The sequence below is a fragment of the Argiope bruennichi genome, chromosome 4 (assembly GCF_947563725.1).
Source record: "Argiope bruennichi chromosome 4, qqArgBrue1.1, whole genome shotgun sequence".
NCBI classification, from domain to species: domain Eukaryota; kingdom Metazoa; phylum Arthropoda; class Arachnida; order Araneae; family Araneidae; genus Argiope; species Argiope bruennichi.
Window position 1 is genome coordinate 9,153,266 of NC_079154.1, and position 144,179 is coordinate 9,297,444.

Genomic DNA, 144,179 nt, shown 5'->3' on the forward strand with positions numbered 1-144,179 from the left:
GTCAAATATTTTCTTCATTATAATTACATTGTGTCTTAATTTCTTTATAATATTACAGGATTGTCATTTTTTTTTTTTTTTAAAAATCTTACTTTTTTACAGCAGAAATAAAAGAAGAAATGAAGAAAATAATGAAGTTATAAAATTTCTTCATAATTTTCTACTTTTTCTCTTTAATACATTTCATAATTTAGGACCATATACATTCTGTAATTTAAAAATAAAATATCTGAAATAATTTGTTGATGGTACTATCTTTTTGAAATAACTCTTTAGGCACATTAATAGAGTGATTTATATCCAAAAGTTTTAAAATTATTAGCATTCTCTGTTGCTATAGGAAACTAATAATTTTATAAAATTTTGGAAATCTAACACATTAGAAAAGGAGTCAAAAAATGTATTGTGAAATTTTCTTCTAACAAATATGAAACATTAACCCTATATTTACCAAATTATTTTACCATCCATTTTTCAAAACTATTTTTGAACCATTTCTTAAGTTTTGGTTCAGAATAAATCCCAGGAAGAAGAAAAAAATCTTTTTTTATTTAATTAAATTAATAATAAAATATTTTTAATGTTATTTTAGTTGATATCTACTGGCTTTCTATTGGAAATACGTCCTTCATGTTTTTTCAAATACTGTTAGAAAAAATAATAATATTGTGAAGATATCGGCCGGATTTAAACGGTACTTTAAAATACAGTCCGTAATTAAAAGATTAAAGCGCTTAAAAAATTTTGAAATTTGTAAAATAAAAGAAAATTATCAAAAAAATCAAAAAATCGTAGAACAGATTTATTTGTAGATATTCTCAGCATACACGTGCCTATATTACTCGGAAATAAGGATGTATTTATTCCATTCAAAGAGTTATTTCCAGTGCAAAACTAACACTGTTAAATATATTAGCTAGAAATATAATTTTTTGTTGATAGCTGTAACGTAACTTGATTAAATATTATTTTCTGCTACCCAACGTCGCCAAGCGTAGCAGTTCAAGAAATTGAAATGAGCTTTAAAACCAAAATTTATGAGGTAAATTTTAATCCTTCTATTTAAAATAAATGATATTTACCTTTAATAAGCATGCTATTGATTACATAATATAATTAGCTCAGAAAATTGAATAAAAGAATTCAAATTAGAATTATTAGAGAGAATAATTCTACCCACCCCCTGATTCTTCAAACTAATAAGCCGCAAGAGAAATAAATCATCAAAATTGGAATGAAAATGGAAATAAGTAATGATTGTCAAATATTTCAAGATTGCATACGAAGATCCAATTAAATATGGGCTCATTATTTCTTTTTATATGCAGTCAGAAAATTCAGCCAATTTTAAAGATATTACACAAAAGCAAGAAAAGATGTGTTATAATAAATTATGATTTGTTTTATCTTCATTTTTAAAATGAATGCTTTATTTTTAAGAATATTAACCATTTTTCCTATTTTTTAATTCACAGTTAGTTAAAAGAAAATTGTAAAATGTTGCTTCTAAAATCAAATTGAACAAAACTTATAAAGAATCACTTGAACGAAACATATAAAGATATCAAATTAAGTAAGATATTCTAGATGATTTTGAAACAATGTACAATTTTTTGTTTATATCTATTTTTACGAGACATAATTGAGAGCTCGTTTCTGAGACAAACCAGTAGGAGTGGCTTCTCCAAACTTTCTCTCATACTGTCTAATAAAATGTTTTCCAGCCCAAAATTGTGGGTCTTGGGTAAAATAGAAAACGGCTTGCACGATAATGACTTGCAATAGTTACGAAATATTAACATTTGTGGGGGGGGAGAATTAAGAATTGTTAGTGAATCTGCTGTCTAATCCTTGGCGAGTTTCTTGGCAATTAATAATAAAGTAATATCAGAAAGTGGATTTTTTGTTTTAGATCAGTTGTTTTCAACATGTTCAAACCCAAATTTGGCAGAAAACTGCAATTATAGCCACCAAATAATGGTGATAGTCACCACCTACAAAGCCATGTACCAAATTTGATTTAAATAAAATCATTGCTATCGTGTTTACGTGCATTTGAATGTACAGAACGGCAATCGGCCAACTTCTTGTTGAATTAAACTGAAACTGTGACAGCTGCCTACATTATAAATATTAAATCTGTGCACTGAATTTTATCTTTTTAGCTATCTTAGTTTTGCAATTATCAAGTGAACTTATATCCAAGCATACGGACAGGTAGACCTCCTCTTAATGGATTTTGCACAAAATGTAATAGAAATCTCCAAATCTGCTGTAAATACTATATACCAAATTTCAACCGTATAGATAAACCGTTTTTTATTTATCTTTGGCAAAGACAGGTGGGAAGACAGATGTAGTGGCAAAAAAAAATGTATTTTTCGAACTCAACAAGGTTTAAAACTGAAGATTCGTCAAAATTTCAATTCAAATTTTTTGCCGAGAACAATGATTTCTCTATACTTCGTATACGAGAAAGTAAAAAACAATGAATTCAAAGGGAATTTTTTTCAGAATATCATATCAAATATATATTTCAATATTTTTATTAATTTTTTCAGTTTACTTGAAAATTTGCTCAGCAGTGCACATATTTTAAATTGAAAAAAAAAATTATCTTATTTTCAAATATAACGCTTTAATAAAATAAAGTATCATTTCAATAAATTGGAAAATATTTCGAACCGCTAAAATCCTTGTGTGGTAAAACTTCAGTTTTGTTGTAAGACCCAATGCTTTTAACAAGTGGGGTGTCATTCTAGTACACGTTAAATATAATGCAGAGATTCAAACGGCCCTCTTTTGATGTGGTGGGAATGGAAAAGTGCCAGCTCAGGTATCGTCCTTGTCATTTGACTACGAATTCAAAATTTTGCTCCATTCCAAAAAGGGCATTGTTTTTTTTTGAAAAAAATAGATATTAATATGACTAAATTTGAAGAATGTTGAATTCTTTTATTTTATGCAAATAATTTCAGAAAAACTTTACTTGTCTTAATATTTCTTTAAATCATGTACTTTAAGTCAAAGGTAACAATATATAGATAATAGGAGGAATTCATTTCGTTAGTATAAATAATATAAAGTTGACAATAAAATTTCTTAAATTTCTTGACAGTAATTACACATAATATCTTAAAATCACATAAAATTTTATTGCTCTATTTTGATTTAATTACTGGACCTTGAACAATATTTTAGATGTGATGCTTTCCTTTATTAACTTTAGTTTATATCTAAAAAAATGTAAGTAACACGAAACGAAGTAAACTAGATTTTCAAAAATTACTTTATTTATATATTTATTTAAATTTTAGGTTTAAATTTGTTTTTTAAATTATGATATATTTTAAATTTAGAAAATTTCTGAGCTGCTATTTATGGGAGGAAATTTTTGTGATTTTTGCTATTTTTCATAAAACTGTCAATGATTCGTTTCAAATTTTATGCAAAATATATTGCGTCATTATGCCGAACAACCGCATCACTCAAAATTAAATCGACTTTCAATCAAAATCTTAATCAAAAATAGAGAGAAAAGTTTGAAAAATATATTTAGTAAAATTGTGAGAGATCTATAACCATCTGAAATTAGAAAATTCTCTTTTTATGCATAATTTCATTTTCTAAGAACTGTACAAATCTATTTTTAGGCGATTCTTTATCCATAAACGGTTCGAAATAAAGATTTTGATTTCATTAAAATTTTATTATTCTTATTTTTCTATTTATTGTATTAAAATTTCAGAATGACACCTTTAATATTTCATATGTTATTTAGATTTTTATCAACGATAACAAATGGAGTACACTTGCAAATGAGATTTTCAAAAGTTTTGCATATTAGAATTTTTTTTATCACCTCTGTGTTTTAAAATTACCAATGCTTATTTTTTTTTTTTTTCGAATTTGGTTTTGTCATATTAATGTCCTGTTTCAAAGTAACAGTGGGGGATTATTACGGATATCGTATTTTGTTCCGCAGTCCATTGACGAAGAAAAATTCTGGGCTGCACTTTCCTAACTCTCGAAACTTCCTCATTTGGACTCGACGGATTTAACGACCACCAAACCCATTTACACTGCAGCTGCTGTATGGTTTAGTATCTCGAATCTGGAGTCTTCCAATATCGAAGCATCAATACTGCAATTGCTAAAAACTTCAAATTCGATATTTTAACACATTTTTACATTTCAGAGACTTATTTTCAAGAAAATTTCATTCTTGGTATTACGTCTGTCTGTTTGTAAACATGATATCTGCCCATATCAAAACATTTTTGAATTGAAATTTTGTATATGAACTTAAGACAAATTGGTCTATTTTTATCATATTTTGAACGAAATCCATTTAAGAAGTCTGTATGTCCAACTGTTCAGGTATCAGTCAATTTGATAACTATAAAACTTTTTCATAATAAGTTGATAAATTTTACATCCAAAATGTAGATTCTTAACAAATTTTGAATGAAATGTGTTATGTTATTGACCATCTGTCGATCTGTAGATTCACATAAATAAAAACGCAATGTCATGAACGCAATGAATTAAATCATTGGGATTTGATATGTGATTTTGCGACTACAATTGCAGTTCTGAGTGAAGTTCCGTTTCAATCAGTTGCAAAAAGCGTCTCGGAAGTAGATTCTGCATTTAGCATTATAGGTTCCGTAAAAATACTAGGTTCACACTACAATTTTAAATTTCGTAACCTTGTTCGGAAATGCAATGCAAGGCATTCGCGGTACATTATTCAAAGTCCCTTTCTTACCCAAAGTCTTAACCCCTTCGGCATTTTATGCGAAAAGAGGATAAGATTTTAATTCTGAAAGAATTCTAGAAAAAGTCGGAGAGAGATAGAACTTTGAATTAATTTGTTTATCATAGTGTATATGAGGACAACTGAGCATGGAATAAGCATTCAGTGGTTTAATTTTCTTTGTACATGAGATAGTGCAAAATTTACTAATTTTTCATTGTACCTAACAGTATAAAGAGTATACTATAAACTTTAATATTAACTTCATGTTCATATCTTCGTACAGTACTGTACGAAGACTGAGAGTACCTCTTCAGTCCTGAAGTACACATATGTGTACCTGCAATTTTTTTCATATTTCTTATCCGGTAAAGTTACATTTTGACGAAATAATGCAGGCATTTCAACATTTATGAATGTAGCTTCCATTTTGCATCAATAAATAGCACTACAGTTCGATATTTTTTTCATATCTATCGCTATTAATTAGAGACATAACGAAAATGCCGTTGAACAGAAAACGCAGCAAATATAAGTACATTTTTTAATACTTATTATTAAAATAAACGCTTGTATATTTTTTTATAAAATACTAAGTGTCTGGTTAAAGTCAGTACTAAATTATATCTTGTTATCTATAATAGAATCGGTGAAAATACAAATTTTACTAAGGTACACATATGTGTACCTCGGTCGTTTTTCCTGAGTGCTTGCGATCCATTGCGCTGTTTATCTTTCGAGCGCTTGTTTTCAAATTGACATTTCTTGCCCTTCCATATATTGTATATTTTTTTAAATAAATAATTCTTATATTCGGCAATGTAATAAGATATAAATTTAAAACTATTTATTTTTTAACTCGTGTTAGAAATTTAATTTTATAGCTGCCTTGTAGTCAGTAATTGATATTTCAATCCGACATTATTTCAATCCGACGGAATTTTATAAACTAATAATAATTTTTTTTTTCACATCAAGTGGCTTTAACTCAAAAGGAGGTTATTGAACTTTTAGAAAAAAAGTGATTTTTAGGGGAAGCCATAGAATTTCACATGTATCAAAAATTATGAAACCTGGCAAATGGGATGAATGGGTCACAGATGATAGTCAAATGTGCCTTATCAAGTAGAAAGATAATAATTCCGTGTCTCTATTATTCACATGTATAGGTAATGAGCCAATTGGAATAGGAAAAAGGCAGTCAAAATAATGGAAAGAAAAGGCTGTTATAAAATAATCTGCTATTGTAAAAGCATATAATATGGGAGGCATCGATTATTTTGCATATTACCGGTATGCAGTAATTACAAAAAATGACCGAAGTGAGCATTCACGCATTTTGTAGATTTAGTCGTTGTCAATGGCTTGATATACTATAAAATGTTGGCAAAGTGACAAGCAGAGCTATTAGGAATGAAGCCGAAAATGTTATGAAGTTAATGAAATTTCAAATGCATATAATTCGGTCTCTGTTGAAATATGAGGGAATTCTCATCATCAGCAAGAAAAGAAATCAAGAACAAGTAAAAAATCATCTTTGAATGAAAACAAATTAATAGAAGAAGGGTCATCAAATGATGGAAATGCAACTAAAAGACCATTGGAGATTTCATTACCACCATTTGGTGAAAATACCTCTAAGAGATCAAGAAAAATTGTCCCTTCCGAATTCAAAAGAAATAAGACTAGATATGTCAAGCCATCTACAACATTACATAGGCGATAATTATGAATCAAAATGCAGGTATCCAGGATGTAAATCTAGAACAGTCAAGTGCACAAAATGCTGTATCTACTTATGTAATATTTAAAAAAAAATGAAATTTCATTCAAAATAAGGTTTAATAGATTATTAATATAATGAATTTCGTATTTTTTCATTTATAAGGCTTTAGAATAGGAAAAGTAAATCTATTAAATAACCAGGAAAACTAAATATTTTTTTTTGTCGAGGATACTTTAACTTGCTTAAGACCCGAGGTACACATATGTGTACCTTAAAATGATGGGACTTAACATTGTTTGATCAGCAAATATTTTTTTCCACAAACTACTGAGGTGTAACAAAGGTGAAAGATCTAGAAATCAAATTTTTTAACCAGTTTAAAAAAATTCAGGACGGAAGAGGATTTTCGTGATTCTACAAATATATTTTGAAGCAAAGATATTAATATTTTAAGTAGAAAAAAATTTTAATGATAGAAATTGATTTAAAAATGATGATTATAATGATTTTTTTTCTTAATGATGATTTTATTTGAATATTTAGTCACACTATTATCATCGGAATATTTTCAATAATAAAACGAATAAAATACTGAGCCTCAAATGTGTTCCTTTAAAATAAAAATATTCAAAATGTTGGACATCTGTGGATCAAATACCTTCTTGGAACTCAGTAGTTTTATATATAAATTTTACGAAGTGTGTTAGATTTTATTGATAATTTGTTTTCTTTAATCTTTTCCGAATTTTACTAATTAAACTCCCAAAATTCGATTCTTTTTTTGTACCGTGTAATGAAAAAGATTTTTTAAGAAGATATCAAATCAGCTTAATATGAATTTTAACATTTCTTTGAAAAATAACTTATGATGCTGATTCCTTTTTTCCGATAATTCACTTTTTAAAAAAAAATTCCTTTAATTAAGCATTTTTCTAAAATAAGAAGTTTTTGATACTTCAGCTATTTTAATTAAAAAGATAATCAATCATGCTTTTTTATGTTTTTCTCTTATAGAATTTTTAAGTGATAGCATTATTTTATTCTTTGTATTTTCTCCTTCATTTCTATTTAATTATTAAAAAATCTCCACAATAGCAGAATGCTATTGTTTTTTTTTGTGATAAAACTATTAACTATAAAACTATCAGGATAGTAAATTTGTTGTTATTATTTATTCCTATTTCAAGTTACTAATCATAAGTTTACCAACAAGAATAATTTTTAAATACAATAGAGAATTGCAATCCTTGAATGAGTGCCAAAATTTTCAAAAGGTTCGTAACGATTTCTAATTTCAAGCAAGATAAAAAAAAATCTTCAAAAAAAAAAAATACCAGACAGGAAAGAGTATTTCCAACAAGTAAGTAATCAATGTACTTTATGTTCTTCAATGGGATCTGAGATGTCAGAGATTCTCAGTTGAAAACTTTTTAAAACGTCATTTTGAATTTATATACATTTTTTCATTCATTTTACATCATAACTTCACAAAGTTCCTCATAAAATAGACCTTTAGTATCAAAAAGTATCAAAATCAGAATTTTGTGATAAAAAAATCAATCAACTATTACTGCAAGTCAATATAAAAAAATACCGTGGGCTGTTGTATGTAAGCGACCACGTGTAAGTTTCTGATTGCTATTCATCAAATCTTTTTCTTTATACCGATGAAACAAGATGCTGGAAACGAGATTACATATTATATTTTAGTTGCCCAGTTGGCAACACCAATTTAAAATTAGTTTGTTTTGAAAAAAAAAAGATATTTTGATACCCTTCAGTCTAATTTAATGCCTACAAATTAACACAGGACATCTGCATATTCTACTATTTTATTCCGATTGTAAATCTGCCAACAGATAAATCCGGAATTTCTCAAGGGAAAGACTTTTCAACTCTGAATACCTATTACATAATAATTAAATCATCGAATTATTTTCATATTAGAAGCTTTTTTTTATTTTCATTACCCTCACCAGCTTCCTTGTCTCCTGTCTCCTGGGCCTTCAGCAACCCTTCGGTAGACAATGAAACTTGGCAACTTTTAATTTTTGCACAGTAATAATAATGATCATTTAAAAATTTAGGAGTATTAAATGATGCATGGCATAATCAAGTACAAAAGGTATAAATATTATTCACCGGATAAAAATTGTTATCAATAATCTATACTTATATAAAGCTCAGTGTGTGTGTGTGTGTTGGCGCTCTACAGGCCAGACCGTTTGATCTACAGCTACCAAATTTGGAACATATATACCTTGGAGGTCGGAAATGTGCACCTGGGGTCCCTTTTTTTCAATTTTTAATTAGAATTTTAATTATTAATTAAAAACTAACTTTCCCGCCAAAAACTCTTTTCATTTTCCCCACCGCCGAATGAGTAGAGCTTCAGTTTTTTTTTCAACGCTAATCAGGCTAGGCTTAAGATTTTTCGGCCGATTATTTCAAACGATTCTGTTTATTTTCTTAATGTTTGATGCATTTAAAATTAAACATTGCTAATTAATTGATCTTTCAGATTCATTCTGAAGTAGTTTTGAATTAAAATAAAACAGAATATAGGAAATTAAAAATTTCTAATCTGCATAGCGTTATCCCAACTGGCGTAGAAAAATTCACGCATTTGCGTTTCCGTTACTGGCGTTGAAAATTCACGCATGCGCATTGTGTTCTGATTGTTGATAAAAATTTTCAACGGATGTTGACTTGATTTAAATCATTTTTAGGTGAGTTGTGTACTTTTGTAATTAAATTGTATTTATGTTAGTTATATATTTTTTTGTATATGCTAATAGTTTTAAGCACATCGTTTTTTAAGTAGTTTTTTTAACCTGTTTTCGACCGATTATTTTAAACGATTCTGTTTATTTTCTAAGTGTTTGATGCATTTAAAATTAAACATTGTTAATGAATCGATCTGGTCATGATGAATCTGAGAAAATTTTGTTGACAAATTTTTGAGATATTACATAAATTAAGAAATATATTCTTTAATGCCCATAAGTTTTAAATGCTCAGTGACTCTGTTTTCAGCAATCATATTATTAAAAAAAAATGCTTTGTTTTAGTAAAAAATATTATTATATTTATTGCAGATTAATCATTTCCACTTTAATTTAAAGCATAAATTCTACGGGAGCTAACAGAAAATTAGAGAGATACATATTACGTTATGGCTGAAGGCTTTTATAATATTATGAGTGAATTATATGACTATCAAAATTTGAAGTTTTAAAATATTTTGACGGAGAAACTATTAAAGTAGAAATTACATAAAATATTTAATTATTAAAATTTTGACAAAGCATTTAGATTGGCGAACCGGCTGGTCGCCATAGGCAGCTAGTATAAAATAAAATATAGGAAAAAAAAGGCTCACCGAAATTTATTTAGCAAATCAGATTTTTGAGAACCATTGATGACTTAGAAAATATCACGTCTATTCTCACTTATTAATCCAGATGTCGTCAAATATTTGCTTTTATCCACGGTAATTGCTTCTGTGGTGAACTGATTTTTGAAACTTTCAACTTGCTTGTCTTGCGATCAATTCTAACTTGCTTGTCTTGCAGCATAACTTTGGTTTCTCCGTCATACCTAGAAAGAAAAGTGTCGATTGATGTGGATCATGATGTGGAGGACATGAAAGAGGTCCATCTCTATCAATACACCGATATGGAAACGTTTCAGTACTGATATCATGCACACGCTTCTCTGATACAAAATGTGCTCCAGTCTGTCAAAACTGTTTTTACCATCTTTTGATTGATTGTTCCATTGCTATTTCTTTGTTAAATTCACATCTGAATCGCCTCTGAACTGTTTTTAGAAATTTCGTCTCCCATCAAGTGAGATCGTACCATTTATTTTCACTGCATTTGGTCAAATTAACAAACGATTAATTAATTAACAAATGCAATAAAAAAACAAATTTCTTTGCTGCAAATAGTAAAAACAATAACAAATAAAATTCTTCGAACTCAGGGTTGTATCGTTATCAAAGAATTTCTCAAACTTTTAGAATATACGTTTCAATATAATTTTGTTATCCGATGAATAATTTTTGACCACCCTATAACAGCATTGGAAAATCAATTATTTGCAATATAAAATGGCATATAAGCGAAAGAAACTCTTAGTGAAACACTAGCCACAAACTGGCTACAGCGATCCGCCGGAAGACACATGGAAAAATTTGAATGACCTGACTGCCACAACAGCAACACTGGTGAGGATTGTGGTTGAGTCATAAAGATCATCACCGGCCACGGCACAACTCTTCCCTTGGGAAGTACATTCCGTGATTCGGTGGGAGGAGTCACAAGGGTGGCGGGAACCAACCACAACACTGAAAGCTTCTCATCCTTAGTGAAGAGAACCCCTCCCAGGCATGGGACTTAGTGAAACACTAAGTAAATGTAACGAAGTTTGACTTAATTTTTACCATTTATTAAATGTCATAATAAATAATTAGTTTTGAAGAATTTTTTAGAAATGCAATTTCCTTAAAAACTGACTCCAAAATGGCATGCGAAAATTCAGTGTTTCTACTCTTCACCAATTCGGTGGTGCTTTTTTGACAAACAGACAGATGTATTTTATGCTTTTCATGCGTATAAATCAACATTTAATGGCAAAAATGAACAAAAATTAATTCTATACTTCACTTAATAGATTTCTATTTAGTAAGCAAGGAAATTGAAATCTTCAAATATCTTTTCTGGTAAAATCAAACAAATCAAAGGAAACGTCTATGAACCACCATCAAAGTATTCGTCACGCTATGAAATCATCTTTCCAGACAGTGTTCTCCACCCCCCTACTAAACCCTTCCTAATAAATTTATCATTATCTGCATCCCTTTTCCGCTCCCGATATGCAATACAGGGATGGGGTCCATGACACCTGCTCGGAATTAATTTATCAACTATTTGTAATCTACTCTGGACCAATCACATTCCAACGTTCTTCTAATGAAGTTATCTTCGAGTAGAAGAAAGGTATTTATCGACAATGTGATCCTGGCATTCTTTCTGCTTCTTGGGGAACTAATGAAAGCTTGTTGCTATTGATTTTTATCCTCGGGTTTCTCCGAAGGTGTAAAAAGGTATTAAAGAAATACTTTAATCTATTATTGTACAAAACAGTTCGACATTCTGGATAGTTTTGCGACTGTACATAGAGTTAAAAGAAAAACTTAATTGTTTATGTTAAAAAATTAAATTATGAAATCAATGTACATATCGTTTTTTTTTTTTTTGAAAAATAAATTAAAACTGCTAGAATGGTCTCCCCGAAACTTTCTCGCATATTCTTTCGTAAACTTGTCATGCCAGAGAACGTCTTACAGGGTATTGGCATACAATGCTTACGAAATATTAGATTTTGGTGTTAATTTAGCAATTTTACTGAATGCGGGAACGAAAGTATCTTTCCTTGCATGGAGCTAATAGTATCCAAAAATCAAATTTGTGTAGACGCGCTTTTTCTCAAGCGACGGAAACAAATATTTGACATAAAACTGCATTTGTAATCACAAAATCCCTTACCAAATTTGACACATTAAAGGCATTGCATTTTTGAATGATCGTGTTTACATGTTTCTGAAAGTACAAACCGACAATCAGTCCATCCGTAGATGGATTTGGCTCAACTTTGACGGGTGTTTATACTATAGATGTTAAATCTGCATACCGAATTTTATATATCTAGTTCTTTCCGTTTTATAGTTATCGCGTTCACTTATATTCAAACAGTCGGACAGGCGAACTTCATCTGAATAGATTTTACTCAACGTTTGATAGAAATCTGAAAATTTGGTGTTAAGAACGTATACGAAATTTCAAGCGCCTAGCCCGAAGTGCTGTTGAATGATCTTTGCCACAAACAGACAGACGGACATTTTCTAAAAATGTATTTTTCGAAATCAGGGGGTTCTAAAAAGTGGATATTCGTCGATTCGTTGGTTCAAATTTTTTGACGATTCATATACTTCCTCTATACTATGTTTACGAGAAAATAAAAATTACCTTTAGTATTTCATCACCTTTTCCAAGATTTCTTGTATATTATCAATGTATTCTCCTTTTGCTTTATAATATAATGAATAAAAGGAGGTATACAGTATTTTTGATGAATAAATATTATGATTTAGAGAAGGAATTGGAAATAAATTAGCGGTAATTATCTCCAAAACTTTCTCGCATTCTCTTTAATATCACTCCCCTCCTTCCTTCATAAAACTGCGAACTTTGGACAAGGATATGAATGCCATCAGTACTCAGATATTTATTTTTAGAGTCCTGCACACTACTACGCTACTACTTTCAGAGGATTATGAAAAAACCGCTTCATTTATTGTAGAGCAGTGGCGAGTAGAAGTTAGAAATATCTATCTTTGACTTAAATCCAAGATTTTTACTGTATTTCATGTGGTTTGTGGCAATTTTAGTCAGCAAATTATTAGCTGACAGATAGTTAACGCACAGTTATATAAAAAAAAAGCAAATATTTTTTTTCAACGTACTGAAAACAAAATTTGATATTGAACTACCAATTTGCAATCAAAAGAAATCACTTACTAAATTTCATTTTTCTTTTGAACTATCCCCTTTCCGTACATTCAGAAGTACAGGTCGCCAGACGGTCAAGTCTCTTGATAAATCTGATTCCAAATTTGATATGGACCTACATTTTTTATATTAAATGTGTGTACATTTTTTTTATTTAGCTATTTTTGTTTTGTAGTTATCGTGTTCATTCGTACGCGCATGTAGTTACACAAACAGACTTTCTCTAAATGAATTTCGTTCAAAAACTGATAAAAATCTACACATTTGGTGTACAAGTTCACGCACCAAATTTCATCCACTGAGTTCATAATTTTTTTTTTTAGTTATCCTGTTCATAGACAGACAAACGTCATTTCAGGAATATGTTTTTTGAACTCAGGGGGATCTAAGACGTGGGGATTCGTCAAAATATCGAGTTCCAATGGTTTGAGGTTCGCAGTATTTTTTCTTTGTATACTTCCCATATGAGAAAATAAAAGGGCAAGGAGAATGATAATGGAGGGAATAACGTGGAGTATTGCTTTTCTTTTGATTATCAAAATGTGGTGTCTTGATTATCATAACACCACATTCTGCGCGAACGTCGAACGTTCATTAATTAATATTTTACTTTTTTTTCCTGTTGGTAAAGTGGATGGCCAAAATGGAAACGAACTTTTGTTTCTCTTTTTATTCCTTCTTTATTGTAGCATTACTTCTATTCTTCGCATCATTTCTTAAATATATTTATCTCTACATTTAATAATACTCTGCAATATCAACTTATTATTCATTTATCGCGTTCCGATCTATCACTTTTGAATAATTTTACATCGTAGAATAGCGATACGCAGAGTAAAGTATTTTTTCGGAGTGAGGCCTTCACCTTCGACCCATATGGTGCAAATTTTTTTAAGCTCTTGTTTAAGGCGTTCCATTTGAAACGGGTAGTTTATTTCAAATAAAATATTACTATTTATTATTCACATGACTTGTTCCGTTTTCTAGTTTATCCGCAATGGCTACATCATCTCATTCCACTCATAATCCGGATTCATTTTATACGTGATAATGAAAACATCTATTCCTTTGTCTTTCCTCTCGCTTCTATTTTATTAAAATCAATGCCTCCTCGAGTATATGCAAAAGCATGGAGGGTTTCCGTTACTGAGTATAAACAACAGATTAGATTGATTTGGAGTTACAATTTGTTTTTACAAAATTTTAATGAACTTTGCTTGTTCCATTTTCAAACATTTCATATTCACTTCCAGTGGATCTAAATTTTTTTTCAGTTGCGTGTTTACATCGACAATGCATTCTTTCAATATTGTCAGAACTTAATAATTAATATAACGAAAATGTAGTTCCATACTCTTGGTGCCACTTAATAAGGTCTCAGCTTTGGAGTTATCCAACAGGTTAACAAACAGCCTGAATTTACTAAAAAAAATTCCGTGTATGTCGGTCTGATATAGGCTAAATCTGAATCAGAGACCACACGTTCTCTCAATAGTGTAATGCGGAAAATTGAAAGATACTCAAGCGTTGTTGTTTCTAATGGCATTTGTCATAGACAAGCCCACTGACTACAAGTCAGTGATTTTAAGCCAAGGGTGCGTCTCTTGTTTTTCAGTAGCGCCATCAAGGGCCAAGAGTACGACTTAGCTACACATACGTCACAATCCTTTTTACAGGGCGTACTTCATTCGTGCATTTCATTCATTTATCCACAGATAGTAATTTAAACCTGAATCAAAGAACGATCACCACTGATCCAGTACACCCAGTGGTATTACTCTCGACTTTGAGGACTTTGTGACCACGACAGATTTATACGTTCGCAAACCAGCAAACACACACACGGAGAGTCTTCGGCCGGCGGGGTTCGAACTCGCAACCCAAGGGACACAAATCCAACGCACTACCAACCAGGCTATCCCGGCCCTTACCTCAAGTGTTATCCACGTTATCTGATCGAGGCTCAAAATTACAAGGTCCATTCCAAAACAGCTATAATATTGATTCCATAAGGGATATTTATTTAACTAAACTAAAATTGATGCTACTAAAATTTATATAAAAAAATAATTTCAACGTTCCTTATTATTTATAAAAAATGAATGATAAATTAAAGAGTAATTAAAATGAAAACATTTACTTCGTAGTTAACTTATAAAAATGAAGTCTCAAAAAACGTTTTAGTAATTTATTAAATGTTATTCAGTAAAATATAATTAGATTTTAAATTCTGAATTCTACCCTTTCAACTATCTAAAAGTATTTATAAGGTTAATAGTAAATTCCTGTTAACACCCTTTCACAAGTGAGCATTAAGTAATGTTTCAGGCATAACTCATTTCAAACGCACCGAAACATGCTATTAAAGAGGAGCTATTTACGAGTGCATTTTTAGAAGAATGTTCCAGAACGTAGCGCGTAATAATGTAAGTGTACACGAACAAACTATTATAGTAGCATACGAACTGGTAATGGTGAACTCTATTACGAACGAAACGCTTCCGTACGGAGAGAAAATTCAAATAGTGAATTTAAATGCAAATGACTGAATCCAGATAAGGAAATTTAAATAGGAAGTCATTTTCTGGTAATGATACGAAGAGAAAAACGGCCTTTTTGAATTTATTCAGATTTACTACTTCACGAGTTAAACAAATTCCTGCACTGAAGGAAAATGCATACTTAAGGAATATCGTGAAATATTTGGTTATTAAATTTAGTGTAATGTAGCTGTAGCTTTGATGTTTCAGACGTTTAGGTAGCTTTGACGTTTTATGTTTCTTCAGCGGAGAGTATAAAATATCATTGTTAAGAAAAATGAAGTAAATTCCCGTTTTAACTATGTTGTAAAAAAAAATAAGAATTTTGGTATTTTTCTCGTTAGAAGCTTAAAAAGAAATGGGGAAATCCAATTATGTATGGCACGTAAAAATTATCTAGATAAGTCTTTTAAAATCTTGTTAAAGTTACATTAAGTAGATTCCGATAACTATCGAATTTTGTAAAATTAAATTTATTAAAAACAGTTTTCTATTAAGTTTCCCAATTTTTTTTGATTTATTACGATATTAGATGATATAATTCTTTTATATTGATTACTTTCTACATCTCACTCTTCAATTTATGAGTATTATGATTATTTATTTGTCCGTACTAATAATAAGGATGAGTGTGTGTGTGCGTGTGCGTGTTGGCCTTCTATAGGCTTGACTGTTTGGCTTAGAACTACTAAATGTGACGCATGTATAATTTGGAGGATAAAAATGTGCGGATCAGAGCTTTTTTAAAAATTTTTAATTAGAATTTAAATTAATTTTAAAATTAAGCAGAATTTCGGAATTTTTTGAGATAAGTTATAAAAATACTACCGCATAAAAATGAATTTTACAACATTATAAAATATAACATATTGCATTTAACAATGCAATTTAATAATAATGCAAATTTCTTCTGAATTTTTGAAATTTTTAAAACATTTTTCTTTAGCCTCATTTCCAACAATTAATTACAATGTTACCTATCCAATCATTTTACATTGCTCAAATGAAAATAGACGGAAAGAAAATCTCTGGATTTTCTCCCATTGTTGAAAGCTAAGAAAGAAGTCAAGACAAGTAAAAGAAAAAAAAACCGAAGTTATAATGTTGCGCAATTTAGAAGATAGATGAAACGGTTATTTACGTTTTTATAGCCTTATGACGTTATAGGACTGTCTGAATTAGAAACGTTCATATACACAATAAATAGAATTAAAGTAAAATGATTAAAATAACATGACTTTAATATCAAACAATTTGGTAAAATAACATGACTTTAACATTCATTGTTTAACATAACAAACAATTTGGCATCAGCTTGAACATGAAGTCATATCTGAACGATTTATCTGAAAACACATATAACCAATATTCCTGGCGGACCAGCTGGTCGCTTGAGGCGACTTATAAATATTACGGAATATTGAACTTCCTTCTCAAGTCCACTACTAAGTGGCATCCATTAGTAGCAGTTTAATTTTAAAAGTAACTGGTATTAGCGAAGTTGTAATTAATGAAATGAATCGATTAAACGTTCATTAAAATCTAAAAATATAAAAACAATACGCTGCCATCAAGGAAACATAAGTATGCAAAATGACAACACTCAAGCACTTTTGAAAGTGAGTGAACATTTGATTATCTTATAATCATAAAGTCATACCATTTATGAGTATGAAACAAATCAAGTTAAATGAAAGTGTGTAAAAATAAGCAGAAGAGTGATTTTTGTTTGTTTGTATAAACTGCTAGTGTACCAGAAATATTTTACTAAAGATGACTCATATGACCATATAATTCTTTTCGTTATTTAATTTTTTTCCAATAATATGTACAAGCAAAAGAAAAAAATACAAATAAAAATGTAAAAACGAAAGTACCGAATATAAACTGGAGGAAGAAAAGTACCAAAATATACGAATAAAATGGAGAAGATAGAAGTATAAACACAAGCAATACATATTGTTACGAATCTGTGATGCGCTTTCCAGCATAGTTGGTTCCATAGGAGGTCCCAGAGCTTGGCGACAAACTTGGCGACCATTTGGTGACTTGGCGACGAATTTGGCGACTTTGGCGCCAAAATAGATTATACCCGAAACATCGAGAATTTTCCCGATCCGTCCAGTAGGAACGGAGATACGCCTCGAACGTTCCTGATTGGTTGAGAGGCTTCTAGCCCCGCCTCCTGATACCTATAAAAGGAATCACCCGCAGCTGCCGGGCAGTGGTGAGTCGAGTGGTGAACCAGTGGTGAATTGAGTCGTGGACCAGTGGAGTCAAAGAGTAGTCGGAAGCGACGGTGAAGAACTCGTCTTCCAGGGACTAGCTGAGCGGCGGCGGAGTAGAGCTGCTGTGTATACTGTTGTATGCTGCTGTGTATACTGTTGTATACTGCACGTCTCGGCTGAAGATAATCGTCTTCTGTGCTGTATATAGCTGCCGTCTTTGTGCTGTCCTGTGTGTCTTCGTGTAAATAAACGTCGTTGTTTTATTTTCTACTGCTGCCTAGTGATTGAGCGTTCTCCACACCATATAACTCCCACTATCCAAACGAACCCCGGAAAATTTCGTAATAATATTGCAAAAAGTTGTTCTTCAAAGACCGCTATGTAAATAAAATGCGAGAGAAGGCAATTGGCGTATTAATTGATCCTCAGGAATAAATGTGAACCACTAAAGGAAGTATAGTATTTTCCGCAAATAGTACTAAACAACTGAATGAAATGATACTACCTTTGCCTAAATTGTTATAATATACTAATATGGAAAGACGGAAAGGCAATGCAAAACTCAGATGCTAAAACTTTCTTATGTTGCCCATTAATAGTTTATGTATAATTAAATCAATGATCCTAGAATCCTCAATATTCTAGAATTTAAACTTCTTAATATCTTTTAAAGAGAGAATCTGATATAAAAGCTGAAATGATTTCACTTGTATTTAAGAATAAAATTCAAATGCGTAGCATATTTCCTCTCTTAAAGCTTCTGTAAATAACCATAAATATATAAATATCCGATAATTTTACACAGTTCTAGAATATGTAAAATTATCATCAACATTTGATATATTTATACTGACTTAAAAAAAGTATAATAGTTTTATATACATTATAATTTAAGTGTTTAGAAGTCTTTCAGTTTAAATAACTTAAGTCTAAATCGAGATTTTTGATATAAAAATTGAAACAACTGCATTAGGAGATCTGTAAAATTGTATCAAGTTGCAAAAATTCGATATCATACAAAAAATAAAAGTTTATATTTTCGATTTACTACTTGCAAAGAACATATACTTATGCAACAAATTGTTCATATTTAAATGTCTGGGGCAGATATTTTTGTCTGCCAATTGAATCTGATATAAACATTTCATGTCTCTTACTTCGCATATACGTAGCTTTGTACAGATTTACGAATTTATTTTTGAACTTGTAATTTAGCTAAAGATCTGGTCGATGTATTTAAAAGAAAAAAAATTCTTAAACACGCATGCATATCTTGAGAATCATTAAATTTTTGTACAAAACAAAGAGGCAATAAATACTCCAAAGTGATAATTTAATGAGCAGATTAAACAAAATGGTATGTCTAAATGTTGTACGAAAAATATAAATCGTATAATTTATAATAAAAAATAGAAAATATCATAATAAGTCTAATCTTGAATTTCTGCTACTGTTATTCTGTGAGCTCGTTGTTGTATGCTGTATAATATAAACTTTGTTAAATTAATACTGTGTAAATTATTAATTTTAAAATAACTCTTTTTAAAGAAGTCTAGTTTAAAAGTGATTTATAATGTCAAGTCTATGTTTCAAATAATAATAAAAATGAAAAATGTTATATAATTATTTTTTTATAAAATATATCTTTATATCAACAAATAATCTGCAATATATCTTTAAGCTTTGCAAACAGCAACAAATTCTTGAATTGATTGATAGCCAAAATCAGGTACGAAATTAGAACGTAATTTTATAAATGGGAATAAATAACATATCTTTCAGATCAGTTTCTTTTGCATGTAAAAAAAATGAAAATTTGAGGCTGTAAATAAAAAAGGTTTAAGTATTCTATTATAGAACTTTTCTACTGAGCTCTCCGAATCCTTGTACGTAGCTTCCAGAAAAATCTATTGATATGTTTTGAGGGAAGCTTGAGGATATATTGTACAGAAAGGAGTTTCAATAACATTTCTAAATCGAGCTCTTTGAATCAGATGTGCTATTCAGAAGAATTTTTATTCTTAAATTCCAGAGTCTCGTATTTCCTCCCTTAAAAGTTTCCACTACTTCAGAGCACCATTGCCAGAATAGCTTAGAATGAGCCAGCACGTTTAAAATAGCTCCGAACCAAAATATCTTTGAGTTATACATCTTCAATACAAACTGATAAAAAGAAAACCAGTTAGGTTCGTTTCCATATCAATAGTGCCATATAATAAGATTATTTTGTACGTCCAATACTGAAAACACAAAATGGATACACGAAATTTTTCAAGCTTTGTTGCTTTCGAAATCTGGAATTTTCTATCAAGTCTTCGCTCAAACCAAATGATATTTGAAGAGTTTGAAGTTTTCTTTTTCTGAATAGTTCCCTGTATCTGGCGAGCCAACGAGAATAAATGATTTCGGAATTTTTAAAAATTATTTTGCTTATACCAGCCTAAGAAAAAATGTAGATATTGATGCCGATCGGCTTTAAAATTTGAATTATGGTACAAATTACAAAAGCCTTTAAACTTACTCAAAGCTTTTTTAAATTGTTATAATCATAACACAGTTATTTCTTTTTTTACTATACAAAGGATTTGGATAAAGATAGAAATTTGCTTGTTGTAAATTTTAGACACAATTACGAATTTCTGCAACTATATGTTAGCATATGCAGATTTAAAAGAGATGGTATCACAAGCTTTGAATATTTTAATTCGAATTAAAGAATTACTTAATTCGAATTAGCATTTGGTAGTCGGGATTTTGCGAGTAAAATATATTCAAAGGATAAGTTATCAAGTATTTGACGGCTGAAAGCTAACGGTAAAGCCGTTTCAGAAATTTCAGCTTTCTCAATAGTTAAAAAAATGATTTATTGAGTTCTATTTAGGATTTGTATACATAAAAAAAGCAATTTTGGAATGCCACATTTGACAAATGAATGCTTTGATCTTCGAATCCAAAGACTGATATAAGTACCCATCAAATGATAATTCGTTATATTCAAAGATCATCAGGACTTTCAGTTTCGAATTAGCATTTGGTAGTCGGAATTTTGGGAGTAAAATATATTCAAAGGATAAGTTATCAAGTATTTGTATCAAGTATCATTAGTAGACGTAGTTTGGGAATAGGAATAATAATTCACTGCAAAATAAAGAAAAAGAAACCAGTTCTGAAGGCACACCAAAAATAATAAAGAGAGCACAAATCATATATTATACAGCAAAAGTGATAATTCCAGTCAGTGCCTAAATGGCAATTAGTGATATTTATTGTCAAAAACAAGTGGAACCTGGATGTCCCACTTTGATGAATATCATCCTATCGCGACAGGTGCGAGAAACTTCGGTGTTTGTTTAGTCGCAGACAATATGGTGGTGCAGTAACGATTTGGGAAACTTTTTGCTTCAATGAGCAATGTCTTTGCTCTTTAACACTGATCGCTAAACCTTATACTAAGACATTGGGGATGGCCCGATAACACTTGCAGAGTTTTTTAATGATCCTCACTGAGAATGTCAACAATTTTTCCCATTGCAAATGAAACAAAAAACTGGTTTTATTCTCAGAATATAAAATTACTTGATTGACAAGCATGTAGCCGAGATTTTAACTAAATAATAACCTTTGGGGGTATCATATACCATAAAGTGTACTCTAGTGCTAATCGATGTTCTATAAAAGAACTCAAAAAATCTGTTAAGGATGTATAATACGAAATCGAACCCCAAACCGTTCAAAATTTAGTTTTCTCAACGGAAACTAAACAAGAATGGATGAGCAATCAGGTTTTTAAATTCTATTTATTTTCATTTAGCGTCATTTTTGTGTGAACTTTTGAGACAATGTTAATTTTGTTTTTAATTTCTATATAATTTGCAATAGGCTCAAATCAATTTACATTTTTATACAGTTTTCTATGCATATGTAGCACATTACGCAGAAGCCAAGTTAGGAAAATTGATTAAATGTATTTTCAAATCTTTGTGAATTGGTTTATTGTCAATCTTTTCCATCGCATTGTAAGAACGGTTTAAATTTGCATGAGATGTTTGGTTCTTTTTTTAATCTACAACAAATATTGACAAACAGACGGCTTGTTTTTAAGATCCAGCAAATATAGCAGTACGTTACAAAATTTTTAATAAAAATTCCGTAACTTTTACACTTTTTGATTACATATAGTTATTATTAAAAAATTACAACTTTCACCAATGATTGAATTGGTGTTACTTCAACAATGAGATTTTCAACAACATTTCTGCCATCTATGCCAGCACGGTTTGAAGATTTCAAACCTTGGAAGAAAAAGTTTTATAGTGGTGATTCATTCGGTTTAGGTTTCCTCATAGGATTCTCACGAACCATGTACTAATAGAGTCATCAAAATCTAATGCTACATCGATTCGGAAAGCAAGTTCAATTAAGTTGTGAAACTGGCTGAATTACTGACTGAATTCATCAGTCAATTACTAACGCATTTATTGACTGACCATTACTTAAATCTTTTATTTTTGAAATGAATCATTCTGGGCGGAATAGGAAAGATGATGTAATAGATGAGATGAAGTCAGGAAGAAAGCATTAGTTTGCTATCGGCTTAGTTTTTTTTAATTATTATTATTATGTCTTTTTGAAGTAAACATATTTTTATGCTTTTTAATTCTTTGGTCTTTTGTCCCTTTATTTATGACCCGTATAACCCTTCTTATTTAGTCCGTGTTAGCATTCGAGTTTGACTATTTAGATCAACAATTCAATTTACACATACTTTACGTCCTGTTACTACCCCATAAATTCATCATAGAAAACTTTATCATTCTTAGAGGATGAAAAGTGTTCAAATAATCATAATTCTACAACACCAAAAGTGAAATTAATCTACGGCTCCTACGTGTTAAAACGACCGCCTTGCATATTGTCTTTGTAAAAAGAAATTACAAGAGAAAAAGAATCTTTTTCCATCCTAACTTAAACAATCATCAATAGAGGTTACCTTGAAACAGTCAAACCCAATATCAGGGTACAACAGCACTCCGTACGTAAACAAAGATACCATTTAGAGACAATCAATCAACTCCTTCCCTTCAAAATACTCGGGGTCCTCACGTAGTAGAATAATCTCTTTAAGAACATTTAGGTTGGCCATTCGCCAATAGGTTCTCAAGTCTATTAGCAATGCCTTAAAAACAACATCTCCCTTCATATTGAACCTAAAAATCATTTAAAAAATTGTTTTGATAGAAGTTAATAACAAGTTCCCTAAAGAAAACTGAAGAAATGATTATTTTAGTGGAGAGTTAAAAATTGCATGCCTCGGTAAATTTTTAATAAAAATTCGAAAGTACTACAATAGAAGCAAGGTGAGTGTCTCGTCTTCATGCTACTGCGACATATTAAGTACCCAGTAGTTAGATCAGATCCACCATTCATGTCTTGGACATTCACAGTTTAATGTCTAGGCTGTAATTTTAAACAATTACTTTTGTTCCCATTAAGTCTCAGACATGGGCTTATTACTATGTTTTAAGTTTTAAATAAAGTTTAGTTGCCACCGAATGTGATTTTATCGTTTGTGAATGCAGTCAGTCTTCTCGAAAACTGAAAGTCGAAGAGCTTTGATTTTTTTTATTCAATTTTCTAAAAGTTGGTAATATGTTATGATGAATTTATACGGTTATTGTGGGACAACCGAGCTCATCAAAATAACAAAATCAACATCACAATAAAAATTATAATATTAGCAAATAATTTTTGGAGTTTTATTCCATTCAGAAGTGGTTTTCGATTCTCTTTTTTTATCTTTAAGACACACTCACAGAACCAATATATATCACTAATCAAAAGGAATGCCACTAAAGGGTTAAGAACATGTGCATATCATGCAAAAGTTCAATCGAAATTAGATTAGAGACATCGATTAAAAACATCGTTCTATGTATTCAAGGTTTCGAAACGGAACCTCTAATGAATTTAAACTCTTTATTAATTATCAACAAGGAAGTGAGACACGTGCTACCATCTTTATGTCGTTATAACAAATACATAAAAAATAAAATGATAAATAGTATCCATATGTTACACCTAAATATGTTTCTTTATGAAAATATTAAATAAAAGTAAACTCAACTAAAATTCTACTTTAGAAAGATTAATCTTGTAGAAATCCGAAAGTGATTTAATGATAAAGTCACAATTTGTTAGCTGAAAGATCGCTCGTTTAATACACATTCTAAATAAAATCTACTTTGCATGTAATTCCCGTATAAACTAAACTATTTTTTAATTGTTTAATATTCCAACATGTTATATATTCTTACGTTTTTGTTTATTGAAAAAGAGGATGATTGATTAAATTAATGTATCTTTTAAAGCTGCACGATTAGCATTTTGAGAGGAGCTTAATTTTCAATTAAAATCAATTGACGAAGGCAGTACCTAGGCCAAAATCTCATCTCTAAGCTATTGCACCATAGCATGAAGAATGTATTTCCCCCTTGATGGATTTAACTTGCACTAAACCCGTAAACATGATAGCTTCAAGATAAAAGTGTCTGAAATCTTTGCAATCCAGAAAGCGAGAATCTGTTACTGGATTACAGCGAACTCAAGGGAAACTGTGGATTTTCACGTCAAATATTCCATTATCTAAATGTGTTTTGGACTTTAAAGTCCCTTCCAATTTAACATTTAAAATTAATCTTGTTAATGAAGCATTTCACCTGTTGACAAATCTGGTGATAAAATAAATTGAGGTGTTTGGAGCTCGAATGTAAACATTCTATCAGTCGAAGGTAACCACATTTCGCCAGTATCTTGGGATTTCGAAATTTGCAAATAAATTAGTTACTGTCTTTTTTTTTCCACAAACACCTTATCATACATTTTTTTTCAAGTAAACTAATTGATATAATTGCAATAATACCAACTTCTACTGCAAATGTTATTATTATGCTATGTGAGTGAATTAAATGTGTCGAAAACATTTTCCCAAGTCACATATAAGGAAAAAAATATTTCGATTAAAATTAGAGACGAATTAGATTAGCCAACAATTTTATTTCATTTGATTAATCGCAGTTTTATTTAATTATATTTTTTCATGTTTGTAATGATAGAATTTGTATTTGATTTTCTATTTCGTGCTTGTATTTGACTTTTCAATCCTTAATGAGTTTATATATATATATATATATATTGTCGGTAATAAAACACTGATTTAATATTTTATTAATTTCATTATTAATTAATTAACAAATTTAATTAAATCAAGAGTTCATTCGAATAGCTACATCTGATAGTAAATTTGGAAAAAAAAATATGATCTCAGTATTCATAATACTTACAATAATAAATTATAAATTAAATTCTGAAAAGTAAAAAATAATACAAATGAAAAAAATTCCACATGTCAGTACGCTAATGAAAATGTGTTTTTAATAATGATTATTAAATTCAGTTTTAAATTGTTATCAAATATGTATCATTATTGTTTTATTTTCCAGGTGAATATTATCAGGAAGAAAATATGAATAATGGAATTCGACTTCTTGTGAAGATTTGAAGATTAATATTTACAGACAATTACCTCTTCTACTTCCGAGAAAAAAAGATTGATTTTTCATAAACTGATCACTGAAAAATTAATCGGAACGCATCTTTTGAAGAAGGAATTGTATGTTCAAATGGTGTATTTTACATATGTATTATAATTTGATACGAATTAATTGAATTGATTTGATAACAATTTTGAATTGATACAAATCTGTAAAAAAACTAATACAATTATAACAAAACTCTAATAGAACCCAGGATTGTGGAATCATAATAACAAACAATAATAATATGAATACATAAAAAAATTCGTGTACCGTGAATATTAATAAAAGAAATCAGTTTTCACCTAACAAGTTTTCAGAATATCTGCTTTGAATTTAACGACATAATCGCAATGTATATCAAATTGTAAAGCAAAACTCTTGCCGGCCCAACCTACCCGATAGGTGTAGAGAAAGCTCTTTTCCTATTTGTAGTCTTGAAAGTGATTGGATCATGCAAGCACGAAGTAAAACATTTGAATAATTGTTGGCTCAAAGTTGATATTCGGCCAAACTGATTTTCAAAATCGAAGATTGAACCATTTGTTACTTATTGCACAAGATGATAAGAATGGCAATGAATATTCATTCTAATTATTATATCAAGTTTACAGGACTTACATTTAAACTTGAAACCGATGTCGTTAAATAATTTATTATTTCATTTGGCACATTAAATGCACAAACTTTAAGCTTATTTAGCACTCAATGCAGCACAGCAAATAATAAATCGCGTTGATTTACTTTAATAAATCTCCGGTAAGGAACATTAATCTCATGAATTCTGTAATTCCCTTATTTTGATTTTAACAGATACTATACAATAAGGATCTGAGTGATAACTCTAATCGAAGAATGTTGTTTCGTACCATATAGATTATAAGACTGTGAATTCGTGTTTAATGGATGAACATTTCTGAATTCTGTAAATTGCAAATGATATAAACCACATTTTGCAGCTTTACTTCATCTAATATATCTATAGTACAAGCATAAATGACGAAATCCTATTTTCGAACATAACCTTTGTGCTATAATCATTTGTCAATTCCATAACCCATTATTCTGTGAAACCCAAGCACACATCAAACTGCAATTTTGAATCTGAAGCTCAGCGAATAGCTAGAGGACACGAAGTTCAAATATTTGAGTACTTAGGAAGATAGCTCTCTCCCATCAAGATGGAGGAAAAACGGCTCCCTCTGATAAATGAAACAGACATCGTAAATATAGAAGACATAACGGAAGAAATGAAATGCCTCTTGGCGTCTGAAAATATCACTCGATCATTCAAAGGTAAGAATATTTTATTTTTCATAGAATTATGTGTTATAAGGAGAATTCCCAAGGTTCCAATGAAAAATTCCTTTCCGTGATTATTATAATCCAATTAAATGCTGTTTTTTACCATCAAGCGTGATTAAAAGGAGGATTCTAACAGGACAAATGTTGTCAAAAAAGAAAATTGCACGATATTTGAACTAACTCAGTGGACAGAAAAACAATATAATTTTAGAACGCTAGTTCAAACGATATAACATAATTTTACTACACTACTCCAAAAGACGCAATATAATTTTGTTACAATATTTCAATCAATTTGATATAATTTTATTTCACTAGTACAATGGATATAATATAATTTCACTACACTAGTTCAATGAACACAATTTAATTCTATTGCTCTAATTCAATCAGTAAAATATAATTTTAGTATAGTAGTTCAATAGACTCAGTATAATTTTACTACACTATTTCAATCAATGTGATATAATTTTATTGCACTAGTACAATGAACATAATATAATTTCACTACACTAGTTCAATGAACACAATTTAATTCTATTGCTCTAATTCAATCAGTAAAATATAATTTTAGTATAGTAGTTCAACAGACTCAGTATAATTTTACTACACTATTTCAATCAATGTGATATAATTTTATTGCACTAGTACAATGAACATAATATAATTTCACTACACTAGTTCAATGAACACAATTTAATTCTATTGCTCTAATTCAATCAGTAAAATATAATTTTAGTATAGTAGTTCAACAGACTCAGTATAATTTTACTACACTATTTCAATCAATGTGATATAATTTTATTGCACTAGTACAATGAACATAATATAATTTCACTACACTAGTTCAATGAACACAATTTAATTCTATTGCTCTAATTCAATCAGTAAAATATAATTTTAGTATAGTAGTTCAACAGACTCAGTATAATTTTATTACACTATTTCAATCAATGTGATATAATTTTATTGCACTAGTACAATGAACATAATATAATTTCACTACACTAGTTCAATGAACACAATTTAGTTCTATTGCTCTAATTCAATCAGTAAAATATAATTTTAGTATAGTAGTTCAACAGACTCAGTATAATTTTACTACACTATTTCAATCAATGTGATATAATTTTATTGCACTAGTACAATGAACATAATATAATTTCACTACACTAGTTCAATGAACACAATTTAATTCTATTGCTCTAATTCAATCAGTAAAATATAATTTTAGTATAGTAGTTCAACAGACTCAGTATAATTTTATTACACTATTTCAATCAATGTGATATAATTTTATTGCACTAGTACAATGAACATAATATAATTTCACTACACTAGTTCAATGAACACAATTTAATTCTATTGCTCTAATTCAATCAGTAAAATATAATTTTAGTATAGTAGTTCAACAGACTCAGTATAATTTTACTACACTATTTCAATCAATGTGATATAATTTTATTGCACTAGTACAATGAACATAATATAATTTCACTACACTAGTTCAATGAACACAATTTAATTCTATTGCTCTAATTCAATCAGTAAAATATAATTTTAGTATAGTAGTTCAACAGACTCAGTATAATTTTATTACACTATTTCAATCAATGAGATATAATTTTACTATACTATTTCAATCAATGAGATATAATTTTACTACATCATTTCAATCAATGAGATATAATTTTACTACACTAATCCAATGACCACAATATAATTTCTCACTTTAGTCCAATAGTCCAATAGAAAGAATATAGTTTTACTACAGTGGTTGAATGTACACAATATAATTTCACTACACTTGTCTAATAGGCAGACTATAATTTTACCACACTAGTCCAATAAACATAATTTAATTTTACTACACTAGTCCAATGAGCGCAGTTTAATTTTACTACACTAGTTAAATCAATACGATACAATTTCACTACACTATCCGAAGGACACAACATAGTTTCACTACACTAAACCAACAGAGGCAATATAATTTTACTATATCAGTCCAATTAAAACACTTTAATTTGAATACGTTCATTTAATAGGCACAATATCATTTTACGACGCTAATTTAAAGGGCACAGTATATTTTTATTACATTATAACTTTATTAGTTCAATAAACGTAATACAATTTTACTGTATTAATTTAATAGATACAATATAACTTTACAAAACAAGTCCAATGAATATAATGCAGTTCATTTTTCCATTAGATGTACAAATTAAATGGCCGTGCTATTTAAGATTAAAATGAGAATAATTTCATTAAAAAAACCAATCAAGAACGGAATAGTGAAGCGCCATAAAAAATTCTGACACCCTTTTTTGCATTGAAGTTATCAAATGAGCAATGCTTTGTAACATGGAAAACGTGGGAAAATACTCGATAGTCATCTATCACAAAAGAACGCGTGAAATGTTCGCTAATGAGATGCCTCTACAAACTGATCGAGTTTTTTTTTTTTTTCAAGTTTTTTGTCTTTAGCAAACAACAACAGCATATACCATTTTTAGGCTTTAATTAATAAAATAATTTTAAAATGCGATATATATCCAAAAGGTCTAAATTACAAAATTTCCAACTGCCATCCTATTCTTAACTAAACTATGTAAATATTCCCAATGTTAAAATAATGTTTACAATAAATATTCCATTTAAAATTCCAAAAAACGTGCAAAACTATACATTTTAATATGAGATGCAGTGATATTAAAATTGAAATAAAGTTGCGCCATAAGAAAGTAAATTTTTAAATTGCCCTTTAGCATTTACCATCGTGATTCCTATATAAATTTACTTTTTTTGTACTTTTTCGTTATTTTTACAAACTTTAAAAAACAATATATTAGATTTAATGCATATAGAGAAGGTAAATGTGGCTTAATAATGGAATCTGAAATTCGAGATCGCATTTAACACCAAATTCTTTCGAAGATGTACCGTTTATGCACCTGATGTACGTCAAATCTAGTATTTTTCAATAAATTTGTTGATATAGCTTAAATACCTAACTCTAAGTGCTGACTCTGATTCAACTTCGTCATCTGATTACTGCTGGTAATCGCGTGATGCACCAATTAACTTGCACGTGGTTTTCACAGTCGCTTCGTTGGTGTGGTGTGGAAGTTTGTAGGAAGGATTGCCAGTTCAAGTGTCGTCTTCGTCATCTGACTGCTGTTCAAAATTACGAGATCCGTCCCAAAATAGCCCTAATATTGCTTTAAAAAACGAGACGTTACTATAATTTAACCAAAAGAAATCAACACAAATAGTCGCTTATTTAATGCATGAAATCAGCAATTTTAAGCATATAAGTTGATTTTTATGTTATCCATTTACACAAGAAAAATATATGTTATGCCTAAGAAGAAATCTAATGATTTCGCTTTTTAAAAAAAAAGACACTATGACAAATTTATAGCTGTATTATCTAACCTGCTGCATAAATCCTTAATAATCTTGCATCATTTTTCTCTTGGGAAAAGAGGTCCAAATGACAGAGATTCTCTTGATAAAATTATTTATAGACAGTTTTTATAATAAAAAGTCCTGAATTCAAAAGAGTAGAAAGTAACTCAAATCTCGATCGCAATAGAGCACGAGATATACAATGAAAAGATTGCTGATATCTCAAGATTTAAATCGTTCAATAATTTAAAAAAAAAACTCTCAAATTAAATTCAAACACATTTGCCTACCTTCTAAATTCTGAAAAAGTGAAGTATATAACTTTTTGGAAATTTTCTCATATCTCGAACAATTTTTCCTGCGCCTCCAAATCTCCCAAATAAGCATTAAAAAAAAAAAGAAGCTAGAAGTTTTGTGTAAGTGCATAACGCTTGCTCTATGTCATTTCTCTTAGTCACCTGTGCAATATCCGTATAATAGTTTATTTCATCAATTTCTGAAGCAACCTCTGTTCATATTTTTACTTTGTTTACTGTTGCAAGTAAAAGAAATAATAAGTCAAGAATCTGCGACCCATTCCCATGATATAAAGTCACCAAAGAAGTACTGGCAGACGATCTAGCCACATGCAGAGCTTGCATGCGGTTATGAATGCATGCTCTGCATAATAAATAAACCGGCTGTAAATGCCGGTTAGTTTTTCTGGAGTAAGCGGAGGATTGCTGCCTCTGTGCCCAAGAGTAATCATATAGGGCATATATTACGGATACAAATAAATAATTAATCTTACTTCTGTATTGTGATCAAAATTTTACTTCTCATATTTCTTAAAAGAATTAGAAGTCTTCCAATTGTTTTGAATAACCGATACTACTTAATAACCAGTATAAAACTCTGATGAAATCTATTTTAGTGTGTTCCTTCAATTTGTAGACAATAATGTTAACTTAAAACTAATGAATGGATTAGATCATAAGCAACTATAAACATACTGTTGTTTATCTAGCCAACCGTATTAATTTTGGGGTCCGCGGTGGCCTGGTGGTAAGGTCTCGGCTTGTGAGCCGTAGGGTTTCAGGTTCGAGACCCGATTCCACCGAAGAACCGTCGTGTAAGGGAGTCTGTTGCACGTTAAATTCGTCATGCCAAACATCCTCCCGCTGATTTGGTGTGGCGTGGAGAGGGCAGTGCCAGCTCAGATGTCGTCCTCGTCATCTGACCACGGTTCAAAATGACGAGGTCCGTCCCAAAATAGCCCTAGTGTTGCTTTACAACGGGACGTTAATATAACTAAACTAAATCTTAATTTTTGACCTTGGTGATTTGGCATTGTTGGCATCCTTGGCGTCCACATCAAAGTAGATTTGAACCTAATAATCTATTTAATATGGTGAGCTAAGAAAATATAAAATATAGTATCACCATATGAAAGAAACTTGTTCAATTGAACAAGCAGAAATTTTCTTTCTTAATACCTTCAGTGGAGGAGGTTAAAATCCTCATCCAATCCTCTTTCGTGCCTCATAGATTCTTCCATACACTCGGAGGGTTATCTGATTATGCTGATGTATCTTATCTGGGAGAAGTGAGGCCCCGGAAAAAATTTGCTTATCTTCTCTACAAGAAATGTAATCCTATACCATACACTTAGTAAACAGCATGAAATATTTTACGGGGATGATACTTCTTGAGCCCTTTTTTCCGAAGTCCCCTGAATGTGATTTAGGTGGTTTAGTGGAAACCCTTCCAGATGTAGCTTTTATCGAGGGTGCTTCAAGCTGCGGAAGCAGATTCAATTTTTCGGAAACAGATTCAATTTGCTCGGAAAACAATCTGTTGGCCACCCGGAAATATACCATTTCAACTTATAGAGAGAATCTTACTGATTTATGCTCGAATTTTCAGAGGACTTCTTATTCTTTTCACTGCAATCTTCTAAGCTTTTACCCTTAAAATTTCTATGTTATTTTTAGCTTGCATATGTCTCTTTTAAATCCATATTGGAGGAAATATTGAAATTTTGTTTGAAAGATTTTTTCTTCCATGCGCAATGAATAGTAATTCAACCGAATCTAGCAGCTATTATGTTACAAAATAACTTGAGTTATTTGTCATAGATATTTTTACTTTCTCGCGTATGAAATACACAATAGAAAGCCTTTTAATCGGATAAAAATAAGAAGACGAGATTTTGATGGATATCCATGTTTCAGACCTGTCTCATTCCGAAAAACATATTTTTAGTATCATCTCTGTCTGTGAATACGATACTCAAAAATGTTTTGAACTAGACAAATGAAATTTGGTACTGCACATATGCACTAAACTTTCAGATTTCTGTCAAATAAAGAGCTATATCGAAACGTAGGAAGCTTGTCTGTCCATCTGTCCGAATATACATAAGAACACTAAAAAGTTAAATGGATAAAATCTGCTACGCAAATTTAGTTTTTGTGGAATTATAAGCCAAATATTCCAGAAAACTGGCCTTCTCTTCGTTTTTACGTTCTAAAGCATGTGAATGTGATAATTATCGATTTAGCCGCTTAGATAAATGAAATATGATATGTGATCTTTTTAATAAAATTTCGGTCAAATTTTTATGCATTCGCTTGGAAAAGAGATGTCTAAAATATATATTCGGTTTGCTTTATTTATGCTAAGATACAGAATTATCTCTTGTAAGAAATTATGAGCACTCAGGGCATGCACAGTTTTATCCATTGCTCTTTAATAAAACCGTTATTAAAGAGTAATGACTTTTTCAGTAGACTACTCCATTTGGTATTTTCAATTAATTAATTACAATCTGTCAAATAGAATTACTCATTGTTAATGATATTCAAAATTCAATATTTCTTGGAAAGAGAACTGACTTCATTTTTTGATATGAATACATATTTAAATCTGTATTCATATTAAAAAACTTCCTCTATTTGAGCAATGGAAACATTTAAACGAAATCTAATTAAAAAAAATATATAATTCATTATTATAAATATTAAAAACATTACAGTATAGAAATCTGGTCGACTTTCTGTCCCATTCTAAAATTTAGTTCTCTCAAGGAAGCTCAAAACTCAAGTAGATATGAAAGTAACAGGAAATAAAAACTTTTTATAAAATGGATAACTTACTTAACATGTCGCGATTCCTTATCTTACTGTCAATTGAACTGAATTTGCTGAAAATTGAATGAAGGAATATTTCGTAGTTTTATTTGTAGTTCGCAATCCATTTTTCAACATTTATAACAAAATTAAGCGATAAACGGAAGTTCTTTTGGAAGAAACCTTTTCATGGTCCGAAGATAATATTCACTTTTAAAAGTAAATTTAATTAATCGTAATGTAAATTTTATTCAGGTCTCGGGTACTGATCTTTATGATTTTAATTTATAGTTAAGTCAACTACTGAACTTTTCCAACTAAATGTATCTTTATATTTATCCAAACTTTTTAATTTAAAAACTAGCTAATAATAGTTTTTTTTTGCCATTGAAAATATTTATTTCTTCAGAATTTAGTTGAATTTTTATTAAACTTTGAGAATTATCAATATAAAATGATGAAAGGTTTGTAGTGGATAAATAAATGTCAAAAAGTAATTTATTTATATTCAAAACTTCAATGAATTAATTAAGTTCAAATTAATAATTATAATAATAATCTACATCCGTTCGTATCGTAAACAGAATGGAAATACATAGATAGAATGGAATCTACTTTTTATCATATTCATAAACTCTAAGAAAACTCGTCAAGTAGATATTAGTAGAATTCAAGTAGATATTCTATATAATTTTCCATATATTCTATATATTCTAAATAATATTCTATATAAATGCTATAAGTGCATTAAAAATTTGAGACATATCAAATTAAAAGTTAACTAAACCGTATGATTCCGAATGGAATCTCTTTAAACCCTAATTTTGTGCAAAGTGCTAATAATGCAATTTTAGAAATAGCTTTAACTCGACCACCATAAAATGTTAGGGATTTGATCATCTGTGAATATGTTTCTCTTAATACCATTTCTCATGTTCTTATCTTTCAATCTTTTCCATTAAGATAGATGATTATATTTAAAAGCTAAATTTTTTTGCGTAAATATCGAATAATTTTTATTCAATCTATTTAATTTATAAACAGGTTACTACGCAAAACCGTTTAAATTTAGTTTTTGCTTTCATTTACATAATCGTTTGAATTTTGTTTGATTCGTTCATTTACAAAATCACTTGAATTTTGTTTGTACATTCATTTACATAATCATTTGAATTTTGTTTTTACATTCATTTACATAATCATTTGAATTTTGATTCTGCGTTCATTTACATAATTTTTTTGAATTTTGTTTCATAATTCATTTGCATTATCTTCACTTTAATGCTATTTTATATGTTAAAAACTTTTTTTCTCAAATTCTTTATTTTGGTAAAAAATCTTATAAAAATCCTCATAAATTAAATTTTAAAGCATGTTTCTTGCCAAAATTTGAATAAAAATTTTTCGAAATATGCTGCAGCTTCTGAACTGCAGAGTAGGCAATTTGTTCGTTTAATATAAGTTTTTGCAAGCATTTAAAAGAAAATAAAAATTTTATGATACTTATGATTGGAACCAAGTATTTATCATATTTCTTAGTTCAGGAACTTAAGTAAGTCTTTTAATCAATCTGTAAGGTTTTGAAAGTATCATTTGATGAGCTTCCAAGCAGATTTTTTAATCCAAAGAAAGCCGTATTTTCTTCCAAATTCCAAAATGTATTTGGCTGTAACTGATACTTTTGTTTCATAGGTGTTCTTCAATATATTTTGAGCAAAATTTCTAAAGGAAATATAAAAGCATTTTATAACAGTTTATGAAAAATTTATCCTGAAAGGGATTGCATACCTAACAACTGATTTCATTCGTCAAGCTTTACAATGGTATGATTTACTGAAAAACTCCGAATGACCAGTTTCGAAAAACCATAGAATTTTGTTTTTGTTTTTAAATTCAAACAGAATAAGAGTTTGTTTAAAAAGCAAGCAATATAATGTAAGTACGTGGCACGAGATAGCCTTCGAGTTATGAAATCTGTCTGATCATATAAAATACAATGAATTAAAAGATATTTTTATTTTAATAACTCACATAAGTATTCTCTTTTCAGTTTCCAGTTTCTTTTCCAATTTACGAATATTTTTTCGAATCTTTTTCTTTTTTCATTCATGGCACTAAAAGTTTTTTCTACTTCAATCCTCAACTATTTGTAGAAGTGTCCAATGTATAAGTAGCAGTCCTATAGCATGGACATATAACATAATTTTTGAATAAAACAATTTAATAAATTTGTGAATTGACTATATATTCCTTTCTTACACATCATTTTGGTGGAATTACAATTGTTAATTTCATTTAGCATAACTTCGAGCCAACAGGAAATGAATTGACCCTGCTGTAGAAATAATAAAACTAAATAGTACTGGATCAGAGGTGATCGTTCTTTGATTCAGGTCTAAATTACAATTTGTGGATGAGTGAATGAAATGTAAGGTTGAAGTCCGCCCAGTGAAAAGGGCGGTGATGCATGAGTAGCTAAGACGTACTCTTGGCCCTAGATGGCGCTATTGAAACAAGAGACACTAAAACTCGGCTTAACTTCTTAACCTATGATTTACGTTCCAAAAGTTTAAACCGAAAATGTAAACGAGATCGCGAGGATTTCGAACCATTCCACGGTTTGGCAAACTGATCCTAAGTTGTACGTGCATGACTTATGGAACGTGAATAATATAAATAAGACACAACTGGAATAATTTTGTGGGATATTCCATAGGTAATTTAACCTGATGTAATAATTGTGGTAGATATACAAAAGAACTATTATCGATCTCTAAAATATAGCATAAATCAATAACATAATAATAATCAATCATCGTACTACGGGCTATGCTCGTAGTTGTAGGTTAAGGGGTTAAAATTGTTGACTTAGTCAGCTGGTTTGTCTATGACAAATGCTATAAACAACAACAACATGATAAAAGAACAAATAAATTTTCCAGTATCAAGATATTTTTGTTTATAATGTATGATAAACAAAACTATTCATTTCAGTGTGAATTAATCAACATTTACTCATCGTATGTTAAAAATAAATGAAATATTTTGGAATTCTATTAGTATGCCCTTTAAATTCATCATAATACATTCATCATAATGAAAATATAATATTTCATTTCTAATTACCAGTTACCTATTACGTATTTTAAATGAATTCTGAAAAGGATTGAATGAGTGATTACATGTACATCACATTCATTTTGATACCGACCTGATGTGTTTAATGCTTCATGAGTTTAATCTCTTTCCCCAAATATTAAAAAGATTATTTTAAATTAAATCTAGAAATGTATGTACTAATGCTCTTAACGTAGATCAGTGCAAAGGTACTATTTTAAGAATGCAATATTCTTTACATAATGTAAATTCCAAGAAGAAAATAGGTAACTATTATGCAGAGTTCGATGTGATTCTATTTTCTAAAAATAAATATGCACTTCCATTATCCCAAAGCAATGTCTCAGAGTAAAGAGATTATTAATGCACGCTTTGAAGTCTCACTTCTTCTTTGAAAGTTTAAAAGGTTAATACCAAATCCCTGCACTGATTTTAATTAGTTTAAATTAATTTGACTTCAGCTTTTCTCTAGGAAATGGTTTCTGGGGGAATTATTTATTCATAATTCTTTAGGATTTTTTTTTTCATTTTTTTAAAAAGTTATGGATGAAAATAAAGTTTCAACTTTTCTCTTGGTTTCCGTTTGCATCATTTGTATGCATGTTACACGTTATTAATGCTATTTTTAGAAATAAATGCAAGTTACTTGAGTAATTTAATTAACTTTTAATTCCTCAAAAAGGGGAACCATCTCGAAGTGAATTGGAGATTAATTGGTTTCAAGATTTTGTAGTATTTAAAATAATGGATTATGATACATATTAAATGCTTTAAAATAGAAAGCAGATCGACAAAAGTTGCAATTTCTTATTCACTAATAAAAGTGTGTCTTAAAAAATTTGTAAATATAAAGCGCCCTCTTGATATTCTTTACAGTATTCGTTACATTCCTTATAAGAATGTGTAAACATAATAAACATAAACGTTTAAGATAGAGCGTTTTTTGATAAAATTTATTTAACGTTAAAGGTATACATTAAAATAAATTTTTGATAAAATTTATTTCAGAACTCTGCTGAAGACCAATCCCAAGACCGGAGCTTTTTAAACTTGCACATCACAAAAGTTTGCCATGATTTCTAAGTCCAGAAAAAAAAAATGAAAAAATGAAGTGATAATCAATTTTATTTAAACGAAAATTTAAGATAATATTTATTTAAAAAATTTTGATAAAATCTCTGAAGTCAAAATTTTAAAACTATTTCGTTTTATAAATGTAGAACCGTTCGAAGGAAAAGAACGGTGTTAGAAATAGTAAAAATCCATCGATATATATATATATATATATATATATATATATATATATATATAACATTATTTTGTTTGAATGCAGGTTCGAAGACGTTGAAGAGACATGTTATATTTTTAAATTAATTTTAATGTCCATTTCATGAAAGCATAATTATTTACAAGCAGAGACGCGGACAATTCACGTCCACCACAGCGCAGCACAAAAGCAGAAGTAAGAAAGAAGCGCGAAACAAATGATCACTAGTCTTATATAACATAGAATTTCCGGCCACGTGCCAATGGAATGCATATGATGACCTCTGACAAGGGCAATGAAAGTATCACTTTCATTTGATACGTAGTACTTACTGATGGCGCACTAATTTTATAAAGGGATTAATTAAACTGAAAGTGGAATTGAATCACGAAATAAGAGAATATTTTTAGAATGAAGTTACTATGGCTAAATTAAGACAAAATCTTGGAAATTAATTAAATTGAAATTAGAATATATATATATATATATAATATCGTAAGAGGACAAATTTATAATTTCCTTTAAAAATAGTGGCTGTGTAGAATCGTGATTCGAGCATATAATCTTTCGGTAAGAAAAATAAATTTTAGCATCAGCCAATCACATCTTCATAAATTATAGACCACGTCACTCCTATGGTGTCTTTCCAATATATATTATCCAGCTATTTTAACCTTATAGAACTGAAATTAAAAATTACAAAATGCATAGTCTTTCAATAGTTCTTCGTAAATGATAAAAAAATTATGTTTCTTGATTAATAAAAATTTTGATAAGATGAAAAATAGTGAAACAAACAATAATTTACTTCCTCTGAAAAATTCTAAATATTGTGAACAAATAAGAAAATAATATTCATAATGATTAACTTAAAGTTGTATGATACAATTCAAACAATTAACTGTAGTTGATAACACAAAATTTTTTTCTGATTTTTTTCAAACCACCAGTTTCCACCAGTTTTTTTTTTTTTCCTCACCAGTTTCACATTATCTAATATTCAAGCCAGATTCCTGACAGTACACAATATACTAACTAACACCATCTGTTTTTGAAGACATGTACTAAAATTGCACAGAATGATGTGTAGGGGCGCGTGTTGCTAAAATTGAGAATTTAATTTCGTAAAATCTGTAATAAATGCGAAGCTAAGCAAAAGTAAGATCAGTGTTCAAAAAATAATTATGAAGCATGCGAAGCCAAATTTTATTGAAAATCTGTCAGAGGTCCCAATTCCCTATCTGAAATGGACTTATATGTCTTATCGAATTTTCTGAGAAATTAAATAAAGGAAAGGACCGTCACATGATGCTATAAAGGATAAATCTTTGTTTATTCATTAAGTGGAACATTTCTTTATCTCACTTAAATATTCTAAATTAGTTTATAGTTTGAATACCGTCTCCAATTTCCTTAAATGTATTTAATGCAAAATATATTTTGGAACCATAAAAGAAATGTTGCAGATTCTATTGCTATTCTTCCAATTATTTAAATAAAAGTTAACTAAATTAATTAAATAATTAAATTTTAAAAGCACAAGTATTCTAAGGCATTTAATTCCAACTTTTGAAATAAACTAATCTACATATAAGAATAGCTATTAATAATTTAATAAAAAAATTATAATTCTATTTCGTAATTCTGAAATTAAAAACTGTTCTCTGCACTTCACAAAGGGCACTCAGATGAATTTTTCATAACTTTTAATAAAAGATAAAAAAAGATTCAATAAACATTAAAAGAAATATGGATTAACAACATACATGATATGTTCTATGAGGATATTATATTCATTGTTTTATCTTTATAAGCAAACCATCGTCCAACAATTCTGAATTTTTTCATCAGTTTGAATAAACACTCAATTGTTGCATCGACGATGGTATATTTTTAAAAATGTGTAATCATAATTTTGAATAATAATAAATGAATTCCGCTTTTTTAGTTGACAAAGCAATTGAAAATACACTTTGCTATATTAATAAATTTAATTAGAAATTTCTAAACCTCAGTCTTGTTTTTAAAAAAATGTTGTAACATTCACTCTTTTTTTTGTGCTCTTTCTAGTAATCATAACTATTCGATAAAGAAAAATTAGGAATAGAAAAGGATATATTTAGAAATTGAAAGAGAGTACTTAAGAAGGTAGTATCAACAAAATAAATATCCTTTAAGAGTTATTTATATAAACATAATATTCATTAATAATATAGGCATAATATTCATTATTATGACTCCGCATCCTTGAAATAGGATCAATACTTTCTAGGTAAGTTAAAATAAAAATATATCCATCACATTTATGCCTTTAATTAATCCTTTTTTAAAAATAATCTCTGGATTTTATTAATTATGATTGTTTGTTTTTAAATTTGAGTATGTGATTGTATTTTTAAAAAATAAAAACTCTTTCTTTTAATTCAATTTCACTCCACAAGTAATTCTGATCTTGTAAAGTTCAACAGAAATAGTTGATATTATTACTTCCAACTACTACAGACATAAATAATGCAGAAACGATCATTTTTCCTTCTCTTCAACACGACCACCTGCAACAGTACTTAACAAGATGATGAACTGCGACGTAAGTAAGATGGAATGGAAATTACGTAAAACTGACGAGTTCCTCCTTTTCAGCGAATAAATAAGATTGTATTTTATGATATCAAAAAATAAATCTTGCTGAGATTTATTTATTCAATCAAATTTATCCTTCTTATGTAATTACTGTACATATAAAAAACTCTAGATGCTTAAAAAAAGTCTAAATTATAAAAATAACTCAAAATCTTAAAATATCTTCTCCGGTTGTATCTTCGATAAATAGAAACTGATACGAGAAGATTCCAATTTTGTTTCTCTAGACAAAATATTATGCAATTGTTAATCACACTGGCAAAAACAACTGCTTAGGATTGAAGTAATTGTTAATTTATTATTATTATTACTACTAAAGTCCATTGGCGATCGGTCGGTACGTCGGGAATATTAAGATTCAATTAATTTTCGTTTTCATAAATTAACGCGCAAGATTCTCCTAAGATAGATTCTCCAAGATTCTTCTAAGCGCAAGATTCTCCTCCTTTTTAATAAAAAATGTGGTCTGGTGGTAAGGCATCGGCTTCGGAACCGGAGGATTTCAGGTTCGAGGCCCGATTCCACAGTAGAACCTTCGTGTATGCTAGTCTGGTGTTCGTTGAATCCGTCGAGGCCAAACATCCTCCCCTGATGTGGTGTGGAAGTTTGGAGAAGGGGGGCAGCTCAGGTGCCACCCCCGTCATCTGACCGCGGTTCAGAATTACGAGTCCGTCCCAAAATAGCTCTAGTGTTGCTTTAAAAGGGGACGCTAATATAACTAACCTAAAATTGCTTAATAAATTGAAATAATTGTTTATTTTTTTTATTATTATTATTAGAGGTCTTTGGCGACGAACCGGTAATATTGTGATACAATCAATATTCTTTTGCATAACTTAATATCCCTGATTCCCCCAAGAATATATTTTTAAACATCAAATATTGATAGGCAATGAAACCGTGTTATTTCAATAGCCTTATACTTGTTCTTTTCATTCTGTATGAGAACCGTCTCGCTTAATAAAATCTCGTGATATCATAGTGCTATTGAAAGTATAACTGATCAAGTAATCCACCATCTATCTTCACTTTCTTATTCATTATGTAAACATTGAAGACATGGAAACAAAATATTTCTTTCTTGTTTATCAATAACGGAAGAAAAAAAGTATTTTTAAGAAATTGTCAAAATTTAGAAAAAGAAATTGCCTTAAAATTGCACAACACAAATTGAAGTCATTAAAATAAGATTTTTGAATGGTTCTTTTTAAACATGGGTGTAAAAATCAGTTCTATTCGAAAATATTTATAGCAGTTCTCGAGGAGAAAAAACTAAAATCGTGAATAATTTTTAATTAATTAATATTCAAATAAAAATATCAAACACATTATTATGAGATACATATTTCAAACCTTTGAAGTATACCCGTACCAAATTGAGTAAATCCAAATCTCACCTGTCTATGCTATAGAACGTCAAAACACACATGTACTTATCCTTTATTAGTAGTAGAGAAAACCAACTCCAGTGTCAATCTAGCAGTGCTTATTTATGCTCTAGATTCTTTATTAATATCACTTATTCAACTTCTGAGTGTTATATATCCAACTATATGTTAAGTTAATTTCACTATCATTCCATTTACCCTTCGTATCTGATGTGGATTGCTCTGATGAGTGACACCACTTTGCATGGAAGTGAGCACGTCACGACGCACATTCTCTTTGAATGTATCCGATGAAGGACTTGTATTTTTATGTTGTTGTGCTTGTTTTTTCTCTGTGTCCGTATGGTTGGTCACGGTGGCCTGGTGATAAGTTCTCGGCTTCGGAGCCGGATAGTTTCAGGTTCGAGACTCGATTCCTCCCAAGAACCGTCGTGTAAGCAGGTCTGGTTTCACGTTAAATTCGTCGCAGCTAGTCCTCCTGCTGGTGTGGTGTAGAAATTTGGGAAGAGAGGTGCCAACTCAGGTTCATCCTCTTTAGCTGACAGCGGTTCAAAATTACAATGTCCGTTCCAAAATAGCCCTAGTGTAGCTTTCAAACGGGACGTTAATATAACAAAAAAAATGTGTCCGTATGTCTAAAAAAAAGGACTTCAACTTACCTGCAAGATATCTTATGAATTGGCTCTGAACATAATGATTCTCTAATAGTAACTAACGCTATATAACTTCCTTACTTCCTTGACGGTGTACTGCTCTTAAATAAAGCTGGGAAAAGATAACGAAGTGGGGTTAAATAAATAATCAGACTGCTTATGTCACAGTGAATGACAAATATGCCAAAAACAAATGGCACTGCAATGTAAACTTATCCTCTCTCTCTCTCTTTGTGTGTGTGGACGAAAGATTCTGTGGTATCCACAACACGAAACTCTGTTACCCACGATCAGTTATGGTGAGTTCTGGATTGGTAGATTCGCTGGAGTGGATGAAGTCTGGGGCTTGAGTGGAAACTTGGTCCGGAGTGTATGTAGTCTTGGGTAGGCAGAGTCTTTGGTCAAATCCGGGTGGATCTTCCAGAGGAGGGGCGAGGCTTCTAGGATGTGATGTTTGTTTTTTTCTCCGGAGATGCTTCTTGCCTTGGTGTGGGGAGATATGCAGAGGTTTTTATGTTTTTTGACCAATGAAAGATTACGGTATGGCTCATGAGGAACTTTGATTGCGCTATTTCGATAGATGAGGAGAATTTTATGATTGATTTTTAATTTAATATTAATGGAGTCGAGATGAGAGGGCTGATTTGAGAGTATAAATAAGATTTAGTTATATTGGAGAAGGATTTGGGTTTGGTTGGTAAATTTCTCTCTTTTATTGCAGCGTTATAAATTTGGATTAAGTCATGAAAATTTTTTCTGCAATGCTTTTAATGAAATCTTTTATTGAGGGGATATTAAGGGTTAGTCTTATATCGTAGTTTCTCATGAACCATCTCGTTTTTGTTATTTGTCTAAGAATTATATTTTGACACCTGTCTATGATATTTATGTTGAATTTTGCAGCGCATACCCAAATTGGGCAAGCATACGTTAGGACAGGCCTTAGCATGACTCATAAACAAGCAACTTATTTTCCCTAGTTATTTCTGAATTCCGAGCAATTAGGGGGTATAATTTACGAGCGTTATCTCGGAATTTTTATTTAAGATGTACTTAATACCGGGTTTACCCTCGGCCATTTGTAAGACGGCCAGTAGGCAGCGCATGCTCAGAAAGAGGTTGGTTTATGTTTGCCAAAACTTCATAAGATAGATTCAGGCATTCCATGCTTGGCTATAAATTGCCGTTTAGGCGCCCCAGAATTCTTCTTTTCCTCTGCGTATAGTATTAAAATGATGGATATTTACAAAGAAACATGGTAACACGAAAATAAGAGCTCGACGTACCTAAATTCGGAAAACTATAAAAAAAAAGAAATGGCAAATAAAATGGGAAAAAAATACTATCTCGCATTAGAAAGAACAAAGAGCAAAAAAATGTCGGAATAATTGTTCCACCGTAACAATTATTTGCTATCGACCGAAAAGCATTTCTCAGCCTTTCTACGCGTGCGCTACCTACTGGTTCTCTTATAACTATCCGAGTGTAACCCTGGCATACGTTTCAACACATACGTATGCCAGGGTTACACTCGGCATACGTATGTGTGCCGCCCGTTTCATTCCGTTGTAATAGTAAAAAAAGATTTTTTCATACACGAGGCATCGAGGGGAAAAAATGGAAAATGTTTGGAAGCAGCAATATGTTAACTTGACATTTGATTTTAACTTTTGAAAATTAAAGACGGCATTTATTCATTACTGCAAAACAACTGCATGGAGATTAGACATGTGTACAAGTTTCTGATTGATCTAAAAAATTTCGAAACGATCGACATGATACTGTCGTTGACCTATGCCCTGGTCGACTCATTTCGGCAAGTTGCTTCCGATCAATCTTGCGCTTTGATTGAGTACCCGAAGATCAAGCAGTCAACCGGCGATGTTACAGAAATGTCCTAATTACTATACACGAACTAAACTATTACCCTAACTATTCTTCACAAGAAATGGAAAAAAAGTCTTGGTCTTTAGAATATAACATTCATAAATTCTTCCCTTAGTATAAAAACTTTCCATCAATCCTCGTTAATCTTTTTTTCCCATATAATTTTCTGTTTATTCCCAAAATTTCCGCAGATCATTGCGTTTTATCAGCTTAATGTGTATGTGTGTATTAATCAACAACCTTATCCCATGTTTCACTATGAGGAAATGCGAGAAGGATCTTTTCTAATTCCAGTAATTCAATACAATTCAAAAGTTTTGCATATTGCACAAACTTTTCCTATATATGAAAAAAAACTGAGCTGCAAATGTAAATATATTTTAAGTTATTTTCTTTGAAAAATCAGAAATTTTTGCTGTACACTATTTGTGTAATGAGCTATAACAATTCCATTAATGGATTATTTCGTTCAATTTCGTGGAAAAAATACTGTTAATTTGTTTAAGTATTATTTTAAAACTGAACTACTTCCCGAAGCTAGAAGAAAGGGTTTTAAAAACTGTTCCTTTTAATTTATCACTTTAATAAAAAAATTATGCTTGGAATTTCATTAAGGCTCTATCATAAGACAATTTTACATTTACTAAAATTTCATAAAAATTAGAACAATAAGCATTTTCTCAATTTTTAATTCTAAACAGGAAAATAAATTTTCTTTTAATTTAATAAGAAATTGCATTAAGTATGCACTGCTAAACAACCTAATATCATGTTTCAGTTCAGGGAAACGCAAGAAGAATACTTTTGAAAATGGAAATTCCAGCCTGTTTAATCATCATCTTTATAATAAATATAATTCCACAAACATTTAAGTGGATTAGTTAGAAGAATTGCGAAATTACTCTCTGCTGTAAGTAGAAAACAAAAATTCTGAATTCCAAGAAATAATAATCCTGAAAGGGAGGGGTTTTTTTGGGAAAGGGGGGGGGGAGAAGAAAAGGAACAAATGTGAAGCAATAAGTTCTTAGTGGAAGTATAAATCCCATCCAGTTATTAAAAGAAAAATTTCTTCAAGAAACTTATTAGATATATTACGTTGCGCTTCCAAGCCTATTTCTACCAAAAAATTTAGCAATCAATGTTTTATCCATTAGAAAAGAGCTTTATTATCATGTTCATATTTTGTTAGCAAATTGTAGTTTGTAATCATGAAGTGATGAAATCTGGAAAGGTCAGATATCCAATTTTCCGCTCCACGCCATGCCAATTTTGACTTGTTTTCACATTGACGATAATTTTGACGTTGAATTATTGTAGTTGCTGAGAGTTGAAGGTTCCTAAATGATCGTTTTGAGTTTTGCAATATTGTTCAGTTTTTAAACTCAAGGCATTTTTTAAACCTATTCACATATAAAATATATTTTAAATCATGCACACAATGTTAGTATTCCAAAAACTTTTTTTTGCGGAAGTATTTAAGAGATTTCATCCAATCATACTTTGCAGAATTTATATTTTCTGTAAAATATAAGAAATTCCTACTTTTAATAAAATGCGAAGAATAAGAATGAAAGTGGGATGTCAGTCTTTCATTGCTTAGTTTGAGGATTTTGCATGACAATTATGTTTAAAGTCAAATCAAACTTCAAATAAGGTTATTTGTTTTGCAAATAATTTAAGTGCATTCTTTTCAAAATAAAGATAATTTTTTTTCAAAATAAAAATAAAATTTAGAACTTTAAATTATAAATGTTTTTTTACATACCGTAACAAATGCAGCCATCGTCTAATAACAAAGAAGATCGGGAATTCCAGACATAATTCCATGAATAAATATGATAAAGCTGCAGGTCTGGTGAACGTTAAATAAATTGTACATCGTATGGTAACTCGATAGAGATATATTTTCCCCCATCTTTCATTTCCAATTTTAATTTTTTAAATCTATCTCGAATATCTTAAAAGCTTGTTGTTAATTTATAAAACCAAATTATCAATGTGCTTGCTCTGCTCTTATAGTTTATAAAAATCTATCCCTTATACCGAAATTTTCTTCAAAAAATGGGGTCACAGTAGTCTGATAGTAAAATTGCGGGCTTTGAGACCTTAGAATTCTATGGTCGAGACCCGATTTCAATGAAGAACACTCGTGCTAATGGACTTGGTGAACGCTAAACCCCTTGAAGCCAAATATCTCATATCAGTGTGGCCAAGCAGCCTGAAGAAAGATTCGTCAGCTCAGGCGTCGTCTTCGTCATCTGACCACAGTTTAAAATTACAAATAAGTCCCAAAATAGTCCCAGCGTGGCTTGAGAAAGGAATTAAATGTACTTTTTCCAGATCAAAGATCTAAATTTTTAAATAAGTAGAATCAGAATACACATTTATTAAATTACTGAAGAGAAACATTTTATATTTGTTTATTTTAATATTGTTTTATCAATATATTCTTTTAATTTATAGTCACTAAATTCTAATTAATTATTCTAAATATTGTGAAATCCCGTTATTGTTTTTTCTTTAAAATTCAATACCAGATGGTGTCTCTCAAATGAATCTAAACTAAACTTTTTCGATTATTTGAAAATTAAATTCAGGAAATGTGAAGATATTGTGTTAACAACGGGAACAAACATTTGGAAAAAATTTCGTAACTGAAGTACATAATAACGTATGTGAAAAATTAGTTTCCAAACTCTACCCTCGCAAATGCAAAAGAAATCAAATCAAAGTGTCTAAAAAATAAAAAAATAAAAACTTTTAAATTTGAAATTAAACTTTATGCCTTTAATTACTAAAGAGATGTAATTCCAAATATTAAAAATAAAACTTTTTCTTATAAGAATCAATTTGAAGGAAATTAAAACTGGTTAAATACCATCCATCAATTCTTGGTACTTTCAATTTAAAAATCCTTAGTACGCTGACATATTTTACTTCAGTATCAAGAGGATTATTTTCATATCGGCGAGCAAACAACCTTAATTCACAGGTGTTAATGGTTACAAAACATTCTTTAGGCACATATCCTCGGAGATTAAACCCTTAAGACGTTAACTAATATTTGATGGATGCACTTGCTAAGTATCAGAATTATTTCTTGAGCACCTGACATTCTGAAAATGAGATGGATATCGATTTCTTGTCATGACAATAAAAAAATTAATATTAAACCCTTTTATTTCAACATAACTTGTCAGAAGGGGATAATTTAAGCAGAAAAATCAATGGGATCAAAATAAAAACTAAGAACAGATTTAATAAAGAATAGCGTCGATACTCCGAACATCAGTAATCTGGATGTGAGAAAAAGGAAATATTTTTATTCGAAGCAATATTTTAGTCTAAAACAATTCTTGAATTTCAGTGATAAAAAAAGGTTAAAAAGTTTTTCAGTTATTTTAATATTAAATGTAATATTGAATAAAATATATCATCCTTTATTAAACGATTTTAGTTAATTTGATATATTTCAAGCTTCTAAAGTATGAATTTTTTATCGATTTTTTTTCTCTTTTCTTGATGCATTTAATATTTGAAATGTTGTAAAATTGTGCTTGTCATTGATAATACACTATTTTGATACTCTCAGAACTAAATTATTTATGAATTAATATTGTTGCATAGATGAAGTTAGAGTAGATAAACCGAGCGTTCATTAAAGTCAAAGATAACACTCACTAATCTCAACTTTATTCAGGGAACTAAACTTTACATCTGCTTTTATCCACAAGACGAAATGACTCGAATCTTCCAGACTTAGAAAGATACAGAAATTATTAGAATATTCTAAAACAAACGAGAAATAACCGAAAGTAAATCAATAACAAAACAATTCTTAGGCAACTTGCCTGCAGTTCTAAGGCAACTAAACAATTCTAAGTCAACTTGCGAACTATCGTTTTCAGTTTATAGCATTCTGCCACTGAACCATTCATTCCTCGCCAAATTAGAACAAGTTTCGTTACAATATATGATTCCACACAAATACATCATTTGAAACTAAACTAAATTAAACTGAAAAATTTGAAAATTCTACCATTTGAAATTAAACTAACTAAATCATTTGCGAAAACATCGAATTCGAAAAGATAGAAATCTTTCTGCGATATTTACTTGCTTAATTAAAGAAACTTACTCTTTTCTTCATAAAATGATTCGTATTTCAAGTTTTTTTTAGTTTAACATTTATTTTCTAACACAATATCAATTTGATTTAGCTCAGTAGTTACATAGATAAAATATAATCTAAACTGAAAGCAGTCAGGTTCAATAGCAACAGGCGATGATCTGTTATATACAAAATGAAAGTTGGTGAATTTTTTAGTGAATGATGTCAACTTTATCGCAGAATAACTCTGAAATGGAACATTTTATTCAGTTATTGCAGCATCACTGACGTCTGCCTGTCAACTTCCTTCCCATGAGTCATAAATATTACTCAAATTCTGTTGGAACGAGCTCTCTCTAAGTGCTTATACTTCTATCCAATATTAGAAGCGGCGATGACTTCACATTAGACTCTCTTCCAGATGTTGCCATCACTTTAGAGATAATATCAGTTTTTTAATTAAGTTTGTTCCTTAAAGGATGACAGATTCCATTTTCTCACGTACGAAGTACGTAAAGAGAAATTATTGTAATCGTCAAAAATATTGATTTCGAAATATTGATACATTTTGGCATTCTGACCTTCATTCCTTCAAAAAAAATTGCAATATGCTATCATAAATTTCAAGTTCATGTCAGAATATTACTTTTTTAAATTAACGCGGTGTCAGTCCGACAGAAAAATTATCATGTTCTCACGTGATTCATATTTCACAATCACCAACATTTAGAAAAGTGATGGCTTCTGAGCATCTAAAAATCAATCGAGTTCTAAAACTTTTTTTCTCAATACCAGAATTTTTTTTCGTGAAAAATCAGTTTAAACCGGTTAAAACAATCACGTGACTATCATATTACGCATCCAGCGATATTTAGAAAACGATGGGTATTTTTCATCTCAAGATGGTTCGATCTCCAAAACTTCTTTTGTCAGCCAGAAAAATTAAAAATGAAAATATTAAAAAATTATATATATATATATATATATATATATATATATATACTTTTCTTTGCTGTTTCGTGTTGATTCTTGTTTTCTTCTCTGTGCTTCTTCGGGCGATAATTTCTTACGACCCTGCCAGACTTACGACCCTTTATCGGCCAGACAGGAGAATCGAGTACAGGTAGCCATACGCGAAAATTTGTAACCTTTTGTTGGCAATAAGTTGTCAAATGTGTTAAACTTTGGTATCATCTTCTAATAACCCTAAAAGCGAAAAATTGATGCCTCAAAAACAATAAATCGCTCATTTTCTGCCCGTACGTTTGTGACTTCAAAACTTCCAAACCAAAACAACGACATCATGTTCTCATATGATAAAAAAAGAAGTATAAAACAATTTTCTAATAATGTATGTTCATAAAGACGATAAATCAGAAACACAATGAGCTGGATTGGTGAAATTTGATATATTGTATTTAAATTTTCAGATATTGATGAAATGTTATTTTTTATAAATTAAAATATTGCGTTTAAAAAATCATTTAGAATTGTTTTGTCGTATATAGTATTTTAAATATCGTCAGAAACATAGCCATGAAGGAATTTGATCATGAATTTTGAATGAATCTTATGTTAGAGTGCTGATTCAGTAGAACACTCATTATGTATTTGGATGTAAATTTCATTTTAAAACTACACTCTTTAAAATAAAGCATACGAACATATAAACAAGTATATGATTCAAGCTCTAAAAATTAAAAATTACAGTAAACGTTTTATTCATTAGTAAGTTCCAAAACATCATTTTCGTAATTTTGTCTTCCTTCGGACAAAGTCTTTGACCAGATTAATTTTAAAATACATCGGGCCAATAAATGAATTGGCTATGTAATCGCTTATATGAAATGTCTCCTCATAATTATCATGTAACCTCATAATTATTATTCAAAGGTTCGGTCAAAAAGATATTTTTAATTTGCTAATTATTGCGGTTTTTTTTTAAATATCTATTAAAAGAAAAATGTATTTTGTTCCAAAAATAGGGTTTATTTGGACTCAGAAATATTCTAAAATGTGGAATGTGGTCAAAATCTCGAAATTAATTTTTTTGACAGTTGAAATACGTTCTGCTTATAAGATTATATGCAAACTTATACAAATTGTGATTAAACTAGCTAATCTTGATAATTAGAGACATCAATTTGTTTTAAATTATTTCTATCAATATATTATACGCCTGATTAAAATCAAGCATTTATCAAAGAAGATGAAGTTTTTATTATTCTTTTAACTATACACAAATCACGAATATTATAACTGTTAAATAAACTGAATACGTCAGGAAATTGATTTTGAAATAAAGACATTGGTAACTTTGAAACAAAATTTAGTTTTAGTTCGATATTTAAACTGTTCAGTACCGCGTCGTGCACCAGATATAATCAAAATCATCCACTGAACGAAATTTCTTTATATAGATTGATTCTGAATAATTTATGAATATAGATTGATTCTTGTAATTTTCTGTATTTCAGAAGATCAAGGATTCTGCAATGCTACTTGGGATGGACTGTCTTGCTGGCCTCCGGTCAGCGCTGGTTCGATTGCCTCGATTCCTTGTTTCTACGAATTTAATGGTGTCCTTTATGACACGCTAGGTATGAAAGCAATTCCTTATTGTAGACTTATTATAAACTAGTCGCCTCTGGCGACCAGCTGGTTCGTCAGGGATATAGGTTACATTGATTTTTAGATAAACTGTTTAGTTACAGTTTCCCAGCAATGATTGCAACAAATTGTTTGAAATTAAATTCGTGTTAATTTAATTGTCTCACATACTCTGTGTATTTTGTAAATGAACTTTTCTAGTACCATAACAACATAGTGCTGTTAAAAACATTTCGTCTATCTTCTGAATTTCGCAGTTTTGTAACTTGCCGATTTTAGAATTTTATTAAAAAGAACGATTTTTGAATATTTAATAAAAAGATTTTAGAATATTTAATTAGAAATTTTGGCAACTACCAATCAAAGTGAACCTGCATTGAATAACTTCTAAGTTTCATCAAATCATTCTGATATTCTGTAATTCGATTCAAAATTATGTAAAATTACAAATATTTTATTCTAGGAATTGATTCTACAATGGTTCAAAAGTGTAGCGCGTTACCGAAACAGAACGGGCCCTCTAATTATAAATAATAAAAATGGTTAAACATTTAATATTCTCGATCTCAAATTAGAAAATCGTTTGCAAGATATAATAATATTTAAAATAATAATTTACAAGCAGAATTAAAAATAGAAAAGAATTTAAAAAATTCTTTACGTTTTAGTACATAAATAAAAAATTTTTTGTTGATTTATCATATTCAGTACTATACTCTCTTAAATCTCTCATATAGAAACGAAATTGAATCCAAATTAATATATAGTTACAAATGAAATTATAAAAATATTAAAATAGTGTATTGTCATCTGGAATATGTAACTATACAAAATTTTAAACTCTTAATACATTAAGATGGAAGTGACAAAACTATTAAAAACTGATATATAATATCATATCAGTCAAAAGAATGCATCCTATTTTAACATTTGAGTACGTGATGACTTTCTTTTCTTATTAGATTTATTAACATATTGTGATTGAATCCTATTCGCCTCTGGAATTTATTATTATTTATTATATCTATATAATTATTTAACAACCAATTAACACTCCGAAGGTCGAATATTTTTTTTCTAACTCGTGGTAGTACTGTATCCGCCACTAGTATATATATCAGTACATATTGCTCATACATCAGTATAAATTAACACCAGCATATTCTGTTAACACCAATATTGTTACATAGAATATATTGTTAGCACCAGTATATACTGTTAATACTAGTATATATTGTTAACCCTAATAAATAATATAGCATAGTAACAGAGTATTATAGATATATAAATACAATTTAAATCATACACGAATGGAATGGAATGGAATTTTTTTTCCAAAGCGAACTATAATGACAGCAAAATAATTTCTCTTAGACATGCATCATTTAGTTATTGAAACAAATGTAATCGTGTATCGGTTAGATAAAGCGAGACTAACGAAAAGTCACTCTAAATATAATTTTTCTCGTTTCCAGGTAGGCCAAAATAATCTCGAATTGACAAAATATTTATATCGAGCAATGTCATTTTTCTTTATATTTCTGAATCCAATCATCGCATCAAAAGCAAAAATAAATGCTGTCATACATATTTAAATATGTCTCATCATCTTGTGTAATAAATACTGCAACTCTTATCGTGATGAATTATATAGTGTCCTTAGTTATCCTGCACTAATGAGGCGTTAAATTATGATTATCCATTCAGAAAGCAGCCGAACTTCCTCACCTGTGAAACGGACCAATTCTCTAGAGTAACAAATCCGATAAGGAGACAATGCATGGCTTTGGATTTCTGACAACAACATAAATAGCGGCGATCATTCGATTCCCGATTTTCATGCAATATTATATATTAGAAGATAGAAATAGTAAAATTGCTACAGAATTCTATTGTCCTGATTGGCTGACTCAAAGCCCTTAAGATTCCATCAGATTCTAAAACATTTTTGAATAGTTTTGGACTTTAATACTTACAATATTTACCACGTAATCATTAACGACAATATGTTTATCTTTCTCATTCAATTAATGAGAAATCAACTATTCAGAACCTCCATATCTCTAGTGGATTTTAAAGCATCATTGCCTGAAGGTAAAATGGCATTGGGAATTTGGCATCTTTTAGAGATATGGTAGGGACAGACGAATAACGGATTTTAAACGTTATTCGTTATTAACAGAATTTCCGTTATTAGAATTTTTTGCTTTATGAGAGATGATACACACATAATATGAGAGAGCACTTAAAATACAACTCTGCCATCACTTGTTAGAAGTCAAGCAGACTCTGTTTATGTGTTCTTACCTGTAAGATGTTTTATTGATATTGTTAGGGATAAATGAATTTCTTTGAAACTAGATAACGGGTTCGCTCGTAGTGCATATATGGTGACACGCAATCAACAACAGCCTCATTAACAATTCACGACGTTTATTAAGACGAATACACAGATGACAAAACACAGCCGAGACGTACAAACGCAATACACAGCAACACACTGAGAGCAAATAGCAGCCCACAAGTAGTCACAAATAGCAAAAGGTCTCTCCGAACGCCTGCTATTCTTCACTATCTCCTCTCTTTAGCTGTATCCAACTGCCGACTCACTACTAGACGACTGGCTACTCCACACACTTCATGCTGCTTCAGTACTTGTCTTCAAAACTCAGCTCACTGTATCAACTCTTAATTCACTCATTTTTTAAACTCCACTCACGGTTGCGCTTCCCTGGACTGATCCAACGAATTCGTCATGGACTCACTAGCTTCGGCTTCTATGGACGGCCTTTTACACCTCCCTGAGCAGGACAGAGAAGAACAATCAAGCATAATCGCCTCCTATTGGTCCCATCATCAAAATTCCTGAACATTCTGATATCATCCATTTTGTCGCCAAATTCACCAAATTCGTTTACAAGTAGCCAAATGATCACAAAGTTTGTCAGCATCCGGTCAGCATTCAATAGAGCTGACCGTAAAACTATTTTTCCCACGCGGAAACTTGACTCATTTGGTTTAAAATCTCATCAACAGCTGCTCTTCGTGTTTTAAATCTGTGCACCAAATTTTATCCATTTAGCTTTTCCACTTCGCAGTTATGGGGTTACCTTGCATTCGAACAGATGGACTATTTTTAACATTTGCACAGACAAACTTCTTCAGAATGGATTTCGTTCAAAATGTAATGGAAATGAACAACTTTGTTGTTAAGTTCAAATGGCGAATTTCATTTGTCTTGCTCAAAGCTTTTTTTCAGTTTTCATGCTCATAGATAGACAGGCGTAGTTCCAAAAGTGTTTTTGGATTAGAATAGATTTGAAATGTTCTAAGATTCATTAAAATCACGAGTTCGTTTTTTTTTTTTTTTGTTTTTTTTAACATTATAATACTTTCTCTCTCTGTACTTTGTAAGCGAGATATTAAAAAAACGCTAGCGAAAAAAATATTGTGTTTTATCAATAATTAAAATTTCAAATATATCATCAGAGAAAGTATATAATAAGACTGGCAAAAATCAATTATAAATTAAATTCTGCTGCTGATTTGCTGCTGATTTCTGTTTAGAGAGTCATTTTAATCGTTTGCAATAACTACATTTTAGATACGCCGTTTGAATATAATAAGATTATTTCGAATGTTAAATATCTGTACTATTTTGAAATATTCAGAAATTCTTTGAAAACATTGTTTTTTTAATTTAGTAAAGCAATTATGTTATTTCGCAAAGTTATGCTGTTTATATCCGATTATTTTCTATTATTATCTTTTTTCCATCTCCATAAATGCGTTTTACTTTCTAATTTTTTGCATTAAAAGTAATTATTCAATCGGAAATAATTGATTTGTTTGAAAACAATTTCCACTCCTACAGAAGTATGATGCCGGTCCTATGATAAAAGATATTTGAGTAATTTCTTTTATTCAAAAACTTAAGAGCAAAAGATTGGAGTAGAATTAAAGAAGTTTGTATTTTTAAATTCGATCACGTGATACTAAGAACTAGCAGATATTAAAAAAACACGAATCCCATGGGAAACTCTTTCGAATGGCACAGAATGTATAAAATTCAGATAAGCAGTGCGGGAAACACGAAGGCATTATAATACATCGGATGAATAAAAATCTTTTTTTTTTGGGGGGGGGGAATAGTTTTAGTTTTAACCGAAGAACTTTTAGTTGAATTGTTGGTGTTTTTAATGTTCCAATGCTGTTCTGTAGTAAGTGGTTGGACGCATAGGAATAAATACCTGTACATTTATCGATTTTGAAATATCTGCAAAACGATATTTTGTTTTCTTTTTTTAAACAGAATAGAATTTCAACCAATGAATCGTAGTGCTGATTAAAACTTTTGATTTAGTTTATATTTTAATTAAAAAATTCAAAAGTCTAATTGTTTGATTTATTTATTTTAAAATAAAATATCGATTTATCCTATAATTTTGTTCAATAGTTTCATAACAAATCTAATAGCATAAATGAATAAAGCAGGGAAATGTTTTCAATTATTAATATAGAAATAATTAATCGATTTAATTTCATAAATATTGTAAAATTATTTAAATTTCTTAAATATTTTAGAAATTTTCTAATTCAGTAAATAATTGCTTACTGATTAATTTAATCTACAAACAATACTAAATATTTATAACTGTTGCCATTTAAGTTAAATTTCCTTATTTCTTCAAAATAATATTGCATTTCAGTGTTTACTAAGTAAGCTTCCATTTTGCGTAGAGAGAAAAAAATGAAAAAAAATAACATTTTTGGTTTCTTTATGTTATATTTTCATGAAAATGAAAAACAAGATGATTGAATAAAAAATTGTCTATTACGAAAAAGATTTAATTGTTATATAGAATTGAAATCATGAAAATATTTTTTAATTCGAATGAATAGAAAGAAAGGCGCTAAAAACCTTTCAAAAACATATATGATTTTTTATTTTTCATATACTGATTAACAATGAATATACGATTCCTGGATTCAGATGAATGGCGCAAAAAATATAAATCTGTAATAAAATTTCAAATGGATCAAAAACATAATTGGAATTTTTCTAACTCATTTACTGCAGATAATTGAGGCGTAATGGAAGAGCATTTATTTTAAAATTTAATGTTCCAAAATATTCCATTGCTATTTTCCAAACGAATAAGAACAAATACCTATATAGAGTTGCGAATATGTAGTAGTATTTTCCTGAAATATTAGTGGCATCACTGAAAGGCGATTTACAGATATTCTTAATGAGGTTTAGGTCAATGACCTTTGGCCTTAGAAACTTGGCGAATTGGCATCGAAATTGACGATAATAATTAAACTTTTGGCAAATATAAGTTTATGGTGATGTCTTTATTAAGAACCGAGAGCCACAAAATCTTCTAGAAAATTCCATATCCTGTTAGGAATCTGTAAAAGGCGAATGCGAGAAACATTTTGATATTCTAAATCGAGTTTTCATAATTTCTTTTTTACCTACCCACTTCTGACACTAATTGTTGCGAAAATTATTGATGTGTGTACAGTGAAAAAAGTTTGATTTTCTGAAACAAGAAAACTCTCTCAGAGTGTTATTTTTGTTTTTCCTGTCTGCTTATATTCGATTTCTACGAGTATCATTCTTTGAATATTTTCTATTGTACTTTTTATACACATGCTTCCCACGAAATAAAACACCGTTTTCATTTATTATCATTTTTTTTATCTCAGTGTGTCAACCTGTTTTTATCATATATCCACCAGATTATTTCGTAACAATATTTACCGATATTAAAATATTTTCAAAGTGATAAGTTCCTTATCTTTTTCCCTTGTAAATTTTTCTTACTTATATCTTTATGTAAATTAAAAGCGTTTCTTCATTAAATCAGAATGAAAAATATTTGTAGATTACATTATATAAAATTAATGCAATTTATCTTTTTAAATGTGCGTACTATCTATCGTCTTAATTCGCTTAAACATAGCTCATTCAATTGAACTTTCATGAACAAATTATTTTTGATTATTATTTTCATCATCATTATTTTTAATCATAATTTCTAATAAAGAGAATCTTTTAATGATGGTTTTGGATAATAGGTATTGGCCATTTAATAGCTTAAAAAACCATATCGTTGTTAAAGGGTAAAATCGCTGAATACCATTTACGAAAGGCAGACTCATGAAATCCTTATGAAAATTCAAAATTATTGATTTATCTTCCGTTCGAAAATAATGTTAATTTGCAATAGACAGCCTCTTCAGTTCAGATCGATGTCTATTTCCATAAAACACGTTGACTGTTCAAAACAAAGCTATTGAGACAGTAACTTTCGAAATGTTTCTTAAAGCAACAGGCTTTCCATTCAGACAGATCTGCCGTTCTTTGTATAGGATGTCTTGGATTCCCCTCATTTAAAATTAAATCAAACATCTTTCCTCATGCGACTAAGGAAACAGTATGCAACTCATGAGTTTGAAATTCAAAAGAATGCTTCTTTCTAGGGTGAACCTCTTTAATTAAAATTTACGAAACTGACGAGGGAAAACATGTACAAGTCACAATTACAAATAACAATTATTTTCGCAAGAAATCGCGCGAAATATATTATTCACAGCAAAGTAATGTTAAAACGTGCCAGTACTTAGTCGCTTAATATTTTTCTGGATACAAAACAAGAAATTCATAATGATTTGTTTTATAGAAACAATTTTAATAAATATTTAATATGTATAAAAATTGAATAATTTTTTTATGGTTCTCACCTCGAATGCTTGATTTCGAATGAAACAATTCACATTACTTAAATTTATATAATGGATAAAAAATCATATGAAACGATACTGATCGTTATCATCTAAATCAAATTGCATTCTTCTTCTTCTTAAAATAATTAAAAGTAATTGCACTGAGAAATCTTAAGGAATTAAATTAAAAGATTAGTAGGATACTTAAGACTATAAAGTTAAAACATTTAATAATCTTAAAGTAATTGAAAAATACATTAATATAATTGATGGTATTTCATAAAAATTCATTTCGATTCTCCACGGCAGAAAAGCTATTATAAAAATCTACTTTAAATTCATTACCTTCCTTATAAAGGATTTCATCAGAGAATATCCAGAAATAATGATAAATCTATATAAATAAAAGTACATTTTTTGCACACATTTTAATCAAATTTTTCTCTCAAAAGTTATAAAGCCTAACGAAGATTTTAGTAAACGTTTAGCGATAATTTATTAAATATTTTGTTAGTTAAAAAATGTTCACGCTTATAATTATTTTCATTACTCTAGGTGGCGCTATCTTTCATTTCTCTACATAAATTACAAATGAATGCTGGTAAAATATGTTAAGAGGAAAGTCGTAGATAATAAAAGAATCTGATATAGTATAGTATTTTATATAAACGTAAATATTATGAAAATGATATTTGAAGTTGTGTATATTATTATATTTTATACAAACATAATTTAAAGTTTAAATGTATATGCAATTTGAAAAATACATTTATTTATGTGGACATTGGCATTGAATCGAGTTTTAGAGTGATATATGTTTGTACTTTCTCATATATAAAATTAATACCACGTAGCTGTGAACATCAGATTTATTTGTAACAATTGAAATCATGTTTACTTTATATATGTGAGAAAGGATTTAGGTTTCATTCGATGGCAACACGTAGTTACATCATTGTGCTTATATCCTCTCACCCTATCGACAACTAGAGAAGAGAGCAGAGTTGGAAAGTGTTGACATTGTTGGAAATGTGATGTTTGGTTTTTAAATGAGTGTAAAAGACAGTGAGCTTTTGTTATTCTTTTTTTTTCCTCAATTTTTTTAAATTGATTTTTTTTTTGCTATAAATAATGTGTATTCCTTTTAATTTTTAATTAAAACTATTTTAGCTATTATATCTTTCGTTTTCAATCGGCATTGGGGCCGCGGTGGCCTGGTGGTAACTTCTCGGCTTCGGAACCGGAGGGTTCCAGGTTCGAGACCCGATTCCACCGAAGAACCGTCGTGTCAGGGGGTCTGTTGCACGTTAAATCCATCCTGACCAAACGTCCTCCCGCTGGTGTGGTGTGGAGAGGGGGGGTGCCAGCTCAGGTGTCGTCCTCGTGATCTGCCCGTGGTTCAAAATTACGAGGTCCGTCCCAAAATAGCCCTAGTGTTGCTTCGAATGGGACGTTAATATAACTAAACTAACTAGCTAACTCAATTGGCGTTGGGTACATATATTCTCACCCACATTTATTCTTCTTATGCTGTAAGTACTATAAGCAGTAAAAACAAGCGAATAGTAAGTCCGAAGTACTACTTCATCTAAAACAGTGCATTTTGTGGATATACTAGAAATTTGATTTATTTTCATATTTTCAAAAAAAAAAATTAAAAATTTTTTTTCAAAAACCTTTTTAATAACATGTCTAAAATGCAATAAGATGACACAAATTTTAAATGCCTTGATGTCTTTTTCGAAAAGATTAAATTCATTACTTATTTATTAATAGTTGCCATCCAATATACAATCCTAAATAGGATTTAAAAGAGTTGTTTAATTCGAGCTTGGATAATCAGATAGTTATTTCAATTTGTGACAAGATTGGATCTTACCTACGGATCATCTTCGCGTAACGGAATGAAAAGCTTAGTGGAATCTCGATGTGTGTGAAAACTTGTGCATATCATTACGAAACATTCATTTCGATTGAACGAGCGGTCAGCAAATCCTTCTTAAACTGAAAGTAGGTCACACCTGACCACAAGTTTAAAGTGCAAATCCTTGCCTTGGAATTCAGATGAATGCATATTGTTCATTTAAGTGTGTGTGTGCGTGTGCGTGTGCGTGTGCGTGTGTGTGTGTGAATACGTGCGCGTGTATGTATATATATATAATGTTTCAGACATAATTTTAAAATATATTATATTGGCAAGATAAAAAAGAAGACTAAAGTGCATTAGCTATAGATTTAATTCTAAATATAGCTGATAGTTTCAAAATTAAATAATTAAAAGACGCAGTTCCGAAAAATTCAGGTTGTGATAAGGTTCTGATAAGAAATTTATTTTCAACTATAATGAACGGTAAAAGAAACACATTTGTGCGGTAAAATAAAGGAAAAGAGTTGCTGCGGCAAAAGAAAGAGGGAGGGAGGGGTTGCTGTAGGAAAAAAAGAGCTACTGCAAGGGAGGAAAGAGTTTATGCAGAAAAAAAAGAGAAAGAGCGTTAGGGTTTCAGAAATAAAATTAGATTACAAGTAATGACAGTGTAATAATTACAGAATTGTGATAGTGCATATATTCTAATTTATTGAATACTACTATTGAATTTCTTGATCCATGATTTTGATCCTAAAAAAGTTGAAAAAAAAGCAGTTAAGGTTATAAAAGTCACGAAAACGAAGTGGGTAAAGTATTTGATTATTTTCCAACAGACAGAGCTGAATTCATTGCTAGGAAAATTGGTGAAAGTGCTCGTGATTCTAGTAAAGATTTGTTTTCGACTGATTGAAGATGAAAACGTCAAGATTTTGATGGCAGATTAATAGTATAGTAACTGTCATAATTTTTATTTTAAACTGAGAAATTTCTTAGTTTTTGAAAAGAATTGAAAAAAAAATTCTTTTCTATTTTTTAGGCCAAAATTAAAAGAAATGTGAAAGTGAAAATAATTTTTACTCTTAAGAGTGAAAATAATTTTTACTCTTAAAATATTGCGTCATTGAAAACTGAATGAAATTAGGGAAGCTCTGCATTTTGAGAATATGGATATTTTATACAGAATATAGATATGCTTTGTAACGATTATTAATTGTATTCTGCTGCTTCTTCTTGTGTGGAAGCACGTCTGTTACAGCGCACAACGCTTGTCAGTTATTTGACTCTTCTTTTGGCCTCATTAAGTGATTTTCCGTCCTCTGTTTCGCTTTGTGTTCAAAGCTTTTTTGGCTTGGCCGTTGTATTTTGAGGGCATGGCCAGTTAGCAAAGGAAACCAAAAGGATTCGCGATTTCGGAAATAACTGGAACCGCGCCTCTGATGGCTACAAATATGTAGTATACCATCTAATTTTTCTGAATATCTTGCTGTTTCATATACAAGAGAATGGCAACGTTTTCTGGTGCTTCTGACCAGACGAAAGCTTTTCATTAGTGAATTCAGTTTATAATGCCAACACGTGCAACTTCTGGATGGGTATTATTCCTAATGTTTTGGTCACTCAATGAATTCGGGGTTCGTTCTTTCTGAAATGAGAAAAAAAAATTAAATTTATATCATATTTCAAAACATTTATGAGCCATTTCTGAAAGAATGATATTGAATTTTTGGTATGTGTATTTTGTAATGTCATTAAAATGCAAATTATTGCATCGATGAAAGCGCAAGATTATTTTAGACGAAAATAGATTTTATAATTATTTTAAAAATAGATAAGATAATTATTTTGAGTTATAAAAACTATTCATTTAGCTTATGTTTTTTTCAGGATAATATTCATAGTAATGGCATAATGTATGTTAACAACATCAAGCGTTATACATGATGAAAAAAAAGTAATCCGAAATGCTCCACAGGACAATCTTTTGACATAAAACTGTCAAACTATGCACTTAGGTAGCAAATGCTCATTAATAAAGAATATTTTAAATATTAAGTTAATATTTGTTTAAAAATTAGTAGCACTTTTTGTCTCTTTTTCTTGAATACCATAAAAGCATATACTTATGCTAAAATAGTTCTTATACCAGTTTAAACTTCAAAAAATAAATTGATTAGCAATATTAATATTAATTTCTGTATGATTTTTATTCGTATATTAATTAACTTTAGAAATAGTTTTAAGCATCTTCTACAACAATGCATTTTTTTTTATTTAGTTAATACATATATTTACATTTGGTCCAGAGGTAATACTTCTTTGTATGCGCACATTATCGTTGCTACGTGATTACGAGAGAATCCTTTTTTTTTTTTTTTGTTAATGAGGATTGACGAGTTAAACTTAAATTAATATTATGTTACAATGTTTCAAATTTAGAATCTGCTTTAATTTTTTTAATATGTCATTTTAATTTAGGCCTTAAAATGTAGAAGTTTATTTAGAAGTTACTTTTAATTAGAGTTTCCTTTATTAGAAGTTACTTTCAATTTCACCGTTGTTGAAAATTTAATGTTTGACACCAATACCCAACAGTTTAAGAAATTCTATACAATTTTTTGAAGCAATGCATCTGATCAATTCTAAAATTTTTCTCAATATTTTTTTATCATTGTAAATTTATTAATTCTGATAAGCATTAAAATTTTATCACTTCTATGAAATAAAGAGAACATTATGCCATTTTCGAAATAAACATTTAATTGTTTCGTATTAAGAATTTATATCAAGATTCTGTTACAAGTTCTTAGCAGTGGTTACATTTCCTTCTCCATTATTTTTAATTGAACCATTTCTTCCCATAAATTGAAATGAACTTTATAATTAACCAGATAAAGTTGACGAAATCCCTTATGAATATTTAAAATCATCGATCTATCTTAAATAACTGACTAACCCAGATTTGCAATAAATATTCTTTTCACTTAAATCTTTTTCTATCTCCTGAAGATGACAATTTTACGCTCAAAACTAAGCTAGTGTCACCATAAAGTTCTGAAAAATTCTTCGAGCGAAAATGTCGTCCTTTAGAACAGGTTGTTTCGCTGCGTGCTATGGGTGACTTGAATTACTTTCATTCAAAATTAAACTGAATAACTTTTCTCTTGAGACAAACGAAACAACGCGCATTTCATGGTTTGTGGGCTGTAATTAAAATTTTCTGAAAACGGTTTAGGAAAACACGGAGGTTTAAATGCTGTAATTATGAATGGAAATTACACTTTAAATGAATGAAAATGAAACCTATTTTCACTTGAAATATCATTAAATATTTCATTTATAGCACCGTGATTTAGAAACGTGTATGCAATTAATTAATTCGCTTTTCAACAAAATTTGTATCTAATAATAGCATTCTTAGATTATTTAATATTTATGAAATTGTTATACAGTGATATTTTTTATATTTCATCCAATGCTCTGTGTTTATTTATATAGAAAGAAATTCCGTCTGAATTATTGTACTTAACTTAAACTAGATTCAAACAGAATAACTCCGAGTTGAATAAAAATGCATTTGTTTTCAATGATAAAAAATTTTAATGTACTTATTTTCACGATAAAAAGAACTCGGCCATAAAATTAGAACTATTTTATTAAAAAATCTTGTTCATATAATCTCTTGTGGATTCTTGCTGTTTCACTACCCACTATGTAATTTGGCCAGCAAGAACTTAATATTTTTTTTCACAGCTCGAAAGAGCCATTTCAACTTCTTCTGTTAATCTTTTTTATGTTTTTTTTATCATGTGAGAACATGATGTTGTTTTGGTTAGGAGGTTTTGAAGCTCGAAATCGCGTAGGCAATGAATAAAGCATAAATGGCAATTTTCATCATCATATATTTTTTATCTGCTTTTACCAGTATTTCATTATAATTATGTATGCTTCTTTGAAAGCTTTACTTTTATTTTATAATTATAGATATAATTTAAATTTATTTTTGAAACTATAATCAGAGGAAATTCTCGATTTTTAGTTAGATATCATATAGAAAGTATTATTTGAAATCCCATTTTATCAGTATGAAATTTAGATATAGACTATGAATTTGTGGTGTTTTTGCTAATTCTTAAGGGTATTTCAAAATTAACGCAAGATTTGAATTTTCCATCATTCATGCAGTAAAGTGTTTGCAACCCTATTTAAAAAAGACATTTGACTTCTGATAGTTTAGAGTTTGTAAAAATGGAGTGTCATACGAAGAACAACGTGTTAACACAAAATTTGAGTTTCTTTAATTTGTTAGATTTTTATTGAATTGTAAAATACACAGGATAGGGTTATGTATGGAATAACACATAGGGCAAATGGTTTCCATGGCTTTGCTGACACATACGCACTCTTCTGCCGACATTTTCCATAACTATTTGGCATAAATGTGGCTGAATTTCGTTGATGCAACGTTGAATTTCTTCTTTCAATTCCCGTGTGCTTGTTGGCATAGACCTTTGACTTCAAAGAACTCCATAAAAAGAAATCCAGTTGTGTTCAATCACACGATCTAAGGAGCCAATTCACAAATTTTTGAACTGAGGTCGCCAGACTCATTATTTTTGAAATACTGCTCAACAATGAAAACACGTTATTCTATCGTGTAATGCTCCACTTCTACTAACTCTAAACTATCAGCTATTAAAGGGTTTTTTTAATAGTGTTGTCAACACTTTCCTTCGAGAATAAATATTTTGCACAAGCACCCAAATTTACAAATTTTGAAATTCACAAATTAAATTTTGCTTAGTACGCCATAATATATTTAAAGAATATTTATAATCAACAAATGAAAGTCAAATATGCTCTCGAGTCTTCTAAGAAGAAGATCACATGAGCAGGCTGAAATTGCGTGTAAAAATATGATGGAATGTTTGAAAGATGCGAAAATGAACTCAATAGTAAAAGGCTTAAAGTAATATATTTGCAAATATATGTAAATATAATGGTTATTTTTTTATAAGAAGCTATATTTTGTTGAATTACTTGAAAAATCCTTATCTTCTATTCTTTTAATTCTAACATGTCTATGGTAAATAGAGTAGCAAGGAATAATTTAATATATTCTATTCTCATAAAATAATCTGACAGCTCGAAAAGAATGAAATTGGGGAAATTTTAATTTTTGAATTCGAAATTCGATGTAAAAATGGTGTAACATAAATACAATAAAAACCCTGAGAAATAGTATATGATTTCTGGTAGTGCGAATTAGCGACACTGTGTTTATAAAGTTGTAAAACGCTTTAAATATTTCGTAATATACATACTTATATTCATAATATACAACTCAAATAAATTATTTCATTTCCTGACAAACAAGCAAAACATTTCAAGTAACCAACTATTAATCCAATTAAAATACGAAAATTGCTTGATGTAACTCGCAATTAAAACTTCCCATCGGGAGAAAAATTAAGTCGGGTATATCCCATCACGATAGTGTACTGGCTCTTAGATTCCGCTTGTTTTCAAAATTTCCTGTCAAAACACCACATGTAAAGATGATAGTAAGTGAGTGAAGTGATAAATTATTTTGACATAATTAAACTAAAACTCATCTCGTCCTTTTTACTTTGAACTTGATTGAAAGCTGGTTCTCAAGTTCCGAAGAAGTGCAGCGACGAAAGTATTGAAAGATGGTAAAAGATCCGCATTTATATCTTTGCATGGACAATCTTAAAATTGCATATTTGCATTGGCTAGTCATATCAAATAAATAGGCTTGATTTGTGTGTGTAATAGGCTATTAACACAATGAAAACGGCAATTTTAATTCAAGCTCGCTGTTTTGTAAATATGTATGCTAAAACTAAAGAAACTTATTTAGAAAAATTATTTAAATTAACGCTTATTATCCACTCTTTTATATACAACTTCTCCATTAACAAGAAAACAGCATAAAATATTGAAATAATAATTTGAAGAATAATATTAAAAAAAGAAAACATATATATGGGAAATACAGAACAGAAAATCATAAAACATTCGTATTTCACATACAGAAATGAGTAATCATAATATAGTAAAAACGCAACGAAAAATGAGACTGCGTTAAATCATCAGAATATATATATATATATATATATATATATATCATAAATAATTATAGTTCTCGAAGAACAAAGGAGATAACAGATAACAGAAAACGTGAAAACAGAATAAATAATGCAAGAATTGACCAAATATTTTCAAAGGTAATAAAATAATAAATAATGAATATAATTGCATCAACAAATTATTGTTATAATTTATTACTTCAAAAAAATTCCAAAAAATTAAATGTATAATAACATTCTTGGTAGCCTTCATTTACAAAGAATACAACACCTTTAACTAATAAAATAAATTATTTTTTAGTTAACAGTTTTTAGCTAACTTTTAAACAGTAGACATAGTTCTGTATTAGTTCACCCCAATTCAATTAATTTGATTTAAAATAATATTCATATTAATAATTATTATTTTTATTATTATTTTTTATTTATTTGTCAAATCATCTATTTGACATGTAAAAGCAGTAGAAATTTTTAATATTTATAGCATTGAATGCTATACATCACAAAAATATACTTTTTTTGTTATAAAATTAATATTGCAAGCAATATATTGTGTCTTTAATACATCAAGTACATAAAGCATCTCATCTTAGGTTTTAAACTCGATTCAGAGTGTAATTATACAAAGAATTATGTTCGAATTTTTTATATTTTTGCATAATTCAATTTCTGGATCCTAACCGAAAAAAATAAAGATAGCTGACTCATTTATTTTTTTTTAATTTTGAAATATCTGCAAAATGAAATTTTTCTTTTATGACAAAACAAAATCATTAAATTATGACAAATCTTTTATGACAAACACTTTTAAATGCACCTTCAACATTAAAGGTGCATTTAAAAGTAAAAACATTGTACTCAGATTACACTTTCATTCAAGAAATCAAAGTTTTGATCCTTTTTCTCTCTTGCATTTATAGTAAATTTAGATTTTGTGCAATTTTTTAATGCATGTTTTTTGAACCTATAATAATTGTGGTTTGTCATATAGATTTCTTGAACTATTTGCATATGTTTCTTACTTCAGACAATTTCCTAACTAGTATGGATTTTTTTTATTTCATTAATAATGAATCATAAATATTTATAACTTTTATTGCAGATATTAGACTGCGGTTTTAAAATATTCATACTAATATTTTAGCTTGTTGCAATTAAATGGACCGAGTTTACTACAAAGTTTATAGACAGTTTACTGTCCATAACCTCATTTTCCTTGTCATTCTTTTTTCACGTAATTATTTCTCAAGAAGTAATTTTTCTAAGAATGATATAGTTATTGATGGCTAACTAGTAATATCCTTAAAAGCATTATTCTTCCTTTATTTCATAATAAAGCTTGTTCTCGAACATACGTGTTTTTATTCTTTACTTGATATCAGTTTTTATTCTCTGAAAACGATAATTTGTAAATTTAGATTGAATCTAATGAGACCATAATACTCTGAAAGCTGCTGTTAGAACATTTTAGAATGCTGTTAGAACCTTTTTATCTTTCTCTATAACAAACGAAGTACTGCGTTTGAACTAAAACATTCATTCAAAATTAAATTCCCTTCCTCAAAAGTCATATGAAGCAACAGGCATTTCTTGAGCTCAAAATTATAATTTTTCTTTAACTATATTCATTAAAACTTCTGAAATAGAGAAATGAAAAAAAAAATGTAGTAGTTTTAAATTGCAATTAAACTTTTAGTGAGCGAAGACAAAATATATTTTCTCTAAGGAATTACTCTAAATGTAAATATCCATGAAAATAAATTCATTCATGTTTATGTGAAAATGTGCAATATGACACCAGTAAATTGTTCCTAAATTCCTTTTAATCTATAATATTTACAAAACACAAACATATACACAAAAAGAATAAATATCTACATTAATTTCGCATAATTAAGAGACATTTTATTTTGTGGGAGGGGATGGATATATTCTCATTTCTTACCAGCATAGCTCTTGAATGGTTATAATTTGCAGCACATGGTGGCGCTGGTTCTGTAGACAAGTGCTTTTGTTGTAGATTGCATTAAATTAATAATCATTGTCTAGTGATTAAAAAGAGAAATAAATGTTTATCGATATAACACATTCAATAAATCGATATATTTTCAATAAGTGTTTTCTAACTATAACGTTTTGGCAGAGGCCCTTTTTAAGTGAGGAAAAAGCAGTTGACTCCATCTTTTCATGTTATTTTTCAAAAACTTTTTTAACTATTTTTAACACTGTTCATGTTTGTAAGCATGGAATTTTGTAATTGATTTTTTTCCTCACTTCTTGATGTGTTTGAGTTTGAAAATTTAGTTCATTTCTATGTTGATGATGACATGTATTACTTTAATATATTCAGAACTGAATTATGCAGCTAATAAGGTAAATTAGTTATATATCAATTCTGTGCAAATGGCACACAGAATTATGTATAGGAAAAAAAAAAAAGTAAGATAAGTAAAAGTAAGTAAAAAAAAGTTCAGATTCTAAAAATGCAAGATAATGTACTTAACACAAAATAATAATAATAAAAAGGGATTTTATTTTTTAATGCTTTAGCAAAACCCCATTTTTTATTAACTTTATCTGAATAATTCATTTTTAAAATATATTCCATCACTTAAAATCCTTTAGTATAGTGAAAAACTGTTTATTTACTTCATACAGTTTTTCTTTCTAGATCAAAAACATATCCATGATATTTTATTCATTTACTCGCTGTATATATATTCCCTATAACAGAATTACATTTTTAAAGTTGTAGTCAGCATAAGGATGGGCAATTTTAAATTTTGCAGATTTCAAATGGCAAGCAAATCCATTATAAGAATTCTTAGTTTATATTTATTGAACATTTTCTGAATATATTCTTATTTTAAATATCGATAATTATAAAATATAGAGAAGATATCAAACGAAGTGTTTCTTTCGGTCATTTAAGTTATGGACATCTGATTTAATTTAGAAAATGGATTTTTAGACGATAATTGAAGCATCAATATGAGATTTAAAATTAAAAATGTGCTGTGAAAAAATTCGATTATTTTTTATCTGCTTATACTAACAAATAAATGATGCATCAATACATACAATTCAATACAATACATTTGCATTTCTAGATGTCTAATGTTGGCATTATTTTCTTTCTGTTAATATTTATGCATCAATCATAGTGCTTTACGATATTTAGATACATGCTTAATAATAATTAAAAGCTGCTTTACATTTTATTATTTCCTTATTAGTATTACATATATTGTGGTGAGGAACAATATTCTTCGAAAAATGTCATCAAATTCTCAAATAATTTTAGAACATATGAACTACCACTCAAGCTATTTTCGCTCTAAAATATATGCACTCAAACCTCGTCCAAAATGTTAATAAAATGTTTAAAAAAAAGTGACTGTCTGAAAGAGTGATGTTTCGCAGAACGAGTGGGGAGGAGACACCGTGATGGCACATACTGAATTGACTTGTATCGGTCGATGTTGAATGCTGGTTTGAGGAGCCCTTACATCGACATGGAAGAAAGCTTGACCGGATAGCGTTGTAGTGGATTAATGAAACTTTGATCAACATGATTTTTGTCTCTTGGCCAAGATTGTGGGGATAGTGATAAAGGGTAACGACATCAATGCGCTGGTTAAAGAAAATGGCCAGACCTATTAAAGAACTTTTTGAGCTGCATTCTGTGTCATATCAGAATGCTTTTGAGATTATTTGGTCAGGAGAGAAAAAACAATAGAGCAACAGAGCAACAATCTTCCAGTAAAATTATGGAGATGCTGAAAGCATGGGAAATTATTACATCCCATATTGAGAAGCATCGCCCTGTTGCGGCAGTAACTGTGAGTGCCGCATATTCATTTAATGATAATATTATTAATGTTAATGATATTAATGATAATGTTAATGTTATCAATGATAATGTACCAAATCTCGGAAGCATTATCAAAGACGGACGTCTTTAGACAATTTTCTTGTAAAAAAAAAATCATGCATTATAAATATTATAAAACTGCTTTCGGGTTTTGTTTTTATTATTGGATTGGACCTCTTTGTTCTATTTTACATGCATACCTATGAAAAAAAAATAGTTTTACTTCACGAGCATTTCGCATTGCAAGTAAGATTCGGGAACGAAGTTTCACTATATATGGAAATATAAGGAATAACAAAGTATTTCAAAAAACCTCATCTTAAAAACATTTTTGCTATTTGAAGGAAAATGTAAAACGCAATAAACATAAAATCTGAAGGAAAGATATTTCATTACATTATTGGATATTTAAAATATTCATAATTCAAACAGAAGTCTCTTAAATGTTACTAGTTAACTTTTTATCTAGCATATTAATAGTGCTCCAAATGTTGCTCGACAACAGGAATATTTTAAAAAATTTATAAAACGCGGAAAATTTGGATTGAAACAGAAGATCGTGAAATAAAATACTTTCCGAACCACAAAATAATCTTCCATTGATTGAAGATAAGTGGGATATGAAGCCCTGTATTAAATACTTATTACCTTTCTTCCTCTTAACATGATGTTTTAGTTTAAGGTAGGGAACTGCATTGGAAAGGGTTTTTTTTTAATTTAATATTTTTAATTTTTTAACGTCTTTATAAAATTGTCTTTATTTCTTCATCTATCAGCAAATTTTAAGCGAATCATTTGATTTAATCTCTAAATTAGAAGATTTTTTTTTTGTTTATACCTCTTTTTAACCAAATAAAGACCTTTTTTCCAATTTTTAAGAAATTTTTGCCATTTAACTGGTATATTTTGGTTTCATACATATTTTTCTCAAATTCTTTTACACAAATATTTAAAAATATAATGACTTCAGAACGATTTTTAAAGAATATATCACGAATGTAATCATATACCTTAGAAAAGTTAACTCACTTAAATGCCATTCATGCAGATATTTCAGCTTGTTAATGGAAAATAAAGCCTTGCATCAACAAATGACAACTTCAAAATGGTAAATAAATCTAACTAAAATGTCTTTCAAGAATCTCTATGAAATATATTCACTCAACAAACATTGCAAAATATATTGCACTGGAAACTTAGAAGCATATTTCATCATCCTCATGTTAAAGGTACGTAAAACAGATTGAAGCGTAATGGCTGAACCAAACCATCTCCCCCCTAGAAGATAATGTTGGTTTGATTGCATGCTTTCAACCCCACGATGAATTATGTGCATAAATTATATGTTTCTGCGTACTATAATCAAACTGCCTCCAATATTGTGCTCCTGACTGTTACAGAAAATGCCACGCGGTCTTGCGAAGCGAATAGTTCCTGGGCAGAGAGGTCGGACTACTCCAGATGCAAACCCCTAGAGGAAGAGGAGCCTCACATAAAGGTAAGCCAGGAATTGACCATTGAACCGTTTGAACAGACAGAAAATCGTTGTAATCAGAGCTTGAATTTTAATGATTAATTTCTGGCGGACTGTAGAGGCCTTACCTCAGGCGGAATGAAATTGCAAATGTTAAACTGAAGTGCAACTGATATTATAATCATCTAGTTATTTTTGAGAAATTAACAGATTTTTTCTGTTTGTTTGTTTAAGATTGGGTTTTCAATTTAATTGTGGCAAGCGGCTTTTTGTACTTTTTTCTTTATTTTTAAGTGGTACGAAATTTGAAATTACATTGTTTTGGCATTTTTTTTTTCCTTTTCTTTTTTTGTATTTTTAGAACGGAAAATTATAGAGAAAAATTTTTAGTCATGGCTTTTATTAATTATTTATCGTTTGGTTTTTCCACTGGTTAATAATAATTTTAACAAGCAAATATAAATAGTAAACGATATTTTTCTTTACAAATAGGAAGATTATATATTTTTTTAGGTTGTTTTATGCAAAGCCAATAAATTCTACAGTCACTTTTTTTGTTATTTCTAGAAGAAATTTAAGCATTATAAGCTGGCGGAAATGTAATTAAATTTTGTATTAAAAATATAATATATTTATATAAAATATAAATACATTTATAATTTTTATAAATAAGCAATTAAAAAATTATTTCACTAAACTTTATTTTGCACCGACTTAAAATCTAAATAATTAGTTTCTTATTAATATAAATTTTATTTCCTTATATTAATAATTTTATTTCCTTACGTTAATAACATTTATTTCTTTTATTTTAATATTTTTTTTAAAAAATACGATGAAATATGTTTAACTACAATGTTTGTCACTGTTTTAATACCTGCTTTTACACACAGTCGCATTATTATTCTTTTCTTGTTCTTATAACATATAAAATTCGCAGATTTCAATTATTTTTCAAATTAAACACATCGCGCGTGTGATCGTTTTTTTATTTTTAGAATTAGCATTCTTCTTTTTCTTCATCAAATCTTTTATTTAATAAAAAGTGCCGTCAAGATCACGTGATAGATAGCGCTGAAGATTGTCATGACCGGCACGTCAAAACAAGTTTTCCCGATTTAAAAATTCCAACTCAGAAGATTCGCATTTATAAAAGTGGAATTTTCTAAGAGAGGTTATCAGTCAAATTGAATAGCCATTATTGATTTTATGTCGCTTAATAAAGAACATATTAAGTTTTTGGCTGAAACTTGAAATAGAGATACAGAAGGTATAGAAGTGGAAATTAAAAAAATAATAATAATTACAGTAAGACACCAATTGTCCCGATATATTGGTAAAACATCCGATTTGGATAATTTAATATATCGATAATTGATGGAAAAATATTTAAAAACGAAATGAAATAGGCTTGCAATAGATTAATTTAATGACTACAAAAACTGTTCTGTCCACCATTTTGTATATTGACTTTTTGTAATAAATTATCATTTAAGATATCAGTCAAAGTTAATTATTTCAGTGTGATTATTCATTTTCGGGAAGATTTTGTTTGCAGATTTTTTTTTCAAAGTGATTCCATAATTGGAATTCGGATGGTTTTACTGTATTGCAATTACACAGATGCAACAGTCAACGCTTCTCGATTCTTTTAATTTCAACCTCTTGCACTCGGAAAAGCAATCAAGAGAATGATTATTCTCTAAATACGAAACATGCTAGTCTTACAGCTTCAAGAAATAAAAGCTGTTATTGTATGAATTCATTTTTTTCAAAACTTAACTGCGATTCTTTATAACTCTGTAAACAGCATATCTTATTTAAATCAACCTCCGATAGTATAATGCGCAATCTGGAATAATAAATGAAAGTAAACATCCGACTCCAAAAGTTTAATAATAATTACTGACTTCAATAAAAATAAATAAATAAATGTTAGGAAAAATTTAATTAAAAATTTTAATTTATTTTAAGCTTAATATTTACATTTTTTCCAAAACCAGCGTGCTAATCTGTGACACTATTGGCACCGCTTCCGAACCGTTGGGTTGCCTGCCTTTTTTAGGACTGAAAGACATATAAAATAATTTCGTATTCAAACAATGCAGACAAATCTTTATTGATATCGCAACTTCTGATCAAGTCAACTGTGTTGCATATATTGACTTGCTGTTCACTTGAAAACCTTTATAATTTCTCTTACATGTTATACAATGTTGCATAATATTGATTGCAATGATACCTTGATCAGCAATCAAAATTAGAAGTTGCGATATCAATAAAGATTTGTATGCATTGTTTGAATACGAAATTATTTTATATGTCTTTCAGTCCTAAAAAAGGTAGGGAACCCAACGGTTCAGAAGCAGTGCCAATAGTGTTACAGATTAGCACGCTGGTTTTGGAAAAAATGTAGATATTAAGCTTAAAATAAATTAAAATTTTAAATTAAATTTTTCCTAACATTTTTTACTTATTTTCAATTATTAATATTAAATAAGGTTACATGAAATATACAAAAGAGTCATCAAAAAGTCTCATCACTATTATTGTACAGACAAAAGAGCTTAAAACCTGCTTACTTAGGAGATGTTCTCACACTGGTAGTGCTCACCCACCCACCCCCATGACAAGGAAGAGAATATAAGAATAAAATAATAAAGCTTCCTGACTTTCACCCTCAAAAGCATTATGTCAGGTAATAAGAAAATAGGTTTATTAAAATAAAATTAAATGACTTTTTTACAAATTTGTAAGTTTTAAAGGATGTACCATCACAGGTTAAAACTGTTTTTATTTTTCTTAGTTAGCTTTTCTTAAGTTTATTACTGTGTAGTATGTAAGTTAAATCACTTTTTTATCGTTGATCTTAACAGGTACTCTGGGACATTAAAGAGGCCGGCACTATTTACTACGTTGGTTATGGCATGTCTCTGTTGGCGCTAACAGCTGCCCTCTCCATTTTTCTGCACTTTAAGTAAGTACTATTAGGGAATAAATTTTACAACAAAAAATTAAATTGGATCACATTTGTGCTCCAATAATACTTTGATTGAGATACAAAAAATTTCTTAATGTCATTATTATCTTTCTTATTTTAATTTAGAATTTATTACCATAAATATTATAGAATCTTTAAAAAAAATTTGCTCTAACTCACTACCTCGTAGGGTCATTGATACAGAATCGATATATAAATTAACAATCAACTAATATAAAGTTCCTAAAAGATTAAAACAGTGTGTTGCCATCGATGATATGCAAATGTACCAAATTTCGTATTTCTGGTATTTCAGGAAGAAAGTGGACCGGAATTGATAAATTTTATCTTTACAAACATCAAACAAATCAAAGCAAATACAAATGCATAAACATGTTTAACAGTTTTTCTGTGTGATTGCCGTATCTTAGTCAGAGCTTTTAATTCTCTAAGCAAATTTTATATGTGGATAGAGACATAGTTTTTTTTTTCGTTTGTTAGTTTCATAGAGACATAGTCTGTTAATTCAGAAAGACAATTTCTCTTTTGTTAATTTCATAGCGACATAGTTTGTTAATTTTGAAAGACAATTTTTTTTTTATTTTGCTAGTTTCATAGCGACATAGTTTGTTAGTTCAGAAAGGCATTTTTTTTCGTTTGTTAGTTTCATAGAGACATAGTCTGTTAATTCAGAAAGACAATTTCTCTTTCTGTTGTTAATTTCATAGCGACATAGTTTGTTAATTTAGAAAGACAATTTTTTTTTATTTTGCTAGTTTCATAGCGACATAGTTTGTTAGTTCAGAAAGGCATTTTTTTTCGTTTGTTAGTTTCATAGAGACATAGTCTGTTAATTCAGAAAGACAATTTCTCTTTCTGTTGTTAATTTCATAGCGACATAGTTTGTTAATTTAGAAAGACAATTTTTTTTTATTTTGCTAGTTTCATAGCGACATAGTTTGTTAGTTCAGAAAGGCATTTTTTTTCGTTTGTTAGTTTCATAGAGACATAGTCTGTTAATTCAGAAAGACAATTTCTCTTTCTTTTGTTAATTTCATAGCGACATAGTTTGTTAATTTAGAAAGACAATTTTTTTTTATTTTGCTAGTTTCATAGCGACATAGTTTGTTAGTTCAGAAAGGCATTTTTTTTCGTTTGTTAGTTTCATAGAGACATAGTCTGTTAATTCAGAAAGACAATTTCTCTTTCTTTTGTTAATTTCTAGCGACATAGTTTGTTAATTTAGAAAGACAATTTTTTTTTATTTTGCTAGTTTCATAGCGACATAGTTTGTTAGTTCAGAAAGGCATTTTTTTTCGTTTGTTAGTTTCATAGAGACATAGTCTGTTAATTCAGAAAGACAATTTCTCTTTCTTTTGTTAATTTCATAGCGACATAGTTTGTTAATTTAGAAAGACAATTTTTTTTTATTTTGCTAGTTTCATAGCGACATAGTTTGTTAGTTCAGAAAGGCATTTTTTTTCGTTTGTTAGTTTCATAGAGACATAGTCTGTTAATTCAGAAAGACAATTTCTCTTTCTTTTGTTAATTTCATAGCGACATAGTTTGTTAATTTAGAAAGACAATTTTTTTTTTATTTTGCTAGTTTCATAGCGACATAGTTTGTTAGTTCAGAAAGGCATTTTTTTTCGTTTGTTAGTTTCATAGAGACATAGTCTGTTAATTCAGAAAGACAATTTCTCTTTCTGTTGTTAATTTCATAGCGACATAGTTTGTTAATTTAGAAAGACAATTTTTTTTTATTTTGCTAGTTTCATAGCGACATAGTTTGTTAGTTCAGAAAGGCATTTTTTTTCGTTTGTTAGTTTCATAGAGACATAGTCTGTTAATTCAGAAAGACAATTTCTCTTTCTGTTGTTAATTTCATAGCGACATAGTTTGTTAATTTAGAAAGACAATTTTTTTTTATTTTGCTAGTTTCATAGCGACATAGTTTGTTAGTTCAGAAAGGCATTTTTTTTTCGTTTGTTAGTTTCATAGAGACATAGTCTGTTAATTCAGAAAGACAATTTCTCTTTCTTTTGTTAATTTCATAGCGACATAGTTTGTTAATTTAGAAAGACAATTTTTTTTTATTTTGCTAGTTTCATAGCGACATAGTTTGTTAGTTCAGAAAGGCATTTTTTTTCGTTTGTTAGTTTCATAGAGACATAGTCTGTTAATTCAGAAAGACAATTTCTCTTTCTTTTGTTAATTTCTAGCGACATAGTTTGTTAATTTAGAAAGACAATTTTTTTTTATTTTGCTAGTTTCATAGCGACATAGTTTGTTAGTTCAGAAAGGCATTTTTTTTTCGTTTGTTAGTTTCATAGAGACATAGTCTGTTAATTCAGAAAGACAATTTCTCTTTCTGTTGTTAATTTCATAGCGACATAGTTTGTTAATTTAGAAAGACAATTTTTTTTTTATTTTGCTAGTTTCATAGCGACATAGTTTGTTAGTTCAGAAAGGCAATTTTTTTTCGTTTGCTAGTTTGATAGAGACATAGTTTGTTAATTGAAAAAAGACAGGTTTTTTTTTAACATTACTTTATCCTTCAAGCATTGAATCTCTGGAGTAACATAAATCTTTAATTTTGGTATGATTCTATCATCGGTGCAACTTTTATAAACAATGATATATACAAATATCAGTGAATGAAAATCTCTTTTCTTTCTGTTCTCAAGATTGTAGAAATGTTTGGCAGTTTTTTGTGATATTGTCTCAGAATTGGCATAAAAAAAGGAATCTATAGTCTGATGCATGGATTTTCGTAAGGTTCTCATCAAATTTTTACGAGAAAGTTTCAAAAACATTTTTTTATAAATTTAATAAAAAATTATTTATTTATAAGAATCATGATTGTCCCAGACTTTCGCTGGAATATACAGTCTATCCAGGGCTGTTCTATAAAAAAAATGATGTTCCTGTTTAAAAGCTTTTCTAAATTTTTGCCTTTTTTTTACTTAAACAAATAAGTGCACCGAAATTCCATATTCAAAAGGATTCTAATCATTTAAAAAGCCAATCATAAAATGAAATTTATGCTCTCTTTTAATGAGTTTATCATCAGAAAGAATTCTGAAAAATAAATAATAAAATAAATTTTTTAAAAATACAATTCATGAAAACAGGACATAAAATGTATTAAAACAATTTTTAAAACTCATTATCAAAATGCTTAAAAAAATATGTTTAAATAACTTTTTTACTATTTGACTTATAATTCATCATTATAAATAGTAGCAAATATACCGTCTAAAACGATCACTAATCCTTTAATTAATAATATCTCATACGTGATTATCACAGATATTCACGATATAGTAAAAAAAAATGTCATGAATATTGGTGGAATGTTTATAAAATAAAACAAAAAAAATATTATTTGCAAGTACTCATGTAAGTTCTATATTCTTGCAATGGGACCTTCTGTCTGCATAAGGTTCACATTCGTTCAAATCAGAATGGGTCGCAAAAATCGAATTGGAACAAACAGTAATCTACTAGCAGAAGAAATGAAATTCCGAATACAAAATTTTAAAATTGCTGAATGAAAACTTTAGCAATAATCTTCAATTTGATCAGTGAAGAGAGAATATAATGAATCAGCATAAATATAAGGTATTCATACTTAAGTTCATTCGCACAATAATAAATCAATCATTTTAAAAATAAAAAAGCATTGTTCAGTTGCTTGACGCTAATATAGAAATTGAGATTTGCGCATCCGATAATGACGCCGATAAAAGGGACAGTCATATTTTTAATCTTTTCCTGTTTTTACAGGCGAAAATGGACGATTATATATATATCGATTATGTGGTCTTGAAATATTTCCTTTCTAATTTAATTTCCAAATGGCGCCTCTTAAATAGATTCAAAATTTAATTAAATAAATCAATCAAATGACAATTCATTTTTAAAATCTTAAAATAGTATTCTGCCATCTAATATACAAAAATATACAATACATCAGGAACTTAATGTATAAGCAAAATTCTAAATTTGCAAACAAGAAAAGTAATTCTTTTTATGTAACAGAATGTAAAAATGGAGCTATTCATTTCTTGTGGCAACTTTTTTCACTTCCATGTTTAAAAGTATAAATTTGGGGAATATTTTCATCAATTATATTTTTAAGTAGAATTGTAAAATTATTTTTAGAATTTTAGAAAATCTATGAAAGGTAATCTCACTGAACCTTTCTTTTTCTAAATTTCATCCAATTTTCAGTTTCCCCGCCATGCACTGAGAAGCACCATTTGCACTCGAATTGATCTTGTGGATCGAAGGAAATTCGAACTTTGTTTATTTTGGAAAAATCCTCTGGCTGAAGAGAATTAATTTCCGCTTTTCTCGATTCGTCGAATATCCCGACTATTTTAAGATAAAAGGGAGATTTATATTTGTTCCCTTACTGATGATAAAAGATTTCCCTGAATTTAGAATATCGGTTGACATTTTTGATTTCTTTATCTTTTGAACTCAGAATGCTATTATTTCAGAAGAAAGACGCAAAATTTATGAAAATTATTTGTATCATGAGATGGAATCGAGATAGTGTAGTCAGATTTAGAAATAAATTTGAATTATATTCTTTAAATTAGCTGATTTTAGAGACACCTTGTTTGCCGAGAGTATTGGTTGTATTTGATTTCAGGTAAATCTCTTATTTTCAACGGATCGGCCGCAGTAATCTAGTGGTAAGGCCTCGGCTTTGAAACCGGAGAGTTTCAAGTTCAAGACTCGATTCCTGCCCCCCCCCTCCCCCTCTGAAGTGGTCCTACCGCTGAAGTGGTGTGGAAGCTTGGAGAGGGGGTTGCTAACTCAGGTGTCGTCCTCGTCATCTGAACGCGGTTCAAAATGATGAGATCCGTCCCAAAATAGTCCTAGTGTTACTTTAAAACGGGACGTTAGTATTACTAAACTAAACTTATATTTAACAACATTCTTAATACCCCCAAAAATATTTTAATCATCGATTTGTGATACACATTAAAGCATTTATTTTAATAATCTCGACACTATTACGTTTATTGTGTGCATAAACCTTCTCAATGGAGTCAAGTACCATGACATCAAGAGTTCTATTCAAAATAAATTGCATGATTCATTTATCTTCTAGTTTTTCACATACTATTATTTCACTTTTCTGTTTCTCATGTAAACTAAACAGATATTAAAACAGAAGGTTTCTTCCTTTGCTTTTAACAACGAAGGAAAATCGCTTGAAATAAATATTGTTGAAATTGTTTTAATTTCAGTGAAACAATAAAATCTATTGTTGTAAATTATACAAAAAAATTATTTAAAATATTATCATGTAAGGATTGTATGGCAATTAAATTCGTATCTTCGAAAAGAGCAATTTTTTAATTTTTAAAACATAGAATTAAAAAAATTTACTTAATTAAAAATTAATCAAAAGTGCAAAAATTAAATTTTAAAAGCCATAGAATAAAAAAAATTTAATTAATTAAAAAATCAATCAAAACGGCAAAAATTAAATTTTAAAAAAACATGACTTAAAAAATTAGTTCAATGCAAGAATATTTTAGAAACATAAAGACCTCAAAATCTCACTTTTAATTAATTAAAATTTCAAAAAAAAAATTCGTTCTCAAACCCACAATCCCACCCTCCAAGCTATATTTATACCAAATTTGGTAACTAACATCAAATGATTTGCCATGTAGAACGCCAGCATGCACATTCGTTTGCTTTTTTTACTAATGTATATAAAGTAATTATGGCTAAAATCAATTATATTTTCTTTTAAAATCGAAATCAGTTCGACATTACCTACATTCTCACTAAAAGATATTTTTTGATATGCATTAAAGAAAAAATCATAACCGTGTAAAAAAAAAAAAAAAAAAAAACACCTTGATTGTAACAGCTTCTTATAATTTCAACACTTCCCAACTTTTTTCCTTGGATAAATATAATCACTGCTTTATATAAATTTGTGTATGATATAGATCCAGTCTAACATAGTTCCTTTAACAACTTTTAATCTTAAAGGAAAGCACAGAGAATAATTGTACGCCTCATTTAATAAAAAATAAAAAAAAACCTTTCCATACTACTACGTTTTAATTGTGTGCAAATTTTCACTGCTACACACGTGGACATTTAAATAACGTCCGCCGTTCTATTCACTGTTCGTCTTTAAAAAAAAATTATTTACTAAAATTTCTTCAAATATTTAGTTAAAAAGAATTTGTTTTGATATAAAAAGCTTAGATATTAATCAACCTAGTTTAAGAAAATGAATCACAAGTGTTGCCAACACCGCACAAAAAGAAACCATTTTTTAAAACTAATACCATTAAACCAATACCAAATTTTATGCATTACTAGATCTAACGAATGCTTTTTCTTTGAACAGTTCTGTAATTTTGTATAATCCACAAATACCTAGTATGGTTTAAACTCGGCCAGTTATAAGACAGCCAATAGGCAGCGCATGCATAGAAAGTCTGAAACATGCGGTTCGGTCCATGACAAGTACTTGTCATGGCGGGACAACATGCCGCTGTATTGTATTTTTTCCCCCTTACTGCGCATGTGTTTGGGGAATTTGGCCGGGGGGTGGGGGGGTGGGGGTGGCTTGAAAAAAGATCACTTATCATAAATTAATTCCACCATTTTTTTTCTCTTTGTTCTTTCTGATGCAAGGTTATGTTTTTTTTTTTTTTCATTTTATTTGTCATTTTTTTCTATAGTTTTCCAAATTTAGATATAGTGACCTTTTTTTTCTCATTTTACCATGTTTCTTCGTATAAATATCCATCATTTTAATACAATACGCAGTGAAAAATAAAAAGGGACGCCAAAACGTCAATTTAATCCCAAGTATAGAATACCTAAATCTATTTTAGGAAATTATGCAAACATAATCAATCCCTTTCTGCGCATTCGCTGGCCGTCTGGCCGTCTTATAAATAGCCGAGTGTAAACCCACCTTTAATATAACAAATTTAAGCATTTAAAAAATAGATGACATAAACTACTAAAAAACATTACCATCTAAAATGCGTTATATATTAGAATACTTACAAAAGCAACCTTTCTAACTATATCAGTTTTTCAACTAATCCCCGCTACTATGTGGATCATTTCCCTCATCTAACAATTTAATGAATCAAAAACTTTCTTTTAGACTAATTAAAGTTTTTATGTCCCGGGTATTTTTCTCCCAGAAACATTCCCCAGCTTATTTTTATTACGTTCCGTAGTACAAAACAACTTGTTTTATATCTTTGCCATTGTTTCATACCTTCTTATACACCAGCTGTTGCCAGCATAATCTCTACTATAAAAGGAAAAGCCGAAATAATGGTTGAATCTCCTTCAGAATTTGAAAAAGAGAAAATCCTATTATTAAAGTCATATTGAACGTGTGAAACATTTTTCTTCGAACGAGAATTGCTAAGAAAGATTGGTAACTAAGTTATAATGGACCCTTTTTTCCTATTGTTGACAGAAAACATCATTTATATTCCAAGTATTTCCAGGAACACGGTTTAAAGCATTCTTCCAATTCCGGGAAAAAGGCAAAAATTGAAACACTGCATCAAACTTTCTTCACATAAGTTTACAATTCCTCTTATTAATTGACGAGCCGTTTTTAGGTACCTGGTGCTGTTAGATGAATGGTTGCTAGAAGTTGCATTTAAATTATTTTATATGACTTGCTCTAAATAGCTTTCTCGAAACTATTTTTAATCTTCAAATTTCGATAGGCATGTAACGTTTACTATTTTACAAGCTTCACATCATTCTGTTCACTGTTCATCAATTTTTTTTATCATCTCATTTAACATTTAAACTTTAACTTGAAATGGAAATTATTATATTTCAATACAAAATAAACCTTAATGAGCTCATTAAAAAGAGATGCACTTTAAACATTTTTCATTATTAATTATTTTAAATTGGATTGTAAGTAAAGCCAAATTTCATGAATTTTATAAAAAGCATACCTCCAATTGAAACTTACTCAATGTGGAAAAATAAACCAAGTTTTCAGATCTTAATCATCAAGAATTTGAAAAAAAAATCTAAAATTAAATATTAATAGCAAAACTGTTTTGAATTTCATTTCAATAATAAAATTTAATTTGTAAAATAAGTTTAAAATAGATTTTAAAAATAGAAAAAATTAAGCAGTAAAAACGTTATTACTGAAATTTTTTTTTTTAATTTTAAGGGGATGCAAGATCATTTTTGTACTGTAATATTTTCGGAAGTTGTCACAGGAAAACGCCAAAATTTTGTTTAACTTTTAATCAATTAAAAATTTCAAAAAGCTCCACAGCTCCGAAGTGTATATTTACAATTCCTAAAGGAAACACGAGCCTTTGGAAGTTGTAAGTGAAATAGTCTAGATTGTAGCAAATTAACACTCAGAGAGACGTATGCATTCGCCTTTATTATTAATAGTGAAGACACTTAAACTAATAACTTTCTCTTTTAACAAAATTTCTAAAAATGGATGACCAAGCTATGGTGAATTCTTTTTTTATTGGAGACCAACCACCTTTGATGACCAAATGATCTTTCAATTAAATCTTGCATGCAAAATGTATTGTTCTTAATTTTTCCAAGAAAATATCTTCAAGTATCACATTTTGACCGATATCGAAGTCGGATTGTTTTTAAACTGTGTGTATGAATCATCGCTATATAGTCAAATCTCATAATGTCAATATTATTAAAACTATTACTGTTTGCAAATCTATTTTCTAATTTTTATGGTACTCTTTCACTTTCCGATAATTCAGGCAATCTAAGAAGATATTAAAAAAACCTTTTTTCCTTAGATTTAAACAATGGGAAAAAATCGGGCTGTTAAATATCTTACAGAAAAATAAAAATTCCAACTTAATTGAATAACAATAAATTCCATTGCTGAAAAGTACACAAAAATATTTTTAAAAAATAGCAAACATTTAAGAAAAATATGCACTGTTATTAATCAGTTATCATTAAAAACGTAATTTTTTGAATTTTAACCCTTTAAAGGGCCATTTTTTTTCTAGTCATATTATGTTAAAATATTTTTAAGCTTGAAATTAGAATAAGAAAAGAGATTCATTTTGCTTATTAGATAAATTTAATTTGATTAATTAATTAATTTGGTTAATTAATAATTAAGTGGCAAATCAAGACATATTATTTTATGTGAGATAAAGAACTGAAGTATCTAAGTTTCTGTCTTTCTAAAAAAAATTTGTCAGAACTTTTGCCAACCTACATAATTTCATACAAAGATTGATAAATTTGGTGGGAAACATACTTCCCACTGCCCTAGAAAAGGTTAAAACAGAAATTTTCAATAAAATTTTTTGAGATTGTTTCTCGAATTTAAGTTTTATGCAATTGAGATTTTTCCTTTAACGAATTTCGAAATCAACTAGGCAAAAATCTGCAATTTTTGAGAAAAAAAAATACGTATCCGCATTTCAGACTTGTAACTCAAAGCTTTCTTTGAGTTATGTTCACAAATCGGTAACAAACTTCATTCCAAAAATGTTGCCGAAAAAAAAAATTCAGATTTTGAAATATGGAGATCCATCAAAATCTTGAAATAGATTTGTTTGAAGATTACAATTTTTTTTTTTTTTTTACTTTTAATATGAGAAAAGAAAAATTAAACTGTCACAGACTTTTTTATCCCATTCCAGTCAGTTGATGAATAGAGGTCCTTCTACGTCAAAAGAAGAAATTGGATTTTCTTTTTTGGCGAAGCTCTAAAAACCTATCTGATCTCTTTGAAGTTAAATTTTTTTCTAGCATTCATGGTAAAAATAACCTTTTTATAATATCAAGATTCGGGGTACCGCCCTCTTTATTCTAACAACAAACTCATGACCCCACTGTGATTAGATATATGCTTCAGCAAAATGTCGTTCCATTTCACTTCCCGAACATCTAAAAAGAGTCTAATCATTTCATGTTGAGAGTGGAAATGTAGCTCCTTTATTTCCACAGAGGTCGCCATTTCCAATATTTACTTGTACGTTTAGATACAAAAATCATTATATATGATACTCGCACAGCTTGTCAAAAGAAATATCCCAGAACCATTCTAATAGGATCCTGAAAATACAGCTCATTGACCTCCTCAGAAACCGTCATTTCTAATATTTATTTATTCCAATATTATTATATTTACTCAGAAAAATTATCGTATAACTTTCACTCGCACATATTTATTAAAGGACTATTGTCTGACCGATCTAAATTGATCATGAAAAAGTGCAACTTATTTATTTCCAAAGAGGCCATCACCTCCAAATATTGAGATAAATACAATTTGAAATAGAGCTGAGTCATAGAGGCGCAGTTGAATATCATCGTTCCACACAAAATCCATGAAAGAGCAATTTTAGCCTCACGGCCTTGTTCGTGGATCCTTTTACAAATATTTCTATCACTCGTGGCAGTTTTAATAGATTTATTTGAAAAACAGCCCATCAGTTTATATAGCATCAATTTAAACTTAGCGACAACATCATTTATCATTTTTTATAACGGAAAAAAAAGTTAATTTTTTCCCGTCATATGACACGGGAAATTTTCTCCATATCTGACCGTATATCTAGAAATGTCAAAGCATTCCACTATGTTTGTTCACTTTCAGTTTTGCCTTCCTCTTGTAAACTGAGATAGGTAGTATTATGGTTTTTAAATCTACAGTATATTGGTCTGATTAAATATAAAATGGTAGTGATTTTTTTCATGTAAAATGAAAAGTTAGACATCAAACTTTCAAAGCAAAAATACAAATTAAAAGTCAAAAAAAACTTAAGCAACTTGCGACAAACAAAACTTGTGATCTATAATTATTAACTTACCCATTATTTTCAAAAAAGTTTGAAACATTTTTTATATCAAATATAAAATACTTTTCCGTACAGTATGTTTATTTCATTAACGTAGACAAATGTATGGAATAGAAAAATATTTTTTTTTTTTTGGCAAGCTGAGTTTAGAAAGAGTTCAGAAAAAATATTATTAAGAAAACTCCATACTGTAGGTGTACAATAAGAAGTTCAAACAAGCCCGAAATAAAAGGATTTGTTTCACAAGAAAGCATGAAATGCAGATAGCAAAACACAGCAATAGCATATACCGTTAGCAGAAATTAGAAACACACACTTAAACAGCTAATAAAATAATAGCACAGCACGATATTACACAGATTACATTTACAAAATACCCAACTGTAAACTCACTCCACGATCAGCACTTCAAAGAAAGAATTCATTCAACTGATTGGGTTTAACACTTTCGACAATTTTTATAGTCTCCGGAACAGGATATCGAATTCTCTAGAAAGATTCAGATCTTGGTTCTTAATGGAAATATCGCTAACGTTCTTGTATATTTGAGAACCCTATTTTTGACGCCAAATTCATTGCCAAGTCACCGAATAGTCGCCAATGCCGAATGTCATTGATTTGACCTCCATTCAACATCCGTTAAAATACTTGCAAAGCTCTCTTCTTTATTTACTATAAGACTAAATGCACAGGAATTCACTATTACAGTATTTAAAAAAATATTCTAATTTAGAAGTTTGCATAATTAGCCACTACGTCCACGGGGAGGGCACCTCGTAATGGAAGATGAGAAGTTATTGGCATGGTGGTTGGTTCTCACCACTCCTGTTGGTACACGAAAAGGTGGAGCTCTGGCTCCTCCCATCGATGATGAGACGTGCTTCCTTAGGGAAGAGTTTTACCGTGGCCGGTGATGGCTCTTAGGATTTAACCACAGTTCCCGTCAGTGTTGCTGTTCCGGCGATCCGGTCATTCAAGTTTTTCGGTGTGCCTCCCGGTGATTTGGAGTTTGTAGTTGGGGTAATTAGTTACTGGAGTCTAAGCAGTTTATCTGGCAACAATTAAAAATGATGAATTCGATAATGAATTAAAATACCAAAGATAGTAGCTTATTCCCAATTTCATAATAACTCCAAATAAAAGCATATTATTATAGAAACATTTTTATCCTTCCATTTCATTAAATTAAGAAATTGGTATTTATATTTTTAGTTTAAAAATTAAAATTTTATTTCCTTCTTCTATACCTTTTCGATACTGAAAAGAAGATGTAAAAAAGTGAATAATGTTATATATCTGAAAAAGGCACCAGACCGAAACTTCTGAAAATGCCTTTTTCATTGATATTCGCAATAAAATACGTATAAGTTTAGAATTTCCTTCCAATATTTGCTGATGCCACGGTTTGTCTCACTGGGGCAAGGGAAGGCCTTTTCAAGAGCTCTATTTGAAAACTAGTAAATATTCCTTAAGGATCATTTTAAAAGCATTTTTAAAGACATAAAATCGTTAACTTTAATATATATATATCGAATTGCACGATAGCTATTTTATTGAAAAGCCTTTACCTTATTTTCCATAAACCTCTTCATTCAAAATATAGGAATAAAATCCTAAAAACTAAAAAAAAAATGAAAAATTGCAGTTGCTTTGCATATTTCTGATATTTTAATAAATTTTATTCGTCCCGGAATTCGGTGTATTTATCTAACATTGCTATTGCAAAAATTCACAAACTCTCAAAATTGAAGTGTAATATTATGTGTATCGAAATTTTATATTATATGTATCTAAACATACTGGAAGTATTTGAAAAGAATCTTATGACATTTTTTTTTATAAATAAAAGCATTGATTGTATGTTCAGGAAGATACATGGAACTGCTAGATTACTTTTAAGAAAAAAGTTCTTTAATGTAGAATCTACTTCCATTTATTCCCAAATTAGTATTCTGTTTAAGAAATTTAACAAATTGCAGGGTGTTCTAAAATACATAGCAATATCTTTAAGTTGTTTCTTGGGACAAAAAAAAATTTCATAAAGAATTTGTCCAAAAAATTGAATGCTATACTACAGCAGCATGATCGACACATATATAAAAAAAAAACCTAGTGGAAGTGGTTTTTCCTTTAACTTTCTCATCTACTCCAGAAGAAAGAGATTATTTGCCTGCATAAATAAAGTGGTCCTTGGGATTGCTATAATTATTTGGATTTTATTGCTCTCAGAATCGGAGACTGAGATAAGGCGGAAAAGAGAAAATACAAGATGCACCCGCAAATCTTCTAGGAAAATCTACTAAAATACCAAACGGAACATTTATATGGTATACACCGAAAAATAGATTTAATCCTCGAGTCACTTATTTCCAGGTAAAATACAATTAATAAAACAATTCTAAAAAGTGTTTTCATTTATTTTAATTAGTATATTAAAATAAACTAAAGAACTTTTTAAAATTATCTAGTACATTAACTAGAATATCAGTATGGAATGTTTATACGGTATATACCAATAAATAGATTTAATTCTCTAATCATTTATTTTCAGATTGAATTAAAAAACTTTTTTAAAATTGTCTAGTAAATCTCTTTTTTAAAATTGTCTAGTACATATATTTGAATACCAGCAAGTAATGTTTATTTGGTATATACCCAAACATAGACTTAATTCTCTAATTATTTATTTCCAGTTGAAATACAATAAATAAAACAATTTTAAAAAAGGTTTTTTAATTTTTTTTAGTATATTAAAAAGCATAATTTTTTTTATTTTAATTATTTTATTTGTTTTACTTTTTTAATCTTCAAATTTAGTGCAGTTGAAAGGCACTGCCAACTCGTTTTTAGGCGTCAGTTTATTACCAAAATCAGGTCATAACTTTTATTGACATAAATTATGATGGTTTAAAAAACAATTTCATTTCTCATTGGTTCTTCAAAACAAGGTATTCAAAGATTCCATCTTGAAAGATTAGATTACCAAACTTTTAAAAAAATAGACGCATGAAATTATAAAATAAATGTATACAAACAATTTTTTAATAACATGTTTTTACTACTGTACAAAAGGAAGAATTTTTCTCATTTTATTTATTTTTTCATCTTTAGTCTTTGATATAATAATTCATTTTTATAAATAATTTATTTAATATAAATTTTATGGCATCTGAGAAATAGTTTTTTACAGATTTCACTACAATATTGCATCCCTTTTGTAGAAATAATATTTGACTATATTAATGATCAAATAGTAATTAATTAATTAATTAATTTTTGATCTTGTCATTAAAATTTTCTCCAATTCAAAAATAAATGACATCGTCATGCTGTATCATAAAGTAATTAAATCAAATATAAATCGCGAATCTTTAATTTATAAATTATTATCATTAACACTAAAAAATTTCGTAATTATTTTTTCTGAAATTCAATAACAAGTGGCGCCACACACGTAGAATCAAAATGAAATGAAATTGAATTTATATCTTTTAATTCTGTTCTCAAAGTTATAAGTTGAATTTTATCACTAAGGAAACACCAATCCTCAAGATTCTTTCTTCGTATGTATAAAAAAATTTATAAAAATTTCCTTCTTACAAACCAAGATATAGTTTTAGTTACTTCTACCATCTTCACATTTATTTTAAATTATTAAAATATTCGAAATATTCTTAATGTTAAGAATATTTCGAATGTTTCAGTTCGAAACATATTTACCTAATCTGACCTCTCGTAAAATAGACCATTCTTCAGACAACCAGTGTCATCTGTAGAAGAAAACAAATGCAATGTCTTTCTGATGCATTGCTTTCATTTGCAGGAATCTCCGATGCTTGAGAAACAACATCCACACCAATTTACTCGCCACTTACTTCTTTCTGGACCTCACTTGGATCATCACGGCTACTCTACAGTCATGGCCGACCGTAGAAGGCTCGAAGGTAAGGCGGCGATTTTTATTGAAATTGAACGAAGTGTTTCTGAAAATACTCGATTCTTAAGATGACAGTCAGTGGCAGCACCACTTCGCTGTGTGGAGAAAGCCAAGATCCATAACATTTCCGTAAATGACGGTACACGTGTTTCTATAGCTCTATGTTTCTATGGATCTTAAGAATATAGAAAAAGTTGAATGGTGCTAAATATGAAACTCTCGATTATCCATGAACTTTTACAGGAAAACATCTTAAAAATACATCAGATACAAAAAAAAAATTGCTTCAATTACAAGCTAGTGAGGGTGGTCTACCCAAAACTTTCTCGGTGACTTTTTAATGAAGTTGATTATGCGTTTTAGCAGTGTCTTTTCTCTGATGATTGAAGCTAAAATGTGTCGTAGATCTACTATTGTAATTACAAAATAACATATCAAATTTGATGTATTTAAGTCATTGCGTTTTTGAGTTATCGAGCTTACGTGCATCTGAAAGAACAGGTCGACAAATATTCGACCCCTTGTCGGATTTGGCTCAAAATTTTTTAGGTGTCTGCACTGTAGCTGAATCTTTGTACAAATGTTTACTAATATTAATTAGCTTATATTCGAAGGTCCAGATAAACACAATGCAGTGTACATCGTGGAGTGCTCGGATTTTTATTTTCAATATCCATCACATGAAGGTTTTGTGCTAAATAGTACATTGAATTGTTATCGACCGATTGAAATAAAGATTTGAAATGGAATGACAGTTTTAGATTTTAAAAAATCACATACCAAATTTCACTTATCTAAGTCTTGCGCTTTTTGATATCGCGTTTTCATTATGCGAATATGAATAACTATAGATCAAATCTTTGGCAAATTTTGTTCAAAATTTAATACAAGTCTATTTTTCGGATTCTAAAATTATATACTAGATGTTATCTATCTATCGTATATAGTTATTGCTTCACTTGCACTCTCGGACAGGTAAAAAGTAGATTTATTTTAAAAATTGATAAAATTTCATATATTTAGTGCAGAGACAACAGACCAAATTTCATCTTTCTAACTCAAGGCATTTTTCAGTTATCGTATTCGTAGACAAATAGACAGCTTCAAAAATGGGTTTTTCGAATTTTGGGAGATGTGAAATGAAAAAGAATCATCTCGATATCTAAATCAAATTTTATGGTGGTTCCAATATTTTCATATTTTATACTTCTTATATGAAAATGTAAAAAGAAAGAAAGAAACTGGCACGATTGGATAGTAATCTAAGAAAACAAAAATTAAAACTCAATTTATTTCATTCAACTCTACATTTGCTCACGTTAGAAGTGATTGTTACAAGCAGAAAGGAATGACGATCAAAGCAAAAAAAAAAAAAAATCTTTTTACATTTAACTAAAACAAAGGAATTTGAAACACGCAGATGTTGTGAGATGTGACAGTGAAAAATGAGATGTTTCAGTCATTTTTTTTAACTACAGTACCCAAAATCTTCCATTTGAATTAAGAAAAATGCAGAAAACCTTGGTAATCAATATTAACAAGAAAAAAGTTTCCAACCATGGGAAACAGCAAAAACGAAATGTGGAGAAAAAAAGCTTTTTTTTTTCAAGGACAGCTACATTTTTTTTTCTCGGAAACTCTCCAGAAAAAAAGATTGCATAATCAAGAATGTAACAAGAATAATTTGCCTTCGTTGTTAATACGAACATAACAGCATAAAATAAAATACTAAATATTCTTATATTTTCCAAAAGTAATTCCAATTGAAATATTTTAATATGAATCTATATTTAAATTAGATGGACGTTGAAAGATTAAAATCCAATATCCGGCACCTTGAATGCTACCACAAATGTTGTAAAAGCAGAAGAATAAAGAAAATCGATTCATGATTAAACGAATGCATTGTACTTTTAACCTAAAACAGCCATTTGTCTTTTAATGAGTAACGTATGGTTCTAAATTCCCTAAAACGCAGCCTTTTAGGGAATTTTGATGTTGTAAAGAATTTAAATAATGAGCTAACTCCATAGACAAAATGACATTTTTGGAGAATCTAATTCCTATTACAATGTATACAACGCGGCATAAGTTAGCTAATAACTGAAATAAATTTAAGTAGAAAACTTCGCGGATATGATTAACCGTCTTATTAAAAATGTTTATACTTATGATTATGTAATTATTTTATCGTCATAGAATGCCTTCATTCAAAAAGCAGAAAAAATAGCAAAAAAAAGAAGGTTTTTATAGACACATTTTTACTAATTTACTAAAAAATAAAAATCAATTGCAATTATTTATTATTATTCTTTGATTATTTTTTAATTTTTAATATCTAATTTATATTTTTTTATAAATGCTTTTATTGCAATCAATTTTTTTGACTAATTTACAAACAGATAGCGCCACGCGTCTAGAATGATTGTTTAATTAAAATAATCGATTATTAGGTAAAAAAAATTTTGATAATATTAAAATAGTGTGTAAACAGCGAGAACACGCAAGAGTGCAACATTTCAAGTCTCTGGTACATTAGGAAATGCATAAAATATCTTTTAAAATGTTCCTTATATATATACATGAAACAAGACAAAAAAAAAGTATAATAAATGCTGAAAATTGGATTCTATTATTACTACTCTCACTGAATTACTCTCTTAACTGCGTCTTATTCCCATACAAAAATGCAGTCATTTACCATGCTTAGATAAATGAAGCAACTTTACATTTGACAGCACAGCATTTGAATTCACATTAGAGCTATTTTGGGGCGGATATAGAGATTTTGAACTTAATCAGATGGCATGGATGATCGCTCAGTTGAACCCTCCTCTCCGAAGCTTTATATTACACTGTCCTGAGAATTTTTGACTTCAAAGTGTATAGCATGCATCAGGTAGTGCGCATGATCGATTTTCAGTGGAACCTGGTCTCGAATTCACCGTTCTTCTGTCCTTAACAAGATATTCTTAAAACTTTTTATTTTTTGTACGTTTCAAACCTTTCTATATTCAATAAAACATTTTTTAAATTATATCTATATGTCTCTGTGCATGATAATTCAAAAACGCTTGAACTAGGCAAATGAAATTTGGTATGTGGTTTTTACAACAAATTCGTAGATTTCTGACAAATTTTCGACGAAATCCATTCGGGAAAACAAGTGCAAATGAACATTTTAACTTCACGACAATTAAGATCTGCAAAATTTTATATACTGCCTAAGAACTTAATGAATTAAACACTCTGTCAATTTTGAACCATATCTTTTAGGCGTTGACCGTCTGTCTATATGTACCTTCTCATATAGGCAAAAGAGATAACTCAAAAAAGCAATGATTTAAATAAAAGATTTTTATACTTAATCTACTTATTAAAATTGTAATCTGCGTTGAATTTTGGCTTCAATCGATTAAAACAAGACCACTCCCCCCCCCCCAAAAAAATACATATTGGCTTAAATCTTTTTCTACTAAGTATAAAACGGGACTACGAAAATAAAAATCTGTACATTTGAATCGTTCACGGCCATGCGTAAAGTTCACAATTTTTATGCAATGAAAGGAGAGAACATCTATATTTGAGAGTATACGAGCTACTTTAAGGGCCGGGATAGCCTGGTTGGTAGGGCGTTGGATTTGCATCCCTTGGGTCGCAAGTTCGAACCCCGCCGGCCAAAGACTCACCGTGTGTGTGGTGGCTGGCGCACGTATAAATCTTGTCTACTGAAGAAATAAGAGCATCCTTGGCTTAAAATCACCGACTTCTAGTCAGTGGGCTTGTCTATGACAAGTGCCATTAGAAACAACAGCAAGCTAGTTTCGAGGAGACCACTCCCACATGGTTTCTTTTATTATTATTATTTATGCATATTTTATGGTGCTTTTTTCAAAACTAAACAACAGCAATGAACATAAAACCTATATGTAAATCTTATTTTTATCAAATGGATATATTTTCGAACCTTTTTATTATGAATCAGCAATCAATAATAAGAATATCAGAAGGCTCATTTTTTTTCACGATTCCTCCATTTCTCACTCACGCTATCAAATGCGTCGAAGTAATTATGACTGTTTTTCCCCTCTTTTCCTTTTGGGGCATATTTCTTAGAGAAATAATCAAGAATAAAAATCTTTAAAAACTTCTGTCTGCCATTTTTTTAATGTGTTGCATGAAAATAAAAGCAAAGATTTGTTCTCGAGTGAATATTAAGACTATTAATTTTCTAAGCACTTTTGTATGTTATTGGGACTCTAATGAGCGTTTTCATTTTCAGCTGACTTGCGTCTTGGTGATATTCCTCACTTATTTGATGGTCACCAACTTCTTCTGGATGTTCGTGGAAGGGCTCTACCTGTACATTCTGGCCGTGAAAACCTTTTCGATTGAAGTCGTTCGAATACAAGTGTATGCCCTCATAGGATGGGGTACGTATGTTTTTTTTTTATTTGTTGCATGTGAATAATTACTGTATAGATACATTTCATAGATTAGATCGTAGGTTCATATAGATATATTTGAAGATATAAATATTTTGAGATATTATGACATTTTTAATTAAATGAGTTGCTTTATTCTGTCATGCTTTTTGTACTTTATATTTTTATAACTAGATAAGAATGCATGATTTATGGGTTAAACCTTCACGAACTATGTTAGTTATGATACACTTTGAATAATTTCGTTAGAATTATTTTGAAAGAGTATTACGTCAGAATGTATAGGACAGATTTTTAAAGTTAAGCGAAATTTCTTCGCTTTAAGTTTCTCCCGCTAGAGCATTCTCAGATTCTGTATGGTGGTTGATTCTCGCCACCTGGGTGGGTACGGAAATTGTGTGGGGTTGGCTACCCCTATCAATGACGGAACGTATCTTTCATAGGAGGGGTTGTACCATGGCCGGTGATGACCCTTAGGACTCGACCTTTCCCGACAAAGCTGTCGCGGCAGTCCAGTTATTCAGAGTTATCCGTGTGCTTCAGGCCGGGATGGAATTTTCAATTCGAGATTACCTTTAAGTTGGCGTTAAGTTTTGAAAATAGGATAAAATATTTCCCTATTTGCCTTTGTTATGCTTTTTAAATGCTAATTATGAAAACTAATACCCGATAGTGTTTTGTCTCTATTTGCAGGAATTCAAATTTACTTGATTCTTTGTTCCTTCCGCTTTGAATATTTCTAGTTTCAAAATATAAAACAAACACAAAAATCGGTAATAAATTTAATGGAAATAAAAAAAATTGTATTTTGTTTCCGAAAATGATCTAGCAGTTACACCAAATCCTGATCAACTTGCTCATATATTAGGAGTTTTAAGTCTTTCTAATTCTTTGATATTCAAGTTGATAGTAATGATATCAAAAAGTTAATGTAGAAGCCGTTACTTCACACTAAAGGAATTGAAAAAAAGATATAGAAATGTTAATTAGCTACTGTAGAAGCCGTCGCTTCACACTCAAAGAGTTGAAAAAAAAGACATAAATATTAAGTTAACTACTGTAAAACTCCTCACTTCGCTCTCAAAACAATTGAAAAAAGAGATACAAATTTTAATTAGTTACTGTAGAAGCCGTCGCTTCACACTGAAAGAGTTGAAAAAAAGCGACATAAATGTTAACAAGCTATTGCAGAAGCCGTCGTTTCACGCTCAAAGTGTTGAAAAAAAGAAATAAATGTTAAGAATATATTGTAGGAACCGTTACTTCATACTCAAAAAAATTGGAAAAGGAGGTACAAATTTTGAGTAAAATAAATTTTAATAAAAGTCATATTCTAGTTACAAGGTAAGGAATAAAAAATATTAGCTTCATATAAAATAAAAATACCTAAAACAGCAAACCATTGAGTTATCAAGGAAGCCAGTTAGGTTTTATAAAGCTATAGACAACAAAATACTAATTCTTTTTGTGTAATCAAGAAAATCTTGTGTTTTAGGTTTTATAGAGTTATAGACAGCAAAATACTAATTCCATTTTGCAATCAATAAAATTTTGTGTTTTAGATGTTATAAAGCTATAGACAACGGAATCCTAATTCCTTTTTGTGCAATCAAGAAATTTTGCGTTTTATTTTGATATGTATTATAATATTCTTTATCATATACTTTCCTTCGAACAGCTTTTTTCAAAACTTTTGCTTCCACTTAATTAAAGTTTGCATATTGTACTTGTGAGCAGAATTAGGCCACAATTAATATGCTTTTCGTCGATTCCGCACATAATATAATTTCAGGCTTCAAAATATTTGCTTACCAAGATATCTTATGGAACAGTTTTAAATAAATAAGATGAAATGCAAATGATAATATTTAGGTTAGGTTGAACAAAATACAAGTATTGTGCATGCATGATTCTGTATTTTGAAACCTTAAAAATATTTATTTTTAAAAAAAGTTTACATTTGTTTACTTTTTATGAAATAATATTTCCTGGAAATATCGCAAAAAACGTCAAAATTCAATTTAATTTTTAATTAATTAAAATTTTGAAAAATCGTCCTGAAGTATACATTTCCATGCTCCAAGATATACATATGCTAAATTTGGTAACTATAAGTCAAACGGTCTGACCTATAGAGCACCGCATACACACACGTTTATCTTTATAATTAATATAGATTAAGCAACAATATTTTAAAGCATTCAAATAAAACCATAGACTTAATTGAAGGAGCTGAAAACTTCCAAACACGCAGTAGAGAGTTTGTTTCGATCCTCCGTTCAAATTCCTTTATCTGCAAATCGTAGCAAAGCTTTTGAAAAATTTTGGTTGAAACTCTTGAGCAATTTTTGGAAGTCTTTGAAACAAAGTTATGATAGCAAAATATTTAAAGTTTTTCGGAAAGAAGTTACACAGTGAAATAAAAAAATAAAGACTTTTATAAAAATCTATTTTTTTCCATTCAAATAACATGCATGAAAAGACTGCGTGTATTCAATGTTTACTTTGCGTAAACTTTTGCTCTTTCACTCTTTTTACTGGAGATTTCTTAAAAGAAGACTTTCGCTCTAGATTTTTCGGTGACAAAGGGGGAAGAAGATTTATTACTTTTTCATGCTTATTATTCTCGAAATTCCATTTTTTTTTTTTTTTTTTTTTTTTTTCTCGAATTTTTTTAGTCTATCTCTTAAATATTACGAATTGCTCGGCAGAAAGATATCAGAAATAATTTTGTGACATTCTCATTTTCTTATAAATGAAGGAAAAGGAATTATTACAAATGCAAAGAAAATCTCCTCCTCGTGATCTCCATCTTACAAACTTCTCCAAACGCGAAAAAAAAAATTAATGGTATCTGTCTATCTGACAACACATTAATTCAGACACAACAAGTTTTAGTAAGCACTATTTATGCTAAAACTGTTGATCTTTTAAATTTTGAGCAATGAAATCAGTTCATGGAAAATCTGCTTGTTTATCTAGTACCACCTAGTATTCATTCGCGTCATCTGACCGAGGTTCAAAATTGTAAGATCTCTCTCAAATTAACCATCGTATTGCTTCGAAACGGAGAGTTAATGGATTGGTTTGGTTTAGTTATATTAACGCCCCGTTTGAAGCAACACTAAGGCTATTTTGGGACGGACCTCGTCATTTTGAACCCTGGTCAGATGACGAGGACGACACCTGAGCTGGCACCCCCCTCTCCACACCACACCACACCACACCAGCGAGAGGACGTTTGGTCATGACGGATTTAACGTGCAACAGACCCCCTTACACGACGGTTCTTCGGTGGAATCGGGTCTCGAACCTGAAACCCTCCGGTTCCTAAGGCGGGACCTTACCACCAGGCCACCGCGGCCCAGGGAGAGTTAATGGAACTAAACTAAACTGTCTATTAACAAGGATGTTAAAATTATAACTCAAAAATGTTTGATACCAGATGAGTAAAATTTGGTATGTACTTGTATTAGCAGATTGTAGAAGTGTATTATCCTCTGTAAATGCAATTTTTAGCTCCTCTTGTGTACTATATTTTATTTTAACAATTGATCAGCGTTAAAACCCAGATAAAAAATGAAAGCATTATCTGTCATACTTATGCGTGTCTAAGTAATATTTATTTTTTAAATTAATTGTTTTTTAATTTAAGAACATATTTCATTATCGAAAAATTAGCCATTCGATGTATGATTTTGGCTCATTATTTCAATGTGAAGGGTTTAATCTCAGAGTAAATCCGACTAGGAGGTAATTGTCTGTTTGCGATTGCAATAACTCAAAAATACGACGAATTAGACAAATGAAGTGTAGTATTCTGTGCTGATATTACAATTTAAAATTTTCATTAAATTCTGAGCCTAATCGGAACTTCGAAGTTTAATATAAACCATTCCAGATTGTGTATGTAAGCGAAGAAATACGTGAAAAAAAATATTTCCCATGGCTTCAATATTACTTTCCTAACTGGATTTAATTTTCAATTCGTCTTCAAAAAGAAATCTAATTTTCCCTTTTTGTTGCTTTTACAAATTAATTTTTGAGATTTCCAGCATATGAAGCGAATACCTTTTGATCAAATTCAAAAAAAAAAAAAAAATAGTAATGACAATACATTATTACAAAAGACACAAATTTTTTATGTTTTATCGATTATTTATTTTTATTTTAACTTTTCATATTTACATAGAATTCAAACTCATAATTTAGAGGCAATACAAGAATAAATGAAAACTGTTTCGTCTGAAAAGACTGCTGGTAAAAAAAAACTGAAAAATGAGTGTTATTATTCTTAGAGGTGATTTTCATTCATCTTTTGGTTGAAGATTAAAGTTTTTACATGTTTAATCAAGTCGATTTATCCCATGTTTATTTTTGAAGTTAAATACCGTGACATACTTTTTAAATATTACATTGTTTAAAAAAACAGGTATCTTATTTTATTAGCAATAAATTTTGAATTTTTTTTTCTTTGGATCATATACTTAACAGAATTCCATTTCCATTCATCCAAATATAATATCTCTTTGAAAAAAATGCCTCTATTCTAATTCACTCATGTTAATCCGAAGATAATGTCAGTAAATCTGATGGTTGAATCTCACGGTGCAATGGGACTTCGAGTACTTTTTTAATGCTTTGAAGAAAGTTTGTGTAGTTAAGCCCCTCTCTACAATAGATAAAACCAGCAAGAGAGTTCTCCCCGCCACTTTTTCTTATAAAATACAGTGTGTTTAATACTTCATAGTTGAGTGAGGAGAAAAAAAAAATGCATTTTGGAATTTTTTTATTTCTCTTATGATGTCCTTTCTCCGACTAGTTCATAAGTTGTTACAGATCTAAAATTTTTGATAATTTTCTTTTTGCATATTCCCTACGAAGAATGAGTCCAAAAGTGCATATAGTTTTGGATGCTTGTTTTTTATCATTGTAACTAACGGGAACAAAAGTTGATACAGATCTGCAGTTTTGGGAATTTTCTTTTTAATATCTTCATTTTGATAAATGAGTCCAAAAGTTGATATGCATTTGCAGATAGACTGAAAAGAGGTAAATCTACAAATTGTGGATTTTTGACGAATGTGTCTAAACATTGATACAGATCTACAGTTTCAAATGTTTTATTTTTGCCATCTTCTAATCGGCCGGTTGATTTCAGGTGTTGATATAAATCTGTTGACAGATCTGCGCATAAAGGTAGTTCTACAATTTTGTCTATTTCTCTTTTAACATCTTTCCTTCGACGAATGAATCGAAACTTTGATACAGACCAACAGTATTGGATGTTTTCCCTTTGCCGTCTTCCAACCGACTCATTGGGATGGATGTAGACTAATGGATGTAGATCTATGATTTTGGGTTTTTCTATTTCAATATCGGATCTCTGTATCTCTGAATTCAAAAAGTTGATACAGGTTTACAATTTTGTTTGTTTACTTAGACTGTTTGTTGTTTTTTAGTCGTTGCCGATCAATAACTTTTTAATCAATAGTCGTTTAATTTAGTCGTTGCCGATCAATAAAATTTGACAACTAACGTTGTCAAATTTTAAGGATCTAGGTAACAGCCTTTTTTTATTTATTTTGGACATAGATAGACAAATGTCCACCTACATCCAAAATCTGATGATGATCATCCATATACTGATTATAAAACTGGAATCTCAATTTCATCCATTTAAATGGCAACGCTTTCGAATTTTGCATTCCTTTGCAAATAACCATAACACAAGGAATTTTGTCTGAAATTAGATAAAAAATATGATATTTCCTTTTAGGATTTTATTATTCTTTTCTAGCTTATTTTGGTTTTGAGTTTAAATACTAACGCACTGACAGACATGATTTCAAAACTGGTTTCTTCATGCTGAGGGTAAATTTAAACGGAATAATTTAGCAAAATCTCGTGAGTGGATTTTTTGCTGATTAAAATAATTTCTATACTTTGTGTATGAAAAAAATGAGAATTATGTTATTTAGATTTCTGAGTCTTTGAATATTTCTTCTTTGATTGCGCATCACATGAGAAAGTGAGTGGAAAGCCATCATAAAATATCATCTTAGTAAACATGAAACAAATCAAATCAAACAAAGATGAGTTTAATAAAGCTTTCAAATATTTGCTTTAAAACACATAAAAGAATAAAATTAAAATATCAAACTTCAAATAATCTCATTCACTCTTTAGAAATGAGCGATAATCTGTGATTCACGAACAACTGCGAAACAGTTTGCTTTCATAAAAACTCACTCCAAACCTTTAAAAAATATGTAATGAAAACTTATTCCCATCCCATTATTTCCTATTTGTTTATTCAATATTTCGAAAATTCTCTCTCGTGAGTTTTGTGACTCATTCATTCCACACCTCGTGGAAATTTATAGAGTTTTAACTGACGACTAAACGGAAAAATCTCTTGAACAACATTTCCTCTTAAACATCGCAGAAGTCTCTTCGAGTGAGAGAAAAAACGTATGGTAATGAAAAGAGCCATTAAATTTTACTTTTAAAGATGAAGTGCTTAATTAAATGAATGACGCCGTTTAATGAATCTTTTTCTCAACTTGATCACGAAGTGAATGAAAAATGCAAAAATGTACTGTTCTTCGGGAGTTTATTCTAGCTTCGAGGGCAGAAATAGCGTTTGTTTTTTATTTTCAGACGAGCACGAAAACCTTTTTTTTTTTTTTTTTTTTTTTTCCTCATTTTAATGGAAGTTATAACATCCAGTTTAAGCAGCACACGAGAAGAAAACTGTTTAATTGTGCACTGGGACTATTTAAAGCTTTGAACTTCAGCAAGTTCATCATTTAGAGGTTTTTATAATTTATATACTAAAAAAGAACGTTTCTGTACGTTGTTATGAAATTTTCTAAGAAGAATATTCCCTTATTTCCTTTAATGGATGGTTGTTTGTTCAAATAGCGGCCCATGGGTGTCTGTGCTCTTTGAAACATAATGGCTATTTAAAGGAATGAAAGTTTTTAACAGTTTTAATGCATTTTTTGTAAAATAACTATTATGACCATAAAAAATATTAAATTAAAAAATGCATGTAAAAATGCAAAAAAAAAAAATTGATTCCAGAGTGTTTATTCTAGCTTTATTTAAAATTTAGTTTAATAGGATTTTAAGTCAAAAAATATTTCTTTAGGAAATTTTTTTAAAAATTTAAAAACTTTTTTTTTCTTTATTTAAAAGATAAGATAAAAAATCTGTCATTTTTGGATCAAAAATAATGATCTTAGATGTCACCATAGGAAATTCACCATTCCAGAATTTGGATTAAACTTTCGACTATTCCAAATTCATTTTCCTGTGCTTTATTTATTTATTTGTATATCCGATGTATTTGCTTATATTTTTAATTCAGTTTTATGCATTTTTTGTGTGTAAAAAATATGGATTTATTGAGTATCAGTTGCGTTGTAAAAAAAAAAACTTGATAATGAAGCAATAATATCACTTCCGAACAGTCTATAAATTTGTGGAATGGTGGTGGAAGTGAAAAATCTTCAGGAATACGGTCATTTGGAAGTGAAACCGAATTCTTATGATACCGGAGTTATTAAAATGCTCGTTCATGAAAATGCTCTAAGTAAATTGTATGATGTATGAGGTGTTATTCCTATATATATATATATATTGAACCTCCAAATATTTTTCTACAGCAGTTTCTCCCGCAATCCAAAAAAAGGTAAGGATCGCTGGTTTAAGAGATTACACCACCAGACCATATCTAGATAGTTTTTTATAACCAGTTACTCTAGTATCACAAAAAGTTTCATTCATATATATATTGGCCTGTGTCTGAATTTTTTAAATCGATTATTTAACGGGATTTCTGAAAGACAGATGAGAGCGAATTTTGTGTAATCATGAAAAAATCTTTCCTGAAAAAGAAATCAGTTCAGGAAAGCCAAAACAAATCTTGCTGAATTTTAAACAGACTCTACGCTTTTGATTAGAAGTTTGTAAGTTGTTTGGAAAATTTAGAAGAGGATAGATAACTGTTTGGATCAGTCAGAATTCAGATTCTACTCAAGAAATCATTGAAATTTATCGTGATTATCAACAAAAGAATGAGCTTGCAAAACTATGTTCGTTTCAAATGATAATTTATATAAAATTTTGCCTGAATTTTTAAAAATTAGAACCCCCCCCCCAAGAGGGATGATGCAATTTCTCAAACGGAATTAAAGAAATTTTGCCAAGGAAATTAGAAGCTGTTTTAGTAAACCTAGATGAATTTTATATCATTTTGTAGCCTTAAATGAAATTTTTATTCTTCACTATCCGCTTGAGAAACGATCAAAACAAAAAAATGTAATCTTGGGATTCTATTTCTCTTTCTTCCCAACCAATGAAAACTGTAACTGTCTCGTTGGCAAGAAAGGAAATAACAGCTCCCTGATGGGATATAATTCCACATAACCATTCTCATAAGTCCTTTCCTAAAAAGTTTTAAAGATTTTTGTGGAATAATCTTTTTAAATTTTGGGGGGAACGGTAGAATAGTTACCGAAAAGTACTGAGTTTTTTTGATAATTCCTTTAAATAATGAGATAAGGGAAGGGCTACCTCATATATGGAAAAGGAGGATTCCTTTTTATCATGATAATGCAACAACTCATACTTTTGCAAATGTAAGCTTAAAACTACACTATTTGCATTTCCAATTTTGTTCCTTCAAGTAAGTACGATTTCCAAACTTGAAAAATTGTGTTGGAGGGCGAAATTTTTCATTGAATGGGGACTCTAGTGCCGAAATGTGTCAATTTTGAAGAATGGAGCAATAATATTACATGGATGGAAGTAAAAAAAATCTGGAATAATATTGAACTATATTTGTAAATCTCGCAAGAGAACAGTGCTGAAAACTAAATACATAGCATAAAAATAAAATTAATAATTTATAACTTTTTCATAATGAATTATCTTTATATAGACTACTGTTAAAATAAACATAAAATAAATTAAATGTGTTACTGTCGCAAAAATATTTTACATTAATAATATTGTGTTAAATTGTAAAATTTATAAGATAAATTGCTATTATTTCCTTTTTAAAGGATAGAAAGCCTGGAAATAATTAGTGCAGAAAATTAGAAAAAAATCCTTTTCTGTGTATTATTCCATCTGTTAGAATTCGTCTGTTTCAGTCAGAGAAAGAAAAACGTCCCTATATAAATAATGTAATAGATGTCAAAACTCATTTTGATAAGAGTCTATTCTTCAGAAATCTAAATACTTTTTCCATATTTTGCTCCCAATTACCTTGAAGTTTAAGAAAGGCTTTAATGTAGATTCCTGGGCAGTTAATTTGTCTAAATTTATTTAACTATGTATAGAATTTATTTTCCTTAGTTGTAAAAAATTTCTATATAATTACATAACTACTTTCAGATAAATTAATTTAATCATGATATTTTCAATATATATATATGTGTGTGTGTGTGTGTGTGTGTGTGTGTGTGTGTGTGTGTGTGTGTGTGTGTGTGTGTGTGTGTGTGTGTGTGTGTGTGTGTGTGTGTGTGTGTACGTGTGCGTGCGTGCGTTTGTATAACATTTAATTCTTGAAAGTAGAAGGCAAATTTGAATACATATATGAGACGTTGTATTTTTAATTTCGTTTTATTCTCTCTTGGGAGGCAGGCATGATTATTTACAAGAAGGCGCAACGCGGCGCAAAAGCAGAAGTAAAGAAGGGACGAAACAAATGATGACTAGTCTTATATAACATGGGATTTCCGGCCACGCGCCAATTCAATACATGTGTTGACCTTGAGAAGGGCAACGGAAGTATCACTTTCACTCGATACGTAGAACTGATTGCGCAGTACTTTTTACACAGCTTCAGTTGAATTCATTAAACTGAAAGTAGAATTGGATCAGGAAATAAGAGAATGGACTTACTATGGGCTAAATTAACATAAAGCTTTGGAAATTAATTTGGTTAAAATTAAGAGTTTAAAATATCATTACATATATATATATTGCTTATACTTCTTTTTTCTCGGTAAGTTAATAGCTCTAAAATTGTAAGAAACATTTCTATCAAAATGTAAATTTACATGTCTTTTCGATACTGTATCAGTTTTAATACAGGAAACCACAATTGAAGTTCGAAACTAACCACAATAAAAATTCAATCATGGCAAAAATTTGAATTAATATAAATTATGCCAAAATATGAGTGCGTCGAGCAAGAAGTGGTAATTTTTAAACCAGAAATAGCATTGAAGATTTAATTTCGATATTAATTATTTTAGTAAATAATCCATAATTAATACATTATATTAAATTTTCATAAACAAATCGTTTATGATTATAATTGAAAGAATATGTTAATGTGCTTAAGAATAATGATTTAATAAATAAGTTATTTTAACTAAGAAACAGAATAAGAGAGTTTAAACATAGCTATTTCAAAATAAAATAATTATTAAAAAATGAGTAGTACATTTAACATCCAACATGTTTAAGGGTTTTATATATATTTAATCGTAGTATTCTAAAACATTTTTTTTTCAGTTTTTCTGGACAAAATTTAGCAAAACAAAATCTTTTTTACAAGAAACTCTATAAAATTGATTTTAAATGCTAGGCTGAATCATTAAGAAAGATGACTATTTTTTTCCATAAGAAAAATTAGTTGGCATACACAAAGCATTTCAGAATATTCGGGAAATCTCTCATAATATAAATTTTAAAATAGCTAATATAAAACGTTTCGAATAATGCGTAAAAAGAAAGTTTTATATTTCAACCATTTTGAATTGTAAAATCTTATTTTCTATTTCTGAATATTATTTTGAAAATTCAGCGAAAATTCTAACATTTAACCCCCATTTGATCTTTTATTACTTTTTTTTTGTAAGCAAATATTTACATTTTCCATGTTTCTGCATATATATATAATATTGCTTTTTGATTATCAAAAATGATATTGGATTTTCTTTTAAGAATCTTAGAATGCTCAAAATGCATCTAACGTTTTTTTTTTTTTTTTTTTTTTTTTTTTTTTCGTCGGTTAAAGGAATTCCAGCAGTGATTGTCATATCGTGGGCTTCAGTGAAAGCCTATTTATCTCCGCTTTCAAAAGATCCGTTGGTGGATGAGTAAGTCAAATTCTTGAATTTTTTTTAATGTCTAGATATTGTTTTAATTGCTTTTTCAATTATATTAAATTGAATAAATTATAGCAAAGTCCATTCTTGTGTATTGTTAATGTTTTGCCATTTTAAGACAAATCTTAAATGTTTTTACTTATTATTTCAAAATATATGTAAATATACCGGGAGATTTAAAAGTCTGTTAATATTTGAAAATCAATCATTCACGGAATAATGCAAGCAGAAAGTTAAAGAGCTTGAAATGACGGAAAGACACAGAGCTTGAAATGACGTAGAATTTTACAAAAAAAAAAAAAAAAAAAAAAAATGTTACAAATTTGCGTCATTCCTAGCCTGGCTGATAAACATTTACTGGAAAATACGAATTTTATGCAGGATGAGTTCCACCTCATATTGTTACATGTCTAAAAGATGTTTTACGCACATCGTTTAGTGAGGACAGAGTACTGAGCTGAGCCACCATTTCCATCATGCTTTGCCCCGAAGCCAAACTGCAGTCGCAAATCTTCTGCAATCATCCGATCTCATTAGGGATGCTAAAACAAACAACATCTGACAGCAATTTCTCAACACACCTATAGATCTGCTGTGCAGTGCGGTTCACAACACTGTCCCTCGACTAGAGGTATTGATGAATGATGGCTGACATGCTCAAGATTTGTCATAAATTTGTCTTTTATAAAAATCGTTATGCTAATTATTGCGTTTGTTATTATAAGAAGTTCTATCTGTTGGCTATTTTTTGCACTTCTTTTTGGTTTTATTTAACTCCACGGCATTTCAAACTTGTGAGTCAATTTTTACTTCTCTACCTACATTATACCATAAATTATTGAACTTTTAAATGTTAACGGACTTTTGAATCACCCGGTAAAATTGGCTCAAAGGAAAGCAGCCTTTTTGTTCTAATGGCACCATTTCATATGATAGAAATTGGATGTTGGATTGGAAATATCTAGTATTGGATTGGAAATATCTAGTATAAAGCTATTAATAGCGATGAATCATTAAGTGAAAAATTGGCAACGAATGAAATAATATCTTGTCTTGGATTGCTCAAAACAGGCTCAAGGCACAGCATCAAATTGTTTCGGCAAAATGTTCAAATGGAACTGTTACTTAAAATCAAATGTGTACATGGAAAATGAGTGCATGCCAGGAATGCACTCATTTTCCGGTACCGATTCCGATTCCGATACCGATGGTGCAAAAACTTTTACACTAATGGCTGTGCTAATGGCTGTTTTACACTAGTGGTTGTTCCGGGATATCAACTGTACTCACATGTTCATGGTAAAATTTTCATTTTGACTTGGAAGCATCTTATATATTAACAAAAATTCAAGATTTAGTTTTGTTGATTGCCATTAGATTCTACTTGCGATCAAGCCATAGGCACCTTCGACCTCAAAATAAAATAATCGATGAACTTGATAAATCAAGTTTTATTAATCTTGACATCAAAACTGTAGGTCTGTGACTGTATTGTTTCAGGTATATTAATTGTATTCTTAAGTTCAGGGTCAGAATTTCATTTTCATTTTGGACATGCTTTATATATAAAATGTTTCAGGACAATTTCTGTTGAATACTGTTAAACTATATTTAACTATGCTAGTGGCCAGGATATCATCATATTCGATCTTGAGAAAATTCTGCGTTCCAAATGACATTCCTGTTTCAAAATTAATTGATGTTCTAATGAGATATTTGATATGAAATGTAGATGATAGTCTGCGATTAAGTAAATTCAGTCTTCTCATTGCTTTTATGAAGAATGTTTTCATTGTGATATTACTGGAATACCGCGTTATCTATCACTAACAATACAAGAACAGTGATTAAAGAAATTCCACAAAATTCCGCAAAATCTGTAAAATCAACAGATTTGCTGTAGTAAGTGTATGATGAAGCAGTCCGACAGACACGAACACGCAGACGAAAACACAGCCGAGACGTACACAAAAACAGCACTTACAGTATACAGCAACATAGCAAATAGCAAATCGCAAATAGCAATAGCAACAAATAACAAATCGATAGATAGCAATCATAACAAACAGAATTCTTCAGCAATCATAACAAACAGAATTCTTCAGCAATCATAACAAACAGAATTCTTCAGCAATCATAACAAACAGAAGCGGTCAAACAGAATTCTTCAGGAAGAAAGACTTCACACAAGTATTAACGTTCGTCAAAAATCTACTATTCTCCAATGTTTATTCGTTTTATCTGAATTTGACAGCCAACTCTTGGCTGACTCGCCTGTATGATTGTCTATTTGAATATAAACGCTTGATTGTCTGCATCAAATTTCGCACATGAAATCTATTGCACACAAATTGAATATTTCAAGGATTAATTTTGAAATATTTCTACGTCAATACCTACATCCATTTCTCAGCTTTCTTGCTTTCTTTTGCAGCTGTGTTTGGCAAACTAAAGATGTAACTGATTATATATTCATATGCCCGATTATTATAGTCTTAGTGGTGAGTATTGATTTTTTTATCATGATTTTTGTAGAAATGTGCATGCGAAAATATTTTTTTTTAATTTTACAATTAATTCATATTAGCTTTCTCTGAAAATATGAATCTTATTTTGTTCGATTTATTGTTTGCACTGTCAGCTTCAGCAATTCCGTTGAGATTTTATTTTTCCCAATATTTTAAAAAAGTTAGAGGAGGTGTCAATAAGTAACTCACATAATTTAGAATACAATAATAAAAATACAATGTATGACAAAATGGAACGAAAATTGAAAATATTATCAATTTATTACTTTTTGGCATAACTGCCATCCGTAACGAGACATTTGTTACAGCTCTAGATCACTTTGAAATTCCAGTCTCATAGAACGCTATCAATCAGTTTGAGGTTGTCTTGATGAATCTAACTTTCCATCCGTTCGTGGAAAATTGTGAGGATTTTCTTGAGAAGTTTGGAGCACACAAAACACAGCCCAGACTTGAATCCCTCATATTTTCATGTTTGTGATATGAAAAGGTTCCTCGGCAATCAGAAGTTTAACTCTGATGACAACTTCAACCGGGCCTACGACGGTCTATGAGACCCAGATTTTCAAGCTGATCTAACGTTGGGACAAATGCCCCATCATGAATGACAGCTATGTCGAAAAGCAATAAATTAGTAACACTTTCATTTCCGTTTCATATTGTCATGCATTGCATTTATCATTATTGTACTCAAAATTATATGCGTTATTTATTGATATACCTTCATACATTAAAACAATGTTTTAGTGCGGTTCCCTTATGCGGCATTATGTATTTGTAATAATGTAATATAATATAACAATGTATTTGTAATAATATGTAATGTAATGTAAGATTTGATTTGATCTTTAATTTTAGAAACAATTATTAATCGTTCGTGTCCACCTGTATAATAGTATTCAGATGGAAGCTTCATTTAATCATTTCTAATGAACGAGGGGGCTAACTTTTCTTTTCAGATAAATATCTTCTTCATGTGCAAGATTATGTGGGTCTTAATAACCAAGCTTCGCATTGCGACATCAGCGGAATCGAAACAATACAGGTGAGCACAACCAAAACAAATTTCCATGAAAACTATTCGTATTTTTTTTATCAAGTGAGACATGATATTGTTTCGGTTAGGAGGTTTTGAATATTTGAAAGCAATGAATAATTGAAGCTCGAAATCGCGTAGACAATGAATAAGGCATAAATGGCAATTATCATCATCACCTTTTAATCGCATATATTTTTACCTGCTTTTACCAGTATTGCATTATTATTATGTATGCTTGTTTGAAATCAGATGCTTTTTTAAAAGGTTGACCTGCTTTTACCAGTATTGCTTTATTATTACGTATGGTTTTTTTGAAAGCAGATGCGTTTTTAAAAGGTGGACATAGAACTGTAACATCATAGCTGTTATTTCATCTCAAAATCGGTCGAGCTCCAAAACTTTGCTTGCCAGCTAGAAAAATTGAAAATGAAAGCTTAAAAAATTATATATATATATATATATATATATAGAGAGAGAGAGAGAGAGAGGGGGGGGAGGAGGAATAGAGACCGATAGAGAAGCCTCGTGATTGTTTCAAACTGGTTTAAACTGGTTAATGACTTAAATTAATTAATACAAATAATGACTTAAAAAATAATAATGTTCTCACATGATAACTTGAAATTTGCGATCGTAGATTTCGTTTTTTTTTTTTGTTGTTGTTGTTGTTGTTTTTGTATAGATTAGTGGAAGAATGCATTAAATATACAAGTTAGAATTAAAATGCCTCCACAAAGAAAAAAAAGATTTGATTGTAAAATATGTTACCGAATATTTAGTTTCTAATATATAGATCTTACATTTTTTTAAATCGTTTTTTCTTTTATTTTACTGGTGCTGAATCATAATTTCATTAAATTTATCTACTCAATGATAATTAAGTTCTGAAAGTATTAAAATAGTTTATTGCCATCTAAAACAAACAGAGGCGCAAAATTGGAAATCTCAAACGGATCAGATAATAAATGAAAGAAATCGTCATCAAATTCCATTTTTGCTAACATGTAATAAGTAAAATTAAATTTAAAAAAGTGTAAGGAACACTAAAAAGTAAATCATGGTTGTATTTGACTTTTGCACAGTTGAATTTACTGAATACATAAAAAAACCAACAGAACCATTCTAAAAATTCGTCACAAAACTAATAACTATCAATTTTTTAAATTTAAAATTCAATTCTGACCCTTTTCCTTACATTTAGCTTTATAAAAAAATTCACCAATTAATTATTCATATTTCTACAGTAAGCTAACCCGATATAGCCGCATTAGACTTGTCAAAAATATTGAAAATGAAGTAATATATGGAAGATGCAACTGAAGATGAAGCATTTCTGAAATTTGAATAAGTAAGAAAATTATAATAAATAAGCGTATTTAAATGAAATCGTAAGAATAAAGAATTTAAATTACTTCTGAAGTAATTTTGAGACCCAACTATCAGTAAAGCTAATCTTTATTATAATATAGGAAGATGGAGATACAGAACAGAACGCCGTGTCATACACCCGTATCTGCACCCATTCTGGTCACTGAACAGTTTGATGGGCATGCTATAAAAGTTTTATTAAATCCCAAATTATTTACAGTAGAAAAAACAAAATAGCTATGTACAGAATTTACAAACATATAAGAAATGATAGTGCAATGAAACCATTTACAAATATTTTCAACTTTGAAAAATGAAAGAAAAATTATTTGGTATAATAACATTTAAAGAGATATTATGTATAAAAAAAACATGAATTATGTGTTTATTTGTTATCATGACATAGCAGATAAGAATGCAGTAATAAAAATCTAATAAAAATAATTTGGTCGATGGCAACAAAGAAAATCTCTGTTTGAAAAATATTTATGAATGCAAACGAAGCTGAAGAAGCAAGTAATTAAAAAATTCTTCATATATTTATTGAATTACTGAGCTTAAAATTTCTAAATGCCCAAAATGATGGTAAAAATTTAATTTCTAAGAAGTGAATGAGAAATCGGTTACAAAATTTAATCCAAATAACCATGAAATAAGTCAAGTTTAAATGAAAAATAGAATGTAAAAATAAAAACATTTTTAGTATGCGTACTTTGTGTTTACGAAAGAAACTGATTCCGTTTAACAGTATTAAAGGTGTGTGAAAAAAGAGCTTTAAGGATTTTCGAAACAAATAAAAAATAAAGAAAAAAAATGTCCGCTTTTAAAATATATTAATTTTTCTCTTTCAGATTAGAGGAGAATACCTGATCCTTTATTAGATAAAATTGCTGTGTTCTATAATACTTTATAAAACAAGCCGATATACGTTTTTATTTCAAAAAATTTATATAATTTCCTCACAACGTCTTTTGTTCTTGGATTTCCTCAAAATAAGCGTTTCCAATGAGCAGAAACTAAAAGTTATCCCAAACCGTCAAGCCCTTGGATATATCCAGAGTATAAAGTATATCATTTCATAATTTTATTATCATGAATTGTTTTCTACTTTTCTCTATAAGTAAAATCACCTCTTAATTTATTTATTTATGTATTTTTGCTCAGTAAAAAACTTAGTTCATTAAACGTAATCTTAACACACTTTTATTTAACTGATTTCATTTTTATAAAGATGGAACTTTGCAATAGATTTTTCGGTCACTTCCTGATGTTCAGAAGTTTTGTCACATATGTGTCTTCGATGACAATACATTATTTTAATATTTTTAAAACTTAAAGATCAGTTAATCTATAATTTTAATTAAATTTTATTTTCCTGCGAATGGCACCTCCTTGTAGTGAATTTGAGAAATTGTAGCTATCAAGATTCCATAATATTTATAATAATGAAATATAAGTTAACTAAAAAAATAGAAAATAATTAAAATAAAATGTTCTACTCTTTAGAACACTAATAAATGTCTGTTTTAAAAAGCTGTTTTTACTACTACAATTTGTTTAATTTACTACTGTTACATAAATTTATTAATAAGAATGGAGAGTAAATAATGAATAGTAATCACATAAATTATCCTTCCATCATTTACAATTCAAATTGGAAGCTTTAATATCCTATAATTGTTTAAAGTTATATTTATTATATCAATGGAATTTCATAAAAATTAAAGCCGTGCATTTATCACAACCAGAATCACCTCCACGCCAAAGAGTATGTAGTAAATTGCATATATGATAAGAAGATATTTTCAATGTAGCTTATTAACGAATGCCATTAACGACGATATGATTAATCATTTCACTTAATCATAAACCGCATATTGTCCCACTGTTACATCCTGTTTAAATGTATTCTTTTTTCTTATTTAACTTGAGTTGTTTCGTAGAGTAAAAAAGGAGTTTTTTAATTAGTTTTCCACTCTTTTATTGACGCTCTAGAGTTTTCAAATTTTGCACACTTTTGTTTTCTCGATGACGATACCCAGCTTATTACATTGAAAAGATAACTATTATATATCATTCAATTTAATATACTTTGATCCTACACAAGTGAAACTATATTATTGAATTTGAGAAAAAAATTAATTGCATGTTTCCATACTCTTTAGAATTTTTACTTAGTTATTTACAAATTGAAGATTAAAAAGTAGAAAATGAGTCTTTAAAAAAATTCCTTTTAAATATACAAATAATTATATGTGCTGCTTTGCTTTGAATTTATTTTTTAATTTTTAATTTATCCATTCTTTTCTTTTCAGGAAAGCCGCGAAGGCTCTCTTAGTATTGATTCCTTTGCTGGGCACTACATACATGTTGGTCATTGTGACCCCTAGTCATAGAACTGCACGAGTTATCTTCTCATATCTGCAAGCTGTGCTGCTGTCAACGCAAGTGAGTAGCTGTTTTGACCAATCCTTCCAAAGTCATGCGTAATTAACATAAATTTCAACAAGTATTTCATTGCATTTTCGTTTTTCACAGGGATTCACTGTGGCTATCCTTTACTGCTTCTTAAATGGTGAAGTAAGTAGTTCTTGGGTATTATATTTTGTTTTATAGATAGTCATTTATAGTATTTTATAGTGAAAGTGAAGTCATATCACCGATTCTCCGAGCCGTCCGAGGCACACGGATAAAGAAAACTGAATGACCGGACCACCGCAACAGCAACACTGTCGGGAACTGTGGTTGAATCCTAAGGCTCATTACCGGCCACGGTACAACCCTTCCCGAAGGAAGTACGTCCCATCCTCGATGGGAGGAGCCAGATCCCCCACTTTTTTTGTGTACCCTCAAGGGTGGCGAGATCCAACCACTATACCGGAAGCATCTCATCCTCTTTTCGAGGTGCCCCCCCCGGGAATTATCATAAAAGGGAAAATAAAAAATTCTCTTTGAGTAAAATTTGTGGCGGTTGCTTTTCCTTAATGAGGTTGGGTTTAATCGCAGAAGATTAATATGCTAATCAATAGAGTAGGAAATGGGGAATTCTGATCCTCTACCTCCAAAAAATATTATTTTCTACCACTTCAAGAAAATTGATGTTTGATTTCGTTTTTGGTGATGGACTTTTACTCATCGATTAGATGGAAAACGTGGAAACTTTCAACGCTCAATAATGCTCAATCAAATTGCTATGGTATATCATCTAGGGCAATTTCTTAAAAAAATTGAGTGATACTCTTTTGCGACGTAAGACGCATGTTGACTTCACATATGAACAGAAAATCCTCAAACAACCTCCGTCTGCCTCAATGAACAAATAGCCCGATGTCTGAACATATGATACTCATGAATTTAGCCGTTTTGTCCAACCGGGAGGCCCCTCAGATATGAGGAAGAGAAGCTTTTGGCATGGTAGTTGGTTCTCGACATTCGGATGAATATAGAAATGATGTGGGGTCGACTACTCCCACCGATGACGGGACGTACTTTCCACAGGAAGTGCTGTACTGTGACTGGCGATAGTCCTTAATTCTCGCCAATGCTTTTGCCGTAGCCCGAGCATTCAGATTTATCCATGTGCTTCTGGGTGGGTCAATGCGTGATGCTTCAGCTGCTTTAGAAAGTCTGTTGGGGATTATTGGTACGCCTGAAGCAAGGAAGGTTTTGACACCGCATATAAATAAAATGACACTATACCTACCATCATCCTGCCAACTATTATCACAGTATTAGTATTGTGTTATATTTGTAACTGTAATTAATGTATTCTTTAGATAAATAGAAATCGTCTTTCCCGTCTGCATATACTTTATACTTCTGAGTTAATAGATGAAGCACTGAAATGAAGCAAAATGTTAAATGTTTTCAAATGTGGTGTGTATCATTAATAGGTGAAGCACTAAAATGAGACATATTTTTAAATTTCTTCAAATGTATTGTGAAGTAAAATAGTAATAAGCAAAATTACGCGACCTATCCTCTTATTCGAATCTAATGTGTGATAACTATATAGTAAATGAAACATCTGTCATCTTTCTGAAACCTAGTGTATATTAATTAAGCACAGAAATAAGGCAAACTATTAAATATCTTCAAATGTATTGCGACGTAAACTAGTAACACGCAAAATGATCCAACCTGTCATCTTATTTAAAGTCGGAAAGGTCAATCATCCTTCAGTTAATATTTGTTCTTTAATGCTTAATGAACATGTTATTAGCAAAGAATTTTCTCCTATTTCAAATATAGGGTATCTATGAAATCGCTCTGAAATTTTAAAATTTTATAAAGAAAAATGAGAGAGTAATATCACGGGCATGATCTTTTGCTTCAGATCCTATCTCTATATCTCGTATATTTGTCCAATACATGAGGCATCAATGTCTTCAACATAATCTTACAGAAGGAAATATAGGATTCTATATAAAGTGCGAGCTTTTTTGCCTTGGTTTATTATTTGTCTCAGGTACCTCTAAGAGTCGCAATTTAATTATGTACAATCACAAGTTGTCGTGTCCGGCTTAGCGGGTAATTGAAAGTGACAGATGTAAGTGTCTGGCAGCAGAATGGATGGATTTTGTAGGGGAACAAGCAATGGGCTTCTTACACAGTCGATGTTTTTTTCTCCATCAATAGTCCTTTCTTCTTGCGATTTTCTTTCAGTTTCTTAGTTTCCACGATCCTCAGATTGAAGTGTCTGACGTTGACTTTTCTTTTCATGCTTAGTCCTATAATGCTTACAGAATTTCTTTTTTAATTTTGTTCCAATATACCAAGATATACTTTGTGCCATTTCTTGAGGAAAAGCTGTTTTTAAAAGTCCGTTCAACACTCATTTTGTAATAATGTTGTAGATATTTAAAAATATAATATGATTACAAACATTGGAAAATACTGAGTGTATGGGACAAGTTTCATTAACATATTTTATCAATTGCCATTTTAATAATTCTTTTGAAATCATAAATGCATTAAGTGTTTGCCCTGTTTCGACAATTCTATTTCCTCACTCAGAGGAATTTTCTGAAATAAATGTCAACAATAAATAGTATCGAGTAATTCTATTTCTCGGAGTAAAGAATACCTTTTGATTGTAATGATTCGAGCACTTTCACAAAAGTGCAGTCATTTCACTTATGCGTCTACAATGCTAATGATCAATGATGACAAAGCATTGAAATGGCATGTAAGTTGTAAATGCAGGAACATGGTTGTATGTTGAGCCAGATCAAAGACTTTAGAAGACATTATGGCGATACATTTTTAAGTGTGATGTAATGAAAATGTAAGAGCTTCGTAGGGCTTTTGAGATGAGAAAAATATGGGAAATTTCTGCCATCGTACTGCTTCATGAAATATTAGAATTTCAGAAATTGTCTGTATTTTATAATTAGTTAATAAATGATTTGACTGACAAACAAGTGTTTATAAAACAACGTTGTATAAAAACAGTTGTTTTTACTATAAATTCTACTTTTCGAAAAACAGAATTTGAAATTTATTTCTTCGTTTATTTGCAGAACTTTTGCTGACAATAATTATTTCTAAAATCGATCGAAAACGTTTATAGGCAAGAATGTTATTTTTTTTTCGACAGTATTTTAGTTTTTAAGCGAAACGTGACCTATGAGTACATGCCGTGGCTGTATGATTATTTTTACCGTCACGTTTTCAAAAATGGATTCAACTTTCAAGAAGATTTTCAAAATTGATTTTTATTATTGCTAAAAATATAGAACTTGTGAACCTCGAAATTGAAAATGTTCTTTAGTATTAAGTATTTTATTTTTAAAACTTCTGCAATGTTCTTTAAATGTAGAACTTGGAGAGACTGTAATGGACTAATTATTCTTGAAACAATTTTAATAATTCCTCTATGGCCGTAATTAAAAAAATGTATCGAAATATGATGGAGAAACAAAGAGAAACCTTTCTCTGAGCCATAGTCTTTCAGTGAAATGCGAAAAAATTATTCTTCGTCACTCACAGAAACAAATAATCTTTTAGTCTACTAAGTATATTAGTAAAGCACTCGTAATGCTCTAATATACACAATATACTAGTGCATTATTTTTTTAGAAAGATTGTCAAAAATATAAAACATATCTTGTTTATAAAAGTGTATTTGCTCTTATATTTTTCATTTCTTAACTCTTTGAAATCTTAAAGAATATTATATATATTGTTTTAGAAATATTATATTTCTATCCTTAAAACATATTGTAATAAAAAATGTATTTAGTTTCTCAAAGAATAATTTTTAAAAACTATTTTGACTCTTAAAGGATACATCATTTATATTCTTAAAAATTATTGTTTAAAGAATATTGTATTACCATTCTTAAAGGATATTGTAATTCTTTGGTTAAAAAATATTATCGTTTGATTCTTAATGAATGCTGTATTCTGATAAAGGACATTGATAACGAAATTAAGGAATATTATGTTTCGATTCATAAAGAGTACTTTGTTTCAGTTCTTAAAGAGTATTGTGTTTCAATTCGTAAAGATTATTGTGTTTCAATTCTTAAAGAATATAGTGTTTCAATTTTTAAAGAATATTGTATTTTAATTCTTAAAGAATATTGTATTTCAATTCTTAAAGAATAGCGTGTTTTAATTCTTAAAAAAATTCTTTAAAATGTTGTTCTTTAAAAAAATCGTTTCGATTTTTCGAAAACTCAGAATCGATTCTTAAAAAAAAATTGTTGTGGTTTAATTCTTAAGGACTACTGCAGTCTCCTTCTTAAATAATGCTTTATTTCGATTCTTACAAAATATTACGTTTCGAATTTTATATAATATTGCTTCTAATTCTTAAAGGATATTGCACTTATGCACTTCATTTTCAGGTTCAAAAATCTATGCGTCATTTGTGGCGCCGTTGGTCTACACGTCGCACCGTTCACGGATCACAGAGATACTCCTTATCATATCGCTCATCTAACTGCGAGAGAGACAACACCCTCAAGCTGTACAGAAGCGCTAGAGGGATTCAAAACCGTGGAAGCTGCGTATCTTTCACCACTACAACCACCACCAACTGGCACTCAAATTGCAACCGCTGCGACTGACAGCGGCTTAACAGCGCGACAGGCAGAACTCCCTCTCGCGGAAAGCACGTGCACTTTTGAACCTTCACTATGGTGCACATAGAGTAACATCTAGTAGAGTTCACATTTGTGCATAAAAAGAGCGAAAAAGTATTCAGTTTTTGAAAATCCTGTTAAATTATATTTTCTGTCCGTTTAATAATATAGTATACATTTTATTCATTTAGTTTTGTATTTTAAATTCTTGTGTTTTCTTTTCTTTTTTTTTTTGTTACTGTCACTAAACTAAAGTTATTTCATTCACTACTTTAAGTTATTATAATATTCATTGACAACTTTACTTTAGTACTTGAACAAAACAGTTTCCATTGTAAAACTAGCTTTTTAAATCATACAATAGTTAGCCCTAAATCATATATCGCTTACAGAAATTTTGATTTTAATCTCAAATGCAAATTCTAATTTATTTATTAAAAGATTACATATCATTGTTTAAAATGTCCTCCGATTTTTTTTTTTTTTTTTATCTTTATCGTTCTTCATTTAGTTACTAAATTTCAAAACCATCCAAAACTGTTAGTTCAAAATCCATCACAGTTTTTTCAAAAACAGTCGTCATAAAATAAGTCATATTCCTATTTAGTAGATATGCTATAAATTTAGTCATAGCCTTATCAAAAATTAAAATTTTAATTTCAATCCTAATTTTATCAACAGGAACACTCGAAAGTTTTTAGCTATTAATCCATTGTGATATTTAACTGTCCTTGTTTTGAAAATCACCAAAATGCATTTTTAAGCAATATCTAAAACTTTTCTTATTTTCCATAGTTAAGAAATCCAACCGTTATTTTGTTAAAACCACATGTTCCTTTTCTTTTATTTAAACTTTATTAAACATAGCTGCTTGTTCAACAATGTATACTATATTTTCAACAGATAGTATATTATTCAGATAAAACTTAAAATATTACATGAAATTTATTATAATAAGAAATGGCTCGTTTAAATATTTTTGACTCTTATTAATAAACTATATTTTCAAGTCTATCGATAGTTTATATCGTGCAGTAACAAGTGAATCTATTTTGAAAATTCAGCGCATATTCAAAAATGGTAATTTTTAACAAATTATTTTTTAGTAGATTGTTGAAATGTATCACTATTTTAAAAAAGCAAATGTTGGAAAAATTATGTATTTCTGCCGTTAATTATTCATTCTAGTACAAAAATGTATCAGTTTCAATTTTTTTAAACAATTTCTGGCAAAAGCATATGTAAGTTAATATTTTTTTTAAAAAAACTTTATTTATATAGCAGATGGATATTTTATTTTTATAAAATTAATTTTTAAAGGAAAAGGAGTCTTTCAGTACTTTTTTCTTAAAGCTAATTAAATTTTAAGTTAGTAAATCACTGTGAATTACAAAATAAAATTTGATTGCTGTGCATTTGTGAGGTTTATTGTCAGAATGAAATTAAAATAATTCAGTCAATGCTGTTATCCAATAAAATTGTGTTAACACTAAACTATTGAAAGAAAAATACCAATTAGGATTAAATTAATATCTGACTTTTTCAAAAGTTAAAAGAAACTCCACAGCTTAAATAAAATTTTATGACCATGAGTTATGCGAATAATGATACATAAAAAAAATTTAATATGAAAAACTGTAGTATGAAATAAGCAAAATAATGTGAACTTTAAATGACAATATATTTCGATTTGCAAGAAAATATAGGTGATATCCTTAAATGTTACCTTAAGTTCAATATTTTAATTTTTCTAGTCGAAGGTAAAAAAAGAAAAAAAAATGATATTCCTCTTTGTTTTAATATATATATATATATATATATATATATATATATATATATATATATAATATTGAAATATTTTGTTCCAGAAACCTATTAATTATAAAAAAATGAAATTATTCAATATGTTTCGCTCAAGAAGTCGTTTTAAATCGCATAACATTTTTCGGTCTTATGTGTTCTAAACATAGTTTGGTCATGAATAGGCTTGTCGTTTACTTTCGAAGTAATCATTAAACAAACACAGCAACCTGCTTTCTGTAATTCAAGTTAAAAAAAATTAAGGTCGATAAATGACACCAAGTCAAGAAACACAACATCCTGTTTTATGTGTACAGGGTTCACACTTAAGTCCTGCTCCCCTTATCGATAACTTCAGAATGGCGACCATAAAAGGGATGTCTAAAAAAGTGGCCATAAGAGTGATATAATTTCATTATAACTTTGTGCTGCCACTTATATTGCAACTTAGCGGCAAAATTCAAGCTTTCATTCTTTTTTCCTTTTGAAAACGATATGAGATATGAAAGAAAAGCATCACTTCAGTGGTGTAGACCATCTTAGACCCCTTGTCATTAATGTGCTTTAAATGTCAATTTTTACTAAAGCGAGGATGATCTACAACTTTGTAATTGTCTTTTGCTGTTAAGAGACGCTATAAATAGTCTTGTAGTGTTTCGTATAGCCACTTTTATTACTACAGCTGTCGCCGTTCTGAAATTAAAGGGGAGGGAGGATATGAAGACTTTAGTTGGCCCTTTCTAAACAATTTCTGTATTAGTCAGTCAGGACAACTACTCGATTCTGACGATTCGTCATGAACGACGATAGCATGATGTATGAAAAAAACTGTGTTGTGTGCAGTATAGGTGTCTTGATTTATCTATATATCAGTAAAACTGATACAGATTTCTTTCGTGAGTTGTAAATGAAATCTCACGTTCATTTCCATTATTTTTAATGCCATTTACTCAATAAACTCAAGTGTATTGTCAAAGTTCATTTTGTGCATATTTTAATGTTGCATTTTGTGGTTGTAGTAAGTCACTTTTCTCATTTTTGTGTAGAATAGAAAAAATATTGTCTTGCGAGTAATCCCAAACCAAAATCATGCATGGAATCATACTTTAAAGTGTAATTCCTCATTTTCTTAATATGTGTATAACATAGCATATCAACATGTCTTCTATTATATGATATTGTGTATTATCCTTGTTGTAACTGTAAACAATATCGTAAACGTTATTCTTATAATAATTTCTAGAATATGTATGTTTTTCAAAACAAAAATATTTTTGATTAAAAATATTGGTTACATTTTCTTATTTTCGTTTATTCATATTTTGTTATCGAATTTAAAAACTAATTCTATTTAATTAAAAAATTTTGAAATGCATTTAGCCATATTACCACCCAATTTATTCAATCAGATTCTGAAAACTGTATTCAGAGAGTATGATGAAAAAAAATTTAGGACATATGAAAAACTTGCATGTTTAATAAGTCGTATTATATGAAAATTGTGCTGTCAGAATGCTATGTTAAATGAGAGTTGACTCAATTTTCTATAATGTTATATCGGAATTGTATTCTTAAAATTTTGCTCTAACGGAAAGTTTGCGTAAATATTAAAAATTGTTGTCGGGATTTGGCAATGAATTATTCAAAATAAAATTAAAAATAACTAACTATCAAAAGCTTTCCATCAATTGAGAATTTTGAACTGCTGATAGGAATGAAAATATTTTATTCTTTACTAAAATATTTTTATTTCAATGCATGTCTATAAATTAGTAATTAAAATGATGTAACAAATTTTTTTGAAATACTACAAATATTTATCTAAATCAAAATAATATTTAACAATTATTTGTTAAATATTACTTTGATTTAGGTAAGAAAATATCAATCCAAAAGCAATCATTTTGAAATACAATTAAAAATTTAATGAACTAAACTAATAAAAAAAATTTCATTTAGAGAGCGCTAATGCTGCTACAACTAAAACACAAATGAACTTAAACCAAATTAGAAATAAATATTAAGTTTAATGCAAAAAGAACCAAAAAAGATAAAATGAATCCGGACTGAATACTTTCTCAAGGATCATTCTCAGGCAGGGATTCAAACCAGGGTTTTTTTTCTGTGAGGGGTTTTATTTTTTTCGTCCAAAAAAATTGAGCCCTCGTGACCCGAAAATCCCAGGAAATTAAGGTTTTGGAGATAAAACTAGTATCACAAAATTAAAAACAATAAATTATTCCCATATTTTAACCTAAGACCAAACAACAAAAAAAGACCATTTAAACATAAAAGCAAAAAAACCATTGAGGTAGGTGTATACAGCTTTAAACACGAGAAAATTAAATGCTTTAATTTAATTTAATTTAATTTTAATTTTTTAATGCAGTTTAAAGAAGTACGTTTGCACTGATAGGTTTACTTTCTTTACACAGTTCTTTGGACTTTTACTTTCAATTGGTATGTGCTTTGCTTTCCTAATTTAATGATTTTTGGTTTTATGTTGAAATGGTCTTTTTTTGTTGTTGTTTGCTCTTAGATTTTAAAAAAATTGGGGAAAATTTATTGTTTTTAATTTTGTGATACTAATTTTATCTCGAAAATCTTAATTTTCTGTGAATTTCTGCTCACGTGGGCTCAATGTTTTGGAAGGAAAAAATCAGACCCCTCACAGAAAAAAAACCTGGTTTGAATCCCTGCCTGAGGGTGACTCTTGAGAAAGTATTCAGACCGGATTCATCTTATCTTTCTTTTTGGTTCTTTTTGCATTAAACTAAATATTTATTTCTAATTTGATTTAGGTAGTTATTTTTAAAAATTATTTGAATGCAAGTTATTGGACAACTAAAATTAAATTAAATACGATATAGATGAATTAACGATTATAAAATTCCATCTTCGCCAGCATAAAACAATTCAATAGATTAAAAAAATTGTGCAGAAATGCCTTTCTTATTTCTTTTACAAATACATAAATAATATTCGCTTTTCTTTTACGTGTCCGATTTTAAAAAAGCGCCATTTAATTGTTTGTAATCAGATTCGTTTCCTTAAATACTTTTTATTCCCGATTCTTCTTTACAAAAAATTTCTAAATTGATTTCATTTAAATTATTTTAATGAAAAGTTTATTTTTATTGCTTGGGAATTTGTTTCTCAAAAAACGGCATTTTTGTTTCTTAGATGGAATGGGTTCTTCATAAAAAAATACCCTTTCAATAATTTTATTACAAAAATATTTAATAATTTTGGATATAAAGCAACCAATAAGTTGAATTTCATGAGTTTTTTCTCGTGTTTAATTTCAAAGACAATATTTATTTTTAAACTTAAAAGAAAAAAAATATTATTAATATCTTTCAGACAACATATTTCATCTCATATCACATTTTCATTAACTTATTTTTCATGTGCTCCGTTTCTTTTGCAATCATAGAATTTAATGATGCTTCTCATTCTTTTTTACTTTTATTATTATTACTTTATTACTCTTTCTCCGAAATCTTTTCGCATTTCTCTCTCTTTATTTACTTTCTTTTTTATTTGCTTCGAACGTTTTCTAGAAGCTATAACGCAAGGGTTCTATTTCTAGGTAAACGGAAAGAGACCCTTTTTATTGCCCAACTTTTTTATGGAAGCCCTCTCAGAACTAATTATTTACAGTTATTTGATCGAATCGTATTTAAAAACTGTTTGGTTTATTTGAAAATTCTGAAAAAAAAATTATAGTTTGTCCTTTTATTTAATCGTTTTCATCTTATTCTAAATAATAATTTCAATTTTTAATAAAAACTATTCATATAAAAAAATGATTGCTTTAAAAAAATTAATTGCAAATTATTTATAGAATTATGATAGCTTTTTCCTTAGAAGAATTGTGGAGAGTAATTATGAGTCATATTTAGTTTGAATAAGACAAATATTAGTGTATTTTAAAAATACACTAATATTTAAATAAGTTTTTTTTTAAACACACAGAAAAAAATTATAATGGCTTGATCTTATGTTCATAGATTTTCGATTATTCTAAATAATAAATGAAATCTGAAATAAAAGTTGTCTACTTAAAAAAATAATGGGAAGAAACTACTTCAAATTATTCATAAAGCGATTTTTTTTTCTTCGTAGAGTAAGGGAAAAAAATTGTTTTATTTTAAAAATCATTCAAATTGCGTCACATTTCAGTTTACTGAATGGTTCCATTTTTAATTTTTCTATTAGAAAAGTTCGATGTTCTGTTTCATAAATCTGATATCTATCGCGTTTTTTTTTTTTTTTTGAAAAAAAATATTATTAAATTAAGATCAATAAAACTGCTGCTTTTCTCCATTGATTAGTGTCGTTAATTATTTACAGAATTACTAATTTCTTTTTTTTCACTACCTAATTGCTTTCTCTTTTCTTATTTTCAAAAACATTCATTCGTTCTCAACTTTCTTTTAATAATAAATCAAAAGTAATCAGCATTGATTTTTTTTCTGAAGTAGAAAACAATTAGTGCTTGGATTATTTTTCAACTGCATAAATATTCTATTATTATTTAAATTAGTATAATTAATTTTTTTTCTATTAGTTTTCATAAATCTCATTTAAAGAATCTTAAAAGGGTTACGTTTTCAAATAAAGTATTAAGTGTCTATCGATGTTGATATATATTAACTGTATTTTATAATAATGTATAATTGTTAATCGTTATTTGTATTGTATGCAGAAAATGAAATGGTTCGAAACTGGATCACTTTTATACATTGAACATCATATCTAATCACAAAGTTACTTAGCTTAGAATATCCCTTTCTTCTCTCTACAAACAATTTTTTTATGCCTTTATAAGAAGATTTCTTTTGTTTAAATAATTTTAAAAACGAATTATCTTTTATTCTTCAACCTGGTAAAGCCTGATTTAAAAAAAAAATTCTTGTTAAAATATTCGTCGCAATAGCGAACGACTGTTATATTTTTAAAACTAAAAGTGAAATGTATGCACTTCTTTGTTGTAATATGTTCCTTCAACGGTTTCTTATTTTTCATTTCCAAAACAATATTGTATTGGAAATGAAATTATGTATTTTAATAAAAGGTGTCAAAAATTATAATAATCATATTGAATTTTGATAGAATATTTGTAGCAATATTTCAAGAAAACTGTTAAGCATTTTCTTTAAAATGCCATTTAATAAAAACAAATATTACAATTTTTGGCATTTTAAATACCTCTATGTAGTATTGGGCATGAATTTAAATGAAATAAATCAACGTTATAATCACATGAAAGATGTCACTGACTGGTCATGTAACTACACTTTCTAAAAAATAATATTTCGAGCAACAAAGCAACAAGTAAAAAGGATTCCAAATTTTATTAGAGTGATATATTGGACTTGTATCCCGTAAATAGGAAATTATTTCATGTTATCACATATGACATTTCATGAACCTCCTGTATAATTTTATCATTACAAATGTAATGTCAATCAATTTAAAATTCCGAAATATAGAATTTTTATTGTTATTAAGATTTATCAATAATTACTATTAAGATGAACAAGATTTATTTCATATAAATAATATGGCTTTGCTGCAAAAAAATTATATGGCAGATAAAAATTAAACAATTCTAAATTAATAAAAAAATTAATAAAAAATTTCATGGGAAAATATTAGTTGAAATTCCACTAATATTTAATAAAGCTGGAATCAGCAATTAAAATCTTTATCTAATTAAAAGTGAATTTTATTTGAGACATTTAAGAATTTAGAATCTGATTTTGATAAAAGAACCACGCGTTAATTTAATTTAAAACTGAAAGGTTCATTTCTTTATTTTGTTATTCGCTTTGCTAATATATTGACGCAAGTTGAACATTAAATTTAATAAAGTTTTTAAACTCAAGAAATTAAATGTTCAACTTAAAATACCATCAGTAGTGATTTTATTATATAATACTGTTTTGTGAATATTTTGAATCTAAAAGTTTTGACATATTTTGAATAGTTTTGTTACAATTTGTGCCAAAATTAATCAAATATTATTCTCAGATTTTTTAAAACAAAAAAAAATGTTTTTAAATATGTAAATCATTTTGACACTTTATCTTTTATAAATATAGGTTTAACAATTTTGATTAAAATTGTATAAATTTTAATGCACAGATGCATACTAAGCTTTAAATAATGGAATTATACAAAATCTGATTTGATGAGTAGGAATTCATTTAACTGTATTTGTATTAAGCATTCTTTCTTACAATTTTTAACTTCATTTCCAAAATGAAATTTTTAGAATCCCTTTAGTCGCGAAAAGATTTTTTTTTGTTTGATTTTTGTGTAAACTAAGAAAAATATAAATTAGATTTAGATTAAAAATATTATATAAAGCCATATACAATATATGAAACTTCTCGCCCTTTTTTAAATGAATCAAAATATTGACAATTTTATAAAAATTTCTTCATTTACTTTTTCCAGTTTCAAATTCTGACTATTGATACTCAATGATTCCTTACATTTTTATAGCAGCAATTTTTTCCTAAACTATTTTAAATTTTCTTGAAATACCCTTTATATGTGACAATGAATTACCAGAAAAATTTATATCTCTGATTATATGATTAACCCTAACCTAATTTGTATGCTTAACAATCTAAAGATATCCCATGAAAATTATAATGATGCACTGAAGTTGTACATGAGTAACGTGAAAAATATCTTTATTAATAATATATCTGCGAAAGATTTCTTTTTCTCAGAAAAATGCACTTTTTAAAACTATTTGTATTATAGTTTGCCTTTTACATCTGTAAACATATTCACTTGTGTAATAAATGTATCTTGTAATCTGTATCACCATGTTGTTAACCGCTACAAAAAGTTTTAAGTGCTGAACTATAACACTATGTAAGCACCTATTTAATCAAATGTTCAAAGCGATGTAAATATGAATGTTCATATATGTGCTTCTATTATTAATTCACTTTTGTGGCGAGCAAAGCAGTTAGCTGCATAGATGCACATTTTGCTCAGGTTATAATATCTTTTTATCATTATAATATATTTCAGTCTGGGATCGATCAAATGAAAAGAGGCCTAGCAGCACTAAATATTCTTTAATGAATTACCTATGACCCTAATTTATAGCCATCCAGAATGCTATTGTTATTCAGATTTTATTCAAGCCTGCCGATTGACCTGTGTTGGGGATGGGTAGTGAATTCATGAGCGAATGTTCGAAATCTGATGTTACTGAAGAAACTCTATCCATGTAGACTTGATGCACTTGAAATCTGCCTTTATCACACGATATGATCTAGAAATTTGAAAGCTGGAATTCCGTCTCAGGTGTCTGCCTGTCGTAAATTAGTCCCCATCGTAAATCAGCCCTGCTCGTAAACCAGTCCTCATGTAGCCTTAAATAGCCCTCGAGTGGCTTTAAAACATACTGTTAATTGAACTAAATTAAGGATGATTAAGCTATCAGTATCTCCCCAGAACTTTTTACGGCCGTAAAAACAGATTCAGCAAAGCTCAGCGAATGACCATGCGTTATTTGAGGAGATTCGTTTGATATTTTTCGTTAGTAATAAAAAATGATTTAGTTCTTTTTTTTCATATTTTTAGTCTGTTTATAATTCTGTTCATATTTTTGATAGAAATACAAATTTGAATTTACATTTCTATCAAATTTGAATTTAAATTCAAATTTTGGGCTTTCGATTTTTTTAAAAAATTGTATAAACATGTATAGGTTGCAGTCGTGCGTTTTGGCATTAACGCAATAATTTAACATAAAGTGGGACTTATTATTACATTATCTGTTTGATGTATAATTTGTAAAAACTCTTTTCTTCATAGCAATTTATTACATTACACATCCTCTGACAGCCTACCTATCCATAAAGATGGAAAATAAAAAAAATTAGATGAATGACCATAGCATTGTATAACATACTACATAAAATTGCAGCAGCCCACAATATTATAAGCTTCGAATGTCAATGAAGGAACACGTACATAGTTTTAAGGATGCCAGGTATTTCACAAAAATGCAGCTTCAAAGGAATTTGAATGATACGGTCCTCAACTGAATTCATCAAAAATGTGTGCCAGCTAAAAAATATTTTAAACGCTGCTTAAAATATCTTCCGTGAGTGAATCTATAAGGTAGAAATTTTAGTTTCTAATTTATGGCAATTTGTTTATTATTTGGCAATTTATTTATTTATTTAATATTTTGCATCATTGCCAGTTATACATTTCTATACTGCAAGAGAAAAAAATATTTCTTTTAGCAAACTTTCCACTTTGTTTTAGTAAATTTGTTCCATGATTTTGGAATCTTTTTGGATAGTTCTTAATAAAAGAATCTCCGCTTCAGAATCCGAGCATATGAAATCTGGTCTGCAATAAACTTGTTATATTGAGTCTTACGTCCACCTGTTATTCTGACTAGGGAAGCTTTGCTAAGTTTGAAATGCCATCCTCATCGCCTACTTCATTTTTCTCTAAAAGGCATTTCAGATGTTATGTCCATAATATTTGTTTCATGTCATTTGATTTGCGAAAATACTGAAAAATATAGGTAATAATCTATCTGTTCTTTAATTACCATTTTTTATGTCTTTACCAATTGCAAATGTGTTTTGACTAGCTTTATAATAAAAAAGAGAAGACAGGTATAGACAACATCAGAAGCAGCCAAAAGAAACCATTCAAGCTTACTTACCTGGTTCCCTGCCGGGGGGGGGGCACCTCGAAATGAGGATGAGAGGCTTCCGGCATGGTGGTTGGATCTCGTCACCCTGGTGGATACACTAATAGATGGGGGATCTGTCTCCTCCCATCAATGACGGGACGTACTTCCTTCGGGGAGGGTTGTACCGTGGCCGGTGGCGGCCCTTAGGACTCAACCACAGTTGCCGCCAATGTTGCTGTTGCGGTGGTCCGGTCATTCAGTTTCTATGGCTTAAATCCGTGTGCCTTCGTGGCTGGTCGGAGAGTCAGATGGCCTACTTATTTACCTGGTTCTTCAATAGAGTATTCATTTTAAATTAATGATGTGATATTCACTAGCAATATCAAGATTAAAATATTTAAACTCGCAATTAATTTTAACAAATTTCTAAGTGATTAATCAGATAAAATGAGTAGCTCATACAAGTAGAAATTACGGCACGAATTTCGACAGAACGCTAATAGCTTTAATTTTTTTTCGATCGAACTAGTTATTTCATCAAAATTATGTAATATATTGGTCATGCAAAACAATCAAAAGATCCATGTTTTCGTTCAGTTTCTGTAGGCTTGAAAAAAAAGAACATTATAGTGAAGAAAGTTTATAGGTATTTGCAAATTGTAGAACTTTCCCAATCGGAGTTTCTTCCAAATCATGATACTATTCCTTATTGTTGATCGTTTTAATCCTACTTGTTCTGATGTAGCTTGTTTGGAGATGGATTCCTGGTCTTGTATTAAAAGGAAAATGCGTCATTAACTAATATAGCCTGACGTAGAAGTCTGATTTACCTTCGAATTGTATATTTCTCAGGACAGACTTTAGAGGCAAACTGACCCACATTTTTGTTACACTTGGAAGCAAAACCAGCGGAACTTTTAATAACCAGCCCAACAATGGCGAAATTCTCTTTACTAATGTGCCAATCTTCGTATAACAACTTTTGTATAATTATGGTTTAAAAACAATCTAAGAATAAATTCAGAATTTTTTTAGAATCCTCTGCCATTCTATGAAACAATTCACGAAATCGATGACAGGCAACTATTCATTAATCTATCGATGACTGCCATTACTCGAGAAAATTTTATGCATCGCCTGTCCAAAAATTATTTGTTACGCTGTCCAAAAATGCCCAAATAACCGATACGTAGGTATTCCCGAAAATATGTTTGCACTGGCAAAATATCACATTTCCTAGAATATATAAACCTTCAAAAATATGAGCTAAATACAACACCATCAAACTACGAAGTTGACGAAGAAGTTCATGAAGCATTTTGAAATTTAAAATTGCTTTGATTAGTACGTTATATGCTCACTTTAATTGCTGCTGATGTAACTAAACAAATTAGTTTTAAAGACTCTTCGATCTATCCTAAAACCATAGCGAATTTTACCATCCACCGATTTAGACATTAAATCGCCCTATCGATTCTTGACATCCGAGTCCAACCAAAACATTGGTATTCAAAACATTTGTGGCCACCCAATATCGGTTTTCTAGGAAAATGATCGATTCTTCCATAGGCAGATACTTGGAAAATAATCGTGCGACTTCAGATAAAAGACGCCAAACCTTTCCGAGATAAAGCAAATGCGTTTGTCTCCGGTGCTTCTTTCTGGCCGGTCTCCGTAACGAGTCGTCCGTAAAGATAGCAGACAAACTCTCCATTCCTGGATGCTGACGCAGATGTTGAGGCCATTCGACTAAAAGGAAATCTCCACAGACAACTTCATAAATAAAATTGACTCGTAAATACGGCGAGGAAAATACCAGACATAAACAGTATAAATTTGCGAGGAAAGTGTGGGTGCAGTAAATAGAAAAGTTCGTCTTTAGGCACCTTTTCATTGGATCCTCCCGAGCATTTTCAGACAAGTTAAGAAGCACACTTCGAGTATCTATAAGCACAATAGTATGATTCATAGCCATTATTATAAGAGAGCTTAAGTACTAATATGAGAATCTTGGACCATTTAACAAAAATATAAACGGAATTTAAATTTTAAAACCAAATCTTGAGAGATATATCTATTAATCTATCATGTATATTCAATAAATGTATATAGCAGAGTCTTTTACATTTTAATACGTGCATAAGAGGTGATTGTAATATGTGCATTTATGCAATTAATCTGAGTCTTGTTTATCATTTATTTATAGATATACCCATTTCGATTGAAATAAACTATTTGTAGGTAGTTAATTCTGTGTAATATTAGTGTTTTCTATGTAATAAAGTGTTTGTACCAGAAAAATCTTGAACATTTATTTCTTCTTCGAGAAAAAAGTGTATTCTTCGCTACTCTTTTTATTATTTCCATATTTCGCAAACACTCATTAAAATTGTCTTCAAATTATAAACTTTTTCCAATAATAAAATTTTGCAATCTGCAAAGAAATGTTTCATCATCAGTATTGATGATTCATAAATATACAATAACATCATATATGTATTGTGATTCATGTGATTCATCAGTTATCATTAATAATAACCGGTGAAAGTTATTAGTCGATTTGTTACATTGACTGGTTATTAGCATTAATATTAACCACGGTTGTTATTAGTGGATGCCGCTAATGTGATCACGGTTAATGTTGTCGTACTATCCATTTTATACTATCCATTCACTGGTCCCGAACTGATACATACAAATGTACACAAAAATATTCATTTGTACGATCACTGTAGCATTTACTGCATTAATAAAGCAGAAAAATTAATTTTTTTTTTATTTTCTTCACTGTTAACTATGAGGCCGCTCTTGAAAATTCTTGCTTTGTAAGGAAGAATTTCGGAGTATCTTTTCTGATAGGATAGGTTCACAATCTTTTATCTCAAATAGAACGATGGTTAGATTTAAATGGACAACTACGCTGCTAGATCTCGCTTCAAATCCGTTGAACAACCATGAACCAATGATGCCTTGATTAAATTTTGAAAGTAAGAGGAATAAAAAAAAGGTGTGATTTGAGCTTTATAGTCAATATTAAAATTCTAAAAAATTAAAAGTTTGCGTAAAATATGTTAATGCAATTCTACGTACTGAAAATTTCATATCTTCTTTATAAAATTTAAAAAAATCATGAACTTTTTGTGAGCATGGCCAAACAGTAAACATAGGTGATTCCAACGAGGGTGAATGTTTTCAAGAAACCATCACACAAATGCCGAAAAAAGTCTAGCATTTGATCATTTGAAACTGAATGTGCAGCATCGTTCAACATTTTTTAAAAATAAGAATACGAAAAATATGCACACCAACTATGAATGAATATTTGACGATTAGCAGTAATTAAAGAATATTTTTAGTTGTTATTTTTGAAATAAATGATACATAGCCCTGACGTAAGTGAGGGTTTTTTTATTTTATCTGGATGTTATTAAAATATAATTGATTTTATCCGATTCAGTTTTGTTATCAATCGGTTAATGTTATTAAAATTCTAAAGTTTCGTAGTAATCACATTAAGTGGCAATGACTGCAATAGTATTCAAGTAATTCAAGTTGTCCTTCACACATATATAAGAAACTACCAAAATTTGTTTAAGTAGTTTATTGAAAGAGTTTCTCTAAAGCGATGATTATTAAACCTAAGATCCAGGGATGAAATGGGAACATATATACGAAATTCGAAATCATTAGGCAAACAAGTTTCTCTTCCTCTTTTGTATATCAACTTTTTAAAAACACTGCCTCTTTGCGGTTTTTGAAGAGTAGAGAATTTTTCTTACGTTTGAAAGTGAAATTCTGGCTTTTTAGTATTTAAAGCTTCTTCTAATAATCTTTATAATGAGAGGATTAAAAAATATGTTTACCTTTTCACCATTTTATCGCGCAGCAAAATTTCCCAGGCAACGAAGGCTTCACATAGCATGGTAAATTTACAAGAACGAAAACAGAATAAACAATTGTTGACAACAGACCACAAAATAATAATGGCAAATGAAATTATATAGTACTCAATTACTTACAGTTTGGTTCTGTTAGCAATGACGGATTTTCCTCTGGGTTTTCTGTCGAAATAAATTACATACATAAATTCAGCAGTCAATATATAAAATATAAGTAATTTTTCACCACACCATTCGATTCCTGCATTTTTAGATTTTTTTTTAATTTAAATATTAATATAAATATAATATATTAATTGATTTTAAATATTTCCTACTCATATTATCATGCGAGAACATGTTGTTTTCGTTACGGGGTTTTGAATAATTGAAGGTAACGAATAATTGAAGATCGAAATCGCGTTGGCAATGAATAAAGCATAAATAGAAATATTCATTATCATCTGCTTCACCTGCTTTTACCAGTATTGCATTATTATTACGTATGCTTCTTTGAAAGCAGATGCGTTATTAAAAGGTTGACCTTCTGTAAGAGACATGGGGTTTTCACCATTGTAATCCTACGGGGCTAGAGCCACTCATGGAGTCATCTACTGAGCATGCGCAAATAGTTTTCGTTATATCTTGTTAAAGTGATATCTTATATAACGACTGGGGATTCAGCCGTTTGATATTAGAGTACTGCAGTGGAAATGATGACAAATAAAAAGTCTCCAAAGATTGGGTCTGACAAAAGGAAGAGTTTAATTTAAACACAAGTTTTTAAGAGGAAATAAAATGAAACACATGACGAACTATTTACAGATATGATGGAGAAATTTATAAATACATAGACTGTCATTTCAGGACCCCAAACCAGCACCGGACCACCTTACAAATATAATGTAACTTATTTATATCATGCCTTAATTCTTATATTTGCATAATAGCTACGGTTATCGGGTAAAAAAATGTCAGATACGATACCGATTAAATAGTTATATGTTTAATGTCACGTGAAGTGATTTATTCATACTAATGACGCACAATAGAAGGTTCAAAATGCATTGCATCATTTTAGAATAAAGTACGGGAGACAAAAGAATTTGGAATTTAGAACCTTAATCCGAAATTTCCTAATATATCTCGTAAACTGCATATGTTAGAGACAATGGGTTTTCACCATAGTAATCCTACGAGACTATATAACCCCCCCCCCCAAGGAGTCCTCTACTGCGCATGCGCAGATGGTTTTCATTACATCTCGTATACTACATATGTTAGAGACAATGGATTTTCACCATAGTAATCCTACGAGACTATAGACCTCCCCCCGGGGTCATCAATTGCGCATGCGCAGATGGTTTTCGTTATATCTCGTAAATTACATTAGAGACATGGGGTTTTCCCCATAGTAATCCTACGGGGCTATAGAAGACCCTTTAAGGAGTGGTCAACTGCGCATGCGCAGATGGTTTTCGTTATATCTCGTAAACTACATATGTTAGAGACATGGGATTTTGACTCAGAAGTATCCCCGGGGGTCCTCTAAGATCCTCAAAATTTTGTATCCATTGCGCATGTGCAGTGTGGGTTTTCTTAATATTGATCAAATCAATGCCGGATCGATACCATTGAGTTCTTATGGGTCTCGGGATGTCGATGATGTCAACTTCCGGTCAGACCGGAAGTTGTTATATCTCGGCTTCTATGCAACGTAGAGACGAATGAGAACCGTCTAGACACTCGTCTCAATGAATAGAGTCGAATGATATTTTTACCGAAACTCTGGTCTCTATAGGGTTCGATATCGAGTCTCGGAATTTACAAATTCGAGTTACATTGCATTTGCCCATATCGTTGGATAGTACTCACCAAAATGCACATAACGATACGAGCTTCACGTTGCTACTCTGGGTGATTGACGAGTTACGGGCTCTCAAAGTTGTAAAAATTTGAATTTTCGAGCGAGGTTTTCGATTTCGTTTTTGCAAAAACTCTCTTTACGACTGGCATTGATACACTCTACTCGATGTCCTCTATCAAACGATACCACATTTACGTCGCGTACATTATTAGAAGCCGAGAAACGGAAAAAGAACATGATGTTGTTTTAGTTGGGGGGGGAGGAAGCTCGAAATCACGTAGGCAATGAATAAATCATAAATGGGGCGTCCTAAGCTTTCTTCCGATGAAGCCTCGCAAAGAAAAAAGAAAGGGAACGAAAGAGCAAACACAGGTTGGAACCTGTGGAACAGGTTGGAATGGTGAAAATTTAAAATTAGAAGCTGATCGAATTAAACATGAACGTAAAATAGCTTTACAACGGTAACGTAGAAAGTGTAAACGTATGCATTGTGTTGCAGATTCTCAATCGCGACACTCAACTTCAAACACAGAACGTGTCCATTTGGATTCTAAATCACAACCGTCAACGTTCAACACAAAGCGTCTCCATTTTGATTCTGAGTTTCAAAATCGCTTTCTAATTCTAAGCAATTCATAAAAAAAAATGTTCTCACATGATAACTTGAAATTTGCGATAGCAGATTTCAATTTTTTTTTATTTGTATTTCATTACAATACATTTTTCATCAAATTCACTACTCCTAGATTCACGCTTATAAAATCAAAGTTTGATTAAATTTACCTGAAAATAATTACGAATTATCGAATTCTTTTTTCAGTAAATGTAATAATTTGATAAATAATATCTGAAAGAGCGTATTTGAATCTAAGAGACATAATTATACGAAATATCAAGGACTTGGGCATCATGAAGGAAGTGAAAAATCGATTGCAAAACTTCATGTTTACAACAAACATTAAAAAAAAAGTCATGTTAATTAAAAGACATTCAAAGGCTCTTGAAGTTTAATAATAACAAAAGGATTTTAATTACAATAGATCTAATTATTTATTCTGCCTTTAAGAGAAAAACTCACTCGTTAAAATCGACTAAGAAAAAAAAGTTCTTTTCACGACTAATTATAAATCAAATTAATACTTTTAACTTCTGATGTAAAAGTGCATTTTTTTTTTCTTAAGTGCAGTATATTTCTTTTTTTCACAAAGTAAATATCCTTGTTTTTGACTTTTAATATGCTAGGAAATACAAATCAGTTTATACAAACTACATAGATTTTTGGATTTGGATTTGGATTTTTTGGATTTTATTGGCACAAGAGCCATGGTATTGACTAAGCTGCGCCAAACTGCATTTATTTTAGGATTAAAAATATAATTTCAACTTTAAAAAGCAATGTAAAAGAATGAAAAAGATGAAGATTACTTAAATATGGGGGTAAAAACCTACTGATTTCAAAAAAGCAAAAAGATTAGCATGTGGTATTCTATCAAGCAAATGTGAAAGTGTGGAGTTGTTAAAATAATATAAACGTTGAGTACTAAAATTTGGACATTCACTGAGAATATGGTAAACAGACATGGTGCAATTGCATCGAAAGCACATTGGTGCCGCTTCTCCAAAAAGTAGATGGCGATGGGTGAATCTGGTATGACCTATCCGTAAACGGGTTAAGATAGTGTCTGCTTTTCTATTTGGAAGACACATAGATTTTTACATCTTTATAAAATAATATTTACTCTGTTTATTTCCGTTAAATAAGGGATTAAAATCAGAGTCCAAAAATAAATTATTTTACAACATAAATTGATTTACATGAAATTGCTACAATCGCTTCAAAGATGTTTTTATCTTTTTAAAATAGTTTCTGTTTTGAAAACATTGTAAGTTTCAGCTTTTCAATAGAATATTGGAAAATTATTTTTCAGCACGGGCTGGAAAATAGAATTCTTAGAGCATAAACTGGGTTGCCAGATTAAAATACTTTATAATATTCTAAAAGTAATTAACTTTCTTTCCTCTCAAGAATGTTTTACCGAAACAGTTTTATCAATTTTAACTTTCTTTGTTCAGTTTTTGCAATTTTTGGTAAAAGTAATTAAACTACCTATAAGTTTCAAATTTATCTTTGAAAATCTATTTAGCTTTCATTTCTGCTTCTAAATTCAAATTATAAATATATGTAACATGAGCTAAAGCATGAAATTCTAAAAATGCAACATTGAACATTATAGAGCACGTGAATGCGAATAATTTCTCATATTCAGGGCTTTTTTTTCAATATTTTTATTAAGAAATATTTTTAAAAAATTATAATACTATGAATATTTTATTCTTTACAATGCTGAATTACCTTTATGAACTTCTTGGACAATACATCTTTTTTCTTTCTCATATACGAAATCGACAAATAATAATAAACAAATTGTAGTAAACAAAAAATTCTGAAACAATAATTAGACAATTCTCTACAATTCAAATCTATATTAATCTGAAAAATATATATTTTTAATTATCCCTTTCTGTTAATATTAAAACTTCAAAACAATTTGAGCTGTACGGATGAAATTTGGTATGTAGTTTCAATTCCACATTTGTAGATTTCTAACAAATTTTGAAGGAAATCCATTCACCTGAAATCCCTCTTCCCGAGGTTTCCGAGTATAAGTAAACACGATAAATAAAAACGCAAGGAACTATATGGATAAAATTTGATAACAGATTTGACATCTCAATTGTAGAGTGTATCAAACTTTAAGTCTCACAATTCTATCCATTTGTGTCGCGGTGGCTTGGTGGCAGGGTCTCGGCTTCGGAACCAGTGTGCTTTAGGTTCGAGACCCGATTCCACCGAAGAACCGTCGGGGTTTCAGAAGACACGGGTCTGATGCATGTTAAATCCGTGGGACCAAACGTCCCCCTGCTGGTGTTGCGTGGAAGCTTGGAAGGAGGCTACCAGCTCAGGTGTCGTCCTCGTCATCTGACCAAGGTTCGAAATTACGATGCGTTTGCCCTAGTGTTACTTTCAAATGGAATGTTAGTTTAACTAAACTATCCATTTGTACTTCTACATGAGTGTAAACCTTGATAGCTCAAAAAAGATTCATTTCAACGACTTAAAATAAATGAAATTTGGGATGTCATTTAAATCTGCATTAAATGCGGGTTTGAATAGAAATGCATACTCGTTTTGCTTCATTGTATGACGAAGTACAAACTCACAATCTGGAAGCTCTGATAATAAAAATCTGAGTATTCTAGGTATTCATCTCTATTGCGGAGAGAGGAGTTGCATGTTCATTACTGAATATGCGAGAAAGTTTCGGGGAGATTTTTCCTGCCAATTCTTTATTGATATATTGCATCTATGCATCTCAACATAAAAAAAAAGTACTTAAAATGTCATAGACATCGTAGAATTAAAAAAAACTCATTTATAAAAATAAATTAATTGAAATGACTTCAGCAATTTTAAGCAAATTCTTAAATAAATGATAACATGTTGCTTGAATTGCATCTATATTGCATCAAAATAAAGGAACAAACTAATTTAAAATTACCCTAACAAAGAGATGGAAAAAACCTGTATTTACAAAACATCGCAAGGAAAAATTATAAATACTGCTAAATTGTATAGTATATTAGTGTATTACTAAATTATATATTTAGTAATACACTAATTATTATTAGTGTATACTAAATTATATATTAGTGTATTACTAAATTATATACTATATAATTTAGTATATTCATATAATTTAGTATTATTTCAATACTATATTACTAAATTATATAGTATTGAAATCCTCATACAAGGGTCATTTTCTTTTTTAGGGGAGAGGGAAATACCTTTTTAGTTTAATTCTTAATTAAGCAAATTATAAAGAGTACTCATAATATTAATATACCAAGTCAATAAAAAATAATTTGTAAAAATTATTTTAGTTTTGATAATTATTTTTTATATTATTTTCAATGCTGAATTCAAAACTAATTTTTTTTTTAATCACAAAAAGATTTTTTTCTCAAAAACAATTGAATTTCTTGGAAGGAAATAAGGAGACATAAAAATATTTTGACATTCTCATTTTTATTTTTGACACTTTTATTATAGCCTCATAAATGCATGCCTAATATTTATATCCTGACTTTTGTTATAAATTTAATCGGGACTGGTTTGATTCATTCATTTTCATCATTCAAAAAAAAAAAAAAAATAGAAAATTGGACCATATACAATAATTTTTTTTTATTGTGTAAAGATAAAAATATTTTTAAATGATGAAAGGAACAAAACAAAAAAAAGATAGAGTACACAAATAATTTACAATGTTACTTAGTTCAGTGAAGCTATACATTAAAAATGATTTGATAAATTAAATTTAACCCTTTGCTGCCGGAAAAGTTATCCGATGCAAAATGATTCAACTAACACAAGGACTTGCTTATTGCTATGAAAAAAAACTATTTTTTATAGTTTTCAGTTGAAATTAACCAAAAAAGTAATCTACATCTTCTTATCATTCTTTAGGTAATTTTTAAAAAATTAAAATTAAAAAAATGAATAAAACGTCAAAATGAGGCACCGTCTTGAGTTTGGTTTAGTTTAGTTTATATTAATGTCCCGTTTTAAAGCAATATTAGGACTATTTTTGACTTACCTCATCATTTTGAACCGTGGTCCGATGATGAGGATGACACCTGAGCTGAAACCCCCCTCCACGCTTCCACAACACACCAGTGGCCTCGATGGATTTGACGTGCATAAACGTAATGAACTCAATGAAATTTTACATTCCTTATAGGAAAATTGCTGCTTCGATCGGAATTTGAGCGAAATTCATCATTGGGAATTTTGCCTGTCTGCCCGTCCGCCTGCATGCTAAATCAAAAAGAAAGAAAGAAAAACAAACTAGATGAATAATAATTTGTATATAATATTTATCACTAGAATTGTGAATCTAAATGAAAGTTTGAATCAAATAAAAGAATTGATTATCTGCCTATCTGTCTGCTTGTGTGAAAGTGAATACAATAAAACAAGAAGCTAGAGACAAGAAATTCTGGTCAGTGGTGCAGCAAGAATAAATGATATGCCAGGGGCTTAATATGAATTTTCGTTCCTAAATGTCATCTGTAGCTTTTCGAACATAAACGAAGGTATGGTGGGGTGTTGTGTGTGTGTGTGTGTGTGTGTGTGTGTGTGTGTGTGTGTTTATCATTACAAAATAGAGTATAGTCACAAATATTTTGCCTTCATGGCGTCTCCTAACGCTTGCTGCGGGATACCTCTACATCGTTGCATCACGAATTACATCGTGAATTTGGTAAGCGATCTTGGCTTTATACTACAATTGTACTTATCACTACTAAATTGTTAAAAATACTAGTACTAAACTCAAAATTTCGATCAATCGATCGGTTGGAAAAGTCCATATTCATTCTAGATTTTCTTTTTAATAATGGCAAGATAAAAGCAAATAGGAATATAATACATGTAACTGAATTTCCATTTGTTTTGATTTTTGTTTTGTTGTTTTGATTTGTTGTTTGACTGATTTCTTTATTTTAACCTTATACACCTCCACATTCCTTGAAGTATTCGAATGAAATTTGGCACACACTTCACATTTAGAAGGATTGACTTTTAGATTTTTCCACCATAATTTCTGAACAATCACCCTTCGAGCATTATATTTCTACCATTTTAAAATTCAGAAATTTAAGTTTATAATGACACTTCCATTAGCGTAAAGTGTCATTCTGATTTTAATCAATCAAGTTAATTTAAACTTATTTTCTATCAATTTCATTTTTTGTGCAACTCTATGTATCTTTTTTTATTACATACATACATTAAGAGAAAAGTTGTTGTCTACAGTATACCAATCTAAGATAATATTCACCAGAGACACTCCAGATAAAATTGAGTTTAGTTTAGCTTAATTACATTTAAGTCCCGTTTTTAAGGCAACACTAGGGCTATTTCGGGTGGGCAAGTCGCAAGTTTGGACCGCTGTCGGATGACGAAGACGACACCTGAGCTGGCACTCCCCTCTCCAAGCTACCGCACCACACCAGCAGGAGGTATTTGTCCAGCATTTTGTCCGGCGGATTTGGCCTGAGTCGGGCCCACTTACACAACGGTTATTCCATGGAATCGGTTCTCAAACCTGAAGCCCTATGGTTCCGAAGCCAAGGCCTTATCACCAGGCCACCGTAGCCCCCGCGGAAAAAATTGAAAGATAAGAGTTGTTGTGTCATCCATTTAATTCTCCTGCCATCACACCTCTCTGTATACCATTAATATAAGTCGTTGCCACAATTCCTGATTGAAAAAAATCAAAAATAGAATTTCCAATATCATTTTTTTGTCAAACCCTTTTTTAGTTGTATAAATTCGGAAGTGAAAAATTTTCCTGCATTTAGCAAAAGATCATTGATTTTAGTTAGGGATGGTTGCGTGAAGAGTTCAAAATATGAATATATTATATAGTTATTTGTTTAATTTGATAAAAAAAAATACGACATTTTCCATCCCTATAATAGAATATGTGAGTCATAAATTATGAAGGGTGGTTGCTATTAATAATAGTAGCTACATCATTAGTTATTATTTCGAATGGCCGACACTATAATTTTAGAACTCACACCAAAAGCGTCTATCATATCTGAAGGAAAATTATGCGTATACACAAATTCAGGAGCATAGGTTTTCTTTGCAAAATTTTGTTAACAGCTTTCCAAGATTAATTCGCTTTCCGGACTTATAAATCTTTTTCGAAGAACGAATTGCCTCAGACATAAGATCCAAATAAATCAAATTCCTTCCCAGAAAGTATTTTTTTCTCACATATTCTTGTAATCAAATGAAGTACCATATGATAATTCTATGTTAGGTCTATGTTTGTAATTTGGTGGTTTTCACATAATATAAGCAAAATTCTTATAAAGAAACGCGTCTTAAAAACATATTTTTATTAGTTTACTTAAAAACATAAGTGTATTTATTATAACTACCCGCCTTTGGCGACCATCGCCTAGATTCATGACTTCCTAGACTGTTAAATTATTAATATAGGATGCATTTCTTTAAAACAACATTTCACCTTGTAATTTTATACGACTAAAACAAACGAATTCACTTAAAGCGATTTACTGCAATTTATAAAGTGTACATATTACAAAATAAAAGCTGAAATAAAAATCCTACTATGAAATTAATAATTGGCAAAAGCACGTGCTTGAATGTTTTGATGGAGAGTTTGAATTCCATCACAGCATTAATAAACATTTTTTGATAGTATATCAAATCAAATAAAAAATATTATTGAAGTTAAATGAAAATATGTACGCAAATTACATTTATATCATTAAAAAAGTCTTCTTTTGTATCTTAAGACAATGCGTAAAGCTTTTTTATAACATAATTGCTTGGGAAGATATGTATATCATTTTCCATAGGCAAGTAATAACCATTGCGACTAGACTTAAAATTAATATACGATGCCGAAATTGGAAAATTTCGAAGCGATTTCTCATCAAATATAATCATGGCAATTTTGTATTGCAAAAAAAAAAACGTTTGTTTGTTTAAAAACCGTTTGTAGACATTTCTGGTATACACCCAGGATTACAGACTTTTAGAGAGTTATTGGACGACTAGCAGGATTTTGAGAAACCGTATTGTTACGGATATTTCCTCTGCGCTGAGTTCGCTTGATAGTGTGTATGGTGTGAGAACACAATCAGCTAGCCTCAGTAGAACACAATCACGTTTATTTACACGAAGAGCATGAATACACAAAGACGACGAGTACACAGATGACAAATATTTACATCAGAGACGAACACAGGACAGCACACAGCAGCACACTACAGGCGACAGTAGCTCACAAGCAATAATCGTCCACAGCACACGAAGCCGTTAGATAGAATCCAGCAGGAGAGGGGTTCCTCGGAGCTTCGCACTACGGTCTCTCCGAAACGGCTGAACTTCTCGCTGTCTCCTCATTTTAGCTGCCGACTCACTACTTCTCACAACTGGATACTACACACAATATACGACGCTGTCTCCACAGTAGACAACAGGACGCGATGCTCGCATCTTAGCTCAGCACTCGTTCCACACAACGCTGGCACTCCGCTGTTGTTTCGCAATCCTCTCGAAGACTCGTTACTTGTCGGCGACTCCGACTACGATTCAAGACGACGACACATAGCTTGAGAGTGCCGGCCTTTAATAGTTCCTGGGAGAAGGAATTAGAAGCTTCTAGAACAATCAGGCGCATCTCGGTTCGAAACGGACGGATCGATCTTGATGTTTCGAGCATTATCCATTTTGTCGCCAAGCTCTGGGATCACTGGCTCGACATTCGACAGCAGCCAATACAAATTACTGTAAAACGATCTTTCTTAAGTTGATACCATTCGTGCTGGGAAACAAAATTACAGGTTCTCAACAGTATATTAATCTTTAGTCTTACCACGATTACATTTCTAACAACAGATTAGCCTATATCTGCGATTGATGGAACTTTTTGTTTGAAGCCTATTTCTTGATTTCTTTTACATTTTCTTTCCTCTGATTGAATGTTCTCTTTGGTGAACACTTTTAATAATATTTTGCTCATCCATTCATTAGCTAAGCGAAGAGTTTGATTCAGTACAGCTGTAAAAATGTTCAATGACTGGAGCAGTCTGAAATTTGTATGATATTTTGTTTATATTTGACTACTGCCATTCTACAATTAGAAATAAGCTCGTTTTCTGTGTCACATAGGTTAGCGTTTTATATATAGATAGATTATTTCCTATTTTTTAATATTTAATTCATGATTCATAAACATTATTAAGTCTCGAAATTGGTTTTTCTTAAGTTCATTGCCGGCTTGAGCCACTTATATAGAATCAAAATTTAAAGTATGTGACTATGTTCAGAATAAGTTTTTAAAAGAAAAATATTTATATTTTTTGAATTTTTGTATGAGGTTAATAGAAAAAAATATATATTTAGGGAATAAATATATATCAGTTAAAAGCAAACAGTATTTTAAAAATTTGAATAAATATGGTTTCTCGGGTGGGGACTAAAACAGGATATAAGTTAACACTTTCCAATTCCTGAACTAACTAAGAAACAGATCTTGTTTCTATCAGTCTTCAGCTGACATGATAAATAACATGAAATTTTCAATTTTTTCATATCGTGAAGCATTAAAAAACTCTAAAATCACTTAAATAAAAAAAATTACGTGTTCTGTTATTCGGAACCGCATACATATTAAGAAATTTTATGCAAAATTTGACCAAAAAATATGTTTTGGATTTGAATTTATAAGGTTTCCCGCACTAATATGTTACCAAACTTCAGAATTTGAGGAAATAGCATTTAAGGGTATCCATAAAACATTGAAACATAATTTTTGGAAATGAGAAAATCAAGTTAATTTCCCAAAGAATTAAAGCAGAAGCAAAATTTAAATGGTTATTTTTAAGGAAAGCTGCTAGGAGATTGAAACTATTGAATAAAGACATTTTCTCAAAAACTGTTTAATTCTGGAAGTATTGAAAATTATGTACTTTCAACTCACATGTGAACAATTTTAAAAGCTAAGACCATTAGGAAATAGCAAAAACTCAATTATAAAATCACAAACACGAAATAAATCTTGCAGGCCATTTTTTTGGTTTAAAATTATAAATAAATATTTTTCTAAATTCTTCTCTGATAATTTTATTCCAAATATTATTTTAAATCAAAAAGAAACTTTTAATTATCTGTCCACATCGCTCCTGGATTCGGATGATGAATATATAATAAATGATTCAGATGATGAAATGGAAAAAAGCATCTGTCGAATTAATACTCAGAAGTTAAACAAAAAATATGAAAAAATCCAATAATTAACTTTTAAATTAAAAGAAGTTTCTGAAAAAGTCAAGACAAATAAAAATTATCTCCTCAATCAAGAATCGGTTGAAACTTTATCATTCCGTATTAACGTAGATCCATTCTCTATTAAACCGAAATTTGAGAATCTGTCTTCTGTCTATCATGTCCAACAGTGTCTTCTATGATAGGTGACATGATGACACCACTCGCTCCAAATATTTGTCAAATACTGCCTCAATCTGTTATTTCAATATTGACTCTAACACATTATCTCTGTCTGGGTGTGTAACAAACGGAACCTTTACAATCCATCCAGCATTTAAAGCCACGAAGATACAGATCTCAAACTCAACAGATTAATGTGTGGGGCTGTCCAAACGGAAGATAGAGCTATATAAATAAATTCTAAGATGAACAACAAAGAAAGGCAATTTCTTATTGTCGATTCTATGTCGAATCAAAATATACAAAAAGCGCGTACTGTTATTGCCAAACATTTTTGTCTCGAGATTTCGAGGACTCTTCACAGTTTAAAACTCCTCGACTTCAAAAATCACATCAATGATGTATGAATGTCTGTCTTTCTGTCTCTGTGTATATGAACACGATAATTCGGAATTGCATCTGTCAAGACATATGAAACGTTATATGAAATGTTTGCAACATAAATATAAATTTGATAAAATTTCGAGCAAAATCCATTGAAGATGTTTTCTGTTTATCCCGATATAATTTTACATGACAATTCAAAATTCGAAAGAGTCAAATACATAAAATATAACATGTGACATTTACATTAGAAGTTTCTACCTACACCAAATGTTAACCCCTTCGTCGTCCGTAACCGTCTAGCGCATTCAAGTGAAACTCCTCCGTGGCAGCCGTAACACGTTTCAAGCGTTCTTCTACATTTTAAAACTTTTAAACGTTTAAAACGCTTTGTAAATGTTTACATGTTTGAGTTTTCATTTTTGTTTGTTCTAATGCAAACAGAAATTTTCGAGGACTGGAGAGGACGGAGAAAGGGTTAAACATATCCATTTAAGAGAAGAGAATGATTTTATGAGCGTAAATATAGGCCTGTATTATATTTTGGACCAATTACATCAACAGGTTGGCTATTAACTGAACACGTAACTTCTCGTCAGCATAAGTATAAAAATTGAAAACTATAAATAATAGGGCCACTTAAGTCTAGCATATGGATTTGAACCCTTCAATCTCGACTTCGAGATTGAAGGGTTACAGAATTGAGACCTGACCTATAGAACCGACATGTAACCGCTGTTCATATTTAATCCGCCAAGGTTAAATGTTCTACCCAGACTTGGTGCGGAAGTTTGAAGAGAGGATGCCGGTTCAAGTGGATGCCTCGTCGTTTGACCACAGTTCAAAATTATTATGAAGAGAGGAGGGGGTTGAAGTTTTAATACCAACTTTTCACGTTCAGATAAAATGAAATATTAATCTAAAGGGAAAAAATTAAATTAAAAATGTGTAGATATTAAAATATTCTATACTATGAGCTATAAAAAGTAATAATACTGTAATTAAATAAAAAAAATTTAAAAAGTGTTAATTTGGATTTATGTTTCTTTTTTTTTTTTAAATTTAATTTAAAAGAAATTTTTAGAATTTCGCTTACGAATGAATGCATTATATAGATTTAAATAACCAGTTAAAATCTCA

The 144,179-nt window shown here is 29.7% G+C and overlaps 2 protein-coding genes across 2 annotated transcripts; both read left to right on the forward strand.

The window, feature by feature from the left end:
* The first annotated feature begins 26,372 nt into the window (after positions 1 to 26,372).
* On the forward strand, positions 26,373 to 111,757 carry LOC129965694 (diuretic hormone receptor-like). Its single transcript, XM_056079803.1, has 10 exons — positions 26,373 to 26,716; positions 50,790 to 50,912; positions 70,909 to 71,006; positions 73,859 to 73,959; positions 88,642 to 88,762; positions 93,038 to 93,188; positions 104,242 to 104,323; positions 106,767 to 106,833; positions 107,820 to 107,905; positions 111,583 to 111,757. Exons 1-10 carry the CDS (start codon positions 26,602 to 26,604, stop codon positions 111,755 to 111,757), a joined length of 1,119 nt encoding a protein of 372 aa, XP_055935778.1. The 5' UTR covers positions 26,373 to 26,601.
* A 55-nt stretch (positions 111,758 to 111,812) lies between these two features.
* LOC129966979 (uncharacterized) lies at positions 111,813 to 116,528 on the forward strand. Its single transcript, XM_056081603.1, has 2 exons — positions 111,813 to 111,847; positions 116,122 to 116,528. The coding sequence occupies exons 1-2, from the start codon at positions 111,840 to 111,842 to the stop codon at positions 116,423 to 116,425; spliced, it is 312 nt and encodes a 103-aa protein (XP_055937578.1). The 5' UTR covers positions 111,813 to 111,839; the 3' UTR covers positions 116,426 to 116,528.
* Positions 116,529 to 144,179: the final 27,651 nt, after the last annotated feature.

Coding starts and splice junctions, on each gene's coding strand:
- LOC129965694 (XM_056079803.1), top strand. CDS start 26,602: ATGGAGGAAAAACGGCTCCCTCTGATAAATGAAACAGACATCGTAAAT. Junction 26,717..50,789: donor TATCACTCGATCATTCAAAG/GTAAGAATATTT, acceptor TCTGTATTTCAG/AAGATCAAGGATTCTGCAAT. Junction 107,906..111,582: donor GCGGAATCGAAACAATACAG/GTGAGCACAACC, acceptor TTTTCTTTTCAG/GAAAGCCGCGAAGGCTCTCT.